Consider the following 139,976-nt stretch of genomic DNA (forward strand, 5'->3'; position numbering starts at 1 on the left):
TTATCCATTCCTGTCCATGGCTCGGCCTAGTTTGGTCATTTCATATAAAAGGAACCAGGCGTGGGGGGCCTTTCACAAACCACCCCCCCAGATAGAGTTTAGGAAGACTGTCGCCCCATATCTTTGCACAAAGACTAACAGGTTATAAAGCCCTCCTCCCTCTGTGTTTTCATTTACTTTTTGCAAATCGGAGTGAAGAATCCAGGTCAAAAAATGTCTATGGCTCTAAAGCGGGTAAACTCAATCTCATACGTGTCGCTTGACATAATCAGGGTGGCTGAGCTTGGGGTGCACCTAGAATCCCCACGTGCAGGAGACTGAGGAGGAAGTCTTCCATTCCTGAGCTAAAAAGACGGTCCTCTGATCTCCACGCATGCGCCATGGCACGCGCACACACACACCTACATTCACACACCTGCACACGTTTCAAAACATCTGAACCCACACGGTGATGTGCACATGTAATCCCAGTAAGAGAGATGACAGTTCAAGGCCAGCCTGAGACCCTCTTTGGCTTCCATTTTTTACAATATTTTATTTTTATTTACTTGTGTGTGTGTATGAGAGAGAGAGAGAGAGAGAGAGACACCAGGGCCTCCAGCCACTACAAATGAATTCCAGTCACATAAGCTACCATGTGCATCTGGCTTATGTGGATTCTGGGGAAACCAAACCTGGGTCCTTAGGCAAGTGCCTTAACCACTAAGCCCTCTCTCCGGCCCACTTTTTTGTGGGCGCTAGTGTCTGAACCTGTGCCCCCCCACCAGCTTTGCATTTACAGATGGCCTGTCACCTCTGCCGTTGTCTTGGAGAACAGACTCTGCCTGAGTGGTGAAGAAAGAAACTAGAGCTCTCATGTTCCTCTAACTTTTCTTTTTATATATTTTTGTTTATTTGAGAGAGAGAGAGAAAGAAACAGAGAGAGAGAGAGAGAGAGAGAGAGAGAGAATGGGTATGCCAGGGCCTCCAGCCACTGCAAACTGAACTCCAGATTCCAGACGCATGCGCCCCCTTGTGCATCTGGCTAATGTGGGTCCAGGGGAATCAAGCCTCGAACCAGGGTCCTCAGGCTTCACAGGCAAGAGCTTAACTGCTAAGCCATCTCTCCAGCCCTCCTCTGACTTTTCTATGGCTGGTTCTCCATCTCCACCTGCATTGCCTGGGCTCCCCCCCACCCACCGCAGCTAGCCAAGGAAGCGGGGCTTCCAATCAGCCTGGACTGGTCAGCTCCTCCCAAGGACACCCAGGCCTGAGACCCCCACAGAGACGCCCCTTCCCTCCCCCACATCACCTCGGGGAAACTGCCGTACTGTGAGCCAGAGGCTGCCTCACCCAGAAGACCTATCCGAGGTCTGTTGTGTTGCTGAGAACCATGGAAACCAGCGACTGAGTCAGCCGGCGGTAAACAGGATTCTTTACTAACAGGAGTCACCCAGGGCAACCCCAGGAGCGCAGGGCCCTGGATCCCTTGGACAACCCCTCAAGGCACTGCGGGGCTCCCAGGCCCGGACACTGGGTAAGAGCACTGAGCACGCGTGAGCCACTTGCAGAGGACCCCCCTCCCCAGCTCCTTCCTGGAGAACCCCAGGCACGCTGCGCTCCCCGTCCAGAGCTGCTGCCCACACCCCAGCTCGCCAAGCTGCCATTTGGGTCTCGGTCGTCCTCCCCGAGCCTTGTGCTCCCCGAAATTCCCTGCCCTCTGCTAAGTCAGAAGCCTAGTCATCCTTTCCTTCTGAGCTCACACAGAAAGACCTTCTCCGAACCTCGGCAGTGACAGAAATCTCATAGGATGTGGAATCTTGTTTTGTTTTGTGTGTGTGTGTATTGTTCTATTTCTAGCCCGGGGTGACCAGGAAGTCACTCTGTAGCACCTCAAACTCGGCAATCCTTTTACCTCAGCCGAGTGCTTCTGTTAAAGGGGTGTGCCAACACACTTGGCTAAAACATGAGATGGCTTAGTGGTTAAGGCACTTGCCTGCGGAACCTAAGGACCCAGGTTCAATTCCCCAGGACCCACGTAAGCCAGATGCACAAGGGGGAACATGTGTCTGGAGTTTGTTTGCAGTGGCTGGAGGCCCTGGCGCGCCCATTCTTTTTCTCTATTTACCTCCCTCTCTTTCTCATTTTCTCTCTCAAAATGGATAAATGAAATAAAAATAAAATGTCTTTTAAAAAAAAATATGGAAGCCGGGTGTGGTGGCGCACGCCTTTAATCCCAGCACTAGGGAGGCAGAGGTAGGAGGATCATCACCATGAGTTCAAGGCAACCCTGAGACTACATAGTGAATTCCAGGTCAGCCTGAGTTAGAGTGAGACCCAACCTTGAAAAAACAAAAAAATACATATATGGGATCTTGGCCAGGCAAGTCTCCTGTTGAAGTGCCTTTAATCCCAGCACTTGGGAGACAGAAGTAGGACCATAAATTTGAGACCACCCTGAGACTACAGAGTGAATTCTAGGCCCTGAGCTAGAGTGAAACAAACAACCAACCAAACAAGATATATACACATACATACACACAAACACAGGGTTTTATGTCCACACACATACACACACTGGAGCCACAGGCTACTCTCCATGGAGCCTCCTGCTTCCCAGGCACATCGAGCCAGCTCTGGACTGAGTCCCTCAGCATCATGGTCCAAGATGTCTGCCCTTGTGCAAACAGCAGGATGGGAACAGGGGGAATGAAGTAGATGAGATGCCAAAGGCTTCTGTTGGTTGCCATGTAAACATTGACCAAGGAGTGGCCAGACATTTCAAAGGCCATCAAAACCAACGCACCTCCTTCCTGAAGCACTCTTGCCCACACTAAAGCCCTTGGCAAAGTTCTCATCCTGTCTTCCATTGAACATGAGTCACCTCTCTGTTGCATTGTAACAGAAAGGCATTGGCTTGGGTGTAGCCTGGTGATGGGACACTTGCCTAGCGTGCGCAAGACCCTGAGGTCCTTCCCCACCAGTATAAAAGCAAAAGTAGGGCTGGAGAGATGGCTCAGAGGTTAAGACGTTTGCCTGCAAAGCCAAAGGATCCCAGTTCGACTCTCCAGGACCCACATAAGCCAGATGCACAGGGGACGCATGTGTCTGGAGTTCATTTGCAGTGGCTGGAGGCCCTGGCATGCCCATTCTCTCCTCTCCCTCTCCCCCCGCCCTCGTCAAATAAATTAAGTTTAAAAAAAAAGCATTCATGAATTCCAGGTCAGCCTGAGCAAGAGTGAGACCCTACCTCAAGAAAAAAAGAAAAATCATAAAAGCATCCAATGAAGAATTTCATTCTGCAGACGTCAGCTACCCAGTTCAATCCTGAGCCCACGGGCACAGCTCAGTGTCCCTTCCCTCGAAGTCACTCCTACCTCGCTGGGCCAGGCCAGCACCTGCAGCCAGTGCAACTGGATATCTGAGTCTCAACAGTGGATTCCGAGAACTCCATGACTGTACTTGACTGCCAAGGCAAGGGAAGGCACGCTCTCCCTGCTGAAGATGCCCTATGCCACCCCAGGCCTCTTGCCAGCAAGAACACCTCTCACTCTCCCTCTCTCTCTCTCTCTTTCTCTCTCTCTCTCCATATATACATACACGCTCATGCCATCGTTTTCCCCTGCCATCGTGGAGCTTCCCCTCGAGCCTGTAAGCCAAAATAAACCTCTTTTTCCCTCAAGCTGCTCTTGGTTGGGTGATTTCTACCAGCAATGCGGACCTGACTGCAACACCCTATTGCAAACAAAGAGGAAGGAGTGGCTCAAATACCTTGAGGCTTTCCTCCGACTTCCACGTACACATTGTGGCACATGGACACACACATATAAAGTTAAAATAAATATAATAAACCAAAATAAAATGATGAAAATAAAAATACAGAGCCAGGGTTGGTGGCAAACAAAAACACCTACAATACCAGACCGTGGAGACTGAAGCCAAACTGAGTTACATAGTAATGCCCTATGTCTCTGTCTCTGTCTCTCTCTCTCTCCATATATATATACATATATATATATATATGTTTAGATACAAAAAAAAATGCAAGGATTTTTTTTTTTCCTTTTTCCTCTTTTTGTTTCTGGTTTGGTTTGGAGTCTTGCTACATGGCTCCTACTGACCTGAAACTGGCTATGTAGCAGGATGACATCAAACTTACAAACCTTGCCTCAGCCTCCTGAGGGCTGGGTTTACCGATGCGCGCCACCACACGCAGCTAGGGACAGTAATCTTAGGAGACATTCCTAAAATCTGCCATGTCACCCTTGCTTTTACCTCCTCTGCCAGAAGTTGTCACAAGGTTATTTGTGTATGCTGTAGTTTGGATCTGGAATGTTCTTCAAAGGCCCATGAATTAAATAAAAGGCTTACTTCCCAGCTTGGTGCTTCTGGAAGGCCATAGAAACTTTTGGAGGTGGGGCCTACAGGAGGCCCTTGAAGGGAAGGGTGAGATCCTCTCCTCCGCTTCCTCTCTCGCTTCCCTGCCACCGGGTGGGTGGTGTGGGCCCCCACATACTTCTGTTGCCTCACCACAAGCTCTAGAGCAGTATGCCCAATTATCATGTGCCAAAACCTACAAAACTGAGCACAAAAGAAGTGTTTTGGGCTGGAGAGATGGCCTGGCTGTTAAGGTGTTTGCCTATAAAGCCAAAGTGTCCCAGTTTGATTCCCCAGGACCCATGTAAGCCAGATGCACAAAGGCACAAGGGGGCACACACATCTGGAGTTCACTTGCAGCGGCTGGAGGCCCTGGCAAACCCATTCTCTCCCCCCCCCCCCCGCTCTTTCTCCTTCTCAAATAAATTAATTAATTAAATTTTAAAAAAAAAGAAAGAGAGAGTGCTGGAGGGGTGGCTTAGCGATTAAGGCATTTGCCTGCAAAGCCAAAGGACCCAGGTTCAATCCCCCAGGACCCACATTAGCCAGATGCACAAGGGGGCGCACATGTCTAGAGTTTGTTTGCAGTGGCTGGAGGCCCTGGTGTGCCTATTCTCTCTCTCTCTCTCTGTCTCTCTCTCAATCTATCTTTCCCTACTAAATAAATAAATAGGGCTGGAGAGATGGCTTAGCAGTTAAGCGCTTGCCTGTGAAGCCTAAGGACCTCAGTTCAAGGCTCGATTCCCCAGGACCCCCATTAGCCAAATGCACAAGGGGGTGCACACGTCTGGAGTTCGTTTGCAGTGGCTGAAGGCCCTGGCACACCCATTCTCTCTCTCTCTCTCTCTCTCTCTCTCTCTCTGCCTGTCACTCTCAAATAAATAAATTTCAAAATAATAAATAAATAAATAATTTTAAACAACAAAGCAGAGTGTGCATGAACAGCAAGGACCATAGAGGAAGGAGATGAAAATGATTAATGTTAGCCAGGCGTGGTGGAGCACACCTTTCATCCCAGCATCGGGAGGCAGAGGTAGGAGGATCGCTGTGAGTTCAAGGCCAGCGTGAGATTACATAGTGAATTCCAGGTCAGCCTGAGCTAGAGTGAGACCGTACCTCAAAAGAAAAAGAAAATGATTAATGTAACGTTGAAATGGAGACCAGGTCAAGAGAGCAAGTCTCCTGTTGAAGGCTGGCATAGAACCCAGTTCCCACACTAAAGCTGGGACTGAATCACAGAGTTTCCCATCTTGGCTTTGTGATCTCAGTCAGATCAAGTCTATTCATGTCTGAGACTCAATCTGTCATCGACGAGCCAGGATGATGCATACAGTAGCATCTGCCTTGGTACGGCGTTAGGAGGAGGAAATGGAATACCATCTTCCGAGATCCTGGCACACAGGGTGCAACTTCAGACCATGCTGCCTGCCCATATTATCTCAGCTGACGTCTTGGTCCGTGAAGGACCCAGGGCATCTGGGTAACTTGCTAAAATGGCCTGCATTATGGGTTCATTGTACTAAAAGAGGTCCTGATTAGAAAGGACTCCCCAGAGCATAAAAGACACGGAGCCTGAGCTGGAGGTTATATGGGTCAGAGCTGAGAATTTCCTGAAAGTCAAGGCTGTCAAATTAAATTGGCAAGGGTGACTTTGCTAGCCAGCGTACCTGGGCTGAGCAAGGTGTGGCATAATGAGATGGGCTAAAAAGGCCTTGAAATGCACCTGCTGTGAGCAAGGCTGTGACCTGGATCAAGTGACCAAAGCTAAAACTTTTACAAGGACTGACCAGGGCCTTACACTGTCCCCTTGCACCTTTGGGAGCATCTGAAAGTATGGAAACCTAGGAGATGGGGAGTGGGCACAGAACAGAGCATATGGAGGGAGGGGCCTGAAGGAGATGGGCCTCACGCACAGAACGGAGCCACAGGAGAGAGGCAGAGAGGCAGAGGCCTCACCTAGAGAAGCAGGGAGCCACAGAACGTGAGTCAGCACTGGTGACTAGGACTGAAGTTCCCAAGGGCTTTATTTATCCACACCTGGTTGGCAAAACCAAAGCAAAAATGGAGCAGCATTTCCAGAGGAAGCCACTAGGGGCGATCGTGGCTCCCAGATGTAACGGAGCAAAGAGAAAACTGCCAAGGAGTTCCTGTTCCACAAAGACCAGGGGCTGGAAGGAGAGAGGGTGGGAAGTGTTCTGGAAGTGAGGGGAGGGGGTCCTTAGCATGTGGGGCTCAGGAGGTGACATCGACCCCTCCCCTCACGTTCTGTGGGCTATAAGTCAAAAACAAAGGAAAGGCTACTATTAAAGGTTAAAAACAAAAAAGGGCATTGAAAGAAAGTGAAGGGTTAATTGACTTCCCTGAAAACTAAAGGGAACTAAAAAGTTAACAGCTTTCCCTAAAGCTTGGGGGCAATAAAGAAGTTTGGGCCAGGGTCATGGTGGCCCACATGCCTTTAATCCCAGCACTGGGGAGGCAGAGGTGGAGAATCGCCACGAGTTCGAGGCCACCCTGAGACTCCATAGTGAACTCCAGGTCAGCCTGGGTTAGAGTGAGACCCTACCTTAAAAAATAAAAAAAAATAAATAAATAAAATAAATAAATAAAGAAGAAGAAGTTGACACCTTCCCGACTGATGTACTCCCCTTAGCCTAGATGGCCTTGAAGGACCAGAGGCCATCTGAGTGTCCCCCCTTAGACGTTCCTGGCTGCAGAAGCCTATTCTGAACAAGGACACAAACAGCTACAATTTTCTTATCAACTGCACCTGGTCCACTCTGTTTTTCTTAGGATTCTCCTTATAAACTTACACCCCAGCCTGGCCCAGTGCTTCAGCCTTCACCCCGCGGGAAAGCTGAGGTCCTCCGCTGTTTTCTTGTCTGGAGAGATCAAGTCTGGCATTCCTCTTGCTTTCTTTTCTCTTACACTTTCCTTACAGGAAGGGCGCTCAGTCTGGGCACAAGGGCCACCAAAGTGTGGCCAGGGAAATCCCACAGGGGTCAGTCTGCCTCGGACCTCCCCATTGGCATTTCCCCCAGCACCTTGCCCAGCAGCAGGGGCTGACGTCCTCAGTACCCCGCCTCGCCTCGACCAGCGCTTGGAAATCGCGGGATAGAAAGCCGTGCCAACCCGTCAGAACTGGCAGGAGGGGAGAACGACCGACCAAGGGAGGAAAGCGCTTATTTCAGCTTCAAGGGCAGGTTTCATCATGGAAATGGAAACATGGCAAGAATAAACACACAGAGAGACAGACAGACAGGCATCACATCTCCAGAGGAGCCGGGGAAGTAGTCTTGAGTACAGGACCTGGAGGTGGGCTGTTTTACCCCAAGTCCCATCCCTAATGATACATCTCCTCCAACAAGGCTCCACCTTCCAAAGGCCTAACAACTTTCCCAAACTGCCTCCAGCCAGGGACACACGAACCTACAGGGAACATTTTATTCAAACCGCCACATTCCACTCCTGTCCCAGACAGACTCATGACTGACCATCTCATGATGCATCCAGGCCAACTGCAGAAACCCCCATGGCTTCCATCAGTCCCAGCAATATTTAAAAGTCCAAAGTCTCAGGCTAGAGAGATGGCTTAGCAGTTAAATGCTTGCTTGTGAAGCCCAAGGACCCCAGTTCCAGGCTCGATTCCCCAGGACCCACGTAAGCCAGATGCACAAGGTAGCGCATACATCTGGAGTTCTTTTGCGGTGGCTGGAGGCCCTGGAGCACCCATTCTCTCTCTCTCTCTCTCCCTCTATCTGCCTCTTTATCACTTTCTTTTTTTTTTTTTTTAGACATGTGTGGTAGTTTGAATGGATGTCCCCCAGTAGATTCAGGAGTTTTGTTTTTTTTTTAATTATTTATTTATTTATTTGAGAGCGACAGACACAGAGAGAAAGACAGATAGAGGGGGAGAGAGAGAGGATGGGCGCACCAGGGCCTCCAGCCTCTGCAAACAAACTCCAGACGCGTGCACCCCCTTGTGCACCTGGCTAACGGGGGACCTGGGGAACCGAGCCTCGAACCGGGGTCCTTAGGCTTCACAGGCAAGCGCTTAACCGCTAAGCCATCTCTCCAGCCCTCTCTTTATCACTTTCAAGTAAATTTTTTAAATAAAATAATTTTTTTTTAAAAAAGTCCAAAGTTGGGCTGGAGAGATGGCTTAGCGAGCCCTCTCTTTATCACTTTCAAATAAATTTTTAAAATAAAATAATTTTTTTTAAAAAAGTCCAAAGTTGGGCTGGAGAGATGGCTTAGCGAGCCCTCTCTTTATCACTTTCAAATAAATTTTTTAAATAAAATAATTTTTTAAAAAAAAGTCCAAAGTTGGGCTGGAGAGATGGCTTAGCAGTTAAGCACTTGCCTGTGAAGCCTAAGGACCCCGGTTCAAGGCTCGGTTCCCCAGGACCCTCGTTAGCCAGATGCACAAGGGGGCGCACGCGTCTGGAGTTCGTTTGCAGTGGCTGGAGGCCCTGGTGCGCCCATCCTCTCCCTCTCTCTCTCCCTCCCTCTCTCTCTCTCTCTCTCTCTCTCTCTCTCTCTCTCTCTCTCTGCCTTTCTCTCTGTGTCTGTCGTTCTCAAATAGATAAATTAAAAAAATGAACAAAAAAAAATTTTTTTTTCAGTCCAAAGACTCATCTGAGACTCAAGACAGCCTCCCAACTGTGAGCCCGAAAACATCAATTACATTTCTAACATGTAATGACACAAACGAAACATTCCCATTCCCAAAGGGTGGAAGAGGGGTTACCTATTCTATCCAAGTTTGGATGCAAAATGCTCCCCATAGTCTCATGTGTTTGTGATTAAGCCTCACACTTGATACCCAGCTGGTGGCAATTACGGAGGTGAACTCATGCTGGAAGAGGCGTGTCACTGGGGTGGACCTCATTTATTAGCCCAGCCCTGCTGGGTGTTAAGTAGCTAGCTCACTCAGCCTGCTTCCTGCCTCTGCTTTGCTTTCTCTGCCCTGATAAAGCTTTCCCTTGAGACAGTAAACCAAAACAAACCCTTTCCTCCCATAAGCTGCTTTTGGTCGGGGTATTTTGTCCCAGCAACACCAAGGTAATTGCTATAGGGCCGCAGCAAAGAAGACTCTAAACCACGGGCTGGAGAGATGGCTTAGCAGTTAAGCGCTTGCCTGTGGAGCCTAAGGACCCCGGTTCCAGGCTCGATTCCCCAGGACCCACGTTAGCCAGATGCACAAGGGAGCACACATGTCTGGAGTTCGTTTGCAGTGGCTGGTGGCCCTGGCACGCCTATTCTCTCTATATATCTGCCTCATTCTTTTTTTTTTCTTTCTCTTTTCTTTCTTTCTTTCTTTTTTTTTTTTTTTGAGGCCAAGGTTTCACTCTAGCCCAAGATGACTCACTCTGTAGCCTAGGCTGGCCTTGACTGTGGGTAATCCTGCTACCTCAGCCTTCCCACCTAAGTACTGGGATGAAAGGCATATGCCACCGCATCCAATTAGTCCATTACTTTTTTTTTTTTTTTTGGCAGGGGGTGGGTTCGAGGTAGGGTCTCACTGTGGTCCAGGTTGACCTGGAATTCACTATGTAGTCTCAGGGTGGCCTTGAACTCACAGTGATCCTCCTACCTCTGTCTCCCGAGTGCTGGGATTAAAGGTGTGCGCCACCACGCCCGGCTCAGTCCATTACTTTTAAAGAATAGATTTTAATTTATCCATTTGAGAAACAAAGAGAGAGAGAGAGTATGGGAACAGCAGGACTTCCTGCCTCTGCAAAGGAACTCCAAGCACACGTGCCACTTTGTGATCTGGCTTTATGTGGGTGCCGGAGCATTGAACCCAGGCAAGTAGGCTTTGCAAGCAAGTGCTTTTAGCCCCTGTACAATTGCTCCATCCCCTCCATTACTTCTATTTGTTTATTTTGGTTTTTCAAAGCAGGATTTCACTGTAATCCAGGCTGACCTGGAATTCACTATGGAGTCTCAGGGTGGCCTTGAACTCACGGCAATCCTCCTACCTCTGCCTCCCAAGTGCTGGGATTAAAGGCATGCACCATCATGCCTGACCTCCATTACTTTTAGAGGTTTTTTTAAACTTTATTTATTTATTTATTTGACAGAGAAAGAGGGAGGAAGAGAATGGGTGCACCAGGGCCTGCAGCCACTGTAAATGAACTCCAGATGCATGCGCCCCCTTGTGCATCTGGCTAACGTGAGTCCTGGGGAATCGAACCTGGGTCCTTTGGCTTTGCAGGCAAATGCCTTAACCTCTAGGCCATCCCTCCAGCCCCTCCATTACTTTTAAATTCAACTCCCAGGACACAGGCAGAACACAGCCAGCCTCACCATCCAAGTGTCACACACACGCCGCTCCAGCCCAGTTTCCACAAGGTCATCTTCCCCGCCGACTCTTCCTAAGCTGAGATGTCACAGTCCACAGTTCTCTCTATATAGCGGTCTTTCAAATTCTCGCCAGAATGTCCCATTAAGCTCTGATTCTCTAGTCTGGAAGTTCAAAATCCTTCAGTGTTCCTCTCACAGACCAGTTCAGAAGACTAAAAGCCAGAGTCAGGGTTATCACAGCAATGGCCCCACTTCTCAGTGCTAATTTTCTGTAGCAACTCCTGTCTCGTTGCTGGGACAAAACACCAGGCCAGAAGCAGCCCGTGGGAAGAAAAGGATTTATTTTGGCTTACAGTTTGGGGATGTTTCATCATGATGGGCAAGCATAGCAAGAAGAGACAGGGATGGAGGGATGGCTAAGTGGTTGAGGCATCTGCCTGCAAATCCAAAGGACGCCAGATGCATGTGCCACTTTGTGCATCTGCCTTTATGTGGGTACTGGGGAACCGAACCCGGGTTGTTAAGCTTTGCAGGCAAGTGCCTTAACCACTGAGCTGTCTCTCTGGCCCAAGGTTTCTTTCCAAGCACTTCTGTGTGTCTGTCACGGTGCTCCATGCTCCCCAACGCCCTCCGTGCAACTCCACTTCCAGCACTCTTGAACTCACCCGTGTAGTCCCATCACAAAGCTCTCCTCCTCCAAGAAGCCTTCCCTGCTTCCCTCATGTAGTCACTGCTCCCTCCAATGTGCTCACGTGACTCCTGGTCCACGACTTATTCTTCTGCTTGTTTGTTTGTTGGTTGGTAGGTTGGTTCTTTCAAGGCAGTGTCTCACTGGAAGCTGAGCTGACCAGGAACCCAGGCTGGCCTTGAACTCGTTATCCCCACCTCCTAAGCACTGGGACTAAAGGTGTGTGCCACCATACCCAGTGTAGAGTCATTACTTTTATGTCCACTTCATATATCAACGCTCTAACCATCCATCTCCCCGTGAGTCTGCAATCCCCTACATGTGTGGGATGCTCGTGTTTATATCTAAGCTGCCTGTGTGTTGCTGGGACAAAACACTTCTGGTCAAAAGCAGCTGGTGGGGTCTGGGGAGATGACTCAGTGGTTCAAGCCACTTTCTTGCAAAGCCTGACAGGCCAAGCTCAATTCCCACGTGAAGCCAGATACACAAACTGGCACACGTATCTGGAGTTCATTTGCAGTGGCAAGAGGCTCTGGTGTGCCCATTCTCTCTCTAATTGAAAACAAATGAAGGAATTTGGGCTGGAGAGTTGGGTCAGCAGTTAAGACACTTGCCTGCAAAGCCTAAGGACTCAGGCTCGATTTTCCAGACCCACGTGTTACAGTCAGGTTCGCATTGCAGGCAGAAATCACCCAACCAAGAGCAGCTTGTGGGAAAGGGGTTTATTTTGGCTTGCAGTCTCAAGGGGAAGCTCCATGATGGCAGGGGAAAATATGGCATGAGCAGAGGGTGGACATCACGCCCTGGCCAACATCAGGTGAACAATAGCAACAGGAGAGTGTGCCAAACACTGGCAAGGGGACACTGGTTATAACACCCATAAGCCCACCCCCAACAATAACTGCCTCCAAGTGGTGTTAATTCCCAAATCTCTATCAGCTGGGAACCTAGCATTCAGAACACCTAAGTTTATGGGGGACACCTGAATCCAACCATCACATTCTGCCCCTGGCCCCCATAAACTTATAACCATCCATGACATAAAATGCATTCTGTCCAACTTTAAAAGTCCCCATAGTTTTTATCAACTCTAATGATGTTCAAATATCCTATAATCCAAGGTCTTTTATTATTATTAACAATTTCCATGATTATAAAAAATGTCCCATGGTAATGCCCTCCCTCCCACCACTTTCCCCTTTGAAACTCCATTCTCCATCATACCCCCTCCCCTTCTCAATCAGTCTCTCTTTTATTTTGATGTCATGATCTTTTCCTCTTCTTATGATGGTCTTGTGTAGATAGTGTCAGGCACTGTGAGGTCTTGGATATCCAGACCTTCCTTTGGCTCTTACATCCTTTCCGCCACCTCTTCCACAACAGACCCTGAGCCAATCCAAGGTATTTTAACTGAGCCATAACACTTAAAAAATCTCCTCCCAAAAAACCATAATGGGGGCCATAAAGATGGCTTAGCAGTTAAGGCACTTGCCTACAAAGCCAAAGGACCCAGGTTTGATTCCCCAGGGCCCATGTAAGCCAGATGCACAAGGGGGCACATGCATCTGAAGTTTGTTTGCAGCAGCTGGAGGCCCTGATAAGTCCATTCACTTCCCCCTCCATACACACACCTATTTCTCTTTGTCTCTCTTTCTCAAGTAAATAAAGGGGAAAAAAGTATTGTTTAAAAAAAACCCATAATGTCATAGAATAAACATTCACACTGCAAAAGATGGCACTGGGCATAGCAAAGAAATATTCAACCAAGACAAGATTTTAAAAGGACAAACACCAAACTCTGTAGCTCCAAGTCCAGCATCTCTAGTCAGTGACAAATCTCCAAATCCGATAATTCTAACCAGCAACAAGTCTCTAGAATCCCAATTCTGCCCCTCCAGCTAGGCTACTCACAGTCCTGGAAAACTTCATCCGGCCAGCAACTCTCCTTAGCAGCCATCTCGTCCTGGCATCTCCACTGGGTCTCCACTGCAAGCCACACACGGTTCATCCTCACAGCTCCATCAGGTCTCCATGCAGGCATCCAGCAAACCTGCTTCACACTGCCCATGGCTGTTTCCACAAGACCATGTTGCAAACTCAATGACCCTCTCTTTCCTGCATTTCTTATACTCCATAATACCAGGTAGGGTGCCAATTTGTTAATCCAGGGGGGAGGGAATAAAGCAGGCTTTGAAGAATAGAACACTTCTTGAGCACTCAGGCCCCTTCAAAAGAGTCTACATTCTTCCTGTTGCCCCAGTGCAGGTCAGCTGGCCCAATCTCAATGGTTGTAATCTCTCATACAAATGCAGCTGAACAGGCAGCAATTTTGGCCCAAGATTTCATTTTTTCTGTGTCATATCCTCTGTTCACACCGTTCCATTTCTACACAAAGCAGCCCTGCACAAGTTATCAGGACATGGACATAACAGCAAGCCTCTCACACAAGCTGCTTCTAGCCCAGTCCAGGCAAAGCTTTCTCACCCTCATAAGCCAAACCTCACAGTCCATAGTTCTTACTGCATTCAGGTCTTTCAACTCAAACCAGAATAGTCCATCAAGCTGTACTTATAGCACTGCAAAGTGTCTCTTAGGCCAAGGATTCAAATTCATCCACATTCCTCTTGAAAATCAGCTCCAAAAGGCCAAAGCCACACAGTCAGGTGTCTAGCAGCAACCCCACTCCTCAGCACCACTTTTCTGTTGCAGTTAGGTTCACATTGCTGGTAGAAATCACCCAACCAAGAGCAGCTTGTGGGAAAGGGGGTTTATTTTAGCTTACAGACTCGAAGGGAAGTTCCATGATGGCAGAGGAAAACAATGGCATGAGCAGAGGGTGGACATCACCCACTGGCCAACATAAGGTGGATAATAACAACAGGAGAATGTGCCAAACACTGGCAAGGGGACACTGGCTATCACACCCATAAGCCCATCCACAACAATACTCTACCTCCAGGAGGCATTAATTCCCAAATCTCCATCATCTGGGAACCTAGCATTCAGAACACCCAAGTTTATGGGGGACACCTGAATCAAACCACCACACCATGTAACCCAGGCCCACAAGGTGATACATGCGTCTAGAGTCTGTTTGCAGTGGTTAGAGGCCCTGGTGTGCCCATTCTCATATTCTCTCTCTCTTTCTCCCTCTGTCTTTGATAAATAAATTAAAAAGTTGTGAAAAAAATTTTCAAGGGTGGCAAAGCCAAAGGACCTCAGTTCGATTCCCCAGGAGCCACGTTACCCAGATGCACAAGAGGGCACATGCATCTGGAGTTCGTTTGCAGTGGCTGGAGGCTCTGGTGCACCCATTCTCTCTCTCTTTCTTTCTCTCTCTCTCTCCCTCTTTCTCTCTCAAATAAATAAACAAAATATATTAAAAAAAAATTTTTTTTAAGTTTGAAGCAGCTGATGGAAGGAAAGGGTTTAATTTGGCTTACAGTCTCCAGGGGAGGCGTTATGGTGGCAGGGAAGGCTGGTAGAGCGGAGGCGAAACATGCCCTCCTTACCTCTGCAGGAGGAAAACAGCTGCAGGAGAGCGAACCAAATGGACTCTGACAAGGGAGGCTTCCTATAACACCCCAAACCTACTCCCAGGAACGCACCTCCTCTAGCAAGACCCCATATCTCACATGGCCACCAGATGGGCACAGAACATTCAAAGCACACAAGTCTATGGGAGACTCCTTATTCCTTGCCCAAAGGAAGAGGTGGAAGAAAGGTAGAATGTAAGGCACTGGCAACTGAGCCGGTGGCATGGCCTTCTGGTAGGCATCTGCCCCCACTCCCATAATCTGACATCTTCAGCTTAAATTCTCAGCTTCTCTCATTCTTTATTTTTATTTTTTTTTTTTTGTTTATTTTATTTATTTATTTATTTGAGAGTGACAGAGAGGGAGAGAGAGTGGGCACATCAGGGCCTCCAGGCACTGCAAACGAACTCCAGACACGTGCGCCCCCTTTTGCATCTGGCTAACGTGGGTCCTGGGGAACCAAGCCTCGAACTGGGGTCTTTAGGCTTCACAGGCAAGTGCTTAACCACTAAGCCATCTCTCCAGCCCAGGTTCCCAGCTTCTCTCTTTCTGAGAAAGGAAGACACAAGGTCCTACTGCCCGTCTCCTATTGCCAGCGCTTCCTAGAGCCACACTGACTCAGGCAGCCCCAGAGGTGTGAGCTGGGTAGGGTTCAAGGCTCAAGTGCATCTTCCTGATCTTCCTGCCTGGTGACACCTCAAACCAATCCCACAGAAGTCACACACACACACACACACACACACACACACACACACGCACGCGCACACACACACACACACAAAAAAAAAAAAAAAACAATAACAACAACAACCACAGAAAGTTACCCTCAGGCTGCCATTGTTTTAAGATACCTCCTCATGGAGTTCAGGGACCAGCTGAAGCCTGGCTTCTCTGGGGAGGGGCTTAGCCTCTGCCCTTCCATTAGTTTGATGGGGCTGTGTCCTCCTCTCGCTGCCTGTCCCAGGAGTCTGCCTTCTACAGCACAGAGGAGGCTGTGGAAAAGGGGAGGATGACAAAGGACAGCCAGGCAGGCCTAGAACAGAAGGAATGAAGCCAGAGAGCCCGCCGCCCATGTGCCTGTGATGGCCACACCTCTGCCCTTAGACTCAGCTGTGTCCAGGAACCTCTCCTCCTAGGGAGACCATTGGCATCCCCTCCATTTCAATCTCCCTCATGCTCCTTCTGGGAGGAGAAGCTAGGAGCCCTGGGCTATCTCTGGGTTGTCATTTAACGTTGGCAGTGATCACTACCAGCTGGTTCATTAACTCCTTCCCCTGTTGCTACCCTTGTCATCTCTAGATGCCTGGTTTTCTTGTTTTGTTTTGTTTGGTTTGGTTTGGTTTGGTTTTTCGAGGTAGGGTCTCACTCTAGCCCAGGCTGACCCAGAATTCACTATGGAGTCTCAGGATGGCCTCGAACTCATGGCGATCCTCCTACCTCTGCCTCCTGAGTGCTGGGATCAAAGGCGTGAGCCACCATGCCCGGCAACCATACACACACACACACACACACACACGAATACTGTGAATGCAAGAAAGTGCAAACATTGGTTTCTTGGCACCGTGCTTCCTGCCCCATCCAAGCCCTCCCCCTCAGGCCCCCTCCGCAAAAAAAATGACCCTTCAGATCAGTGAGGAGGCAGGACGGAGAGACCACGAGAGGTCTAAAGGACTCCTGTACCACAGACAATCACAAGACCACATCTGAGAGAGCGTGCTGGAAATTCTAAGGCTGAGGTCAGGAACAGCAACTGAAGACAGCTCTGTGGACCTAATGGAGCAGCTGGAGCCAGAGAGGACCAGACCGTTCTGAGCATTTATCTCCGCTCGCTAGCTAGAGCAGCCTTTCCGTGGGTGACTCAGAGAGGTGCTGTGAAAGGGTTTCATGAACTTCCCGAAGCTCTGTCGGGTGAAGGCGTGTGCCAGTCACCGTCCATCGTCCATCGGCAGGAGGTACAGCACAGGACTGGACCTCAGGCTGGCCAGGCTTCCATCTCAGGCCTCAGGCTCGTAGTCACATATCCACGGGACGCACTTCTGCCTTCAAATCACCCAGCGCTACCCTCAGACCAAATGGCAGCATCTGGTGGGGTTGGGAGGGTGTAAAAAGTCCTTTCAAGCCCGGCGTGGTGATTCACACCTTTAATCCTGGCAGAGGTAGGAGGATGGCCCTGAGTTCGAGGCCACCCTGACACTACATAGTGAATTCCGGGTCAGCCTGGGCTTGAGTGAGATCCTACCTCGAAAGACAAACAAACAAACAAGAAGTCCTTTCACAGAAAGCCTGGACAAAGTCTCCGCAGTGCTGCCCATGGGCCACGAGGTGGGAGAGTGACCCCCAGCTGACACCTCCCCTCTCCCCCAAAGTCTTAACAAGCTTGGGTTCGGGCTCAGCCTGGCACCACGCTCCTCCCCGTTTCAAAGACAAAGTCCGCCCGCACAGCCTTCCACCCGGTTGCCAGGGCAGGCCAGCTGGGCCTCGGAGAGATAAGGGTCACTCTTTGGACTCGCAGGCCGGAGGGCAGCGAGGCGCCTGGGATCCCGGGCCTACGCCCCTCCGGCTGCCAGGCGAGCTCTCCTAGCCTGGTTAACGGTCTAAACCTGGCAGGGCGTGCAGGGTAAGGGGGCGGGGGGCACAGCAAGGGGAAGACACCAGTCACACGTCCCTGGCGATGACCCCACACACACACACACCCGCCAGCTCCTCCCGGCGGCGCCCGGCCTCTCGGACCCCTTCATTACCCTGGCGCCTCGCGGGGTCTGGCCGGGAAGGAAGGGGACAGCTCCTCGGCCCCGCCCCGGCCCGGCCCGGCCCGGCCCGGGGGGCAGGCTAGCCGGCTAGCTCCGGGGCGCGCGATCGGGACCCGGGGCGCACGGGCCGAGGGGCGCGCGATCGCCGGGGGCCCCGGAGCTCCCGGGCTGCGCAGCGCTCAGCGGCGGTGAGGTACCCGGCGGCCGAGGGGGTGGTGCCAGCCTGTGCCCCGCCCCTCGGCCGAACCGTCCCCTCCCCGCCCGGCCCGAGCTGCCGGGTCCCCGGCTGCGCCGAGGGGCTGCGGTCGGGGAGGCCGCGCACGGCCTGGGCACCGGCGCCCGGACACCTGCGCGCACAGGTGAGCGCGGGGCGGGCCGGGGACCCCGGGAAGGGCGCGCGGGGAAGACCCGGTCAAGGGCCCCCGGGGCGGGGGGGATGGTGACAGGGAAACGGGAGACGGAGCCGGAGCTGGAGGGCCGGAGGACTGTCCATGGAGGGGGCAGGAGACGCAATGAGCGCTGTCCCCTGGTCCTAAATCAGAAAGTTCTTGGGGGGGTATTGGAGGAAGGGGCTCCGGGCGAAGCTGTCCTGGGAACTCCGGACTTGAGCCCACCTCCCCCTCCTGGGGCTTCTCCCCTCCCGGTACTGCCTGCTCGAAGGGGAGGGTCCTCCATCCAGGTTTAGGGAACAGGGATGGAACCTTCCTGGCTCCTTGGAGGTGTCCCAGAGGCTGGGGAGGACAAAACTTGGTCGGAGACAAAGCGCTGCTTCTGCTGGGTTAATTTTTTTTTAAAAAACCCTGCGTGACATCTGCTCCCCGCCCCCCCCCACACACACGCACCCTCTTCTCACCAACTTGTGCGTGTCCATGGGCATCCAGGTAAGGGCTGCAAAGCAAATGTCGCAGAAATCCGGAGTCCGGAGGCTAGCCTGAGCTGGACTACATAATGACTTCCAGGCTAGCCCTTCCAAGAGACCCCGTCTCAGAAAATCAAAATCACAGTGAAAAGTAAAAAGTCATTGTTAGCCTGAAGGCTGCACCAACGTGGGTGACCGGCCACACCCCGGCCGTGGTCTACCTGCAGGTTTTCCCAGGACTAGTAAGGGAAAGGTGGTATGTGAGAAGGAAGATTTCCACTCCGGGGTACTCAGATCACCAGAGATTTATTTGTCTGCGACTCTTGCTCCCAGCTCCTCTTAGGGGCGACTACAGCATCCTTCGAGGCCAGTGTGGACCCCAGATTTATGAGGAATAAGGTCTGTCTCCAGGGGCTTTCTACACAGCACGTGCCTGGGCCTGCCATCTCCCTCCAAGTTAGGGAGGAAGCGGCTGTGCCTCCCCTCCAGTGCCCACAACGTTGGCACTCTCCTCCATTTCATCGTACTGCCCCCCATGCCCTTGATCACCAGCCTGGTGCCAACCATTGATCTAGTCTGGCCTTTCTGTCTTGCAGGAAAAAAAAGGGGGACCCCTTTCCCCTGGACATTGGAGCTATGACCCTTTGGAGGTAACGCAGGAGAGAAGGGATGCAGAATTTTGGTCCTCGAAATGAGGGCCCCCTCCAAGGCCTGGTAGCTTCCCGCATTGAGACTTACGGGGGCCGCCATGGGGCCTCTGCCCAGAGCTCCACGAGCAGTGTGTATCCCGGAGGAGGCATTGCTCTGGTGAGTGTAGGCAGTGCCCCGGAGGTGACCTGGGTGGGGCAGGAGGGGGAACACTCAGGCTTTGAAGTCGGGCCCCTTACAGTTTCATGGGCTGCTCTATTCTTGTCCCTTAGCCTCCTCCTCTGCTTCCCCGGGCCAGGCCGTGGGGGAGAGAAGATCAGTGCCTGGGCCAGACTGCCAGGACTTCATGCCCAGTCCCCAGCAGTAGGGCAGGAGAGGCAGAGAGCCCCCGGGAAACCACAGCCAGCTACCCGGGAGGGACTGCTTGACAGGTTGTGGGAAAGGCACCTCCCTGTCTGTACCTGGGAGGAGACCCAGAGCTCCCCCGGGGACATGTTTCCCTTTGAGTCAGTGCTAAAGAAGAGCAAAGGTTCAGGGTGTCCCCGCTTTCCTAGGGAGGGACTACCTGGGCCCCACCCCCCGGCTCCACCTGCCTGGCCCACCTCCAAGCTTGGCACCGGTGGGGAAGCCAGGGCCCTGGCTGCCCTCCCCTCCTTTAGCGTTTCCCTCCGGCTTCTGTTCTGTCCCTGGCATCCCTGGAGGATTCCATCCCAAGCTGAGGCTCTGGGAGGCAGAGGGTGGGAAGGGACACTAGGAAGTATGCGGGGGTAATTCAGGCCAAGGTAGACAAGGAATGTGACCAGGCCTGCCCTGGGCGGAGACCTGTGGCTATGGCCTCCGCGTGTGGAAGGGCAGTCACTCCCCGGTGGCAAAGGACACTGGCTGCCCTCGCGACCCCAGGGAGGAAGCTGTATGTATCTGTGCGGTTTCTCGTGCCCGCGTTCGAGGAAGGCTAGCTGACGGCAGGGGAGAAGCTCCGATGGCACTGTGCCCCGCGTGGCGCACTGACCCCGTGAGCCCAGCACGGATCTGCACGTCTACAGCTGGGCAGATGTCCGGGCACCCACCGCAGAACCCAGGCATGTGTGCGCCTGTTCCCCTGCACGGCAGGAGGTGCCCCACTTCTGCCCCCAGCTAGGCATGTCCCTGCCCAGCGCAGCCTGGCCTCCCTGGCAGCAGCTGCTGTGATTCAGGGCAGCAGAACCCACACCAAACTGGTTTGATGAGAGCGGGCGAGCCAGCCCAAGTTGCTGGGGGAGGAAAGGATCATTTGGAGAGCCGAGTCTGGCCCCCTACTACCTCACCTTGTACTCCTGACGTCTCTCCTCTCCTCCCTGTCCCCAGGATCCCAGTCATGGACACATCCAGCACTGCGTCCCCTTTGCCAAGGGTCCTGGCCAGCTCCGAGGCCTGTCCCCTTTGGTGCTGCGAGAACCAGAGTCTGAGAAGAGGTACAAAGTCCACTGGGGGGCTGGCCCCCCTCACTCTCCCAAACTCAAGGTAAGGGTTCCCTCAAATAGGATGGCCTTACAAGTTTGACATTCTCCAGGAGCATATGATATGGCGACACAACCAAACTGTTCACCTTAGTTTCTTTGCCTATGAAACAGGCTTTCAAACAGTAGTTCTGGAGCTGGAGAGATGGCTTGGTGGGTAAGGCACTTGTCTGGAAAGCCTAAGGACCCATTTCGACTCCCCAGAACCCACGTAAGCCAGATGTACAAGGTGACGCAAAGCGCACAAGGTGGCACATGCGTCTGGAGTTCGATTGCAGTGGCCGGAGGCCTTGATGCACCAAGTTCTCTCTCTCTGTCTCACTCATGCTCTATCCCCCTCATCAAAAATAAATAAAATAAGGGCTGGAGAGATGGCTTAGCGGTTAAGCGCTTGCCTGTGAAGCCTGAGGACCCTGGTTTGAGGCTCGATTCCCCAGGACCCACGTTAGCCAGATGCACAACAAGGGGGAGCATGCGTCTGGAGTTCCTTTGCAGTGGATGGAAGCCCTGGTGTGCCCATTCTCTCTCTCCCTCCCTCTCTCCCCCCACCCCGCCCTCTCTCTCTCTGCCTCTTTTTCTGTCACTTTCAAATAAAACATAAAACAAAAAAAATTTTTTTTAATAAATAAATAAAATAAGCCAGGCATGGTGGCACATGCCTTTAATCCAGCACTTGGGAGGCAGAGGTGAGAGGATCGCTATGAGGCCATCCTGAGACAACATAGTGAGTTCTAGGTCAGCCTGGACTACAGAGAGACCCTACCTAGAAAAAAAAAATTCCAGCCATAAACTGGGCGTGGTGGTGCATGCCTTTAATCCCAGCACTCCGGACGCAGGAGTAGGAGGATCGCCATGAGTTCGAGGCCACCCTGAGACTCCATAGTGAATTCCGGGTCAGTATGGGCCTGAGTGAGACCCTGCCTCAGAAAACAAAAATAAATAAATAAAATAGCAGTTCTACTTGTCTTCAAAGGTTATTGTGAGAATTAGGCAGAAGAATGTGTTACTCAGACAACATATGTTAAAAATAACCACCACAGCCTCCCTGTTTTGTGAATTTGTTTTAAAAAAGAATCAGTGTAGATACAAATTAAAAAATAAAAGTGCCTCTTTTTTTTTTTTTTTTTTGAGATAGGGTCTCACTCTAGCCCAGGCTAACCTGAAATTCAATATGTAGTCTCAAGGTGTCCACACCTGGGCCAAAACTCCATTAAGAGAAAAATTTTAAGGCTGGGTGAAGTGGCGCACACCTTTAATCCCAGCACTCAGGTGGCAGAGGTAGGAGGATCGCCATGAGTTCAAGGCCACCCTGAGATTCCATAGCGAGTTCCAGGTGAGCCTGGGCTAGAGTGAGACCCTGTCTCGAAAAAAACAAATAAATAAATAAATACATTCAGAGACTATGCTCGGTTTACACAGCACTGGGAATTGAACTCAGGGCTTTGCGCATGCTAGGCAGACACTCTACTGGGTGAGACACATCCCCTTCCTAGGGATCAACTATTAATACTAAATGTCCGGCTCCTAGAATTTATCAAGTAATGTGTGAGCCAAGGATGATCCCTCCATCCCCAAGTCTTCCACACCATCCTTTATCCCAGCTGGGAGCCTTACCCCTTTCTTCTTTTGCCACACAGTTGGCAGAGTGAAAGTAAGAAATATCTGTTGTCTGCATTACTTGGTACCAAAAAAAAAAAAAATTATAAATTTTAAGGCGTGCTGCTTTATAGAAATCTCCACTTTCAGCTGAGTGTGGGGCAAGTGCATGCGTTCACTGTGTGCAGGAGAAATTAGTCTGGACTATGTAGCAAGATCCTGTCTCAAAAACAAACAGAAAAGAAATCTGGGGCTGGAAAGATGGCTTAGCAGTTCAGGCACTTGCCTGTGAAGCCTAAGGACCCAGGTTCAATTCTCCAGGTCCCGCATAAGCCAGATGCACATGGTGGCACATGTGTCTGGAGTTTGTTTGCAGTGACTAGAGGCCCTGGCGTGCCCATTCTCTCTGTCTTTCTCTCCATCTGTCTGTCTCTAATAAATAAACAATAAAAATGATGAACTGGAGAGATGGCTTAGTGGTTAAGCGCTTGCCTGTGAAGCCTAGGGACCCCAGTTTGAGGCTCAATTCCCCAGGACCCACATTAGCCAGATGCACAAGGGTCGCATGCATCTGGGGTTCGTTTGCAGTGGGTAGAGGCCCTGCTGGGCCCATTCTCTCTCTCTCTCTCTCTCTCTCTCTCTCTCTCTCTTTCTCTCTCTTTCTCTCTGTCTGTCTCTCTCTGCCTCTTTCTCTCTCTAGCTGTTGCTCTCAAATAAATAAATAAAAATAAACAAAAAAACTTTTTAAAGTAAATAATAAAAATAATTAAAAAAAAAGAAACCTGTCCATTTTGTGGACAAATGTCAGAATGTTGCCTGACACAATGTGCTTGTGCTTCCTTAAGTCTGGCCTCCACCTGAAGACCTCCCTGGCTGAGGTGTAGCTTAGTGATACCATGCACAAGACCCCGTCAGGGTTCAAACCCCAGCCATCCTGAGACTCCATAATGAATGCCAGGTCAGCCTGAACCAGAGTGAGACCCTACCTCAAACAACAAAACAAAACAAAAAAGTGAGGGGAGGAAGCTGGAGAGATGGCTCAGCAGTGTAAGGTGTTTACTTACAAAGCCTGACTGCTTGGGTTTGATGCTTCAGCGCCCACGTGAAACCAGGGGCACAAAGTGACACATGCATCTGGAGATCATTTGTAGTAGCAAGAGACCCTGTCACTCCAATTTTCTCTCTTTCTCTCTGTGTGTATGTGTGCTTTCATAGTAATAAATAATAAAATATTTTATTTATAAAGTATCAATAATCAATTTTTTTTTTTTTTTTTGGTTTTTCAAGGTAGGATCTCACTCTGGTCCAGGCTGACCTGGAATTAACTCTGTCATCTCAGGGTGGCCTCGAACTCACGGCGATCCTCCTACCTCTGCCTCCCAAGGGCTGGGATTAAAGGCGTGCGCCACCACGCCCAGCTAAATATTTTTTTAAAAAAGAAATCTGTCGGGGGCTGGAGAGGTGGCTGAGCAGTGAAAGCCCTTGCTTGCAAAGCCTGACAGCCTGTGTTCAGTCCCCCAGTACCCATGTAAAGCCAGATGCTTAGAGTAGCACATGTATCTGGGGTTTGTTTGCATTGGCAAGAGACCCTGGTGTGTCCATACTCAGTCTCAAGTAATAAATAAAGAAATAAATACATTTTGTAAAGATGTGTGTCCTGTCACAGAGACACTATGGCCTTGGTTGCTAAGCAGTTAGTGGGACGCAGCTCTGAGCTAGGTGCAGTGGCCCATGCCTATGATCCCGACACTTTGGAGACGGAGACAGGAGGATCAGGAAATGGAGAGCGGAAGGCCGGCCTCAGCTGCAGCGTCAAGGGGCCATCGTGTACCCATTAGCTCTTTCTCTCTCTGTCTCGCTCCTTCTCTCAAGTAAATACTTTTTAACGTTTTTATTGACAGCCTCCATAATTATAGACAACAAACTATGATAATTCCCTCCTGCCCCTACTTTCCCCTCACAAATGCACTCTCCATCATATCCCCTCCCCCTCTCAGTTTGTCTCTCTTTGACCTTGATGTCATCTTGTTTTCCTATTATGAAGATCTTATGTAGGTAGCAGCAGGCTTGGATATCCAGGACATTCTGTGTCTGGAAGATTACATTTTAAGCAGTTCTACCCTTCTTTTGGCTCTTATGTTCTTTCTGCCACCTCTTCCGCAATGGACTCTGAGCCCTGGAGGATGTGATAGAGATGTCTCAGTGCTGAGCATCCTCTGTCACTTCCTCTCAGCACTGTGGTGACTTTTGAGTCATTCCCAAGGTCACCACCATGTGAAAAAAGAAGCTTCTCTAACCAAAAGTGAGAGTAGCATTAATATATGGGTATAAACATTCAGAAAAGTGCTTACAGGACAGTTTGGTGGGCATAATCTATGCATTTGGCCAGATAACAGCAGGCGTTACTCCCATAGGCTCCTGACCAACCCCAACATAAGCTTTTGACTAGGTTTTCAGTACCAGGGATGTATTCCCTCCTATGGAGCAGGCCTCCAGTCCAATTAGAGAGCAGTTGGTTTCCCCCATAACAGACGTGCCACTATTGTACCAGTTGGCACATTTGGCCTGAGGCCGTTGCACCCCCAGTAACCTGTCCATCTCCTTACATATATATAACACCTTCCCCTTAAGTGTGCCCCTCTCCTCCCTCCCGTATGGCCCCTGTGTAGCTTACTGGCCTCTGCTACTGACCTTTACCCCAACTCACATACAAGTCTAAACATTTGTAGAACATGCAGCACTTGGCTTTGTGGGCCTGGGTTACCTCACTTAGTATAATCCTTTCCACGTCCATCCATTTCCCTGCTAATTTTATGATTTTCATTTTTCTTTAACACTGAATAGAACTCCATTGTACCAACGTACCACATCTTCATTACCATCCATTGAGGGACATCTAGGCCAGTTCCATTTCCTAGCTATTGTGAATAGAACGGCAATAAACGTGGATGTGCAGGTGTCTCTAAGATATTTAGTAGAGTCCCTAGGATATATGCCTAGGAGGGGTATAGCTGGATCCCATGGTAAATATATTTTTAGATGTCTCAGGAACATCCACACTGATTTCCACAATTTATATTCCCACCAACAGTGTAGAAGGGTTCTTTTTCCACATGCTTGCCAGCATTTATTGTCATTTGTTTTCTTTTTCTTTTTCTTTATTCATTTGAGAGCAACAGGCAGAGAGAGAATGAGGCAAATAGAGAAAGAATGAGAGGGCCAGGGCCTCCAGCTACTGCAAACAAACTCCAGACACGTGCATCCCCTTGTGCATCTGGCTAACATGGGTCCTGGGGAATCGAGTCTCAAAGTGGAGTCATTAGGCTTCACAGGCAAGCGCTTAACCACCAAGCCATCTCTCCAGCCCTTGTTTGTTTTCTTGATGATAGCCATTCTGACAGGAGTGAGATGGAATCTCAAAAGTAATTTTAATTTGTATTTCCCTGATGGCTAAGGATGTAGAACATGTTTTGCAGTTTTTTTTGTTTTTTTTGTTTTTGAGGCAAGCCCAACAGACTGGCCTTTTTTTTTTTATGAGAGAGAATTGGCCTACCAGGGCCTCCAGCTACTGCAATCAAACTCCAGATGTGTGCGCCCCCTTGTGTGCATACGCAGCATTGCACACTTGTGTCACTGTGCGTCTGGCTTACGTGGGACCTGAAGAGTCGAACATGAGTCCTTAGGCTTCGGAGGCAAGCGCCTTAACTGCTAAGCCATCTCTCCAGGCTTGTTTTTAGATGTTTATAGGCCATCTGTATTTCTTCCTTCGAGAACTCTCTGTTCAGTTTGCACAGTCTGATTATACTCCCCACCTCTATTCTGAATCAAGAGATTCCCTAGAAGGTGTCTGTCTGGTCAGGGAGGCTTTCTGTCCAGGGACCTTCTCCAGGGTTCATTCTGCAGACCAGAGCTCCTTTCGCTGTGCTCCGGCAACGCCCACTCCCCTGTCATTCCAACAGCGCGGTCGTGTCCACACATACGCCACCCCAGACACATCCCTTCTACGGCCAGCGGTCTAGGTGCTGAGGATGTGACCAACCGATGTCCTTCTTGGCTCTTCCAGGAAGTCACCAAGGCCCATGAGCTGGAGGTGAGGCTGCACACATTCAGCATGTTTGGGATGCCCCGCCTTCCCCCTGAGGACCGGAGGCACTGGGAGATAGGAGAAGGTGGTGACATCAGCGTGACCATGGAGAAGTCCTGGAAGGAGCTGGTGCCTGGACACAAGGTGGGCCTGAAACATGATGTTACAGGTAACCCCGCCCCCCCCCCCGCCCCCAAGAAAGAGAGAGAGAGAGAGATCACTTCTGACAAAAAAAAAAAAAAAAAAGGAATGGGGGCTGGAGAGATGGCTTAGCGGTTAAGCGCTTGCCTGTGAAGCCTAAGGACCCCGGTTCGAGGCTCGGTTCCCCAGGTCCCACATTAGCCAGATGCACAAGGGGGCGCACGCGTCTGGAGTCGTTTGCAGAGGCTGGAAGCCCTGGCGCACCCATTCTCTCTCTCTCCCTCTATCTGTCTTTCTCTCTGTGTCTGTCACTCTCAAATAAATAAATAAATAAAAATTAAAAAAAAATATTTTAAAAAAAAGGAATGGCTTTGGAATATAGGGACAGGTGGGAAAACATCTGGAGACACCTTGGTCTTATTCAAATCCCAGTTCTGCCACCTGCTGGTGACACCTTGGTAAAGACAGAGGACCTTCCCTGAGCCTCAGCCACCTCACATGAAAAAGGGGGACACCATGACCTCACCGGGCCTGACCCTACCTACACAAGACCATCCTAAGAGGAGGAAAAGATCATGACACCAAAATAAAAGAGAGACTGACTGAGATGGGGAGGGGATATGATGGAGAGCGGAGTTTCAAAGGGGAACGTGGGGGGAGGGAGGGCATTACCATGGGCTATTGTTTATAATCATGGAAGATGTTAATAAAACTTGAGGAGGAAATGGGGATAATGCCACCTGCATACTGGAGGCCATGTGTAGAGGAGCCAGAGCCTGTGGTGCAGGCTCAGGAGCAATTCCCCAAGTGACCCAACACTGTCCTTCCCCCACCCCACCCCCACCCCCACCCCCGCAGGAGATGAGCAGGCAGCTTTGCCACCAGCAGGAAGCCCTGTGGGAGCTCCTGACCACGGAGCTGATCTACGTGAGAAAGCTGAAGGTCATGACCGATGTGAGACACCCTCAGCTCCTCCCCTCCCAGCCCCTCCCCCCCCCCCCCCCGCACGATCCCCATTCTCCTTGAGCATAAGGGGCTAGTGGACGGGCGAGGGAGAGGCAGGACTCCAAGCCGCCCTCTTGATTTCAGAGCGCTCAGGGTCAAGGGAGAGGGCCTAAAGCTGATGGGATTGGGGCACCCTGAGGACGGGGGCTCTAGCAGGAGGTCAGGTGCTGAGCCCGTCTCCCCCATCCCCCCCCCCCAGCTCCTGGCTGCCGGTCTGTTGAACTTGCAGCGGGTGGGACTGCTGACCGAGGTGAGCGGGACCCTGGCTCAAGGGGCGGGGTACAGGGAGCCCTCCAAGCTGCCCTGTCTGAATTCTCACAGCCCTAATATTCGGGGACACCTCTGCCTTCCCTCTTTCATGTTTGCTCTGGACTCCCCGCATGCCACACGTCCCCGGTTTCTCTGGACTCAGGGCTGGAGAGCCACAGGGGCGGAGTGCCCATGCTCCCAGGACATTCCGGGTCACGCCGGCCCGGCCCGGCTCATCCCTTCCCGCTCAGCCCCGCTGTCCAGACACACAGTCTTCACGGGTCTCTTCCAATACCTCCGCTGGTGACTGGCAGGACCTGTCGCTAAGACCCGCCTGCTCCTCCAGGTATCAGCTGAGACCTTGTTTGGAAATGTCCCCAGCCTGATTCGAGCCCACCGGAGCTTTTGGGAGGAGACGCTGGAGCCCACCCTGGAGGAGGCTCGGTCCTCTGGCGAGCCTCTGGACCCCATCAGCCTGCAAAGTGGCTTCCTGTCGGTGAGCCTGGGGAGGCTCAGAAAGGGCAGGTGGGGGCAGTTCGAAGGGATCCACTGTGCACAGCCCCAACCCCAAAAGATCACCTCATCTCCTGAACTCCCTTCTGCAGGTGTGACTGTCCCGGGGACTCTTTGTTCTTCTGGAGGCTCTGAGCGCATGAAACTATGGCTACTTCAGGGGAGGGAAGAAAAGGAAGTTCTCACCAACTATGCATCTTTCACTGTCATCTTCTCCTGCCCTCTCTCCTTCCTTCCTTCCTTCTTTCCTCCCTCCCTCCTCCTGCCCTCTTTCCTTCCTTCCTTCCTCCCTCCCTCCTTTCCCTCTCTCCTTCCCTCGCTCTTTCTTTCTCCTCCCTTTCTTTCTTCCCTTCCTTCCTTCCTTCCTTCCTTCCTTCCTTCCTTCCTTCCTTCCTTCCTTTCTTTCTTTCTTTCTTTCTTTCTTTCTTTCTTTCCAAGGCAAGGTCTCACTCTAGCCTAGCCTGGCCTAGATCTCACTCTATAGTCCCAGGCTGGCCTTGAACTCACAGCAATCCTCCTGTTCAGCCTCCCAAGAGCTGGGATTAAAGACATGTGCCATAATGCCTAGCTCCCCTCCCCTCTCCCCCTCTCTTCTCTTTGTCTTCTCCCTCCCTCCCTCTCTCTCTCTCTCTCTCTCTCTCTTTCTTTCTTTCTTTCTTTCTTCCTGGCAAGATCTAGCTCTATTGCCTAGGCTAGCCACAAACTCACAATCCTCCTGCCTCAACCTCCTTTACTGCTGGGATTACAGGCATGAGCTGCCGTACCTGGCAACTATCAAATCTTAATTAGTTCTTAGACAAGAGATTCATTAACAAATTGCTGGGTAAGGAGACCCCTGGGAAGACTTAGGGGGTCTAGAAAAGGCCACAGAGGCTCCTCGAATGTGCAGTGCAAGCAAAAGCAAGCGGGCCTGGGCCTAGAGTTTCTTCCACAAGTGCACCAAGCCAGAAAATGAACGCCTAGCAGGAAGTGGACTGGGGTAGAAACGCGGTGGGACAGTTCTTGGAGCGTCCTTGGCATCCCCTTCTATTACAGCAGGGTTTCTGGGCGACCTGCAAGTCACAGAAATAAGAGCTACTAGGTCGTGAAAACAGATGGGCTGAATTATTGATGGCCGGGGAGGAGAGCTAGGTGCTCCGAGGGCGGCCAGGCGGTGACCGCGACAGCCCTGCTGGAAGATGGAGGCCCGCAGGGGCCATTTGGGGCGCCCACCCCCTCCCCAACCTTGATCCCACGGTCCTGCAGCCGGGGCCTGTATGCATGACCTTCTTCAACTCCCTGCCCCTGCCCCCCATCTGTCCCTCCAGTTTGGCCAGCAGTTCCAGCCGTACGTCCAGTACTGCCTGCGAGTGAAGCAGACCATGGCTTATGCCCGGGAGCAGCAGGACACGAACCCCCTGTTCCACACCTTCGTGCAGGTGCGGTGCCCAGGAACACGAGAGGGGCGCAGCGGCGCGGCCCGGCCGGCCGTGGCCAGGCTTTAGCTAGGTGCAAGGCCGGGATGCTCAGCGGGTTGGGCAAGAGCGTTTGCGGACGGACTCCCGCCTTCCTCCCCCCCAACCCCGCAGTGGTGTGAGAGGCACAAGCGCTCGGGAAGGCAGACGCTGGGCGACCTGCTCATCAAGCCTCACCAGCGCATCACCAAGTACCCGCTGCTGCTGCAGGCCGTGCTAAGGAGGAGCCCCGAGCCGCAGGCCCAAGAGGCCCTGAATGCCATGGTGCGTGCCCAGGCCGGCCCAGGGCCCTCGGGAGCTGGGGACTGGAGGGGGAGGAGACAATCTTCAGGGATTCTTTTATTTATTTATTTATTTGAGAAAAAGAGAGAGAAAATGGGTGCACCAGGGCCTCGAACTCCAGACGCGTGCGCCCCCTTGTGCACCTGGCTGACGTGTGTCCTGGGGAATCGAACCTGGGTCCTTCGGCCTTGCAGGCAAATGCCATAACGGCTAAGGCATCCCTCCAGCCCCCTTCAGGGATTCCTGAGGGCTCAACCGGCTATCAGAGTGCTATGGCGGCCCGTGGGGGAGTGAGTGGGCTGTCCAGAGCCAGGGGCCGAGCTGCGCCTCCCTTCCCCGCCTCCCCAGATTGAGGCTGTGGAGTCCTTCCTGCAACACATCAACGGACAGGTCCGCCAGGGCGAGGAGCAGGAGAGCCTGATGGCTGCGGCCCAACGCATTGGGCCCTACGAGGTGCTGGAGCCGTCCAGTGAGGAAGTAGAGAAGGTGAGAGAGAAGAAAGAAGGGGAGGGGGCACTCAGAAAATGCGAGAGAAATGAATTTATAAGACAAGCCTGGCAGGAAAGGAGAGAGGTCTGAATGCCCTGAGGGCCACAGTGGGGGTGCCATCAGCCTTTCCTATGTAGAGGGTCCAAAGGCTGGAGCGGGAGGAGTGAAAAAAGCGAGGTGCAGGGGCATTTGCTATGGCTCCAAGTGCAGGGAGGAGATGCTGGCGGCAGGGTGAAGGGCCACCCCGGGCTAAGATGGACGCACGTGCCATGCTGCGCGGGGCTCTGATCCCCTCTCCGCCACCACCTCTCTGTGTCCCTCAGAACCTTCGTCCATTCTCCACCCTGGACCTGATGTCCCCTATACTTGGAGTTGCCCCCAAACACACAAGGCAGCTGCTGCTGGAGGGACCTGTGCGAGTGAAGGAGGGGCGAGAAGGGAAGGTGAGGGAGCCCAGGACAGCGGTGAGAAGATGGGGGTTGAGCCCAGGAGGAGGAGGCGCGGCGGACACGGAGAAAGAGCGGTGGGCGGAGTGGGGGAACAGGACATGCTCCTTGCTGGGGTCTGGGTGTCGGAATGACCTTGAGCCAGCCGGCCCCTGCCGGTGATTCCAGAAGCAGGACCACATGGATCCTCTGCTGGCTCCAGCACGCCCCAGCGCCCGGGCTTGCCCTGGTGATCACGCACATCCACCAGTGAGCCCAGATCCCTTCCCTCCCTTCCCCTTGGCTCCAGGTGACCCCCGTCTCTTTCTTGTGCACCCCCGCCTCCAGCTGGACGTGTACCTCTTCCTCTTTTCCGACGTGCTCCTGGTGACCAAGCCCCAGCGCAAGACGGACAGAGCCAAGGTCATCCGCCCCCCGATCATGCTGGAGAAGCTCGTGTGCCGACCACTGCGGGACCCCAGTATGTCCCACGTGCCTCGGACCGTGTCCTCTCCCCTTACTCTGGGCAGGGGGGCGGTGGTGAGGGTCGGGGTTAGGTGGGGCGTGTCCCTTACTAAAGCGGAGCTTCTCCTCCGCGCAGACAGCTTCCTGGTGATCCACCTCACTGAGTTCCAGTGCGTCTCGAGCGCCCTCCTGGTGCACTGCCCCAGCTCCAAGGATCGTGCTCGGTGGCTGGAGAAGACCCAGCAGGCACAGGTGGGTGGAAGCCGGGCATGGGGAGGGCTGGGCACACATCACTAGAGCTCAGGAATGGCATCGCAAGATGGAGGAGGAAGGCAGAGGGGCTGTTATGGAGGTGCAGACTGGACCATCAGCTGCCAGCACCCTCCGGAGGGGTATGGAACCTAAGCCTGCGGCCAACGACTGAGCCAGCTGCGGAGAGAGCCCCACGTGGCACAGCCTCATGGCTTGCCCACCCTGAAACTTCTAAAACTCCATCTTCCACTAGACATTTACAGGGATTTGCTGGGTACTAAAGGCCAGGTGCCAGGAAATCAGACAAGAGGAAAACACCATTCCTGCCCTCCACAACTCTGTGCTGTAGCTTAGTTAGGGAAGCCAGGGTACACCTGATAGAAACAGGTAGACAAGAGAGAGAGAGAGAGAGAGAGAGAGAGAGAGAGGAGGAGGGAGGACAGAGAAGGAGTGGTGACCTCTGTCTGGAGCAGGAGAGAGGGGAAATCAATGACGGAGCATTGCGGAGAATGTGGGAATACAGCAGGTGAAGGAGAAAGGAAAGGAGGAGACTCCTCCACATAGAAACTACAAACAAGAAACAGCCACACGTGCTGAGAAAAACCACTGACTTTATAGCTCAGTACTGCAAGGGCAGACGCAGCCAGAGGGCATCCGGGGGGTGGGGGCAGGCACCATTGGATCATGCCCATTTCTGGATGCCATGCTAAACAAACTTGAACTTTGTCCCGTAGACATCACTGAGCCAGTGAAAGGTTTAAAGAAGGTAGAGGTAGAATTCTGGGGGCCAGAAATTTAAAACCGAAGTATTGGCAGGGCTGAGTTTCTGGCCTGGGCTCCAGGGGGAATCCATGGACCTTCTAGCTTCTGGTGGCTCCAGGGGCCTTTGGCAGGCCTCTAATCTCTGGCCTTCCCTTCCGTATGTCTGTGTCCGGTCTCTCCTTCCTCTTATAAAGACAGCAGACATTGGATTTAGAATCCACCCCAAGCCCAGGAACATCTCCTCCTGTGACCATTAATTTGGGATCTTTCCATAGCCACAAAGACCCTTTGCCTAAATCAGGTCCCATTTCTAGTTTCCAAGGGTCAGGTTTTAGCCTAACCTTTACCAGAGCCATTAGGCAACCCACTAGAGGAGCAGAGTGGCAACGAAAGATGCAGTCTTGAGTTGGATTTTTGTTACTGGAGGGGGGGGGGCTCACTACAGAAGCACCTCTCCTCTCCTTCCTACAGCCCCCTTCCCTTTATTTATTTATTTATTTATTGGTCTTTTTGTTGTTTATTTTGTTTTTGGTTTTGCAAGCAAACACCTTTAACCACTGAGCCATCTTCCCAGCCCCCTTGTTTTGTTTTTGAGACTTTTTATATAGCCCAGGCTGAACTGGAAATCTGCTGCGGCATCCCTGAGTGCTGGGATTGCAGGAATGCACTACCACACCCAGCCTTATTTCTTTACTGCTCTGTCCTCAGGACTAGCCCCTCATCCTTTTGTTCCCAGTCTTTTTTTTTTTTTTTTTTTTTTTTGAGAGCAACAGACAGAGAGAGAGAGAGAGAATGGGCGCACCAGCGCACCAGGGTCTCCAACCACTGCAAACGAACTCCAGATGCATGCGCCCCCTTGTGCATCTGGCTAACGTGGGTCCTGGGGAATCAAGCCTTGAACCGGCGTCCTTAGGCTTCCCAGGCAAGGACTTAACCACTAAGCCATCTCTCTAGCCCTTGTTCCCAGTCTTAAGACAACTCCTCTCCCATATTCTCCCTTTGGAATCCCTTGAAGCCAAGCTCAGACTGATTTGGAATTCACTATGTAGTCTCAGGGTGGCCTTGAACTCATAGCGATTCTCCTACCTCTTTCTCCCGAGTGCTGGGATTAAAGGCGTGCATCACCATGCCTGGCAGTCTTTATATTTTTTAAAAAGGTCAAGAGGGCTATAGAGATGACTTAACAGCTAAGGTGCTTGCCTGCAAAGCCAGAGGACCCAAGTTCAATGCCCCAGAACCCACGTAAATCAGATGCACAAGATGGCGCATGCATCTGGAGTTCGTTTGCAGTAGCTGGATGCTCTGGCACACCCATTCTCTCCCTCTGTTCCTCTCCCTCCCTCTCTCTGCCTCTTCCTCTGTCTCAAAAAATAAATTAATTTAAAAAAAAAAAAGCCAGGCGAGGTGGCACACGCCTTTAATCCCAGCACACAGGAGGTAGAGGTAGGAGGATTGCCGTGAGTTCAAGGCCACCCTGAGACTACGTAGTGAATTCCATGTCAGCCTGGGCTAGAGCAAGACCCTACCTTGAACAACCAAAATTATAATAGTAATAATTAATTAATTTTAAAAAAGAAAGTAAAAGAGAAGATAGCCCCTGACAGCCTCTGCAGACTGTTCGAGAAAAGTGACCAAACTGCAGTGAAGCTTCTGGCTGTGTGAGGAAGCATGAAATTCCCATCCCTGCCGCCATCTTAGACCACACTCTTCCAGAACCCTCCACGGGGTCACTGTCCATCTCAACGTGTGGTAGGGGGAGGGTAGAGTATTTCTCCGTCCCTTCCTGAAGCCCTGTCCAGAGGTTGGAATTCTCACCTCCCCCTTACAGAGTATTTCTCTGTCCCTTCCTGAAGCCCTGTCCAGGGGTTGGAATTCTCACCTCCCCCTTACAGAGTATTTCTCTGTCCCTTCCTGAAGCCCTGTCCAGGGGTTGGAATTCTCACCTCCCCCTTACAGAGTATTTCTCTGTCCCTTCCTGAAGCCCTGTCCAGGGGTTGGAATTCTCACCTCCCCCTTACAGAGTATTTCTCTGTCCCTTCCTGAAGCCCTGTCCAGAGGTTGGAATTCTCACCTCCCCCTTACAGGGTATTTCTCTGTCCCTTCCTAAAGCCCTATCCAGGGGTTGGAGTTCTCACCTCCCCCTTACAGGGTATTTCTCCGTCCCTTCCTGAAGCCCTGTCCAGGGGTTGGAATTCTCACCTCCCCCTTACAGAGTATTTCTCTGTCCCTTCCTAAAGCCCTATCCAGGGGTTGGAGTTCTCACCTCCCCCTTACAGGGTATTTCTCCGTCCCTTCCTGAAGCCCTGTTCAGGGGTTGGAATTCTCACCTCCCCCTTACAGAAATGTTGGTGAGACTACTTCTTCTAAGGTCTTGCCCTTAACAGAAAGTGAACTTCTCAGGCAGGGTGGAGAGACCGAAGACTGGCACGTGCTCATATATAGCAGCTGGAAAGAGAAAAAGGAGGCCACGAGAGGAACAGAAACAGTCATCAGACATGGAGGCCAAGCAGCGAAAGCGGGGCACACTGGGGGATGCAGCAGAGGGTCACAGCCAGGGTCTAGAGAAGAGTCCAGAGCCCTCTGCTCTGGCTTGCACCCCATGTTCTTGGTGACTTACTCATTTTTTAAATATTTTATTTATTTATTTATTTACTTATTTATGTGAGAGAAAGAGACAGAGGAAGAGGCAGAGAGAAAGAGAATGGATGCACCAGGGCCTCCAGCCACTGTAAACGAAGTCCAAACACATACGCCACCTTGTGCCTCTGGCTTACATGGGTCCTAGAGAATCGAACCAGGGTCCACCAAGCCATTTCCCCAGCCCCACTCATGTTTGTTTGTTTTTTTTTTAATCCTGGTCTTCATCTGAGAAGCCAGTGATAATGGTAACTAACATATTGAAATACCCAGAAAATTTATGTCAACTTCTTGGCAACAAGACCCTGAATTTCATGGACACTCCACAGACGTGTGTCGTTGTGTTGCTTAAAATGAAGCAGTGAGGGGCTGGAGAGATGGCTTAGCAGTTAAGGTGCTTGCCTGGAAAGCCTTAAGGACCCATGTTCCCCTCTCCAGATCCCCCGTTAGCCAGATGCACAAACGTGAGGCAAGTGCAAGGTCATGCATGCCCACTAGGTGGCGCAAGCGTCTGGGGTTTGACTTCAGTGTCTGAGGCCCTGGCTCACCAATTCTCACCCCAAACCTTGCTCCCTCTAATATATATGTATACACACACACATATACATACATATATACATATATGCATATATATATATATATATAGGAGTGATCCAGGTGTGGTAGCACATGTTTACAATTCCAGCAATCAAGAAGCTGAGGTAGGAAGATTATGAATTCAAGGCCAGCCTGGGTTACAAAGTGAACTCCAGGCCTGAGCTGCATATTAAGTCTCATAAGATACAAACAAACAAACAAAACAAAACACAACGGGGGGGGCAGTGGAGAGATGGCTTAGTGGTTAAGTCACTTGCCTGGGAAATCTCAGGACATAGGTTCGATTCCCCAGGACCCACATAAGCCACATGCACAAGGGGACTCATGTGTCTGGAGTTTGTTTGCAGTGGCTGGAGGCCCTTGTGCACCCATTCTCATTCTCTCTCTCAAATAAATATTTTTTTTGTTTTGTTTTGTTTTTCGAGGTAGGGTCTCACTGTGGCCCTGGCTGACCTGGAATTCACTACGGAGTCTCAGGGTGGCCTCGAACTCATGGCGATCCCCCTACCTCTGCCTCCCGAGTGCTGGGAGGAAAGGCGTGTGCCACGAGACCCGGCTTATAAATACTTTTTTAAGGGGAGAAAGAGAAGGGGGTAAGAAAATAAGAGGGAGGAGGAGGTGGGGGAAGAAGGTGTAGAGAAGAAAAGGGGAAAGGACGGAGGTGAAGTGACAGGGAAGGAGAAAGGCTGAGCACATGGGACAGAGCTGGGAAGCCAGTGGGGTCAGTATCTTAGGGAGTCAGGGGACACCTAGAAATCCCTCCCCGTCCAGTTTGGGGGAGAGAGTGGATGCATGTGATAAGGCTCAGGACTGCAAGGAGAGAAGGCAGCCCGTCTAGAGGCTTCTCCAGAGGCGATGGTAGAAGAATCCTGCCTGGGGAGTCCTCCCTCCCTTCCCCCAGCATCACATCCAAACTTGAACGCCGGGCACGGGAGGGCCAAGGGCACAGTCCCTCTCGGGGACAAGCAGCTCTCCTGGCCCTCCTTCCTGGGCCCCACACTGACCTGGGAGATGAAGTCTTGCGCAGAGTGGAGAAGACATAGGACGCGTCGTGGGAGGGTAGTTTCCTGTCCCACCCAGGGTTCCGCCTCAGTAACCGGAGGGAGAGCCGGGGAAAGGAGAACTGTCATTTCCCTGTGCAGGTCCGTCTTCCCTGTCACAAGTCTTGTCCTGACCCACCCACCCCTGTGCTCATAGGAGCCCCAGAGCTGCTGGCTCACACTCCTCGAGCTAAGGAGCAAAGTATGAATATGGTACGGCCAGGATGGCCTGGACCAGAGAGTCACAACACAGCATTGTGTGGGGGTGCGGGGCACCAAGCTCCCCTGCTGTGAAATCACAGTGGAGGCATGCCCAGAGCAAGGAGGTGGGACACTCAGGCCCCAACCATTTCTTCCCCAGCTTGGAAACGCCTTAGTGTCCTCACAATATTTATGTCTACACTGCCCGCAGCAGCCACTTCCCTCCTTACCAAGCCTCCTCTTCCATGTCTCCTCGGGCCCTGCCTCATGAACCCCACCCTCCGACGCCCCTCGGTAACTCTTGGTCCTTTAAGGCTGCCCCTGAAAAGCTGGGCGGTCACTGACATAAAGAGCACCCCTGCCCAGCTCACCTGCTCTTCTCCTATGCCTTTAGAGTCACACATCTCATTTTATTCCTATGTGCGCTGGCGTGTTTGTTTTGGAGGCAGAGACTCCCTCGGTGGCCTAGGCTCGTCTCCAATTTATGGTAATCCTCCTACCTGAGACCCCCAAGTGCTAGGATTAAGGCCTGAGGCACCATACCAGGCTACCCCTTTCTTTTATTTTCTTTTGTAATTCCGCCCCCTTGGCCGCACATGTGATCACCTTGTGCATCTGGCTTACGTGGGACCTGGAGAGTCGAACATGGATCCTTGGGCTTTGCAGGCAAGAGCCTTAACCACTAATCCATCTCCCCAGCCCTCTTTTTTTTTTTTTTTTTTTAAGAATTGGGGGCATACCAATTGTGTGTGTGTGGAGATTATCTGTGCTCTAGTTGCTTTGAAAGACAGGCTCTCTTGCCACTGCCAACAAATCCGGCCCGACAGTGGCTTTATGTGGGCGGCTGGGGGAATTGAACCTGGGCCAACAAGTGTCTTTAACCACTGAGCATCTCCCCAGCTGTAAGTCACTGCGTCTCTGCAGTCTAGTCTTCTCATCTGTGAGATGGGCTCACAGCCGTGCTGTGTGCCAAAGAAGCCGGCACGCGCACACGGAGGTGTTTTCCAAGCCTCCTCTCAGCTGTTGTGTGCGGTACGAAATACCAAAGAAGGAAGAAAGACGCGTTGTCTTTGCGTCCACCTAGGCAGCCTTGCCTTCATCCCTCGGAAGGGCAGCGGAGTCCTCGGCCGAGGGCAGAGGCTGTCCCTGTCCTCTTACTCCTTTCACGTTCAGGGTGAAGGCTCAGGTGATGGGAGAGGAATGTGCTGGAAGGGGCGGCGGGGGGGGGGGGCAGTACTACACACCACTATCAATCACCCCGATCAGAAAGGACTTCCTAAAAGATGGTGCACACACGACAGCTTTCGGGAGCCATGCAAAGCAGGGCGAGCCATCATATCTAAGGGAAGGGGGCTTTCTGTTCACCCCGCTCACCCCCCATCATCACCTCCGCATCTTGCTCCTATTCTCTGAGAACTGCCCCTCCGGTGGTCACTTGACCTCCCAGGTCCCATTTCTCAGGAAGAAAGCAGGGCGCGTACACCTGTCCTCCGAAGGGTGTTGTAAAGATTAAGGGTAACGAAGAGAAAGTGCTTGGCACCGCGTCCAGCATACAACCCCGTGCCCAGATGAATGAAAGAAAGCTTGCAATAATGAGAGCCCCTCCCGCAGGCCGCCCTGCAGAAGCTGAAGGCAGAGGAGTATGTCCAGCAGAAGAGGGAGCTCCTGGCCCTGTATCGGGACCAGGGCAGGCAGTCCCCAAGCACCAGGCCCTCCACGCCTTCCGCAGAGGGCTCTCAGAGCAGCGCAGACGGGAGGTAAGACCCTCTTAAAGGACGGGGGGTGGGCACAGGTAGGGATGTCAGAAGAGGAACCCAAAAGTCTGAGCAGTGACCCTGCGACCCTGGGGGACTTGGCGCAGGTACAGATGACAGGCTAGGTGTGGCAAGTTGGCAGCAGCCGTGTGAAAGGGTAGCCTCTATAGTGCTTGCCAGCCTGTGTGGGCACAGAATGGAAGACACGGACATGGCACGCGGACTCCCTGAGAGGAGCGCCAGGGGGATGGGAGACGACACGGTTGAGTCTGTCGATGTACAGGTTCACGGGAAGGGGGGGACGACGACACAGCCGCTGACCAGCATACTGAGGGAGGAGAGGACCCGACAGGGCTCTGCTCAGCAAATACACCGCCACCTGCTCGATGCACCGTCCAGATGCCATGGCAGGCGTTGAGTGTTTGGTTTCTGAGACAGGATCTCACGATGGAGGCCAGGCTGACTGACCTCAGACTCATGACAGTCCTCTTGCCTCATCGTCCCTTGTGCTGGGATCACAGGTGTCCCGGTCACCATGCCCAGCCCAGCCAAAGGTGGTTTGTTTTTGTTGTTGGGTTTTTTGTTTTGTTTTTCGTGGTAGGGTCTCAGTCTAGCTCAGGCTGACCTAGAATTCACTCTGTAGTCTCAGGGTGGCCTTGAACCCATGGCGATCCTCCTACCTCTGCCTCCCGAGGGCTGGGGTTAAAGGCCAGCGCCACCACGCCCGGCTCCCAAAGGTGTTTCTGAGTACATTCTGGCCTGCGGGATAAGGAAAGGAGGGTGGCACAAGACATTCTTGGAGGAGGCATTTCTGGACCGAGTACTTAGGGAGACTTCCGAGGGACGACCCCTGGGCATCTGTTTGCTGTTAACCACAGGACCCCCGAGCCCACCACCACCATCCCGCTCCTGGTGGTGACTGAGGGTACAGACGAAGAGGTGCCCTCGGTACCGGACGACACCTCGGACTCTGGCTACGGCACTCTGATCCCGGGTTCCCCCAAGGACTCTGGCTCCCCGCTGCTGAGCAGGCTCCGCCCTAGGGCCCTCCGTCGGGACCCTCGCCTCACCTTCTCCACGCTGGAACTCCGGGATGTCCCCTTGCGCCCCCAGCCCCCCGACCCCCAAGCCCCCCAACGCCGAAGCGCCCCAGAACTGCCGGAAGGGCTACGGAGAGGGGGCAGTCTTCCCAGGGGAGAGCCCCCATCCTGGTCTGAAGAGGAAGATGGCACCTCGGTGCCAGGGAATGTCGTGATGGAGACCCTGCACAGGGCCCAGCGGCGGGGACAGCGCCCGGACTCTCCCACTCACACCGACTCTGCCGGGGAGAGCCCTTGGGAGTCCTCGGAGGAAGATGACGGACCTCGCTCCCCAGCATCGCACCGCCACCGCCGTCCTCTGCGGGCCGAGGACATGCTCAGAGAGATCCGCGAGGAGCTGGCCAGCCAGAGGATTGAGGGCGCCCAGGTGCCTGGGGATGGCAGGCCCCGGAGGCTGACCCGGGCCCAGCTGCAGAGGATGAGGGGACCCCACGTCATACAGCTGGACACTCCCCTGTCCACATCGTGAGTGCCCAGGGGAAGATGCGGTGGGATGGGGTGTATGCAGTGATGGGCCAGCCTAGGAGGGCGGTGCAAAGCAGGAACCAAGACGGGAGGGGGCCCATCGGCTCCCCATTATCCCTGTCGCCCACGGCCACTGACCTTGGCATCACACACTTACCGCCTTTCTTCCTCTACAGGGAGGTGTGAGGACTGCTGCGGACCTTTGGCACTTCTCCCAGAGGAAATGGTCATCACTCCCACCCCCTGGACTCTACCTCAAGGACCACACTGCCCACTAATAATAGGCCGGTGCCGGGGTGCCTGCTGGCGAACTCTGGAGGTCACGAACTGTACATTTCTGTATCATAGACATCCCTGGGCCTCAAATATAAAGCTCTGCGGAAACATGACTTGGTTGCTCAACCCGAGATGAAGGTGGGAAGACCGAGCCCGGTTACCCGGGGCGGTGCGAGGGCGCCATTGCGCGGGCAGACCTGGCGTTTCCAGCCTCCCATAGACCACTCTCTTTTTTTTTTTTTTTTCCAGGACCGGAGGTTTCCTTTTAGAGCTTTTAGTGTATTTACAAGAGTTCATGGCTCCAGCTGGAGACCCCACCCACACACACACACATACAACCCATTGTTCGGTGCTTGCGCCTGCCTTGGACAATTCGGTTCCGCCGTGTGAGCTCGGTCCAAGGCAGGGAGCGGAAGGGGTTGCCGAGTTTCCCTTAGTGTAATAGAAGTGATACAAAGATGGCTTATTTACTGTTGTGTGTGGGAAGAGGGGAGGGTTAGGGGGTGTGGGGGGGGAAGGGACCCCCCAGTAGTGAGCAGCCTCGCTGGGCTGCGCGCACCCACGGCAGGGCGCTGGATAGTTTAAAGAAGTCCGTCCCCGTTCCCCGGCATGGGCGCGCACGCCCCGAGGAGGAGAGGGAGCGCGCTAGCTCCAGGGCAGCCGCGGGTTCGAGCCTGGCGCACGCTCCAAGGAGGCGAGGGAGCGCGCTAGCTCCAGGGCGGCCGTGGGTTCGAGCCCGGCGCACGCTCCGAGAAGGAGAGCGAGCGCGCTAGCTCCAGGGCGTCCGCGGATTCGAGCTCAGCGCACGCCCCGAGGAGGAGAGGGAGCGCGCTAGCTGCGGGGCGGCCGCGGGTTCGAGCCCGGCGCACGCCCCGAGGAGGAGAGCGAGCGCGCTAGCTCCAGGGCGGCCGCGGGTTCGAGCCCGGCGCCGGCGGGCGCAGCGCGGCGCGGATGTCGTCCAGGCAGCCGAGCAGCTCCATGTCCCGCAGCGCGCGGCCCAGCAGCTCCAGCGTGGCGGCGCGGCGCGGGGTGCGGCGGCGCCAGGCCTGCAGCATGCAGTAGTGCGTCTCGCGCACGCAGCGCCCGTGCTGCAGCTCCAGGCGCTCGATCTCGTGCTCGCTCAGCCCCAGGCGCCGCACCAGCTCCTTGCAGCGCAGCGGCGGCACGCAGTCCACCACGGCGTAGAGCGTGGCCACGTCGCCCGCGTCGGCCACGTCGGCGTCCGCCCCGCCCTGCCCGAGCGCCGGCACCCGCTCCCCCCACGGGCCGCCCGCTGACCACGGCCCCGGCTCCCGCTGCGGCGGCGGCGGCTGCGGCTGCGGCTGCTGCTGGTGCAGCGGCGCGGGGGTCAGCGGCGTGTAGACGCTGGGGTCCGCCGCGTGCGCCGTGACCGCTGCCCCGGGAGGGGACCCCGCCCGCGGGAAGCTCGGCCAGTGACTGGGCGGGGACGTGGGGCCGCAGGGGACCTGGGCACTGAAGGTGGCATCGAAGCCGGGCGTGCAGCTCGGGGTCGGGGCTGCGTTTGGGGCTAGGGACTTGGTAACAATGGCTTCGGTGGGCCCCTGAAAAAGAAGACCCGCCATGAGTGGGAGGAAGGAAACTGAGTCCCAGCCCTCTCTTTTTTATTTCCCCCCCCACACACACACACCCCTGGATGGGACACTAAGGGAGGCCCACCCCCCCATCCCAGGTAATTTTGAGCATTTAGGAGATCGGTTAAGGAACAATGAAAGAAGTTTGGGGGTAGGCCCCTGGCTTTGCTCTCACCTCTTTTCCAGGTACTGAAGTCCCACAAACTGAAAAGGCAAAGAGAAAAGAAAGCAAGCAAATCAATTTCACTTCCCTCTCTGCAGCCCCTGGCTTCCGGTACTGGGGCTGGCCTTGGGGACTTGTGGTAAAGGGCTTGAGGGCCTATGTGGCCCCAGAGGCCAAAAAAAAAAAAAAAAAAAAAAAAAAAAAACTACTGCTGGGCTGGAGAGATGGCTTAGCGGTTAAGGCATTTGCCTGCGAAGCCAAAGGATTCAGGTTCGATTCTCCAGGACCCACGTTAGCCAGATGCACAAGAGGGCGCACGCATCTGGAGTTCCTTTGCGGTCGGTGGCTGGAGGACCTGGCGCGCCCATTCTGTTTCTTTCTCTCCCTCTCTCCCTCTCTCTTTCTGCCTCTCTCTGCTCGCTCTCTGCTTGCAAATAAATACTTTCTAATCATATACATATATATTAAAAAACTCTACTGATGCCGTATGATTTCCCAACCGCCACGATCTAGGGCTGCAGTAATCCAAGGAGCCGGTCCTCATCTTGCATTTTGCCCGTCCAGCCCCCTTCTGCATTCCCACCTCAGGCCCGGTTCCCCACTCACTGCTGGAGTACAGCCCGGGCTTCCACCGTGGGTAATAGCACATGAGACCCGCGAACAGGAAAGACGCAAGGCAGAGACCCAGGAAGATCACCAAGGGCAACAGAACTGAGGTGCCTGCGGACGGACAAAGCCCAAAGGGGGGAGCTGGGGGGGGGGGGACTAGGGAAGTGGACAGTTGGGTATGGCCACAGGTCATTTCATTTCTTCTCACCTGAGTCCGGAGGGCTTACAAAGTTTTCAGTTGAAGGCAGGCACAATTTTGTACACTCGTCGTTTTTATTACAGCTGAAAGGAGAGACAGCACTGGTGAACAGCCCTGCCTCTCGCTAAGGCACCCACACACGATACGCAGAAGTTGCTGGACATTCCCCTACAACTGTTATTTGCTATATATATATAGTTTGTTAGGCTGACCTGGAATTCACTCTGTAGTCTCAGGGTGGCCTTGAACTCTCAGTGATCCTCCTACCTCTGCCTCCCCAGTGCTGGGATTAAAGGCATGCGCCACCACGCCCAGCGCGTGCCATATATTTTTTTAAATGATTTATTTATGTATGTATGTATTTATTTGAGAGAGAGGAAGAGGCAGAGAGAGAATGGGCGCGCCAGGGCCTCCAGCCACTGCAAACCAGCTCCAGATGTGTGCGCCCCCTTGTGCATCTGGCTTATGTGGGTCCTGGGGAATCAAACGTGGGTCCTTGGGCTTTACTGTAGGCAAACGCCGTAACCGCTAAGCCATCTCTCCAGCCCTGATCTTACTTACTTCCTGCCTAAGGTACGCAAAGTGCTTGAGCTCTGCCTGGGTGCCTGGAGTATGTTTGCTTATGGCGCTGGTGGTGGTGTTCCTCTGTGTGGACCTGTGAAATGGGGTCACTGTCTCCCCCTGGATCTGTAAACTTCAATAAATCCTGTTCCTCCCATAAACTGTGCCGGGCTTGGAAGTTCACCCCCGCAACCTGAAGCTGACTATGACAAGGAGAATAGGCGTAAAAGCTTCTACAAGAAATATCACTGGAAGCCGGGCGTGGTGGCGCACACCTTTAATCCCAGCACTCAGGAGGCAGGGGTAGGAGGATCGCTGTGAGTTCGAGGCCACCCTGAGACTACAGAGTGAATTCCAGGTCAGGTCAGCCTGGGCTAGAGTGAGACCCTACCTTGAGCCCCCCCCCCCCTCAAAAAAAGAAAAAATATCACTGAAAGCAGCTGAAAGCCCCCCCCCCCACACACACACACTCGGCCTATACACCTTTCCATGCTGGGAGCTGTCACAGGGTAGTGTGAGGTGAGAGCTACTCTTGGGGTGGGGGGACGCAGAGGAACTCGAGTAGGAGCTCTCAGCGTAAATCTGAAAACAAGCTGGCTGTGGTGGTGCACGCCTTTAATCCCAGCACTCAGGCTGAGATAGAAGGATTGCCATGAGTTTGAGGCCAGCCTGGAGCTACAAAATGAGTTCCAGGTCAGCCTGGGTTGGAATGAGACCCTGCCTTGGGGAAAAAAAAAAAAAAAAAAAAAGGCGGCGAGGGGTGGGGGAAGCTGGAGCGATGGCTTAGCAGTTAAGTGCTTGCCTGTGAAGCCCAAGGACCCAGGTTCAAGATTTGATTCCCCAGGACCAATGTTAGCCAGATGCACAAGGGGACACACACGTCTGGAGTTTGTTTGCAGTGGCTGGAAGCCCTGGCGTGCCCATTCTCAATCAATCTCTCTCTCTCTCTCTCTCTCTCTCTCTCTCTCTCTATCTCTCTGTGTGTCATTCTCAAATAAATAAAAATAAAAAAGGCACCACTCTACATATTACACATGTGTTCAAAGCCTCCAATTGCACCATGATACATAATTAATTGTAAGGCACAACCTGGTTTCAGAGACATGAAGATATGCAACCTAGAATCAATGAACAATAAATAGGTGGTCCCCACTGCCCAAAATCCGGAAAATGCCAGCCAGCCGTCCTTGGGAGAAGATGAACTCAAAAGACTTCTTAAGCCAGGCTTGGTGGCGCACACCTTTTTTAATCTCAGTACTCAGGAGGCAGAAGTAGGAGAATCGCCATGAGTTCGAGGCCACACCGAGACCACATAGTGAATTCCAGATCAGCCTGAGCTAGAGTGAGACCCTACCTCAAAACAAAGAAACAAAAAAAGACTTCTTAAAATGTCCTCACGTGTTGGAATAGGGGAAAGATATGTCTGATGTCTTGAAGTGTCTCCCACACAGCCAGCTGTAGAGTCCTGAGCACCCTGGGTGTTCTCCCTGCCCTGCTGAAGACTCTCGGGCCCAGCCACTTAGCCACCCTGAGGCACCAAGCAGTGCCAGTCGCTAGCTAGCGGATACTCACTCGCTGCAGGGGACACACTTGTCCTCTCTTGGAAAGAACCCTGCGTGGCACGCGCACACGGTGTTCTGTCTCTCCTGACCTGCAGGAAGAAGGTCTGCAGATTAATGGAGCTGCAGCTGCACCCTGGGGTCAGGGGAGGGGCAGGGGAGGGGGCAGGATGAAGGCAGCAGGGGAGGTGCTGCCGCCTGGGGTAAGGGTGCAGACAGGAGACCTTCCTCCCGAGAAAGGAGCTCCCGTCCAGGTAGGGAGAGCGGTGCTCACAGGGAAGCGTCACGGTGCCATTGAGGCAGAGGCTGCAGTCGATGCACCAGAACAGCTTTTCACCCATGTACTTCCGGAACTGGTTCTTCTTGCAGCCACACTCGGTGTCCCGGTCCACGGCGCACGGAGAGATCTCCACCTGGGACATTTCTGCCGAGGGGTGGGAGATGGGTGAGTCCTGCATCCTGCTTCCGCGTCCAGTCCGTGCGCAGCCGGGACCACAGGTGCACAGGCACTCCCGCCCATATCCCTGTCTCCCCCCTCAAACACACACACACACACACACACACACGCACACGTGTGCACACGCACACGCCCGTGCTCGCTCCCCGGGCTTGCCTTTCCGACACGTGGTGCAGCTGAAACACTGCTTGAGGTGGTTCTCGTAAGCAGTGAAGGTGCCTCTTTCACACACCTTGCAGTCCGTGGCCAGCCCTGGGCCTTTACAGTCATTGTACAGGTAGGTTCCTGTGAGTGAGGTCAGGGTTGGGCGGCAGCTGAGAGCTGAAGGAAGGGAGCTCGGGAGGCGAGCCAAAGGAGAGGGAAGGAAAGAAGAACCCCAGCCCAAGAGAGGCAGCAGGCTCAGACACCCCAACCCCGGCTCCTGAACCAGCCTCGAGGGGACCTGCTCCTACCTTTGTGGCACTTCGTACAGCAGAAAGAAGAGTTCTGAGGGGGTCTGTATTTTCCCTGGGGACACAGATTATCCCTCTCCTCCTGGTCCCCAAGGGGAGGGACCAGTCCAATGACCCCTAAGGGGTGTATCCCCACCAATAGAGCCAGGAGCACCTGGGAAAGAATCAAGAGAGAGAGGGCCGGGCTGGAGAGATGGCTTAGCGATTAAAGAGTTTGCCTGCAAAGCCAAAGGATCCCGGTTCAATTCTCCAGGACCCACGTAAGCCAGATGCACCAGGAGGAGGCGCGCGTGCATCTGGAGTCCCTTTGCAGTGGCTGGAGGCCCTGGTGCGCCCATTCTCTCCCCATCTTTCTCTCTCTCTCAAATAAATTAATTAATTAATTATAGTTTTTAAAAGAGAGGGAGAGAGAGAGGGCACCATGAGAGGTGGGACCTTGTAGGCAGTGAATTGACAGCGTCGGCTCACATTCTCCCTCAGACAGCCGCCCCTGCCTTGCAGTCCGGTTCGCCTGGGTGCAGAAATCTGTCCCCTCAGCCCAAAGGTCCGGCCCCAGCTTATTTATCCTGAAGACGATCAGGGGCTGTTTTGTTGTTTTCATGGCTGGGGATGGAACGCGGGACCTCACAGAGTCACACTGGGCTACGTGCACTCCCAGTCCAGGGCGTGTTCTGGGCCTGGGAACTAGATTTCCTTAGTTCCGATCCCCTTCCTCCACCAGGCAGCCTGAAAGATGAAAGTGGCGCCTCTGCGTCGGCATGCAGGGCTCGCTTTGTGGGCATTCAGAGGTGAGCTGTTGTGATCTGTGAACTCTCCTGGCTTCTATTACCCTGACAACAAGTATTTGGGAAAAACCAGGTGCAGGAGGGGGTGCTGGAGAGATGGCTTAGCGGTTAAGGCGCTTGCCTGCGAAGCCTAAGAACTCATGTTGGAATCTCCAGGTCCCACGTAGGCCAGACGCACAGTGACGCAAACGCTCTATGTCGCACGTGCGCCACAGGGGGGCGCACGCGTCTGCAGTTCACTGGCAGTGGCTGAAGTCTCTGGTGCGCCCATTCTCTCTCTCTCTCTCTCTCTGTCTCTCCTCCTTCTCTCAAAATAAAAAATAAAATAGGGGCTGGAGAGATGGCTTAGAGGTTAAGCACTTGCCTGTGAAGCCTAAGAACCCTGGTTCGAGGCTCGATTCCCAGCACCACATAAACCAGATGCACAAGGTGGCGCACGCATCTGGAGTTCGTTTGCAGTGGCTGGAGGCCCTGGAGCACCCATTCTCTCCCCCCGCCCCTCTCTCTCTCTCTTTGTCTGTCGCTCTCAAATAAATAAATAAGAATAAACACCAAAAAAGAAAAAAAAAATTAAGCCAGGTGTGGTGGCGCACGCATTTAATCCCAGCACTTGGGAGGCAGAGGTAGGAGGAACACCATAAGTTTGAGGCCATCCTGAGACTACATAGTGAATTCCAGGTCAGCCTGGACCACAGTGAGACCCTACCTCGAAAAACCAAAAAAGTAAAATGGGGGCTGGAGAGATGGCTTAGCAGTTAAGACCTTTGCCTGCAAAGCCCAAAGATCCCGGTTCGAATCTCCAGGACCCACGTAAAGCCAGATGCACAAGGGTGGGTCTGGAGTTCCTTTGCAGCAGCTTTCTCTCTCTCAAATAAATAAACAAAATTAAAATAAAATGAATGCATCGGATGGGGATGGAGGCAAGGGATGATCCTGCAGGCACCACTCCGGGGAGTGGGCAGAAGCAAAAGGAAGAAGTGAGCATGTGGGTTGCTGGGCGGAGAGCACAGGGCCTCATACCTGCCCCAAGCCACACACTCAGCTATGAACGTCCCCATCCATTTACTTCAAGCCTTACTCAGAAGCCTGCCCTCGCGGTCCGTCCCCATTGCCTTCCACAGCTAAAGCTACACAGGCTTCCCAGACTGGCACAGACAAAGAGGAAGGGGTGCCAACACCAAAGTTCAGGGGTCAGGGTGGGACGGGCAGGTAACAGGGCTCGGGCGAGGGCAGGTGTGAATCACGCTCAACTACAGCTGGCCACAGGTTGGTGACTGGGCTCAGATGACCAGCGGGCCAAGAGCTGAGGATGTGTCAGGGGATCCCAAAGCCCTTTGAACCCCAGGGCCCTCTCAAAGGTAGGTTTTACAGCCTCAGGCAAAACCCGCAGCAACCAACGGATTTCCCAGTGGGTAAGTGACTGCGTTATGGAGCACGCAAAACTGGAAGTCACCACTGAGCTTAAACGTAGACTGAGCCCTTTGATCTCACCCTTTGATCTGGTCCAACTTATGGTTTTCTTTTTTAAAAAATATCTTATTTTTTTAAGCCTGGCGTGGTGGTGCACGCCTTTAATCCCAGCACTTGGGAGGCAGTGGTTCGAGGATCGCTGTGAGTTCAAGGCCACCCTGAGACGACATAGTTAATTCCAGGACAGCCTGGACCAGAGACCCTACCTCGAAACACCAAAAAAAAAAAAAAAAATCTTTTTTTTATTCGTTTATTTGAGAGAGGGAAAGACGCAGAGTAAGAGAATGGGCACATCAAGGCTTCCAGACCCATGTGTCACCTTGTGCATCTGGCGCTAATGTGAGTCCTGGGGAATAGAGCCTGGGTCCTTTGGCTTTGCAGGCAAGCGCCTTAACCACTAAGCCATCTCTTCAGCCCCAGCTTCTGAGCCTTCATTTTTTTTTTTTTTTTTTGAGGCATGATCACTCTAGCCCAGGCTGACCTGGAATTCACAATGTAACCTCAGGCTGGCCTCAAATTCATAGTGATCTTCCTACCTAGGCCACTGGGACTGAAGGAATGCACCAACATACCGGTCTTGCAATTTTTTTTAAAGTACCCTTTACTATGAACCACTTTATGTAAAAACAGAGACTGTCCTCAAGGTATGTTGAACACTGAGGAACAACTAATCATATCACAGGCAGGCTAGGACAGGAAGGCCTGACCATCCCACAGCTCTCCAGACTCACAGCTGCCCATAGGCCCTACAATGCCAAGGGTTTTGTTTTTGGTTTTTTGGGGTTTTTTTCTGAGGTAGGGTCTGACTATAGCCTAGGTTGACCTGGAATTCACTATGGAGTCTCAGAGTGACCTCGAACTCATGGTGATCCTCCTACCTCTGCCTCCCCAGTGCTGGGATTAAAGGTGTGCGCCACCACACGCAGCATGGTTTTTGTTTTTCAAGATAGGGTCTTGCTCTAGCCCAGGCTCATTTGGAATTCACTATGTAGTCTCAGGGTGGTCTCGAACTCAGGGCAATCCACACACCTCTACTTCAGTTGGGATTAAAGACAAGGGCTGGGATTAAAGATTTGTGTCACCACACCCAGGTCAGTTCCAGGTTTTTTGTTTTGTTTGTTTTGTTTTTTATGGAGGCAAAGCCGCACTCCAGCCAGGCGAGCCTGGAATTCACTATGTAGTCTCAGGTGGCCTTGATCCTCCTACCTCTGCCTCCCAGTGCTAGGATGAAAGACCTGCCCAGCTCAGTTCCAAGTTTGTTTGTTTGTTTATTAATATTTTATTTGTTTATTTGAGGGAGGGAAAGCGGCAGAGTGTGTGTGTGAGAAAGAGAGAGAATGGGTGTGCCAGGGCCTCCAGCTACTGCAAACGAACTCCAGATGCATGCACCACCTTGTGCATCTGGCTTACGTGGGTCCTGGGGAATTGAACCAACCGCTAAGCCATCTCTCCAGCCCTCAGTTCCAGTTTTGAAGGAAGCAAGCACCCCGCCTGCAGCTACAAGCCAGAGGTCAAGAAGCCGGCCTCGGCCACAGAGGTGAGAAGCCACTTGCAGCAGCCTCTTGGGCAGGGCTGCAACACACACACACACACACACACACACACACACAGCGGGCAGGGGCTTCCAGAGTGACCGGAAGAGTTGGCTGTGCGAACTGCCCAATCCGGAAAGTGAGGCAGGCTCCTGTCTCAGAGGAAGAGGAGCTTGCAGCCACTGAGGGCCAGGACACTTCCAATCCTGTCCACAGGAGTTGCAAGGCCAGGTCAGGCGGTGTCACTGAGGGCTTCTGGGATAAACTTCTGGGAGACCTGAGGCTGGTGAGGAATGAGGGAGGTGAGGCCCCACAGCCCTTCCAGAGCTCCAGGGGTTAAGGCAGATCCGGGAAAGGAGTCTATCAGTTCCCAGCAGCTCCGCCCCGGTGACTCAGGCCAGGCAGGGGGAGGGAGGGGAGCTAGGGCCGTGCAGAGGGAACTTGGTCCCTGTCCCCAGCTCCAGGGTCCATGAGTCAGCCAAAACAAGAGCCCGCCCGCCAGTGGCACCCCCTCTGCTCCCCTGTCCTGGAGGGCAGTATGTCCCACTCACCTCCACTCAGAGCCCCCTTCTCCCCCTCCCCCCTTTAAAAGAGCCAGACCATGGACCCACTGCTTTCGGGAAAATGCCTCCCTCTCCCTCTCCATCCCAAAGGGAAGCCTTGCTGACCTCTGGCTTCCTCCCATCAGGCCAGGAGCCTCCTCGCCTCCTCCCAGAGGACCCCTCCCCTCCCACCCACTCTCCCTCCCTCCACATCCTTCCCTTAGCCTGGCCCTCGCCCTGGCTCCGCCCCCAGCAGAAACCAGTCCCAGTCCCTGGACTCCGGCTCTCTCTCTGCCCTAGGCTCTCAACGCTGGCCCCCCTGACGCTCCCCAGTTCCAGCACGAAGCAAACCCCGGCTGACCCCCCACCCTTCAACACCCCACTGTGGTTCACCACATTCCCACAGCCCGCCCAGCTCTGGCCAGTTGCATTGGGCTTGGGGGCTCCCGAGGGTCCCTAGTCCTCATCCTTAGGAAGCAGGGTTACTTAAGAGCTCACAGCTCCTCCCCAGGCTTGGCAGCTGCACACACACACACAAAAATAATAACTGCATGGACCGGCTGGAAGGGGCAGGAAGCACCCTATTCCACGCGTTCCAGGGGCACCAGAGTCCTTGCGCTCTCCCAGCGGGCACCATTTGTGGGCACCTGCCCGCCCCGCGGAGCAGCTGCATTAGGAGGCAAACCACAGAGGCTCCGGAGGGCGTCAACTCCAGAGGCTCACTGAGCCCGGGGCCTGGGCTTGGAGCAGAGGAGAGGCAGGAAGCTGGGGGTGCCTGTGGAGAGACAGTTGAGGGGTGGCCCAGCACCGCTCCAAATCCCCCTCAACTTCCGCCTGGGGAGGTCTTCAGTGTGACTTCCTGTGCTGCTGGGGTTGATTCGGAGCAGGGGCAGAGAAGCCGGAGATGGACCCTGTGGTCTAACCTTGACCAGGCCACCGCTCCGAGACTCACTTCACTGTGCCCGTCAGTGTGCTCTCTGCATTAAAATGCGCTCCACTTAGGGCCGGTGCAAAGGCAAAGGACCCAGGTTCGATTCCCCAGGACCCATGTTAGCCAGATGCACAAGGGGGCGCATGTGTCTGGAGTTCGTTTGCAGTAGCTGGAGGCCCTGGCGCGCCCCATTCTTTCTCTCTCTCTCCCTCCCTCTCTGTCAAATTAATAAAAAATAAAATATAAAAAATATGTTATGAGCTGTGGGGAGCTCATAAGTGTCTCCTCTGAAGGTCGCCATGCAATCCCACCTCCCACCATGAAGCCCTCCACTGATGACTCACGTCACCCCGCCCCCCCCCCCCCAGCAAGCTCATTGGACGCTCAGTCCCAGCTCAAGTTAAATAACATGAAATAGCATTCTTCCAGAACCAGGCCCGAAGAACCAGCGGTGGGGTCCACAGCCATTGTCTTCCACTCCAGTGATGATGAGGGAGGCAGGCAGACAGCACCCCCATCCCAAAGGGATACGTGTGCCCCCCCCCCCCCAGAACAGTTTCAAACTGCGCAGCTCCGTGGTCATGCACACGCTCGGGCCCACGCCCCTCATGACAACTCTCAGCCAGTTCCATTGACAAGCAAATGCAACCACAAGGAAAGCTGATTAATCCTAGCACTCGGGAGGCAGAGGTAGTATGATCGCTGTGAGTTCAAGTCCACCCTGAGACTCCATAGTGAATTCCAGGTCAGCCTGGGCTAGAGTGAGACCCTACCTCAAAAAAACAACAACAAAAAAAAAAACCTGAGAACTTCTGTCCCAACCGATCTGACCCCCCACTTCTACTTGGCCAATCTTACTCTGCCCCAAACTGAACCCTCACCTAAGACATATGTCACATCACCGATGCTGAGACCTCAGAGCCCCTGACCCTAGCCTGCTACTGTCCCCTGCCCTGCCAACTCCCCTTGCTGTCCTTTCTCTGTCATTTCTGCTCCCTCCCTGTTCCTGGGTTACCACACACTGGGTTATGGATTATTACGACGGCCTGCCTCTTTCCTCCTCCAGTATAAGGTCTTGGGGGCTTGCTGGGTTGCCCAAGTTGGCCTCCGTTTCCTGGATCACACGATGGCCCTTGCCTCAGCCTCTGCTGGGACTGTAGCCATCTACATATTTTCCTATCTGAATTCAGGCTTCAACTTGCATCACCGGAGTGTCAATCTTCGTCACCACCTCCAGGGCCTGGCTGCAAACATGCCCAGGGATCCTTGCCAGAGAGCCAGAGCGCGCACGGCAGAGCCATCTCACTGTTACTCAGAATACAATCTGGGCAGTACAGCTGAGAAACTCCTCCATTCCTCTTGGGTCCATCTACAAGATTTTATTTTTTTTTTTTTTTTTTTTTTTTTTTTGGTTTTTCAAGGTAGAGTCTCACTCTAGCCCAGGCTAACCTGGAATTCATTCTGTAGTCTCAGGGTGGCCTCGAGCTCATTGCGATCCTCCTACCTCTGCCTTCTCAGTGCTGGGATTAAAGGCATGTGCCACCACGCCTGGCTAGTTTTCTTTAAGAAAAAAAAAAAAATTAGTCAAGGGCTAGAGGGATGGCTTAGCAGTTCAGGCATTTGTTTGTGAAGCCAAAGGACCTAGGTTCAATTCCCCAGGACCCAAGTAAGCCAGATGCACCTGGTGGCACAAGTGCCTGAAGTTTGTTTGCAATGGCTGAAGGCGCTGGTGTACCTATTCTCTCCCTCTCCATCTCTCTCTCAAATAAATAATTAAAAAATAAAACCAAAAAAAAAAAAAAAAGCCATGGTGGCGCATGCCTTTAATCCCAGCACTTGGGAGGCAGAGGTAGGAGGATCGCCATGAGTTCAAGACCACCCTGAGATACATAGTTAATTCCAGGTCAGCCTGGGCCAGAGTGAGACCCTACCTCAAACAACCAAAATAATAATAACAGTAATTTCAAAAAACTAGTCAAAATCCCATGGACACAGGAGGCCAGGAACGCAAGAGGAGTAACGCCTGCTGTCGTCAGCTAAACGCGTATATTACGTGAGCGCTCAGGGTTCATGCCCATATGCTAATGCTCCTCTCACTTTTGGTTAGAGAAGCTTCTCCTATCAAGTGGCAGTGACCACTGGGATGACTCAAAAGTCACCACAGTGCTGTAAAGAAAGGAGAGTGAGTGGAGTGTCCAACACTGAGACACCTGTCTCTACCACACATTCCAAGGCTCAGGGTCCATGGCAGAAGTGGCATAAAGAACGTAAGAGCTGGGCGTGGTGGCGCACGTCTTTAATGCCAGCACTCGGGAGGCAGAGGAAGGATGATCATTTTGAGTTCAAGGCCACCCTGAGACTCCATAGTGAATTCCAGGTCAGTCTGGACTAGAGTGAGACCCTACCTCAAAAAACCAAAACCAGGGCTGGAGAGATGGCTTAGCGGTTAAGTGCTTGCCTGTGAAGCCTAACGACCCTGGTTCGAGGTTCCATTCCCCAGGACCCACGTTAGCCAGATGCACAAGGGGGCGCACGCGTCTAGAGTTCGTTTGCAGTGGCTGGAGGCCCTGGTGCGCCCATTCTCTCTCTTTCTCTGCCTCTCTCTCTCTCTCTCTCTCTCTCTCTTTCTCTCTGTCAGTCTCAAATAAATAAATAAAACCAAAACCAAACAAAGAATGTAAGAGCCAAAGGAAGGGTAGGACTACTTACAATGCACTTTACCAGGCACAAAATGGCCTGGATATCGTGACCTCCTAGTGCCTGACACTACCTACACATGACCTTCATAATAGGAGGAAAAGATGATGACATCAAAATAAAAGAGGAACTGATTGAGATGATGAGGGGGTGTGATCGAGGCTGGATTTGTGAGGGGAAAGTAGGGATAGCGAGGGAATGATCATGGTTTCTTTTCTATAATTATAGAAGCTATCAATAAATAGATTTAAAAAAGGGGAAAAATAAGAAAGTTAAAAAAAGGGGCTGGAGAGATGGCTTAGCGGTTAAGGCACTTGCCTACAAAGCCAAAGGACCGAGGTTTGAATCCCCAGGACCAGCATAAGCCAGACGCACAAGGTAGCACATTCATCTGGAGATCATTTGCAGTGGATAGAGGCCCTTGTGCACCCATTCTCATTCTCTCTCTCTCTCATTCAAAATAAAAAAAAATTAAAAAAACAGTTTTTTTTTGTTTTGTTTTTTTCAAGGTAAGGTGTCACTCTAGCCCAGGCTGACCTGGAATTCACTATGGAGTCTCAGGGTGGCCTCAAACTCATGGCAATCCTCCTGCCTCTGCCTCCCAAGGGCTGGGATTAGAGGCGTGCGCCACCACACCTGGCAAAAATAAAATACTTTTTTAAGCTAAAAAACATATATATCTCTATCTGAGGTGATGGCACATGCCTTTGATCCCAGCCCTTGGGAGGCAGAGGTAAGAAGACGGCTGTGTGGAATTAGAGAGTGAGTGAGTTCCAGGTCGGACTGGGCTACAGTGAAACCCTACCTCTAAACAACAACAAATGCATGTATGCGTGTGTAGAAAGCACACCAGGCCCTCCTGCCACCGCAAAGAACGGCACAAGCATGCGCCACTTTGTACACCTGGCTTTATGTGGGTACCGGGAAATCAAACCCAGGCTGTGAGGGCTTTGCAAGCAAGTGCCTTTAACCGCAGAGCCGTATTCCCAGCCCTCTTCTCAGTTTTTTGAGACAGGTTCTCAAGTGGCTCAGGCTGGCCTTGAACTCCTCAAGCTCCTTCTCCCACCTCCCAGCTCGGGCTTACACTCGGGTGTGCACCACCGTTGCCCGAGGGCTCAAGATCACTTTTTCACCAGGAGGCTCAGGTAGGAGGACTGCTGTGAGTGTGAGGCCAGCTTGGCCTAGACGGAGGCTCCGCCTCAAAAATAAATAAATAAATAAACTATACACATATACATATTTGTTTTTCACATGCCCCAGCGTTCCTCAATATTATCATCCCACCCAAGCTAAGGTGTTCAGCTCCCGTCTCCACCGCCCGTCCACACGGTCGGTACCTGTCTGTCCACTCCTCTGCTCTCCCCTAGCCTGGTCTCCCGCTTCCTCTCTCCACCCCACTCCTTGCTAGCCATCCTGCCACGCAGTAACGTCGTTTCTTATGTTTTATTGTTATTATTGTTAACTAGATGTTTCGTATGGATCCATGGTGTGTTGGCACCCTCTTCTCCCTCGTCTCTGCCGCCATTCCGTTGGTGATGTTCCCCGGTAGGGTGGCAGGTATCCCCCATGGGGTAGTTTATGTGCTGTGAGAGCAGCAGTCAGTTATTTGGGGCGGGGGAGAGGGGACCCCTCTGGACGTGATGTCCCAACCTCACGAAGTGACTTCTAACGTCCACTCCAAACCTACATTCCTGCGAGGCATTCCCCCCACCCATCTAACCAATCCCTTGTTCCTAAATTCAGCAATTCAAAGGACAAGGTCTCCATTTCAGTTCCTGCACGGGTGCTGGGGATGCCAGCCTGGGTGAGACACAGCTCATGGTCTCAGGAAATCCCAGCGTGCCCAACTGTGAGCCTCAGGATGGACACCAGCCTGCTTGGCCACTAAGCAAGAAGAGGGCTAGCCGCCATGGTGGCGCGCATCTTTACCCCCAGCACCCACTCCGGAGGCTGAGGTAGGAGGATCCCTGTGAGTTTGAGGCCAGTGTGAGGCTACACAGTGAATTCCAGCTCAGCCTGGGCTAGAAGGAGACCCTACCTCAAACCCCCCTACCAAAAAAAAAAGAAAGAAAGAGAAAAAAGGTGCACCACACCCTCCTTCCTAGTAAGGACTGCAGGACACCACACCACACCAAGGCCTTGGGGGAGATCGCTTCCCTCCAGAGCATCCAAAATCATTTTCACCATAAGCCGTCTTAGCTCCTAGATTGTAAAGTCTTGGAGAGTGGGAAAATCACGCTGTCTGTCTTGCCACATCCCCTGCCCCTGCTGCTCCTCCCAGGCACACATATATGCACATATATACCTCATACATGTCTGCTCTGTACTGCGACTTGAGAAAGCCAGTGGAAACCTGGGCAGGCCTCACCTGCCTTCCCTTGCTCCTCAGCTCCGGTCCACGGGGGTCCCATCCCCACGTGGACCACCACAGCTGGAGAAAGTGCTTTCCCCGGCCTGTTCAGGACACCTCATTCTACCAAACACCAGTGGCTAGGGAAGGAGGGTTGCTAATCGAATTAGTGGTGAGTACTACAAGAGCTGAATGATCGCCTATTCGTTGCATCAGAGATTTCACTCACCTCTAATCCTAGTCCCTGAAACAGAGTCTTAGCACAGAAACAGACAGTAAATACATTGAATGGAAATGAATCCATGCACGTATTTAATCTTAAAACAACACTGTGAGAGCCAGGCGCGGTGGCGTGCGACTTTAATCCCAGCCCTCGGGAGGCAGAGGTAGGAGGATGACTGTGAGTTCGAGGCCACCCTGAGACTACATAGTGAATTCCAGATCAGCCTGGGCCAGAGTGAAACCCTACCTCGAAAAACCAAAATAATAATAATAACAACAACAACAACAACAACACTATAAGCATGGTGCTACCTGCCTTTTTAATCCCAGCCCAGGGAAGCTGAGGTAGGAGAAGGACCATGGATTCAAGGCCAGCCTGGAACTACAGAGTTCCAGGTTGGCCTGGGCTAGAGTAAGACCCTGCCTCAAATAAAAAACAGCCTCTTAAATAAATGACACTAAGAGATAACAATCACTATACCCATTTTAGAGATAAAGTAAGTAAGGGATGATTAGTTCGTGTGGCTGTGGCAAGAGGATGAAAGGTACTGAATGCAGGTGATCTACTCAGGAAGAGAGCAGAATTAAGCGAGTGGGGCAGCCGCTGTGAGAAGGAGGCAAGGCGACTCTAGGAGACAGCAGAGGAAGGATTAGAAGCGGGGAGACCAGGTGCTGCTTGGGGTCAGGGATCTTGGGACTTGAGCAGAGGAGAGAGAGGTCAGAACGGGGCTCCATAAGGAGAGGGGGAAAGAAAGGATGTGGAGCCGGGCGTGGTGGCGCACGCCTTTAATCCCAGCACTCGGGAGGCAGAGGTAGGAGGATTGCCATGAGTTCAAGGCCACCCTGAGATGGTCAGCCTGGACCAGAGTGAGACTCTACCTCGAAAAAAGAAAAAAAAAAAAAAAAGAAAGGATGTGGAGGGAGAAAGGGGGTGCAGGGAAGGGACCTGACTAAGGTACCACTGCCCTCACCAGCAAGAAAGTCCACTCAAGTGTCCAGAGAGCTGGGGCTCTGGGGAACCTGCGTGAGATGATGTCAGAGAGGGGGACATTTTCCAGTGACGAGAACAACTTCCCCAATCTGAGCCGTGGGATGAGATGTGGAGGGACTGTTGTTTAGGCGGTGGAAAGGGAGCGCCCAGAGGAACGTGCCCAGGTAGAGAAGGTGCCAGGCACCTTGAGGGGGTGTGGGGGGGGTGGTGGCCCGACAAGGGGCCACAGCCTGGAAGCAGAGCCCAGAGGAAGAAGTGGACACGGGAGCCCTGGGGGTGGGGGAGAAGCCTGGGCCTGGCGGACCACTTCCAAACAGTTTCCCTTCCCACCCCCGTCACACAACATCCCAAACCTGTTCCCCTAAAGTCATCCCCTTCCTGTTCACTCAGTCTCCCCACATTCCACCCCAGGCTGTCCAGCTGCTCGCCCTGCCTGGCCGGATCCACCATCACCAGCGGCAGCAGCAGCACCTCCAAACTCTGACTCCCCGAGTCTCCCAGCTCTCTTCTCACACTCGCCCTTTCTTTGCAATTCTTCCCCCCCCCCCCCCGCAATCTTGCTCCCTTCCCTGGCTCCTTTACCCCCTCCCCAAGACACTGCATGGACGAATAGGGAAACCGGAGAGGTGAAGGCCCAGCAGGCCCCCCCCCCCCACGAGAAGTGCCAGTTCTCCACACCCCCCCTCCCCGTGCCAGGGCGCCCACCGTCCCGTCCAGGGGTGCCCACGTCTCTCACCAGCGGCAGCAGCAGGCCTGGCACGGGCACGGTGCGGAGGCCCATGTCCCGCCGGCGGTGGCTTCTCACTCCCCCATCGGGGCTGCGGAGCGGGCGGCTGGCAGCGCAGGGGAAATCTGGGCTGGGGGGGGGGGGGGGAGAGGCGGGCAGGGTCGTGCCCAGTGGGGGGGGGGTGGTCGTGAGCTGCCCTGGCCTCGGAAGGGGTGGTGGTGCAGGGGTTCGAACTCGGAGGTTGGCGGGGCGTTCGCTCGTCCCAACCGGGAGTCCCCGAGCGCGCACCGGAGCGGCGCGGAGGAGGTGGCGGCCGGGGAGGCGGCGCGGCGGGGCTGGCTGGTGTTGCAAGAACAGGCACCGGAAGAGCCCGGGCCGGGGCGGAGGAGGGAGCAGGGCCCCGCTTCTCTTAACGCTTTGTAGCCCAGGCACCCAGTCGTCCCCGATCGGACCGCACGGCCTGGGGGAACCCCCGCCCCCCACCCCCGCCCAGCGCGCCAGCCCCGAGGCTCCCGAGCTCACCTGACGTTTACTGGGGAGGAGATCAGAGTAACTGAGTTCCAATACGGAATTCTGGGCTGCTTCCCAATTTGCAAAGAGAAGGAAGATAGGAGCGGCTGGAAGGATTTCTAGAGACCCGGGAGATGCCCGACGGGTAACTCCCCGTTCCCCCAGTGCCCCACCCCACCCCCCCCACTCCATCCAGTGTGTCCTGCTTGGCACACTTTTCGTGAGAATGTATCCATCCAGCTCAAATCTGGGAGAAAGACCTAGTTTTCTGCCTGGCCTGCGGGGCGTGGGGGCGTGGGAGGGGGGGGCTCCTGACCTTCAAGCCCCCTGTTTCTCATCCAGTCTCTCTGCCTGCAAGGCTGTGCCACCAATCACGGAACATCAGGCTTACTTAAATGGGAGTGGCGGGACTGCAGAGACCGCTCCAGTGGTTAAGGCGCGTGCCTGTGAAGCCTAAGGACGCAGGTTCAATTCTCCAGGCCCCACGTTGTCAGACGCACAAGGTGGAGTGCACGCATCTGGAGTTTGTTTGCAAAGGCCCCGCCGGAGGGCCTGACGTGCCCGTTCTCTCTCTGTCTCAAATAAATAAATAAATAAATAAATAAATAAATAAATAAATAAAATCTTGCCGGGCGTGGTGGCTCATGCCTTTAATCCCAACACTCGGGAGGCAGAGGTAGGAGAATCGCGGGGAGTTCCAGGCCACCCTGAGAATACAGAGTGAATTCCAGGAATACAGAGTGAATTCCAGGTCAGCCTGGGCTAGAGTGAGAACCTACCTCGAAAAAAAAGAAAAAAATCTTTAAGTGGGTGTGGCGGTGCCCTCCCCAACAGGGAAAGTGATGCCATGAAACAGACCGTGTCTATGAGAGGCTTCCAGATGAACGGTGTCATTCGTTTGTTCCCAGAGCCCTTTTCCCAAATATTCTTGGTTGGTTTTGCTCTGTTTTGTTTTTTTTTTTTTTTTTCCCAGACAAGGTCTCAGGTAGCTCTGGCTGTATTTAAATTCCTGTGTATCTAAAGATGACCTTTAATGCCTGATCCCTTTGCCTTCCCCTCCGGAGTGGTGAAACGATGGGCATGCACCACCATACCTGAACCCATTTTTTTTGTTGTTGTTTTGTTTTGGGGGGATTTAAAAAAATATTTTATTTTATTTATTTATTTGACAGCGAAAGAGGGAGAGAGAAAGAGAAAGAATGGGCACTCCAGGGCCTCCAGTCACTGAAGACCAACTCCAGACGTGTACGCCGCCTTGTGCAGCTGGCTAATGTGGCTCCTGGGGAATCAAACCTGGGTCCTTTGGCTTTGCAGGCAAATGCCTTCACCGCTAAGCCATCCCTCCAGTCCCCTCCCTTTTATTTTGGCTTTTTTTTTTTTTTAGGATAGGGTCTCACTCTAGCCCAGGCTGACCTGGAATTAATTAGGTAGTCTCAGGGTGGCCTCGAACTCACAGCAATCCTCCCACCTCTGCCTCCAGAGTGCTGGGATTAAAGGCGTGTGCCACCACGCCCAGCTAAATATTTTGATGCACCCATCAGGACTGACCTGAGAGCTGAGGTACCAAACTCTCTGGCTCCAAAGGTGAGGCACCTGAGCTCTCTGGCAGGCAGTGCCCACATAACCTGGACTCCAGGCGTCTGTTCCAAGGGTCTCTGGGCTATGAGAGAGGAATTGCCGCTCTCCCCTCTGTCCCTCTGAGTGAGACCCTACCTCCTGACTGCTGTCTCCTACTAGGGGTAAATATCTCAGGCCATCGCCACTTGTGCAGGTTCCCAAATGAACCCTCCAACACAGGGTCACTATTCATCTTATCCCCAAGGTCCTTCAGCCGTGAAGGCTGCCAGACACGCTGGGAAAACAGAGGAGGGTGCTCCTAGGGCTTGGTGACCTAGAACCAAAGCTCCATCCGCTCCCCCGTGATCCACCACTGACCTTCCGGCCCCCAGTCTGGTTCTTCTGACTTTTCCTGGCCTCTCCTCTGAACTTCTAAGGACAGGGCAACTAAGACCGCATGAACCTCTGGCGTCCTCACTTCTGGGGGACCAACTGCCCTCCATCACACTGGCCAGTTCCCAATGTGAGGAAGCCAGCAGAGCCTGGACTGCTCCCTCACCTAAGATAAACGGGGGGAGGGGGGGGTCGAATGTGACCTGGAGGCAGAGAGCTTGGTGTGCACGTGCAAGGCCCTGGGTTCTACCTGCAGCACCATAAAACAACAGCAAGGTAAAATAGCCCAGGCTTGGTGGCGCACACCTCTAATGCCAGCCCTTGGGAGGCTGAGGTAGGGAAATCGCCACGTGTTGGAGACCAAGCCTGGGCTGCAGAGTGAGTTCCTGAGTTCCGGGTCAGCCTGGGTTAGAGTGAAACTCCGCCTAAAAGAAAAGTAACAGGTCAAAATAAAAGAGAAACACTAACACTTCTCCCAGAGCTGGTGTGATGGATGCACATGACGTGCTAATGGTGAGTACTTGCCAAGCAGTAAGCTTCCTATAGGGGAAGCAGGGTCACAGATTTGTGTTTGTAATGAGTAGCACCCTCGAGGCCTCACGATCACCGTTACAAGGACTTTCTAATTATGACAACTTCCAAAGCCATTATGTAGAGCCTGGCACAAAAGGAGGAATTTCAGCCGGGCAGGTGGTGCACGCCTTTCATCCCAGCACTCAGAGACAGAGGTAGGAGGATCACCGTGAGTTCAAGGCCACCCTGAGACTACAGAGTGAATTCCAAGTCAGCCTGGGCTAGAGTGAGACCCTATGTGGAAATAAAAAAAAGAGGCATTTAGGGTTGGGGAAATGGCTTTGTGGTTAAGGCACTTGCCTACAAAGCCAATGGACCCAGGTTTGATTCCCCAGGACCCACCTAAGCCAGATGCACAAGGAGGTGCACGCATCTGGGCATCTGGAATTTGCTGGTAGCGGCTGGAGGCCTTGGCACACTCATTCTCTCTCTCCCTCCCCCTACCTCCTCGCCTATTTCTCTCTCTCTCTCAAATAATAAAGAATTTTTTTTTTAAAAAAAAAAAAAAAAGGAGAAATTTCAACTGGGTGTGGTGGTGCAAGCCTTCAACCCCAGCACTCAGGAGGTTGAGGTAGGAAGATCAGGCCAGGAGTTGGAGGATCAGATCAGGAGTTCAAGGCTACCCTGAGACTACAAAGTGAATTCCAGGTCAACCTGAGCAAGAGCAAGACCCTACCTCAAAAAACAAACAGGCCAGGTGTGGTCAACCTGGGACTGCAGAGTGAGTTCCAGGTCAGGTCAGCCTGGACTACAGTGAGAACCTACCTCACAAAAACACAAAAAAGGTGGAGGGGCTCTTTCATGGTTTACAATAAAAGCAGATTTGCTCAGTAAATTTAAAATTATGAGACATGTAGTGCTAAATTGCTCCATGAATTTGTTAAAAAAAAAAAATTGCTGGGTGTGGTGGCGCACACCTTTAATCCCAGCACTCAGAGAGAGAGGTAGAAGGATCACTGTGAGTTCGAGGTCACACTGAGTGACTGCCATGTCAGCCTGGGCTAGAGTGAAACCTTAATTTAAAAAAAAAAAAAGAAAGAAAAAGAAAAAGAAAAAGAAAAAGCTGGGCATGGTGGTGCACGCCTTTAATCCCAGCACTCGGGAGGCAGAGGTAGGAGGATCGCCATGAGTTCAAGGCCACCCTGAGACTACACAGTGAATTCCAGGACAGCCTGGGCTACAGTGAAAACCCTACCTCGAAAAACCAAAACCAAACAATAACAAAACAAGTAATGGTGGGTGGAGGGAGAAGATGGGGAAACACAGCGTGGGTGGTCAGGGCGGGTGGAGCAAAGGATAAAGAGAACGCTTCAGATTGTAGCCCCTTCCCCACCATGTCCTAGCCTCACACACACACACCTGCAGACCCCCACAGACTCCCCAAAGGGCGCCATGTTCCAACCCCTGGAGACATGGACTCTAGCCCCGGCCGGCCCTGCCATTCAGGACCCTCCAAGAATGCAGGCTGAGTCGTTCCAGTTTCAGATCTGGCTTTTTACAAACACGAGCAAGTCCGTTCACCGGCTCAGCCTGAGAAGGAAAATGAAGTGACCCGTACCCTTTTTTCTCTAGCACGGGATGCCACCTTCTAGAAGCCCCGCCCCGAAGGTGGCCTTGAAGGTGAGCCGAGCCTGGAGCGCAGGATGCGGGCTCCATACCAGATCCAACTTTGCTCCTTGGTCCAGCAGCTCCTCCCTCTGGGGACAGGGCCAGGGCAGGGCAAGGGTGGACCCAAGGCAGTGACGAAGACAAGGGCGGCCACACCTGCGGCTCTGACGGGGAGACTGTGGAAACGGCACCATTTCCCCCAACCAGCTTCAGTCTAGGAAAGGGAAGTCAAGACTTCCTGTCCCCAGTCCAGGTCACGACCTCACCTCCCTCACCTGCTCCTTCCCTCTTTCTACAAGATCCCTTTCTTCTCTGGCTCCAGGGAGGAGAGCCTGTGATTAACAGGAGGAAATCCAAGCCTTTTTCCCAAGAGACAAAGAGAAAGGCTTTCTTCTGTTTTCCAAGTCTGACACTGGAGTGGGCAGACTACAAGTCAGGAAAGTGGGGTTCCACTCAGACATCCCATGGGCTCCTCCTGGAACACTGGGAGGAGGGCCAGATACCTTTAATCCCAGCACTCAAGAGGCAGAGATAGGATATTTGGAGGCCACCCTGAAACTACATAGTGAATTCCAGGTCAACCTGGGCTAGTGCAAGACCTTATCTGGGAGGTGGGGTGGGGGTGGGGAAACTGGGAGGCTCCTGCAAAGCCTAAGGACCCAGTTCAATTTTCCAGGATCCACACGGTGTAAAGGCAGATGCACAAGGTGGCGCATGCATCTGGAGTTCCTTTGCAGTGGCTAGAGGCTCTGGCATGCCCAGTCTCTCTCCCTTTCCCTATCTGCCTATTCCTTGCTCTCAAATAAATAAATAAATTTTGAAAATTGGGAGGGGAGCTGGACAGATAGCTTGGCAGTTAAGGCACTTGCCTGCAAAGCCTAAGGACCCATGTTCAACTCTCCAGATCCCATGTAAGCCAGAGAGATACACAAAGGTGAGGCAAGCACAAGGTTGCACATGCCCAGTAGGTGGTACAAGCATCTGGCATTCAATTTCAGTGGCTGAGGGCCTGGCAGGCCAATTCTCTCTCTCTCTCTTACTCTGGCTCTCTCTAAAATAAAAGTTAAGCCAGGCGTGGTGGCGCACACCTTTAATCCCAGCGCTCAGGAGGCAGAGGTAGGAGGATGACCGTGAGTTTGAGGCCATCCTGAGACTCCATAGTGAATTCCAGGTCAGCCTGAGCTACAGTGAGACCCTACCTCAGAAAACCAAAAAAAATAAAAAAGCTGGGAGGGTTCTTTCTGTTCTTCTGCGAATAAGGCTATCCATAGTTTTGAGATTCTGGAGGAACTGATCAGAGTCTCCTCTACCCCCACTAGGGAAATGATGGGGAAGAAAGTAGAAGAGGGTTACATCACAGCTGCGAGGTGCCTGGTACTCGGCAAACGGAGCAGAAGATTCCTGGAGACAGTGACTAAAGTTCAACATGGGTGCCTGACCCCTCCCTCCACTCCCAGTGCTTCCCAACAGCATGGGTGGCGACTCCGGGACTCATCGCTTTTATGCAACAAGCATTTATTGAACACCTGCCTACGTGCCCCAAGCGGAACAAGGCCGGGCGTGGGATATCCATCAGACCCTCACCACTGGGGGCTCACAGTCTAGTCAGCGAGGCAGACATGAGCATGAAATAGCACAGCGACCACCAGCAGATGTCCCAGGGTGCTGCCGGACCCTGGGGAAGGCAGGAGGGGACAGAAGCCTTGGCAGAAATGGCGGTGTGTCACTGAGCACTAGACACCCAGGAGATCTGCGGGAGAGGGCGGAGGCGGCTCCCAAGGGGAGGAAGTCAGTGAACAGACATAGAGAGGTGAAGCGGAGGTCTGGGCCACGACTCTGAAGGCATGGTGTGACACAAGAAGTCCTCGGGATGGCCAGACCTCCTTCACCCTGGTCTGCTCCAGCCACCCTGAGGAGTCAGGGAAGGGGAATTGCCCAAGAAACTAACAAAGGGGGCTTTTGGGGTGGGGTTTCCCACCCAAGTTCAAGAAGAGGAGCAGACGTCTGCGTCACAGAAGGCAAGGGTGGACAGGTCAGTCTCTGGTCATGGCACTGGCAACCTGCGTCTGCCTCTTTGCCTGGTTTATTCCCAGGAAAGTTCCTTGTCGGCTCCAAGTTTGGCTTGGCTGCTCCAAGGGGGAAGAAGGCCTGTCTGCACTTGTGTGGAAAGCAGCGTTGAGAAGCAAGGCAGCTCATTAGCTACTGTTCTCCGGGGCAACTTCCTGGGCCCCTGCCCAGCGTGCCTCCCTCCCCTCCACCAACAGCAGCTGGGTGGCTCTGAGAAGCCCAAGATGAGACATCCTTCGGTCCAGCAGGGGAGTACCTGTCCTGGCTGGGGACTGTCCTCTCTTCCCTCTCAGGGCTCTGTCAAGCTCTGGGCAGAAGAGCTGGGCCCCACGGAGCCCAAAGGAGACGCCCAGGGGCGCAGGGAGGCGTAGGCCGGTGGAGGGGCCGATGGGACCAGGGAGAGAGTTGGATCTGGCTGGGGGGGCAAGCAAGGGGGTGGCGACGTAGGGTGGGGACGGAAGCGGGAGGGGAGGGAGGAGGCTGGAGAGGAGGCCACCTCCCGCGCGCCCCTGGCCCCTCGCCCTGGAGACCAGTATCGGCTTTGGAACCTCCGCAGAAGCAGGAGGAGCGTGATGACCAGGAGGTCGAAAATGAGCTCGGCCATCTCCACCACAGACAGCACGGATGAGCCAAACCACAGGCTCCACTGGCTGCCCAGGTTGGACAGGAGGGTGACCATCTGTGAGGACAGAGAAGCATCCTGACCACAGCCCCCCATTCTCCTCTCCAAACCAGCTCCCTCTGTGCCTGGGAACCCACCTGTCACCCTGGCACTCTTAGTGCCCCTCCTCCACACCCCTGCACACCCCCCCAGCCTCCCAGTGAGCTGCCCCGCCGAGCCTCCCAGGAGAAGCACCCCAAGGCAGACCCTACCGTGACGGAGGGAGACTCGGAATTAGTTTTGTAGTTCAGCTCCTTGAAAAAGATGTTGAGTTTGGCAACTCCATTTCTGGGGGCAGGGGAGAAGGTGGGAAGAAATGGAGGAAGGTGAACTCCTCTGGTCCTCCAATGATTTCTCTTCCCACACCTGCTTTCTCCCCAAGCGTTCCTGTCCTGCCCCCCAACCCTCCCTAACAAGACTGACCTTTTGTTCTTGATGGTATAATTGTTTTGCAAGGACAGCATGGAGAAGATCCAATCCTGGGAAATATTGGTGCGTCAACAAGGTCATCTTGGTATCACTCAGGCTTTACGGGATGGTGTCAGGTCAAACACACCAGCATATACAACATGCAGAGGGCCCCACACTGTATGTGCATACGCACATGTATGTGTACACACACACACAGGCACACACCCATCACGCCTCCCTTTCTCACTTTACCTGGGACTTGACCGAAGGCCATCGGGAGTAACCAGCCGAGAGCTTGTAGCTGGTCACGCTGGGAACAAAGAAGGGTGCTCAGTGATGGAGCAGGCTCTCCCTACCAGCTTAATCCACTTAATGCCACTCAAACAGCCTCTGCCCAGCCTGCACCTTGGGGAAGGCACGCACCTGCATGGTTTGCGGCACTTGGAAAAGCAGCCCAGGCTATCCACGGAGAAAGCGACCTGCAGTTTATAGTAGCAGTAGCCTATGGAAGCGGAGAGAAACCTGCTGTTATTTTGTTGTTTGTTTGTTTCTCAAGGTAGGGTCTCACTCTAGCCCAGGCTGACCTGGAATTCACTATGGAGTCTCACGATGGCCTCGAACTCAAGGCGATCCTCCTACCTCTGCTTCCCGAGTGCTGGAATTAAAGGTGGGCGCCACCATGCCCAGCTGGGAAACCTGTTTTCTAAAGACATCTCCACCTTCTCCATACACAAGGCCCTCCCACATTGCCTGGGCACCCGTGTTATAAGAGTATCTGAATGCCTCATGAGTGGGAACATCAAAAAAAAAAAAAATGTTAAAACCGGGCATGGTGGCGCACGCCTTTAATCCCAGCACTCAGGAGGCAGAGGTAGGAGGATCACCGTGAGCTCAAGGCCACACTGAGACTCCATAGTGAATTCCAGGTCAGCCTGGGCTAGATTGAGACCCTACCTCGGAAAAACGAAAAAAAAGAAAGTTTAAGAAATTAAGTTAAACGGTGTGTGGGGGGGGGCTTATATACAGATCTGTTCAGGAAGACTGGAGAGATGGGTCAGTAGTTTAAGGCACTTGCCTGCAAAGCCTAAAGACCCAAGTTGGATTTCCTAGTGTCCATTTAAAGCCAGATGTACTAGGCGGCACATGTGTCTGGAGTTCGTTTGCAGTGGCTGGAGGCCCGAGCGTGCCCATTCTCTCTCTCTCTCTCTCTCTTTCTCTCTCTCAAATAAATAAACATCTGTTCAAGAGACCTAAAACTGGGGACAGGACTATAACTCAGTGGCTAAAACATTTGCCTTATGAGTATGAGCACCTACATTTGATACCAGATGCCTAGAACCCATTAAAAATAAATAAGTAAATAAAACCCGCCGGGCATGGTGGTGCACGCCTTTAATCCCAGTGCTCAGGAGGCAGAGGTAGGAGGATCGCCGTAAGTTCGAGGCCACCCTGAGACTCCATAGTGAATTCCAGGTCAGCCTGTGCTAGAGTGAAACCCTACCTTGAAAAAAAACAAAACAAAAAGCCAGGTATGGATGGTGGTGTGCACTTTAATTCTAGTGCCAGGGAGGTGGCAACCAGTCCAGCCTGACTGATGAGCTCCAGCCAATGGTCTCTACAAAAGGTGGATGGTATCTGAGGAGCAACACCAGAGATTGTACTCTGGTGTCTATATGCACATGTAACCACACACACACACACACACACACACATAAACACACACAAATTCAAAGAAAAAAAATGGGAACAATGATTGCATAATAATGGTTAAACCACAATGATCTTATATTCACTAGGAAGGCTATTGTTTAAGAAACAATGAACAAATACTTCAGGGATGTGGAGAAACCAGGATCACTACCTATTGCTCTGGGAGCAGAGATGGCGCAGTCACCTTGGACACAACATGCCCCTCACAAAGCTTAATTAGCACGTGACCCCAGCAATTCTGGGCACATACCCGTGGGAATGAAAACATACGTTCACAACAAAAACACAGGCACAAATGTTTTACAACAGCATTAATCACAAAACCAAAAGGCAATTATGGAAGTTGTCAATAAATTTAAAAAAAAAAAATATTAGAAGCTAGGCATGGTGGCGCACGCCTTTAATCCCAGCACTCGGGAGGCAGAGGTAGGAGGTTCGCCGTGAGTTTGAGGCCACCCTGAGACTACGTAATGAATTCCAAGTCAGTCTGGACTAGAGCGAGACCCTACCTCGAAAAACCGAAAAGAATAAAAAAGATATGTCTATAACAGAATATTATTCAGCCGCAACAAGGAGTAGCGTATTTACTCATGCTCCAGCTGGGAGGAACCTTGAAATCCTAGGCCGAGAAGAAGACGCCAGTGCAAAGGCCGAGGGTTATATACCTCCTATGTGAAAGGTTCAACACAGGAACTAGCAATTGTCCAGGAGCAGGCAAGAGACAGTGGGGAGCTCAGAGACTGCTACAGGGTGAAAAGTTCCTTTTTAAAAATCCTAAGGTTAGCCAGGCATGGTGGTGCGCGTCTTTAATCCCAGCACTCGGGAGGCAAAAGTAGGAGGATTGCCATGAGTTCGAGGCCACCCTGAGACTCCATAGTGAATTCCAGGTCAGCCTGGGCCAGAGCGAGACCCGACCTCGGAAAGCAAACAAAATTCTAAGGTTGATGGTAGTGAAGGTGGCATTGTCCCAGGGCTATGCCAAAAACCCTAGCACTAAAAACTACACTTGAGGCCAGGCGTGGCGGCACACGCCTTTAATCCCAGCACTCTGGGATGCAGAGGTGGGAGGATCACCATGAGTTCAAGGCTACCCTGAAACTGCATAGTGAATTCCAGGTCAGCCTGAGCTAGAGAGAAAAATCTACCTCAAAAAAGAACAAAAACAGGGGCTGGAGAGATGGCTTAGTGGTTCAGCGCTTGCCTGTGAAGCCTAAGGATCCTGGTTCGAGGCTCAATTCCCCAGGACCCACGTTAGCCAGATGCACAAGGGGGCGCACGCGTCTGGAGATCATTTGCAGTGGCTGGAGGCCCTGGTGCGCCCATTCTCTCTCTCTCTCTCTCTCTCTCTCTCGCTTGCTCTCTCTCTCTCTGCCACTTTCTCTCTGTGTCTGCTGCTCTCAAATCAATAAATAAAAATTAAAAAAAGAACAAAAACAAAATGAAACCATATACTTCTGGGCACTGGCATTGGGCAAGCTCTGGTTATCAGGGTGGGATCACTGCTGTTATTGGGTCCAAAGTCCTCCAGCCGCCAGGGCTGGGAGAATGGGGAGCATCTGGGTCCTTTGCTCTGGGGAGTGGGAATTGGGAAGTGCCCTGGCCCCTCGCTCCTCAGCAGGCAATGCTTTTCTCCTCTCACAGACCTTCAAGAACTCAGAAATTATTGCTTGAAGGCAGGAAGGACTAGAGGGGGGCTGCCACCCCCCAACCCAGCACCCCCACTGCTCTGCCTGCCCAACCATGTCCACCCCGCCCGGGGCCTCAGTCTGCTCATCTGAAAGAGGAGGTGACTTCAGATGGTCTCTGGGGTCCTCTCAGTTCTCATGTGCTCTGGTCCGTCAAGGCTAGAGACGGGAAGCAGGAGCCAGCCCTGGAAAAGGCGGGAAAGAACTGGAAGGCGCAGGCGAGAAGGAGGAGGCAGAAGGGCACCTGGGGCAAGGACAGCGGTGAGACAACCCCACTGAGGGTGCCTTGTCCCTTCCAGCAAGGGTCCTGGCCCACCTTCTCCTTCGCCCTTGGAGCTCTGAGGAGAGTGTCTGGGGGTTGGACCCCCCGCCCCCCGTGGAGCATGCACACACCGCAGATGCTCAGAGCCGCCAAGGCTCCCTACTGGAATGGTCTTTCTCCCAGGGGATAGCTCGGCAGCAGTGAAAAGGAAAAGGATGTGCCCATGCCTATGCCAGGTTAAGCAGAAGATGCCAAGACAAACATGCAAGAGATGTCAGGGCTCTGCAACTTGTTTTCGGTTGTGCTATCCTCCAAGTTAAAAAAAAAAATAAATAAATTCCAAACTAAGCAAGCCCGACATGTGCATTTGATTTAGCAAATACATCCCAAACACACTGAAGGACTGGAGAGATGGCTTAGCAGTGAAGGCGTTTGCCTGCAAAGCCAAAGGACCCAGGTTCGATTCCCCAGGACCCACGTGAGCCAGATACACAAGGTGGCGCATGCGTCTGGAGTTCGTTTGTAGTGGCTGGAGGCCCTGGCGAGCCCATTCTCTTTCCCTCTTCTCCTCTCTCCCTCCCTCTCTGCCTCTTTCAAATAAATAAATAAAAATAAAAATACTTTAAAATATACTGAAGACGGGAAACACAGAAGAATGCAGCAGACAACTTGACTTCTAATAGTTTCTTCCTAGGTCCCAGCGAGACGGTGAGTGCCCCCCCCCCCCAGCCTCCCGGAGCCAGCCCTGCTCAGCACCCACCCTGAAGGACCAGGAGGAGGCAGTACCCTCACTCTACACAGAGGGCAATGCCCTCTCCCTTCTGCTACAAGCATGTTTTGTTTGTTTTTGATTTTTCCAGGTAGGTTCTCACTCTAGCCCAGGCTGACCTGGAATTCACTCTGTAGTCTCAGGGTGGCCTCGAACTCACAGCGATCCTCCTACCTCTGCCTCCCAAGTGCTGGGATGAAAGGCGTGCGCCACCACGCCCGGCACAAGCTATTTTTCCACAATTCCTTCACAAATACAAAGAGAGAGAAGGAAAGAAGGAGGAAGAGAAGAAGGGAGAGACCGGAGCAGGAATAAAGGGATGAAAAGCAAGAGAGAGAGAGAGAGAGCCAGGCGTGGTGGCGCACGCCTTTAATCCCAGCATTCGGGAGGCAGAGGTAGGAGGATCGCTGTGAGTTCGAGGCCACCCTGAGACTACAGAGTGAATTCCAGGTCAGCCTGGGCTAGAGTGAGACCCTACCTTGAAAAACAAACAAAAAAAGAAAGAAAGAGAGAGAGAGAGAGAATCAAGAGAGAGATGGAAAGCATGACGGGTGGGAGAGAGGCGTCCCATGGACAGGGGAATGAGGGTGCGGGGAGGGCGGCACAAGGTGCCCCAGGCTCACCCCAGGAGCTGTGTTTCCTATAGTCACAGAACTCCACTCCCTTGGGCCGCGGGTAGAAGATGTAAGCGCAGCCGCACTTCTTGATCATGCTCTCCTGAAAGCAGGAGTGGATGCACACCTGGAGGTGGGGTGAGAAAGGGCGAAGGCGCTTCAGGCCTGGCCAGCCCTACCCCTCTGGCCACCGCACCCACTGCTGCCCTTCCTGGGCGGAAGGCGACGCAGAGAGAGGCCGTGCCAACCTGCTGCGTGTACTTGGAGGGGTAAAGGTTCTTGACCGGGACGTCGCTGCCGTTCTCAGTGCAGTCACCGTAATTGCCACCCAGGCTGTTCAGGGCTTCCTGCAAATCCATGCACACCGCGGGGGGCGGGTGGGGAGAAAGGGGGAGGTGAGAGGGAGTGACCAGAATTTCTGCCTGGTGTTTTGGGCTTCCCTCAGTCCCAGGGTGTCCCTCACATACTGGCAGCCCTCCTGTTTTTGCCTCACTATCTCAAAACACGTCCCAGCAGTCCTCGAGGCTACCTGTACGTTTGTTATTATTGTTTATTTTCATTTATTTGAGACCGACAGACACAGAAAGATGCAGAGAGAGAGAGAGAGAGAATGGGCGCGCCAGGGCCTCCAGCCACTGCAAATGAACTCCAGATGCCTGCGCCACCTTGTGCATCTGACTAACGAGGGTCCTGGGGAATCGAGCCTCGAACCAGGGTCCTGAGGCTTCACAGGCAAGTGCTTGACCACTAAGCCATCTCTCCAGCCCCATGATGATGATGATGATTATTTTGCGGTAGGATCTCATGTAGCCTGGGATGGTCTCAAAGTTACTATGTGAGTATATAATTACAGGCATGCATCACTATGCACACTCAGCCGGGGGTCGAACCCACAGCTTTGGTGCATGTTAATCAAGCACTCTAGCTGAGCTATATGTCTCCAGCTCCACCCGCACTACTTTTAAGGTCACCGGTTTAAAGCATCTCCGGGAATCGTAAGCCTGTCCTAAAGCCCTTCTGTCCCCAAGGACCCCCTCGCCCCACATGACTCCCTGCCCGGTCTCTTGGTTGTCAACACCACCACCACCCCCCATGTCCCCTGACTGCTTCCCTCCGGTGGGCCTGTCCTGCAGGCTGGCACACAGCAGTATCCTTGCCTTCCTCATGCTGATTGAGGTCTCCACGCCAGGCCGCACGTTGAAGCCACCGTCGTCCATGAAGGCAGGCTCGTCCTGTCCGTGCACCATGACCCTGGCCCCAGTCACTGTGGACAGCAGGGGGATGAAGTCGTTCTGCTCCGTGCGCAGGGTCAGGGACAGACCTGGCAATACAGCAGGGACAGGGATGAGGAGAAGGGTCCTGGAGGAAACTCGGGGGACAGAAGCCCCCGCTCCCGCCCGTGCACGGTTACTCATCTCCACGGGGAGCGAGGCCCCGGAGACGTGCAGAGACCCAGAGCCGGGCTGTGGGCCAGGCGGGACGGACGGGGGAGGGTTCCGCTCATGCCTAGGATGAGCTGCTGCTGGCCCTTAGGGAAGAAATCCTACAGCAGAGATAGTGAGAGGCATGTTGTGGTAGGACCCAGCATCTCTAGGCTGTGAACCCGTGCAGAGACCCAGAGCCGGGCTGTGGGCCAGGCGGGATGGATGGGGGAGGGTTCCGCTCATGCCTAGGACGGGCTGCTGCTGGCCCTTAGGGAAGAAATCCTACAGCAGAGATAGTGAGAGGCATGTTGTGGTAGGACCCAGCATCTCTAGGCTGTGAACCCAAGACAAGTAAATGGGGTGCGCAGAGTGGCCGGGGCAGGGAGGCGCACCAAGGAAATGGGAGCTGCTCACCATTGTTGATCCCGGGCATGGAAGACATCCAGAGGTGGGAGTCGTTCTTGTTGTTGAAGGTGTAGCAATTCCCATACATGGGGTGGTGGAAATGCGAGTAGTTTCTGAGCAAGGCAAGAGAAAAAGAGTAACGGGCTGAGAGAGGAAAGACAAGGGGGTCAGGGGAGCTTGACGTGACACGCAGGAAGTCGCTCTGCGTGGAGGAGACCGCTTCAGTGGGTCTGGGCTCGACTCCCAGAACCCACATAAAATCTCAGACATGGGGCTGGAGAGGTGGCTTAGCTGTTAAGGTTGCTTGCCTGCAAAGCCAAAGGCCCTCAGTTCCATGTCCCCAGGATCCACGTAAGCCAGATGCACAAAGAGGCACACGCATCTGGAATTTGTTTGCAAGTGGCTAAAGGCTCTGGCACGCCCATTGTCTCTCTCTCTCCCTCTTTCCCTCTCTCAAATAAAATATTTAAAGAACACTTGTGTCTTTAAAAAAAAAAAAAATTCTCAGACATGGTAACACGCACCTGTAATTCAAGTGCTGGGGAAGTGGAAACAGGAAGATTCCTGGAGCTGGCCAGTATAGCCTGTTTGGCAAATTCCAGGCCAATGAGAAATCCTGTCTCAAAGGAGGGGCGGTCATTCCTGAGAACGACACCCAAGGTTGTCCTAAGGCCTCCACATGCGCGCGCGCGCGCACACACACACACACACACACACACACACACACACACACACAGACCAAGACCAGCCAAGCTTCCGGCGCTGCAAGGGCAGAGAAAGCGTCAAGGAAGTCGATGGCTCCAGAAGGCCTCACTCCTGCAGAAGTCTGAGGAAGTGATTTCCTTGTTTATGTTTTAAGTGTGCATCTGTGTGTGTGTGTGTACTTGCAGGAAGCATGAGGAAGGGAAGAGAGGAGGGCGGAGAGGAGGGGACAGGACAAAGACACAGGAACTCAGCCCCTTGTATTTGAACACGAGCTCTAACAAGTATTGGTGGGTCAAAGAAGTTATTTAATCTCTCTGTACTTTAGTTTCCTTAGTATTAAAATGATAATTCATTAACAGCTTTGTTTTGTTTTGTTTTTTTGAGGTAGGGTTTCACTCTGGTCCAGGTTGACCTGGAATTCACTATGTAGTCTCAGGGTGGCCTCAAACTCATGATGATCTTCCTACCTCTGTGTCCCGAGTCTGGGATTAAAGGCATGCGCCACCACGCCCGGCTCATTAACAGGTTTATATTACTTATTTTTCATGTTGCTGTGCCCAAATACCTGACAAGAAGCAACTTAAGGGAGTGTGGTAGTTTGATCCCCCATAAACTTAAGTGTTCTGTATGCTAGGTTCCCCCACTGATGGCAATTGGAAATTAATGTTTCCTGGAGGCAGTGTATTGTTGGGGGCGGGCTTATGGGTATTATAGCCAGTTTCCCCTTGCCAGTGTTGGGCACACCCTCCTGTTGCTATTGTCCACCTTATGTTGGCCAGGGGGTGATGCCCACCCTCTGCTCATGCCATCGTTTTCCCTGCCATCGTGGGGCTTCCCCTCGAACCTGTAAGCCAAAATAAACCTTTTTCCCACAAGCTTCTCTTGGTTGGGTGATTTCTGCCAGCACGGAGAACCTGACTGCGACAGTAAAGTGGTACCGAGGAGTGGGGTTGCTGCTAGACACCTGACTGAGTGGCTTTGGCCTTTTGGAGCTGATTTTCAAGAGGAATGTGGAAGGATTTGAAACCTTGGCTAAGAGATGCCTTGCAGTGCTGTAAGTATGGCTTGATGGACTGTTCTGGTCAGAGTTGTGAGGTTTGGTTTTGAGGGTGAAAAAGAGCTGTGCTTGGACTGGGCTAGCAGTTTGTGTGAAAAGCTGCTCTTGTGCCCATGTCCTGAGAAGTTGTGCAGGGTTGCTCTGCAAAGAAATGAACTGGAGTAGGCAGAGGGATATGGCACAGAAAGAAAAATCTTTGGGTGAACTGCTGCCCGTTCAGCTGCAATTGAGAGATTACAGCCTTTGAGACTGGGCCAGCTGACCTGTACTGGGGCAACAGGAAGAATGCAAACTCTTTTGAAGGGGCCTGAATGCTCAAGGAGTGCCCTGTTCTTCAAAGTCTGCTTTATTCCCTCCTGGATCAACAAATTGGCACCCTATCTGGTATTGTGGAGCATAAGAAATGCTGGAAAGAGGGTCATTGAGTTTGCAACACAGTCTTGTGTTTTGGAAATGGCCTTGGGCAGTGAGAAGCAGGTTTGCTGGATGCCTGCATGGAGACCCCATGGGGCCATGAGGAGTAATTGGATTGCAGTGGACACCCAGTGGAGATGCAGGGACCATTAGATGGCTGCTTAGGAGAGCTGCCAGCCCCAAGAAGTTTTCCAGGACCGTGAGTAGCCTAGCTGGAGGGGCGGAATTGGAATGCCAGAGACTTGTTGCTGGTTAGAATTATCGGACTTGGAGATTTGGCACTGGCTAGAGTTGCTGGACTTGAAGCTACAGAGTTTGATGTTTGCCCCAGTTATTTTAAATCTTGTATTGACTGAATGTTTCTTTGCTATGCCCAATGCCATCTTCTGCAGTGTGAATGTTTATTCTGTGCCATTATGGGTTTTCTGAGGTTACTTTTTGATATTATGGCTCAGTTAGAAGATCTTGGACTATGGGGATGTATGAACATCACTGGAAATGATTTAAAAAAAAACTATGGTGACTTTGAAAGTTGGACTAAATGCATTGCATTTTACATCATGGATGGTTAACAGTTTATGGGGGGAATGGGCGGAATGTGGTGGTTTGATTGAGGTATTCACCATAAACGTAGGTGGTCTGAATGCTAGGTTCCCAGCTGATGGAGATTTGGGAATTAATGCCTCTGGAGGCAGTGAATTGTTGGGGGCGGCTTATGGGTGTTACAGCCAGTTTCCCCATGCCAGTGTTTGGCACACTCTCCTGTTGCTATGGTCCACCTTATGTTGGCCTTATGTCCACCCTCTGCTCATGCCATCATTTTCCTCTGCCAAAATAAGCTTCTTTTTCCCACACGCTGCTCTTGGTCGGGTGATTTCCACCAGCGACGTGGACCTGACTGCAGCAGTTTGCAACGGTTTGAAGGACACAGTCCATCATCACGGAGGAAGGCCCGGCGGTGGGAGCCAAAGGCCGCTGGTCACACGGCATCCTCAACCAGGAAACTGAGTGATTAATTCTGCTCAGTTCACTTCATCCTTTGTATTCAGTCTGGGGCCTCAACCCATGGAATTGTTTCACCCAGTCATGTGGCAGCATTGCACCTACCTCAGTTAACGTAATCTAGAAACTCCTTCACAGACATGCCCAGAGATTTGCCTCCTAGGTGATTCTAAATCAAGTCGGCCATAGAGATGAACCATTACAGATGACTGAATTCAACAGATAAAACAAGTGGAAAGCTGGGCGTGGTGGCGCACGTCTTTAATCCCAGCACTCACTCGGGAGGCAGAGGTAGGAGGATCACCATGAGTTCAGCACAGTGAATTCCAGGTCAGCCTGGGCTAGAGTGAGACCCTACCTCAAAAATAAATAAATAAGTGGTGTGTGGAGAGAGAATGTGGCACTCTCACCTCAAACACTGCTGCTGGGAACTTACAGTAATGCAGTCTTCAGGTAAATTCCAGTTGTGCCTCAGAATGTTAACTACAGGGCTGGAATGATGGCTTAGCAGTTAAGGTGTTTGCCTGTGCAGCCAAAGGGCTTAAGTTTGATTCTCCAGGTCCCACGTTAGCCAGATGCACAAGGGGACGTACACGCGTCTAGAGTTTGTTTGCAGTGGCTAGAGGCCCTGGTGCACCCATTCTCTCTCTCTCTGCCTCTTTCTCTCTCAAACAAATAAATGAAGAAAATAATTTTTTTTTTTAAATTTCACAAAATCATTCACATCAGTGATATTCATAAGAGCCAAAAAGTAGGAACAACTCAAATATCTATCTAGCTGCACTGAAATGTGGTATGCCTATACAATGTCTATTAACTAGCCATAAAAAGTAATGAAGTTCTGGGCTGGAGAGATGGCTTAGCGGTTAAGCGCTTGCCTGGGAAGCCTAAGGACCCCAGTTCGAGGCTCGATTCCCCAGGACCCACGTTAGCCAGATGCACAAGAGGGCACACGCATCTGGAGTTCATTCACAGTGGCTGGGGGCCCTGGTGTGCCCATTCTCTCTCTCTCTCTATCAGCCACTTTCTCTCTCTGTCGCTTTCAAATAAATAAAAATAAACAAATATATATATATATATATATATATATATATATATATATATATATAAAGTAATGAAGTTCTGACACATGCTACAGCACAGATGAACCTAGAAAACAGTTTGCTACATAGAGAAGCCACTGGCCACAGAAGGCCTCATAGTCACTGGGCATGCAAGTGTGTGCATGTGGAAGCCAGAAGACCACCTCAGACACAGCTCCTTGCCAGCCATCTACGTTGAGCCAGGGCCTCTCATTGGCCGGGAACCTCCTAGCTAGACTAGCCTGGCTGGCCAAGGAGCCTCAGAGGTCGCCGGTCTCTACCTTCCCAGTGTTCCCAGCACTGGGATGACAAGCAAATGCCATCACATCCCGCACCGTTACACGGGTTCTGAGAACAAACTCAAGCAAACACCTTGCTGACTAAGCTCTCTCTCCAGTCCCTATTCTTGTTTTCTGATTTTTTGTTTTGTTTTTTTGAGGTCGGGCCTCACTCTAGCCCAGAATGACCCAGAACTCGTTATGTAGTCTCAGGGTGGCCTTGAACTCACGGTGATCCTCCTACCTCTGCTTCCCGAGAGCTGGGATTAAAGGCGCGCGCTACCACGCCCAGCTTGATTCTTTTTTTTAAACACAACTCTTTTCTTCTGCCTTCTTTTAAAATATTTATTTATTTGAGAGGCAGATAAATAGAAAGGCAGATGAGAGAGGGAGAATGGGCACGCCAGGTCCTCTAGCCACTGCAAATGAACTCCAGACACATGTGCCACCATGTGCATCCAGCTTTATGTGGATACTGGGGAATCGAACCTGGGTCCTTTGGTTTTACCCACAAATGCCTTAACTGCTAAGCCATCTCTTGATTCATTTTTTTGTGCTAGGGCCTCCAGCCACTGCAAATGAACTCCAGATGCGTGTGCTACCATGGGCAGCTGGCTTATATGGGTCCTGAAGAATCGAACCTGGATCCTTAGGCTTCACAGGCATGCGCCTTAACCGCTGAGCCATCTCTCCAGCCCAGTCCCCTGTTCTTTTTAACACTACTGGAGACAGAACCCATGACCTCATACAGACTAGGCCAGCTAGCATTTGGCCACTAAGCTTCATCCCCAGCGCCTGTCTGATTCTTATAAATGTCCACAGGGGCAATCCATGGAGACGGAAAGCAGATGAGCAGTTTTCAGAGCTTAGAGGATGGGAGAGAAAGAGGAAGAAGTCGTAATTGGCACTGGGCTTTTCAGGGGGAGGTGAGAAAAAAATTATAAAAATTAGATAGTGGTGATGGTTGCACAACTCTGAATTGACTAAAAACCACTAAATTGTACAAGTTAAGAGGAAGAACTTTAAGGCGTGTGAGCTAAATTTCAATGAAGATGTTATTAAAGACCGGGCGTGGTGGCACACGCCTTTAATCCCAGCCCTCGGGAGGCAGAGGTAGGAGGATCGCAGTGAGTTCGAGGCCACCCTGAGACTACAGGTCAGCTTGGGTTAAAGTGAGACCCTTCCTTGAAAAACCAAAAAAAGAAGAAGAAAAAGGATACCTTAGCCAGTTGTGGTGACACAGGACTTTAATCGCAGCACTTGGGAGGGAGAGGTAGGAGGATCATCATGAGTTCGAGGTCACCCTGAGACTACACAGTGAATTTCAGGTCAGCCTGAGCTAGAGCAAGACACTACCTCGAAACACATTCCCCCACCCCGGAAAAAAAAATAAAGACAGAAAAGAAAAAGATTATGTGCAGGGATTTAGTTTAGTGGTAGAATGTTTGCCCCCAAGAATGAGGTCCTGGGTTCAATCTTCACAGCAAAAAAGAAAAAAAAAAGATGAGCGGGGGGGGAGGTTTTATATGTGGAGATGGAATGGGTTGAGAAGATCATGCTAAGGACATTCTGCTCTATTCTGAAGGCCACGAGACGGATTTTCAGCAGGACGGACTAACAGTCAAGTATGGCGAAGTAGAAAGCTTCAAACGTGCTCCCCAGTTCTGGTGCAGGGAAACTTCGTGCCCAGGGTGGGAGGTGGGGCCCAGAGAGAGGAGATGGGCAGGTGGGTGCAGGGACCTCACTGTGGGGTCAGGGAGGGACGGTTACCCCGAGAGGGGGTTGTCGCCCCGTGGGTCCGACCTTCGTGCTTTCTCTTTCGCACCCGCGCTTTCCCTTCCTCTTTCTGCCACGCTCTGCTTGGGCGCCCTTGCCAGATGTCAGCACCAGGGTCTCCTGGACTTCCCACTATCAAGGACTATGAGAAACGGCTTCCTTCTCTATTTTTCTTCTTTCTTTCTTCCTTTCTTTCTCCCTCCTTCCTCTCTTTCTTTTGTTCTTTTTTCTTTTCTTTTCTCTTTCTTTCTTTCTTTTTTCTTTTTTGGTTTTTCGAGGTAGGGGCTCACTCTAGCTCAGGCTGACCTGGAATTCACTATGTAGTCTCAGGCTGGTCTCGAACTCACGGCGATCCTCCTACCTCTGCCTCCCGAGAGTGCTGGGATTAAAGGTGTGCGCCACCATGCCTGGTTACATTTCTCTTTGTTGTCCTTTCTTCCTTCCTTCCCTCCCTCACTCCTTCCTTCCTTCCTTTCTGATGCATGGTCTCACTCTAGCTCAGGCTGACCTGGAACTCATTATGTAGCCCTGGCTGGCCTTGAGCTCACGGTGATTCCCCCTACCACAACCTCCAAAGTGTTGTGATCATGGACATGAACCAACACACCTGCCTTCCTCCAGTCCATGCTATCTCACCACAGTGCCTCTTCCTATGCCTGTGTGCTGTTGGTGACAGTGAGGAAAAGGCCTGTGAAAGACGAGACCCATGCCTGTGGCCCTTGATTTCTGAAAGCCAGATCTCAACACCAAATCTTCATCTTCTCAGCAAGCCCCAATGAAGTCAGGCTCACGGACCCAATTGTGCAGGGAAGAGCCACCCCTGGGTAACATGTGGGATGCAGGCCCGGACCTGATGGTAATGCTTCTGCCTTGCCCACTGTGGTGGGTTGATTCCTGTGTCCCCCATAAACTTAACTGCCCCAAGGTCCCCTGGTGATAGAGATTTGAGAACTAACGCCTCCTGGAGGCAGTGTATCGTGGGGGGCGGGCTTATGGGTGTTATAGCCAGCTTCCCCTTGTCAGTGTTTGGAACAGCTCTCCTGCTGCTATTGTCCAGGTGATGTTGGCCAGGAGGTGAGGTCCACTCTCTGCTCATGCCATCGTTTTCCCCTGCCACCATGGAGCTTCCCTTTGGGGTCTGTAAGCCAAAATAAGCCTTTTTTTTTTTTTCCTTCCCCCCAGAAGCTGCTCTTGATCAGGTGTTTTCTGCCAGCAGTGCGAACCTGACGGCGCCACCTACACTCTAAGCAAGAGAGCTGGGCCCTCTGCAGGACCTGGGCACGGATACGCCCTACAGCAGGACCCGGGCACGGGAGCTACTCACGCGTGGGTGCAGGGTGCCTGGTTGAAGCGGCAGGTGAAGATGAACTTGCCGGGCGCTTCCTCCTGCAGGGCCGGCACGGCGTCGGGCAGCCTGGACAGGATGTTGATGTAGTGGAAGCGGTACCACTCCCGCACGGCGTCCACCCCGGACGAGTACGTCTGGTAGAAGCAGTCCGATTTGTTCTGGTCGCACTGCGCGCACAGAACAGACGTTAGCGGGCACAGCGGCCAGGGCGCACGGTCAGAAAAGGAGGGGCGTGGAATTGCGAGGACTGACCGGCAGGCCCAGGAAGTGGGGGCGCCCCTAGAATGAGAGTGGGTGACACAGCCCCCAGGTGAGTGGGCCAGAAAAGTAGGGGGGGCACTGAGGAGTGGCAGGCAGTGCACCCTTGCAGTTTATTTACACACTCTTGGAGGGAAAGAAGCAAGAATCATGCACCCACTCCCCTTCTGGTGAGAACTCAGGGATCCAGAGGGTTGTCCCCAAAACAGAGCCGGGCCCAGAACTCCACTCTGCTGGTGGTATGGCCCCCTCTCCCCTTTCCCCTTAAGTTTAGATTTTCAGGCGTTGGGGATATAGCTCAGTGTTAGAACCCTTGCCTAACAAGAAGCTGGTTCCATCACCAGTGACTTACCAATGACTTAACTTATGAATACATATTTATTTGGAGTGATTACAAATACTTGGAAAACAGGGCTGGAGAGATGGCTTAGCAGTGCCCAGGCACGCTTGCCTGTGAAGCCTAAGGACCCCGGTTCAAGGCTCGATTCCCCAGGACCCACGTTAGCCAGATGCACAAGGGGGCGCACGCGTCTGGAGTTCCTTTGCAGGGGCTGGAGGACCTGGCGCGCCCATTCTCTCTCCTCTCTGCCTCTTTCTCTCTGTTGCTCTCCAATAAATAAATAAATAATAAACAAATATTTTATAATAATATAATATAATAAACAAAGATATTAACAAATATTTGGAAATCATAATTACTAGGCTGGACCTGGTGGCGCACACCTTTAATCTCAGCACTCAGAGGTGGGAGATTGGCTCTAAGTCTGAGGCCACCCTGAGACTACAGAGTGAATTCCAGGTCAGCCCGGGTCAGAGTGAGACCCTACCTCAAACAACCAAAATTAATAATAATAACAATAACAATAATAATAATTACTTGCAGAAAGGTTGGTTGGGGGAATTTTCTTTCTTTCCTTTTTTTTTTTAATTTAATTTATTTTTTCAAGGTAGGGTTTTGCTCTAGCTCAGGCTAACCTGGAATTGACTATGTAATCTGAGGGTGGCCTTGAACTCATGTGGATCCTCCTATCTTTGCCTCCCAAGTGCTGGGATTAAGATGTTCACCACCTAAATTTTTTTTTTTATAGAGAGAGGAAGAGAATGGGTATGCCAGAACCCCTAGCCACAGAAAACGAACTCCAGATGAAAGTGTTACCGTGTGCATCTGGCTTATGTGGATTCTGGGGAATTGGAACCTGGGTCCTTCAGCTTCACAGGCAAATGCTTTAACTGCCATGCCATCTCTCCAGCCCCCCCCCCTTTTTTTGGCATTTTTTAGGCAGGGCCTCACTCTCTCTAGCAGAAGCTGACCTAGGACTCAGACATAGTCTCAGGCTAGCATTGAACTCATAGTGATTCTTCTTGCAAGGAGAGAAAAAAAGAGAATGGGCATACCAGGGGCTCCTGCCACTGCAAAGGAACTCCAGATGCATGTGCCACTTTGTGCATCTAAGTAGGCTGGGCATGGTGAGGCAGGCCTTTAATCCCAGCACTTGGGAGACAGAGATAGGAGGATCACCATGGTGCAAGACCACCCTGAGAATTCAAGGTGAATTCTAGGTCACCCTGGACTACAGCGAAACGCCTGAGAGCCGGGCGTGGTGGCTCATGCCTTTAGTGCACGCCTTTAATCCCAGCACTCAGGAGGCAGAGGTAGGAGAGTCACCGTGAGTTCGAGGCCACCCTGAGAATTCAGAGCGAATTCCAGGTCAGCCTGGATTAGAGTGAAACGCTACCTTCGAAAAACAAAAACAAAAAGCAAAAAACACCCTGAGAGAGTCTACATAGTGGAGGTGGGGGAGAGAAGGAAGGGACTAAATAGGAGGGGAGAGGTGGTTCAAGGTTAAAGGCACTTGCTTACAAAGCTTGACAGCCCTGGTTCAATTCCCCAGTACCCACGTGAAGCCAGATGCACAAAGTGGCTCATGCATCTCCTTGCGAATGAAATAATAATACTCAAATACAAACTGTCAGCACTCAGTGGCCTTGAACCACGGTGATCCTGCTACCTGGGTCTCCCTAGGGTGAGCATGGATGAAAGGCATGTGTCACCAGGCCCAGCCCTAGAGACCTGCCTGGGGGAAGGGGGTGGACCGGGTTCCGGGAGTGGGCGTGGTCAGGACGGTGTGGGCGTGGCCTGGGACGATGGGGCGTGGCCTGGCGGTCGGGGGCGGGGCTTACCAGCTGGAAGCCGATCTTCCAGTCTTTCCTGTCCATTTGCGGGTTGTTGTCGCGCACGCTGGACGCCGAGCTGCGGGCCCTGCGCGCCGGGGACGGGGGCGGGGGCAGGCGCTGCAGCGGGTGCGGCCAGGGGTCCCCGAGGTCGCGGGGGCGGCGTCCGCGGCCCGGGCCGGCGCCGGAGGCGTTGTACTTGTACAGGTCGAAGAGCGTCTGCTCGGTGATGCGGTCCAGCTCCTCCAGGTCCTCTTTGATCTCCCGGTACCTGCACGGGGCAGGGGGCCCGGCTCACTCTGCTGTGGGCTTGCTGACCACCGACCGCTCGTTCTCCACCCGGGCCAGGACAGCCTTCCCCCAGCCCGGCCCCATCGTGCTGCCCCGTCCCCGTCCCCCTGCCCCTGCCCCGTCCCCGTCCCCGTCCCCCTGCCCCGTCCCCGTCCCCTTGCCCCGTCCCCGTCCCCCTGCCCCGTCCCCCTGGCCCCGTCTCCGTCCCCCTGCCCCGTCCCCGTGTCCCTGCCCCGTTCCCGTCCCCCTGCCCCGTCCCCGTCCCCTTGCCCCGTCCCCCTGGCCCGTCCCCGTCCCCCTGCCCCGTCCCCCTGGCCCGTCCCCGTCCCCCTGCCCCGTCCCCGTCCCCCTGCCCCGTCCCCGTCCCCCTGCCCCGTCCCCGTCCCCCTGCCCCGTCCCCGTCTCCCTGCCCCGTCCCCCTGGCCCCGTCTCCGTCCCCCTGCCCCGTCCCCGTGTCCCTGCCCCGTCCCCGTCCCCCTGCCCCGTCGTCCTGCCCCGTCCCCTTCTCCCAGCCTCGTCCCCGTCTCCCAGCCCCGACCCCATCCCCCTGCCCTGTCCCCGTCCCCGTCGTCCTGCCCCGTCCCCGTCGTCCTGCCCCGTCCCCGCCCCCCTGCCCTTGCCCCTGCCCCGTCGTCCTGCCCCGTCCCCTTCCCCCTGCCCCGACCCCATCCCCCTGCCCCGTCCCCGTCCCCATCGTCCTGCCCTGTCCCCACCCCCTGCCCCCTCCCCGTCGTCCTGCCCCGACCCCGTCCCCCTGCCCCGTCCCCATCGTCCTGCCCCGTCCCCGTCCCCCGTCCCCCTGCCCCGTCCCCATCGTCCTGCCCCGTCCCCGTCCCCTGCCCCCTCCCCGTCGTCCTGCCCCGACCCCGTCCCCCTGCCCCGTCCCCATCGTCCTGCCCCGTCCCCGTCCCCCGTCCCCCTGCCCCGTCCCCATCGTCCTGCCCCGTCCCCGTCCCCCTGCCCCGTCCCCATCGTCCTGCCCCGTCCCCACCCCCTGCCCCCTCCCCGTCGTCCTGCCCCGTCCCCGACCCCGTCCCCCTGCCCCGTCCCCGACCCCGTCCCCCTGCCCCGTCCCCGTCCCCGTCGTCCTGCCCCGACCCTGTCGTCCTGCCCCGTCCCCATCCCCCTGCCCCGTCCCCATCGTCCTGTCTTGTCCCCGCAATCAAGACTTTTCAACTGTCCTTTTTATTTTATTTTATTATTATTGTTGTTGTTGTTTTGTTTTGTTTTTTGAGGTAGGGTCTCCCTCTGGCCCAGGCTGACCTGGAATTCACTATGTAGTCTCAGGATGGCCTCGAACTCACAGCGATCCTCCTACCTCTGCTTCCCCAAAGCGTTGTGCCACCACACTTAGCTAAGTTTTGTTTTCAAGGTAGGGTCTCACTCTAGCTCAGACTGACCTGGAATTCACCATAATATAAAGGTGGCCTTGAACTCATGGCGAGTCTCCTACCTCTGCCTCCTGAGTGCTGGCCTGAAGCGCCACCGTGCCTGGCTTCTACTGTACTGTTTAAAAATACCAGATGTTACAATGATTGAGATGGGGAGGTAATATGATGGAGAATGGAATGTCAAAGGGGAAAGTGGGGTGGGGGGAGGAAGGGTATTACCATGGGATTTTTTTTATAATCATGGAAAATGTTAATAAAAATTAAATTAAAAAAAAAAAAAACAGATGTAAGCTGAGCGTGGTGGCCCAGCCTTTCAACCCAGCACTCAGGAGGCCCAGGTAGGAGGGATTGTTGTGAGTTCGAGGCCAGCCGGGGCTAAAGTGAGACCCTACATCAAAAAAAGACAAAACAACAAAACCAAAAATACCAGATGTGGTGCCCACTCGTTCCTCTTACCCTCCCCCATACTCAATTTTAATGTGTTTTGGGTGGAGACAACACTATAAACATTTCTGGTATAAATCTTCACATTCCTTGTCTGTATGGCCCCATTACCACCTGCATGACAAAAGTCCACATAGCTAGCTTTAGGATTGTAATCCAAGAAGCAAAACAAACATCTCGAGGTAATAAACCGGGCTGGAGAGATGGTTTAGCGGCTAAGCCCTTGCCTGTGAAGCCTAAGAACCCTGGTTTGAGGCTCGATTCCCCAGGACCCACATTAGCCAGATGCACAAGGGGGTGCACGCATCTGGAGTTTGTTTGCAGTGGCTGGGGGCCCTGGTGCACCCATTCTCTCTCTCTATCTGCCTCTTTCTCTCTCTCTGTCACTCTCAAATAAATAAATAAAAATTTGAAATTAGAGGTAATAAACCAGGCTGGAGGATACGAAGCCAGTATACAAAAATTAATTGTATTTCCACATACTAGCAAATGAAAAATGAAATCATAAAAATATCACCATGTTAAGTAACATCCAACACCTAGAAATCAGATTATTAATTATTATTTTGTTTTTTCAAGGGAGGGTTTCACTCTAGTCCAGGCTGACCTGGAATTCACAATGTAGTCTCAGGTTGGCCTCGAACTCATGGTGATCCTTCTCATTCTGCCTCCTGAGTGATGGGATTAAAGGCATGCACCACCATGCGGGGCCCAAATTGGATTTTTTTTTTTTTTTTTAATGTACAGGACACACACCTTGCACACAACCCTAGTGGCCAAAACAATTTTGGAAAAGAACAAAGCCAGAGGATTTATACCACCTGGCTTTCATATTTACTATAAAGCCTCAGCCATCAAAGCAATGTGGTTCTTGGGCTGGAGAGATGGCTTAGCAGTTAAGCGCTTGCCTGTGAAGCCTGAGGACCCCGGTTTGAGGCTCGATTCCCCAGGACCCACGTTAGCCAGATGCAGAAGGGGACACACGCATCTGGAGTTCATTTGCAGTGGCTGGTGGCCCTGGCATGCCCATTCTTTCTCTCTCTGCTTCTTTCTCTCTGTCGCTGTTAAATAAATAAGTAAATAAAAACGATATGGTTCTTAGTATTAATAGATAAGATCTTTTGACTGATCTTTGACTAAAGCACTAATTCATTTCAGCGAGAAAGTGGAAGATTTTAGTTGGTTGTGGAGATTAGACTGTGCTCTGCATATTGTGTAGAACTGGCCTTGCCCTGAATGCCTCCATTTTTAATGCATTTTGAATGCAGAAATGGAATAACCTGCATCTCCTCTGTGCACGGCCACAGGAGACATGGCCACTCATCCAGCACCAGCTGTGAGGCACAACTAATGAGTAACTTATTCCTGTAAGTAAACAGGCACCGCCTATAACTTACCAACGTACACTGGGAATGTACCAGCACATGGGCAGATTAAAATTAGTAGAAGCCAGGTGTACTGGCGCACGCCTTTAACCCCAGCACTTGGGAGGCAGAGGTAGGAGGATTGCGGTGAGTTTGAGGCCAGCCTAAGACTACAGTTGAACTACAGATCAGCCTGGGCTACAGCAAGACCCTACCTTGAAAAAGAAAAAAAAAATAAATATATCAGAAGAACCAGGCCTGAAAATGTACTGAACAGACCAAGAAAAGGAGCAGCACTGACTTGAACCCCATAAAAAGGACACAATTTGCTGGGCGTGATGGTGTACGCCTTTAATCCCAGCACTTGGGAGGCAGAAGTACAAGGAGTGAGTTTGAGGCTACCCTGAGACTACAGAGTGAGTTCCAGGTCAACCTGGGCTAGAACAAGGCCCTACCCTGGAAAAAAAGGGGGGAGGGGTTGGGCTGGAGAGATGGGTCAGCAGTTAAGGCACTTGCCTGCAAAGCCAAAGAACCCAGGTTCGATTCGCCAGGACCCACGTAAGCCAGATGCTGAAGGTGGCGCACACATCTGGAGCTCATTTGCAGCAGCTAGAGGCCCTGGTGCACCCATTCTCTCCCTCTTGATCTCTCTCTCTCTCTTTCTCTCTCTATCTGCCTCTCTGTCTTTCGAGCAAATAAATAAGTAAAATACTTTTTTTAAAAAAGTATACAACTTGGGCTGGAGAGATGGCTTAGCAGTTAAGCACTTGCCTGTGAAGCCTAAGGACCCTGGTTCAAGGCTCGGTTCCCCAGTACTCCTGTACGCCAGATGCACAAGGTGGCGCATGCATCTGGAGTTCATTTGCAGTGGCTGGAGGCCCTGGTGTGCCCATTCTCTTTCTCTCTCTGCTTCTTTCTCTCTCTGTCTGTCGCTCTCAAATAAATACATTTTTTTTTTAAAAAAAGAATACAACTCTGTGACAGCAAAGGCCTCACCAACTGGCCAGCTGATGACTAGGTATGTGCATCAAGGGACCAAGAGGCAAAGAATTCTCAAATGTCCTTAGGGCTTTATTTAGCTCAGCATGGTCCCCACTGTTTGACAGATCCCACTCCAACTGCCATCCATCCATCCATCGTCTGTCAGGCCTCAGTTCATCTGTCTGTCTGTCTGTCTGTCTGCTCAGACCCACCCAGTCTTGCTCTAGGTTGCATTCTTACCATTCCATTAATTTCTCAGTAGCCTAATGGGTACTTTCTAGAATCTTCCATTTTGTGCAGAAATAGATCCTTCCCTGTGAATGCTATCATTAACATGTAATTAACATCATTTAAAATAAAACTTAGGAGGGTACTTAATAGGTTGATATTGTATATATGTAAGTACAATGATTGAGATGGGCAGGTAATATGATGGAGAATGGAATTTCAAAGGGGAAAGTGGGGGAAGGGAGGAAATTACCATGGGATTTTTTTTATAAACATGGAAAATGCTAATAAAAATTTAAAAAATAAAATAAAATAAAATAAAACTTAGATACAATATTGAAAGTTCAAAAGAATGTAGTGCATGAACTTAGATGAGGACAAAGCCTGTTTCATTAACTTCAAATTGAAATATGTCATTTTTTAAAAGCATGAATGTAGGTGATGAGCTTACTACTAATAATATCTCATCATAGAAATCATACATATATTCATGCTGTATTCCATGTGCATATCACTTATACTCATTGTTACTTTGAAAATACAGAACATATATCATATGATATACATGTGCTGGATTTTATTGTTTGAGAGTAAACTAATACATGTATTAAACTCAGTTCTTTAAATTTTATTTCAAAGCAGTCGGTTTCCTTTGTACTGTATATTTAAAAATATTTTTATTTATTTATTTGAGAGAGAGAGAAGTAAAAAGAGGCAGAAAGAGAAAGAGAATGGGCATGCCAGGGCCTCTAGCCACTGCAAATGAACTTCAGATGCATATGTCGCCTTGTGCACCTGGCAAAAGAGAATATGGAAAAGAGAGACAGAATGAGAGAGTGAGTGGGCATGCCAGGGCCTCTAGCTGTTGCAAATGAACTCCAGCTGCACACCATTTTGTGCACCTGGCTTTATGCAGGTACTGGGGAATCGAACCAGGTTGTTAGGAGTTGCAGGCAAGTACCTTACCACTGAGCCATTTCCCCAGCCCTCTTTTTTTGGGTGTTCTTTACATGAGTACTGGGGAATCAAACCCAGGTCCACAGGCTTTGCAAGCAAGTGCCTTTCACTGCTGAGCCATCTCCCCAGCCCTTGTAATGTATTGTGTGTGTGTGTATGCGTGTGTGCATATGGAAGCCAGAGGCAAACCTTGGTTGTCAACCTCATTAATGCCATCCACCTTTTTTGAGACAGGGTTTCTCACGGGCTTCACCAGTTAGGTTAGACTTGCTGGCCAGTGAGCCCTTCCTTCCATTTCTTCCTCCTCAGTGCTGGGATTTCAAGGGTGAACCACCATACTCAGTTTTTTTTGTTTTTTGGTTTTTTTTTTAGCTTATTTTAAACACATGGGTTTTGAGGATCAAACTCAGTTCCTTATGTTTACAAGACAAGCACTTCTGCCAACTGAACTTCCCAGAAGCTTCCTTTAGAAAGTATTTTCGCAGGTTATTTTGAAGACAACTGCAGCCATTTCTGAAGGGACTCACGGAGCAAACTTGGTAAAGATATTCTGCCAGAGCCTCTTTGATAAAACAAAGCCTGAGAACACACTCATGTGAATTCAAGCTGATTATTTCTTCTGTATTCTCTTCTAGAAAATACTGGATTCCACAGGCTCAGAAGGCTTAAGGCTGGACGCTGTAGCAGGAACGTCTGTAATACTGGCCTGTGGTGAGATTGGAGGGAGCAACGGGAAACCACTTGGTAACTTGTCGGCCAGTTAGCCCATCTGAAGACATTGCTGCCAGTTCCAGAGAGAGGAAAAATGGCCCAGGCAGAGTTTTGAGTGCTGTCTGCATACCTTAGACCTTAGGCTGGAATACAGATCCATCCCCAGTAACACCTTAGGGCGGGGCCCCAGGATCCGCCCACAGCGACACCTCCTCCAGCCAGGAGGCTGAAAACTTAAGTTAGAAGCTTGAATAAAACTCTTGAATCTACAGGGGGACATCCATTCAAACTACTGCATTCTGCCCCTGGCCCCCCAGTAGATTTATGGCCATTTTATATTATAAGTTGTTAATTTAACTTCAAAGGTACCCAATAGTCTTTATCAACTTAAAATTGTTCCCAAGTCCCATCTGAGACTTAAGACTGTCTCTTAACTGTGAGTCCTGTAAAATCAAAACAAATTATATACTTTCAACATATAATGGCACAGACTAAACTTTTGTTTTGTTTTGTTTTCCAAGCCCAGGCTGACCTGAAATTCACTATGCAGTCTCAGGGTGGCTGCGAACTCACGGTGATACTCCTACCTCTGCCTTCCGAGTGCTGGGATTATAAGGCATGTGCCACCACGCCCGGCTCAGACTAAACATTTTTATTGTTATAAGGTATAACAAGGAACTACTGCAACCTTAACAACCATTAGGCAAAAATCTGCAGTTTAAGCCCAATATCCATAACAAGTGACGAGTCTCTAGATTTTTGTTTGTTTGTTTGTTTTTTCGAGGTAGGGTCTCACTCTAGCCCAGGCTGACCTGGAATTCACTATGCAGTCTCAGGGTGGCCTTGAACTCACGGCTACCCTCCCTCTGCCTCCCAAGTGCTGGGATTAAAGGAGTGCACCACCATGCCCAGCCTGAGTCTCTGGATTTTTTAATTCCACCCCTCCAGCTGGGTGAGTAACCAGGGAAAACTTCCATCTCGAACCACTAATGCCCTTGGCAGCCATTGTACAGTTCTGAAATATCCAAAACATCTTTGGGTCTCTATGTAAACCACGATCTAGCTTTCAATGGCTATACTGGCCTCTTTTATGAGGGCCATCACACCCTGCCTCACGCCAGGTCTCAGCAGTGGCTCCTGGAACCCTGCGTGCATGACCCACGCCATGTACTTTTTTTTAATGTTTCCGAAACCAATAGGGACATAGCCATATTCTTAGTTTAGGAATGAAGACTTTGAAGAGCAGGTTCCTTCCTTTCTAAGGAGTTTGTATTTTTATTATTCAGTCTTTCCTCAGGCATCCTTTCCATTGTTTTAATGTAAAGTAGTTGGGTCATCTTCCTCCAGATTGTTAATGTACTTGACAATAGTAGCTTCAATGACCTAAAACCAGTCGTTTTGCCTGTAAATTTTAAACTTGCTTGAATTTCTCCAACTTTAAATCTCTCATTTTATATCTTTAGCCAAGCACATCAGCCTATTATAAAATCAACCTCAATCAAACTCTCTGGGCATGGGCAGCAGAATGCAACCAGCCCCTTATGTCAGTAGCACAGTTTTAACCAAGTTCTCTGCAGTCTCTCCTTCCCCTCTGAAAGCTCATAAGCAAAGCCTCCAAACATAATTTTCTCTGTACTTTAGCATTTCCAAACTCACACCAGAATAGTCCATAAAACTTGGCTTACCCCACTCCTGGTACCAATTCCTGTTGTAGTCAGCTTCCTGTTGTTGGGATGAACTTTCCAACTAGACACAGTTTATGGGAAGAATGGGATTTCTTTGAAGCTTACAGGCCTAGGGAAAGTTCCATAGTGGTAGAAGCAGCTGGAGCCCTTTACCAAATCTGCACAGAGCACCAAATACTGCCACCAGTATCAAAGGCAAGCACACTGAAGGAACCCCAGGCAGAGCTTGAGCACTCTGTATACTTGGCTGGAATGCCATATCTGTCCCCAAACACACCTTAAGGTTGGTCCCTTGGATCCACTCATAGTGATAACTTCCTTCAGCCAGGCAGCTGGAGATCTAAGTTATAAGCTTTAAGAAATGCCTGACTCGGCATGAGCCACCACACCCAGCTCTGAAAATTCTTCATACTTGCAAAAAAAAAAAAAAAAAAAGCCTGACTCTGGAGGAGAACATCTCTTCAAACTATCCCCGTTAGTACCAAGTCCATGCCCTTTCCTCCAAACCAAAAATTTCCAAAAGACCAAAATCCACATGGTCAGATTCACTGACAGTTTCTGTCGTCATTGGCTTCATGTCACTGAGATGAACTTCCAAACCAGGCAGTTTATTGGGAGGAAGGAATTTATTGAAGCTTACAGATCCAGGGGAAGTTCCATAATGGATAAAATAAGAAAATCCACCACCAAAAGCAAGAGCAAAAACCAATAGCCAAACAACAGGAACTCAATGTAGAATTTAAACTGCTTTCGTAGGCTGAAATACAGTGACACCTCCTCCAACCAGGAGGCTGGGGATTAAGTTACAAGCTTAAATAAGACTCCTAAATCTACTGGGGATTCATTCAAATTGTCACAGTCATTCTAGCTAGTGTTTGGGTACTTTCCAACAGCCAGGGACTGTGTGGCTAGAGTGTACATTTGGAGGGGGGGCCTGGAGAGATGGCTTAGCTGTTAAGGCGTTTGCCTGCAAAGCCTAAGGACCCATGTTCAACTCTCCATGTCCCACATAAACCAGGCACACAATGTAACACAAGCATACAAGGTCACATATGCGCACAAGGTGGCGTATGCATCTGGAGTTTGATCACAATGGCTGGAGGCCCTGGTACACCAATTCTCTCTCTCTCTCAATTAAAATAAAGAGGGGCTAGAGAGATGGCTTAGCAGTTAAGTGCTTGCCTGTGAAGCCTAAGGACTCTGGTTCAAGGCTCAATTCCCCAGGACCCACGTGAGCCAGATGCACAAGGGGGTACATGCATCTGGAGTTCGTTTGCAGTGGCTGGAGGCCCTGGCACACCTATTCTTTCTCTCTCTCTCTCTCTCTCTCAAACAAATAAATAAATAAATAATTTTAAAGGCCAGTCTGTTGGGCTTGCATCAAAAAAAAAAAAAAAGAAAGAAAAGAAAAGAAAAAGAAAGAATGGACGCCATTCTGTGATTTCATTTTCAGTGCAGCTCACTGCTGTTGGATAAAATCATCGCCATGCCCGTTTCCAGGTGACAACCTGAGGAAGGACAGCATAGCGAGGAGGTGGGCAGGGCCTTTCACTTCTGATCCTACGGCCTTCGCGTCCCAAGTGCTTGGATTACAGGCGTGGCTCAGCATGGCCACCCTCAGCCACATAGCGAATTCAAGGCCTATCTAGGCTGCGGGAGAGCTCACGGATCAGCCCAGACCATCTCCTTTCCCTGTGGCTGCCCATTTCCCCTCGGACCCCTCTTCCTTATAAAGCACAGGCTGACAGGCTGTGGGCACGCTGAGAAGTTTAAGGACTGACCCCCCCCCCCCCCCTTCCCATCTGTGTCTCCTCTTTCTTCCCTCTGATATTTGGTGAGCTCCTTTCACAAAAGATCTTACGCTTTGGTGCTGGAAAGAAGTGACAGGAGTGCTCAGTACTGAAATATCTCGATCACACCTTCCCAGGCTCAGGGTCTAATGCGGAAGAGGTGGAGGAAAGAATGTAATAGCCAAAGGAAGGGTGGGACTCCTTACGACGTGCTTCCCCCAGACACGAAATGGCCTGGATATCCATGACCTCACAGTGCCTGACACTACCTACACAAGACCCTCATAATAGGAGGAAAAGATCATGACATCAAAATAAAAGAGAGACTGATTGAGATGGGGAGGGGATATGATGGAGAGTGGAGTTTCAAAGGGGAAAGTGGGGGGAGGGAGGGCATTACCATTGGATTTTATTTTTTATAATCATGGAAATTGCTAATAAAAATTTGAAGAAAAAAAAAAAGATCTCATGTTTGCTCTAACGCCTCAGGACATCCTGAGCCCCCATCTTACCCACCAGGACCCCTGGAATATTCTCAGCCAGCATCAGAATACTAGGGAGAGCTGGGCACTGGAAACAGCCCCGTGTACTGCCAGTGTGCATCTGAGCACCTTGCGCTCTCGGCTTCCCCCAGGGACCGACAAGTCTTGCCTTGCTCTCTAGTTGCTTCGTCTCCTGGTGTCTCTGAACACAACACCTCAGCCTGCGTCACGAAGCTCTCACGGATGGGTGCTCACTAGCAGCCCTTGCCTGTGAGCTCCTATGAGAACAGAAATCCCGCTTTAAAAAAAAAAAATTAATACAGGCTCAAGGGGAAGCTCCATGATGGCCGAGGGAAACGATGGCATGAGCAGAGGATGGACATTAACCCCTGGCCAACATAAGGTGGACAATAGCAACAGGAAAGTGTGCCAAACACTGATAAGGGGACACACTGGCTGAAACACCCATAAGCCCGCCCCCAACAACACACTCCCTCCAGAAGGCGTTAATTCCCAAATCTCCATCAACTGGGAACCTAGCATCCAGAACACCTAAGTTTATGGGGGACACCTGAATCAAACCACCACATAGGGTTTCTCCTTTATTCCCTCTAGCTCCCCACATAGCAGGGCTCCCTCAACTTTCTTTTCTCACTCCTCTTTTGCATCTGGAGTTCGTTTGCAGGGGCTGGAGGCCCTGGCGCCCATTCTCTCTCTCTCTCTCTCTCTCTGCCTGTTTCTCTCTCTGTCTGTCACTCTCAAATAAATAAATAAAAATAAACAAAGATGCATGTGCTCCCTTGTGCATCTGGCTTACATGGGGTCCGGGGAATCGAGCCTCAAACTGAGGTCCTTAGACTTCACAGGCAAGCAAGCACTTAACCACTAAGTCATCTCTCCAGCCCCACAGCCATATTTTTAATTCAGGGATGAAATAAATCATAGCCTTGAAAAGCAGGTTCTTTTTCCAGTCAACTCTTTCCAAAAGAGTTTGCCTTTTTTTGGGGGGGGGGTCAAGATAGGGTTTCACTCTAGCTCTCAGGCTGACCTGGAATTCACTACATAGTCTCAGGGTGGCCTTGAATTCATGGCGATCCACCTACCTCTGCCTCCTGAGTGCTGGGATTAAAGGTGTGTACCACCACCCTCAGCTGAGTTTGTGTTTTTATGATAGTTCTTTCTTAGGCATCCTTTCCATTGTTTTAATGTAAAGCTGTTGGGCCATCTTTTTTTAAGATTGTTAATGTGTTTGACAATAGCAGATTCAGTAACCTAAAACCAGTCTCAGTGCCTGTAATTTAAACTTGTTTGAAGTTTTCCAACTTTAGAATCTTAAATCTCTAAGTCCAATATCTTTAGCCAAGCATAGCAGCCCATAACAAATTTAACCTTGATCAAACTCTCTGGGCTTCAACAGCAGAACGGAGCCAGCCCTTATGTTAGTATCTCAGTTCCAACAAAGTCCTCTGTAGTCTTTCCTTCCCCTTAGAAAGCTCATAAGTCAAGTCTTGAAGTTCAATACTGTCTACACTTAGAATTCTCAAACTTTCATCAGAATAGTCCATAAAACTTGGTTTAGCACTCCAGAAGGCATCTTCAGTTGCAAGCATCAAGTCCATGCCCATTTCTCCAAAGTAAAGTTTTCAAAAGATCAACATCCACATGGTCAGGTTCATCTCACTCCTCTCCTGGTACCAACTTCTGTAGCAGACAGCTTCAGGTTCACTGAGATGAACTTCCAGACCAGGCACAATTATGTAGAAAGATATTTATTGAAGCTTACAGACCCAGGGGATGTTCCATAATGGCAGAAGAAGCTGGCCTGCCTTCACAGGTCCAAGTGGAGAGAGAGAAGCACAAGCCTAAAAGCCAAAAACCACACAGCACAGCACAGCACACTTCAGGAACTCCAGCTAGGCACACTTTGCTTATCTTTAGATTGAAATCTCAAACCCACCACCACACCTTAAGACCCGCCCAGTGACACCGCCTCCAGGTAGGTGGCTGCAGATACAAACTATAAACTAATAAAACACTGAATATATTGGGGGCCGTCTATTCAAATTACCACACCGACCATGACTCCTCCACTCAACAGCTTGAGTATCTTTCAGGTTCTTGGGGTCATCTGCCCTTCTTATCTAAGAAGCTTACCAGGAAGATCAAATTGTTAGAAAGGGTTTTGCACTTGACAGAACAGCCACTCCTGTCACACAGCATCTGAACAGACAGCAGTTAGGCCATGAAGAGGGTGACATTTTTAAGGTTACTCCAAAGATATAGAACCAGACTGGAAGAAGAAGTTGCCAGGAGGGAAACTGCAATTTTTATTTTATTTTATTTTTATTTATTTATTTGAGGGAAAGAGGCACAGAGAGAGAGAATGGGTGTGCCAGGGCTTCCAGCCACTGCAAACAAACTCCAGATGCATGTGCCACCTTGAGCATTTGGCTTATGTGGGTCCTGGAGAATAGAACCAAGGTCCTTTAGCTTTGCAGGTAAATGCCTTAACTGCTAAGCCATGTCTCCAGCCTGAAACTATAAATTTCCCCCCTGTGGTCCTGGAGATGGAAGCTGAGGCACACACCAGGCAAGCGCTCTCCTATTACAGCCCAGTGCCTGGAAAACCACAGAGTGGTAATGAGATCCCTGACAGAAAAGGACCTTACTGCTGTAACGAGCCTAGGGGCTCAGCCATCAGTCTGGGCTGTCTTCTTGCCCAGGGTGTACTGACCAAGAGGGATTCCATGGCTGTCTGAGAAAATGCTTCTCTCCAGCTGGCAAAATGGCTAAGTGGTTAAGATGTTTGCCTGCTAAGCTTAAGGACCCCGGTTTTATTCCACAGGGCCCACATAAGCAAGATGCACAAGGGGGCACATGCGTCTCGAGTTCATTTGCAGTGGCTAGAGGCCCTGGTGCGCCCATTCTCTCTTTCTCTCCATGTGCCTCTTCCTGTCTCTCTCAAATAAATTTAAAAAAAAATTTTTTTTTAAGGGCTGGAGAGATGGCTTAGTGGTTAAGGCATTTGCCTACAAGGCCAAAGGACCCCTGTTTGATTCTCCAGGCCCCACATAAGGCACATGCACAAGGGGGTGCATGCATCTGGTATTCATTTGCAGTGGCTAGAGTCCCTGGTACACCCATTCTCTTTCTCTCTCTCTCTCTCTCTCTCTTTCTCTCTCTCTCTCTGCCTCTTTCTCTCACTGTCAAATAAATAAATAAAGCCAGGTGTGGTGGCGCACGCCTTTAATCCCAGCACTCAGGAGGCAGAGGTAGGATTGCCATGAGTTCAAGGCCATCCTGAGACTACATAGTGAATTCCAGGTCAGCCTGAGCCAGAGTGAAACCATACCTCAAGAAAAACAAAATAAATAAGAAAATAAATAAATAAATACTAAAAAAGAAAATGCTTCTCTCTTTGCCAGGTAATCACCTGGCAGGAACCAGAAAAGAAAAGCCTATAACCTTTGTTATTCAATTACTTCAAGTCTTCCTTAGTTTTGTTTTGTGTTTTGATGTTGTTTCTTTCCTTCTTTCTTTCTTTCTTTCCTTCCTTCCTTCCTTCTTTCTTTCTTTCTTTCTTTCTTTCTTTCTTTCTTTCTTTCTTTCTGGCTTTTCGAGGTAGGGTCTCACACTAGCTCAGGCTGACCTGGAATTCACTATGCAGTCTCAGGGTGGCCTTGAACTTATGCCAATCCTCCTACCTCTGTCCCCCAGTGCCGCAATTAAAGGTGTGCGCCACCACGCCGTCTGTTGTTTTTTTCGTTGTTGTTTGTTTTTTGTTTGTTTGTTTTTGAGGCAGAGTATCACTCTAGCCCAAGGTAACCTGGAACTCGGGCAATCTTCTTTCCTCAGCCTCTAAGGGCTGGGAATAAAGCCACTGTCATTGTTTCCTCCCTCCCCCTGTCACTTGTTGACCTTAAGGTCTCATAAGAGCCTTGAACTTGCTAAATAACCAAGGCTGACCTTGAACTCCTGATCCTCCTGCCTCTCCCCTCCGGAGACGTGGGATTACAGGCATGTGCCACCAAGCCTGGTTCAAATTCTTCCTTAAATCTTGCGTCATCAGATATCACTGCCCGGGTGAAAGTATTTATGGGCTCTGTGTTTTCCAAAGATGTGGACCTGAGAGGCGTTCTGCAGGTTCCTGGAAATTGTAAAGCAGCGCAACCCTGCAGGCATCTCTCCCTCAGCTGCTGGACTCCGTGCAGGGACTTGCTCTGCTCCAGGTCCTAAATAGCAACGGAACTGGACATCTTCCACCCCGAACGCCATTCCCACCCCGCCCCCTCTGACACGGCTGTGATTCAAGTTTGTACCCACAGCCTCCAGGCTACGCCATCGTGCCCACTGCCCTTGCTTCTCTCACCAGCCCTGGCTCGATGCCCCAGCATTCCTGACCAGGAGTCTCCTTCTGCTACTCTTCCTGCTGTGGGCTCCAAGCAGCGGCCCCACCATGGGAAACCTTGTCGATCCCCACCTCAAGCGTCACGGGGGGGGGGGTTTTGAAGTCACACTTTGTTTATAACTTGGCTGTTAACCTGAGATGCAGCAGCTCTAGGCTGAGGTGATTTTTTTTTCTTTTTAAAACTTTTTTTTTTTTTTTTTTATTTAGTTGAGAGCGACACAGAGAGAAAGACAGATAGAGGGAGAGAGAGAGAATGGGCGCGCCAGGGCTTCCAGCCTCTGCAAACGAACTCCAGACGCGTGCGCCCCCTTGTGCATCTGGCTAATGTGGGACCTGGGGAACCGAGCCTCGAACCGGGGTCCTTAGGCTTCACAGGCAAGCGCTTAACTGCCAAGCCATCTCTCCAGCCCTTTTTTTTCTTTTTAATATTTTAATATTAAAAGAGAAGTAGGCAGATAAGAGAGAGAATGAGCATGCTAGGGCCTCTAATCACTGCAAACAAACTTCAGTTAAATGTGCCACCTTGTACATCTGGCTTACGTGGGTCCTGGGGAATCGAACCTGGGTCTTTAGGCTTAACAGGCAAGTGCCTTAACCACTAAGCCATCTCTCTGACCCCTGGGGTGATTTCTGAATCCCAGCTTCACCACCTGCTACCTGCCTCAGTTTCCTTATCCATTTCATGGGTAATAACGGCACATAACTCCCAAGTCTGGTGTAAGGACTAAATGATTTAATACTTTTAAATTCAGATTTAGGTTCACTTGGGAAAATGTCTGGGACATAAATATATAGGTGTTAACTATCATTGCTGTTATTATTTTCATTATCAGCTAAATGGCTTTTGCTCAAACTATTTCACATCAAACATCCTCATCTGAAAAATGGAAATAACCAAGCTGAGAGTAGTGGACGCATGCCGTTAGTCCCAGCCCTCGGGAGGCAGAGGGAGGAGAACCGCTGGGAGCTGCAGGCCATCCCGGGACTCCAGAGTGAATTCCAAGTCAGCCTGGGCTAGACTGAGACCCTCCCTCGAAAAACCAAACAAGGGCACGAGGCTAGTAGTGCACGCCCTAATCCCAACTTGGGAGGCAGAGGGAGGAGGATCGCCATGAGTTCAAGGCCAGCCTGAGACTACAGAGTGAATTCCAGGTCAGCCTGGACTACAGCGAGACCTTCCTCAGGGTGGGGGGAAAAGGTGGGGGAGGGCTGGAGGGATGACTTAGCAGCTAAAGCGTTTGCCTGCCAAGCCAAAGGACCCAGGTTCGATTCCCCAGGAACCACGTTAGCCAGATGCACAAGGTGGTGCACGCGTCTGGAGCTTGTTTGCAGTGGCTGGAGGCCCTGGCAGGTCCTCCCCCGCACCTCTCTCTCTTTCTCTCTCTCTCTCTCTCTCTCTCTCTCTCTCTCTCTATATATATATATATAGGCCATCTCTCTCGACTTGTCAGTATCAACGAGGGTGTTTATAAAGCACCCAACACTGGGCCAGTCACATGGCTGTTGTTAAATCTCCTTTCTCTTGTGCTTGGAACCCCTCCTTCTTACCCCTCCGAGTTCCTTCCTTCCTCACTCTGCAGCTCTCCTTCCAGCAAGAGGGGCCCTTTCCATGTGTACACATACTTCCCAGTCTGGGGCCCTAGGGCGCGTGTTTCTAGCCCAGCAGTAGAATCTTAGAAAATACACATGCCCTGGGCTAGAGAGATGATTTAGCAGTTAAAGCTCTTGCCTGTGAAGCCTGAGGACCGCGGTTCAAGACTCAATTCCCCACATTAGCCAGATGCTCAAGGGGGCGCACGCATCTGGAGTTCGTCTGCAGTGGCTCTCTCTCTCTCTGCCTCTTTCTCTCTGTGTCTGTAGCTCTCAAATAAATAAAAATAAACAAAAATAAAAAATTTTAAAAATGCATAGTCAACAGTCTCACCCTTGCCCTTTCCATGTCTCCTTAACGTCTCTGTGACCACAAAGTTTACTACTTTTCCCCCTGGCCCACCCCGTCCTTCCCAGCTACAGTCCCCTCTCTGCCTCCACCTGGCTCAAGGCGATGACACTATCCGCAGGGAAAGTGGGACTGAGGTAAGGAGCCAGGACAGTAAACAACAGCTGCTTGGAACTGTCACTTAGCCTAGGTTCTGAATCGTGACTATTAAGAAGAGACGGAGTTTTGGGATCAGCGAGCAGGATGAACCATGATTCAGTTACAATCTCTGTGACCCGGTGCCTTGTCTCGCTCAGCCTTGATTCCCTATGTGTAAATGTAAAGTGGGGACAATAAACAGTCCCTGTCACAGGATTTTTTTTTTTTTTCGAGGTAGGGTCTCACTCTAGCCCAGGCTGCCCTGGAATTCACTACGTAGTCTCAGGGTGGCCTCAAACTCACGGCGATCCTCCTACCTCTGCCTCCCGAGTGCTGGGATTAAAGGTATGCGCCAACACGCCGGGCTTGTTTTTATTTTTGTTGTTCAAGGTAGGGGCTCACTCTAGTCCAGGCTGACCTGGAATTCACTATGTAGTCTCTGGCTGGCCTTGAACTCATGGCGATCCTCCTACCTCTGCCTCCCAAGTGCTATGATTAAAGGCATGTGTCACTACACCCAACAATATATCACTCATTTATTTATTTACTTATTTTGATTTTTTTTTTTTTCAAGGTAGGGGCTCACTCTAGCCCAGACCTGGAATTCACATTCACTGTGTAGGCTCAGGGTGGCCTTGAACTCATGGTGATCCTCCTACCTCTGCCTCAAGTGCTGGAATTAAAGGTGTGAGTCACCACACCCAGCAAGTCACAGGACTTTGAAAATGACATCAGAAGGCTGTCAAGGGCTTCACATGGGGCACAGACAGCAGGCAGCTGCTTTAGTCAGTGGCTCCTACCCAGAATACTATACAGAGGAAGGTTTTTGTCTTCCGGACAGGACTTCCCAACCCTTGTTAATCCAAGACACACCTTCGGACAGGCGATCTGAGGGGCGTCCACCTCCGGTGTGTGACCAGTCCCAGCCCTCCACAGTCGCCCACATTCCTGGTGTGTATGCTCACACAAACACTCATAAGAGACCTCACACTCCTTGAAGGCAGGCCGAGTCACACAGGCTTTATTTTTCTAACCGTAGTGTGCATCAGATGGCCACCTCGTCCCTCGTATTTCGCCTTTAGTCTCCATCACTCAGAAAGGCGTCGGACCTTCAATAAACATCGCCGAACTCTCAATGAGTCTTTTCCGTTTGTGTCTAGCACCGTGTTTGGCTTGACCACAGGTTCACCTGACATGACTGAATGAATTTAAATAAAAGACACACACGTGTAATCCCTCAGCCCTGCCCTCCTTTCTCCACGGTCAGTCTGGTTTCCAGACCCAAGCTGGCGAAGAGCTCTGATGAAACCCAAAACTTCAGGCACGCCCAAGCCCGTCAAGGTCAAGCACCTGGGCAGTTGATCAGCAGAGGCTGGCCGTGCTCGGCAGCCTTGGTCTTTGGGGACAGGTGACAGCAAGCTTTTTTTTTTTTTTTCCTATCCCCTCTCCTGCCTTGCTTTGCAGCCCTAAACCTCCACAATCACTCCACGCTGCCTCCTCCACACCGACTCCCCTTCTACACGAAGACCCACTCTCTCCACCTCCGCGGCACCTGCCAGGCCTTGGCCTCCCAGGGTGTGACCTCGCAGCTCCGACACGACCATTTTCTCTGTCTGTCTGCTTGCTTTAGTGCCGAGGATGGACCACTGGGTCTTAGGCATTCTGAGCCCATCTCTACTGTTGAGCCACGCCCCCCAGACTCCCACTAGACCCTTTGGCGGAGGATGGGGAAGACCGTGTTCTTTGCTGTCCCCTTGCTTCAGAAAGGAGATGGGGCTCAACTCAGTTCTGCCCTGAGTGTGTGGCTTGCCCACCTCATTAGCACGTCCTCCCAACCTGCCAGAGAGAGAGGATTGGGTGGGAAGGACATGGCGGCTCAATACTGGGCAGGGGCGCCAAGGCACTCACTCTCTACTTAAAAAAAATAAAATAAAAAATTTATTTATTCCTTTGACAGAGAGAAAGAGGTTGAGGGTTGGGAGGGACAGAAACAGAGAGAGAACAGGCACGCCAGGCCTCCAGCCACTGCAAATGAACTCCAGACGCATGCGCCCCCTTGTGCATCTGACTTACATGGGTCCTGGGGAATCGAACCTGGGTCCTGTGGCTTTGCAGACTAACGCTTTAACTGCCAAGCCATCCCTCCAGCCCTCACCGTCTACTTTTGCTCAGAGGGCAGGAACATCACACCTTCCCTTGGCACTGGAGGCCTCCCTGGGGCAGCAAGCAAGTGGCACCAGCAAGGACTGACCTGTAAGGGTTGAGTGTGCAGACGGTGACGGCGGGGAAGACCAGCTTGTCGGAGTTGAGGTTGATGTTGAGGCTGACCGGGTAGCTCAGGTACTCTTCAAAGAGCAGGGCGAACTGCCAGTACATCATGCCGAAGGCACAGAGCCACAGCGCGGCCCAGAAGGCGGTCTTCATGCGGTTATGCTTGGAGCACACCAGGCGGATGGCGCCATGGATGGTGGTGGTGTTGCAGAAGACCCGGAACAGCTCGCGGTAGGAGCGGTGGAACTCGATCAGGGCCTCGTCCTCCTCCACGGGCTGCGCGGGCGCCGCGGGTTCAGGGCCGGGCCGTGGCCCTTCATGCTTGCCCCCCTTCCCAAGCCCTGGGATGGGCTGGGGAAGATGGGGGTCTCGCTCCTTGAGCTCGTCCCCCTTCATGGCAAGCCCTGAGGGAAGGTGGACAGGCCAGGGTCTGGGTCAAGGCTCGGGTCTGGGCACTGATGCCCTCCCACGTCACCAGTCTGGATGCAGAGTGGGGGCTGCCCCTGGCCAAGCCCGCATCCCAGTGTCAGTCCCCTCCCTCGCCTGCCCCGGTTCTTCCACCCTCCTCTACCTTTCCAGGAGCCAGGCGGCCTGCTGGAGTGCCAGACAGTGAGCTGGCACTGGGCTTCCCTGGAGTGGCCTGGCGACTTCTCAGATGAGGCCACTCTGGCTTCCCAGCTAACGCCTCCTCCCTCGGCCTAGCTCAGCAGCCTCTCCCTCCAGCCTCCTCCTCTGGAACTGGGGGGCCGGCTGGGGCTCTAACACCCTCCCGACCTGTCAGACTCTGGCTCTCTCTCTCCTTCCTAGTCTACCTTCCCTCCCAGTCCTAGGCTCTCGGATCCCGCCTGTCTTCCTCTTCCCTCCTCCCCTACCTACCCCTCTACCTGCCCGGGCTCCTTTCTCTAGGTTCTGGCCTGTAGCTGGGTGGCGACTCCCCCTCTCTGCCCTGGGGTAACACGGGGCTGCAGGAGGTCGGAGCTGCCTCCCGCCCCTGGCTCCCAGGTGTGGCTGGGCTGGAACTGGTTCCTGTCCAGTTCAATCTGGCAGCCCGGGTCTCTCCACCCTCTCACCTGACAGGTGCAGTACCAGGCCCGCCCGTCCTCAGCCCCGGTGTGGAAGGACAGAAATCTCATTAGCATCTCAATTAAAGGTAAGCCAGGCCGGGGGGGAGGGGCCGAGGAGGAGCCAGAGCCCGGAGCTCTCCCCAGAGGAGGGTTGTTGGGTACAGGTAAACCTGGCATCTTCCCGGTGGCAGGGATTTTAAAGGGTCATCAAGGAGGCAAACCCAGAGAACTGGGAAGGCCGATGGAAGCCTGGAAAGCTGGAGGGAGATGGATGATGGTGTAGTCGAGGGAGTCAACCTCAAAAGCACTCTCCCCTTAGGCAGGAAAGCCAAGGGAATCTTAAGTGGGCTTGCAGGATCGAGGGGCCCCTCTAGTCTGGGGGGGTCCTTCCAATGGCACCCCAGATCAGCCTTACAGTCAGGGTCCCAGATCAAGAAAAAAAAGGGACCCTACAAAAGTGGGCGCTGGTTCCCGGTCCTTTTCTTCCCGGCCCCCCTATTCTCTTTCCTCTGGACTCCGCCCCCAGCCGTGTCCAGGCCAGGGAGGGACCCAGGAGAAGCAGGGGGCTGGGCCAGGCCTGGGACACTCTGTCCTTTTTGACTCCATCAGCTGCCAAGCCAGGAATGTGTAATGCCCCCTGTTGTGGTCACTGGGTTGCAGGAATGTGGGCACCAAGAGGTAACATGGGCGTGGGGGCCAAGAGGGCCTTGCGGTCACAGATTAGGATCCAGGAAACGTCAGGGACAGCAAGCGCTGAGACACAAGAGGGCAGGGAGGCATGGCCCAAGTAGAGTCTGCCCTAGAGAGCTACTTTGATCGGAACTGTTTTCCTCCGCAACCTGGGTCCTGATCTAACCCAAGCAAGAGTGAAGGCTGGAAGCAGTGAGCCTTGTACGCTCACTAGTAAGTGTCAGGCATGGGGTTCCCATGGGCCTGGACCTGAGCACTAACGAGAAGAGAAGCTCGTGGACTGAGACAGGCCTGCAACAATGGCATGAGGATCGCGGAGGCTGAGGTGAGAACCAAGGGCTGAGGTAGCCTGGGAGAGGGGCAAGGGGAGTTGCACAGGGGGTGGGGTCTCGCTCAGAGGGATCTTGAAGAACAAGGAGTTTACCAAAGAGGAGGGAGGAGGGTCCACAGGGAGCAGCCTTATCTTATTCTTTTTTTTTTTTTTTACTTTTTATTTACTTATTATTTTCGTTTGTTTGTTTGGTTTTGGTTTTTCGAGGTAGGGTCTCACTCTAGCCCAGGCTGACCTGGAATTCACTATGGAGTCTCAGGGTGGTCTCGAACTCATGGTGACCCTCCTACCTCTGCCTCCCGAGTGCTGGGATTAAAGGCGTGTGCCACCACGCCCGGCTTTATTTATTTATTTGACAGAGAAAGAGGGGGAGGGGGAGAGAGAGAGAGACAGAGAATGGCGTGCCAGGGCCTCCAGCCAATGCAAACGAACTACAGACGCATGTGCCCCCTGTGCAACTGGCTAATGTGTGTCCTGGGGAATCTGACCAGGTTCCTTTGGTTTTGCAGGCAAATGCCTTAACCAGCCCTTATCTTGCTCTCTCCCCCTACCCCCCAGGCTGACTACCCCAGGCTGGCCTCAAGCTCACAGCAATCCTTCTACCTCTGCCTCCTGAGTGCTGGGATTAGAGGCATGCACCATACCTGGCCTTTACCTTATTCTCCTCCTCCTCCTCCTTCTTCTTTTTCCTTGGTTTTCTGAGGTAGGGTCTCACTCTAGCTCAGGCTGACCTGGAATTCACTATGTAGTCTCAGGTTGGCCTTGAGCTCACGGTGATCCTCCTACCTCTGCCTCCCGAGTGCTGGGGTTAAAGACGTCACCACACCCAGCTTTCTTCATTTTTTAGATGAGGACACTGACCCTTAGAATATAGGACTCAGCCAGGTGCGGTGGCCCAGCACTCAGGAAGCAGAGGTAGGAGGATTGCCATGAGTCTGAGGCCACCCTGGGACTACAGAGTGCCAGGTTAGCCTGGGCAAGAGTGAGACCCTTACCTTGGAAAAAACAAAAGAAAAACAAAAGAGGTTCAGTGGAAGGGGGACAGAGGAGGTGGGAAAAGGAAAGGTAAGAAGAGGGAATTATGATCAAGATATATTATATACATATATAAAAATTACCAATAAAAAGTTTTGTCAGACATGGTAGCAGATGCCTTTAATCCCGGCACCCAGCAGGCAGAGGTAGCAGGATTACCATGAGTTGGAAGCCACCCTGAGACTACACAGTGAATTCTAGGTCAGCCTGGGCTACAGCAAGACCTTACCTCAAAAAAAAAAAAGTTTTAAAAATATAAAGAAATGCATAAAAAAACCTGTCCCTCCAAAACTATAAACCAATTTTTCTAACATCACAAAACAATAGCAGTTTTTAAAAATATTTATTCATTTATTTCCAAGGAGAGAGAAAGAAAGAGAATGGGCACCCTAGGGCTTCTTGCCATTGCAAATAAATATGGCTTTATGTGGGTATTGGGAAATTGAACCTGGGTCATTAGGTTTTGCAGGCAAGTACCTTAACCATTGAGCCATCTCTCCAGCCCCAACAATAGCAGTTTTAAAACAGAATTCAGAGTTTTCCTTTGAGGTTGTCTCTTTTAAAAATATATATATATTTTTTATTTATTGGAGGCAGAGAGAGGGAGAGAAAGAGAGAGAGAATGGGCACGCCAGTGCCTCCAGCCAGTGCAAACAAACTCCAGACACGTGCACCACCTTGTGCATCTGGCTAACATGGGTCCTGGGGAATTGAATCCCGGTCCTTAGGCTTCACAGGCAAGGGCCTTAACCACTAAGCCATCTCTGCAGCCCTGAGGTTGTCACTTTGCCATTTATACACTTCCTGAGGTAATGCAGCCGCAGACTCACAGGGAGCCAGGCTGCCAGGAGGGGCTCACGCACTAGCACAGAGCCCAAGGATTCATTAGTACAGTCCCAGCTTCCTGGCTGTACCTGAGAACTGTTTGGAACTGCCCCCACCTCTCCATGGGCCCCTAAACCCGTGTCCTGCGAGCAGGGTGCTGACTGTTTGATCTCTGAGGTTCCGAGAAGCTCCTCCCTGCCTCTTCTGTTTGCTAACTGATGACTGAAAGCCAAGTCCTGGCTTAAGGCAGCATGACAGAGTTTTCATCTCAGGAACTCTGTGTGAGGAGGCCTGCTCCAGAGAACTTGGCGACTCCAGTAGAAGAGTGGCTTGTCTCGGAGACCACAGGACTGGAGATCTGGAATGGGCCAGTGCAAGCCTGTTATCAGGGAAATAGAAGCCTCAGAACTGTGCAGTTGTCAGAGCTCCTTTTGAAATACCATGCACACTCCAACCCAGACACGGTCTCCCTCTGTTATCCAGGCTGACCTTGAACTCACTAGTTGGTCTGGGCTCACAGTCTTAAATTCTGGGATTACCCAAACACACCACCATTACACACACACACACACACACACACACACACACACACACACACACGTTTTCTTTCTTTCTTCTTTTGTTTGTTTGTTTTTCAAGGTGGGGTCTCACTCTGGCTCAGGCTGACCTGGAACTCACTATGTAGTCTCAGGGTAGCCTCGAACTCACAGCAATCCTCCTACCTCTGCCTCCCGAGTGCTGGGATTAAAGGCGTGCACCACCACGCCCGGCTCTTGTTTTCTTTCTTTTAAGTTTTAAATATATTTTATTTATTTGAGAGAGAGAGAGAAAGAGGCAGTCAGAGAGACAGAGAGAGAATAGGTGGCCCAGGGCCTCTAGTCACTGCAAATGAATACCAGATGCATGTACCACCCTTTGCATCTGGCTTTATGTGGGTCCTGGGGAATCAAACCTGGGTCCTTTGGCTTTGCAGGCAAGCACCTTAACCGCTAAACCATCTCTCCAGCCCTCTTTTTAAAATTTAATTTATTTGAGAGAGAGAGAGAGAGAGAATTGGGTGTGCCAGGGCCTCTAGCCACTGCAAACAGACTCCAGATGCTTCTTAACACCTTGTGCATCTGGCTTATGTGGGTACTAGGACATTGAACCTGAGTCCTTAAACTTCACAGGCAAGTGCTTTAACCGCTAAGCCATTTCTCCAGCCCCTTTTCTTGTTTCCTTTTTTTTTCTTTTTAATTATTTCTTTCTTTCTTTTAGAGAGAGAGAGAAAGAGAGAGAATGGGCACACCAGGGCCTTTAGCTGCTATGACGAACTGCAGATACATGCGCCACCTTGTGCATCTGACTTACGTGAGTCTTGGGGAATTGAACCTGTGTCCTTTGGCTTTGCAGGCAACCATCTTAACTGCTAAGCCATCTCTCCAGCCCATTTTTCTTGTTTTTTTTTTTTTAATATTGTATTTATTTATTTGGTTGGTTGTTTACAAGCAGAGTCAGAGAGGGGGAGAGAGAGAGAGAAATGGTGTGCCAGAGCATCTAGCCACTACAAGGAAGGAACCCCAGACACATGCACACCACCTTGTACATTTGGCTTTACATGGGTATAGGGAATCAAACCCAGGTCCTTAGGCTTTGCAGGCAAGCACCTTTAACTGCTGAGCCATTTCCCAAGCCCCTCTGTATGTCTATAGATTTACATGTTTGGTTTGATTTTGGAGGGGCAGGGTTTCACTGTAGCCGGCCTCACACTGGCCTCAAGTTCAAGTTTTCTTTTCTTTTCCTTTATATAGTATGAGTCTAAAATGAAGGCCCAGAAAAATCCCTCCTGGCATTCTCAGTCTAGTGAGCTGGAAAGATGCTTAGAAGTTCACCATTAGAGATTCATTCCTTTGGCTAAGATAGGACTTAGCAGGGCTGGAGAGATGGCTGATCAGTTAAAGGCACTTGCTCCATTCCCCAGTACCCCTCTAAAGCCAGATGCCAAAAGGCGGCACATGTGTCTGGAATTTCTTTGCAGTGGCAAGAGGTCCTGGTGTACCCATTCTCCCTCCCTTCCTTCTCCTCTCTCTCATAAATAAATAAAAGTATTTTTTTTAAAGAAAAATATACTGGCTGGGTGTGGTGGTGCACGCCTTGAATCCCAGCACTCGGGAGGCAGAGGTAGGAGGACTGCAGTGAGTTGGAGGCCAGCCTGAGACTATATAGTGAATTTCCAGGTCAGCCTGCCTGGACTAGAGCAAGACCCTACATCGAAACACAAAACACAAAATCAGGGCTGGAGAGATGGCTTAGCGGTTAAGGCACTTGCCTGCAAAGTTTAAGGACTCAGGTTCAATTACCCAGTACCCACATAAGCCAGGTGCACAAGAGGGCACATGCATCTGGAGTTCATTTGCAGTGGTTAGGAGCCCCGGCATGCCCACTCTTTCTATCTACGCCCCCATAATTTTTTTTTTAAGAAAAACAGAAACAAACAACAAAAAAGACTTGCCTATCATTTTCTAAGGAGGGAAGTTCATACTTAAGTCTGCCACACAGAAGAAAAAATATATTAAAAATATTTTATTATTTATTTACTTGACTGAGAAAGAGAGAGAGAATGGGCGCTCCAGGGCCTCCAGCCACTGCAAACGAACTCCATACGCGTGCGCCCCCTTGTGCATCTGGCTAACACGGGCCCTGGGGAATCGAACCTGGGTCCTCTGGCTTTGCAGGCAAATGCCCTAACAGCTAAGCCATCCCTCCAGCCTCCGCCCCCCAAAATTAAAATAAAATATTTTGAGACAAGGTCTCATGGAGACCAGGCTAACTTCAAACTCACTGTACAGCCAAGGGTTGACCTTGAACTCCTGATCCCCCCTGCTTCCCCCTTTGTAGGCGGGCGCCACTATTCCCTGCTCACAAGGAAGAAATCTAGCAGAGGGAATTCAGGCGTCACGGAAGAGCATTCGGCGAGGCGGGCCCCCAAGTCAGCAAAGCAGGGCGCGGCTCTCTAACAGCAGGACCCGACCCAGAAGCCTGTGCAACCGGAGCTAAGTGGCAGCTACCTGGCACGGGCTGGGGCCTGGCTCCGTCCATCCTCCACCTGCTCCGGCTCACCTGCCAGCGCCTCCTACTGGCGGCAGCGCGAAGAGAATCTGGGAAAGGTAGTTCCCAGGACCCACCCGCAGCACCGCAGGGCAGGGTGAGGGGCAGATCTACCAGCCAACCCAGCAGCCAACTGGCACCAGCAAAGACGTCCAGAGGGCGAGTGATGGCAAAGCTTACATCTGCGGGCTCCTTGAGAGCTGGAGCGATATCAGGGGCTGAGCAGCAAACTCAATAAACTGCAGCTATCAAGGGCTTAAAAGGATTTGAAAGCCAGGCATGGAAGTACGTGCTTGTAATCCCAGCACTCACTGGTTGAGGAAGGAGGACTGCAAGTTCAAGGCCTGCCATAGCTAGATAGCAAAACCCTGTATTAAAAATAAATAAATAAATAATAGGGCTGGAGAGATGGCTTAGCTGTTAAGGCGCCTGCCTGCAAAGCCTAAGGACCCAGGTTTGATTCTCCGGGTCCCACGTAAGCCAGATGCACATGGTGGTGCATGTGTCTGGAGTTTGTTTGCAGTGGCTGGAGACCCTGGCAAGCCCATTCTTACTTTCTCTCTCTCTCTCTCTCTCCCTCCTCTATCTCTTTCTCTCCCTCTCTCTGTCTCAAATAAATAAATAAAAATAAACCTAAAAAAAAAAAAAACAGCCTGGTTATGGTGATGCACATCTTTAATCTCAGCACTTGGGAGGCCAAGGAGGTAAGAGGGGGCTGGAGGGATGGCTTAGCTGTTAAGACATTTGCCTGCAAAGCCAAAGGACTCGGGTTCAATTCCCCAGGACCCACATTAGCCAGATGCACAAGGGGGCGCACGCGTCTGGAGTTCGTTTGCAGTGGCTGGAGGCCCTGGCGTTCCCATCCTCTTCCTCTTTCTCTCTCTCTCTCCCTTTCTCTGTCAAATAAATAAATAAATATTTAAAAAAAAAAAAAAGAAGGTAGGAGGATCTCTGTGAATTCAAGGCCAGCCTGAGACTACATAGTGAGTTCCAGGTCAGCCTGACTTAGAGTGAGACCCTACCTTAACAAAACAAAACAAAAAAACCTGACGTAAGGCCACTCATACTGCTTTATGCTCCTACGAGCTTGAAGTGACTCCAGTGGCAGCCCCAGCCCCCTAGACTTGGAAAAAGCCGAAGCCCAGAGCACCAACTGCTGTTCAAATAGTCGCTGCATCTACAGGTGGACGTGGCCCTTCTGTGTCCGTCGGTGACTGCAGAGTACAGCCACCGGGCCTGTGAAAGGTGAGGAGAGAGGGCCCCACGAAGCACCACACCTAATGCCTAGGCAGGACTGGCCCTTCAGCCTTTTGTGACCTCTCCTCGAACTCACTCCTGCACCAACACCTCACATCTCCACCAAGACTGGCCAGGAAGAGGCACTGGTGCCTAGGTAACCTATCTCAAGCCCCTTCATCCCCAAGGAGACTCCCCGAAGTCAGAAGGGGGCAGCAGGGATGTTAGAGTGAGCTGGGACCTAGAAATTAAGAGTCCTGGACTCTAGGCTAGTTCTGCCAATGGACGAGCTAAGTAATGTGAATATCCTTATTTATTTATTTATTTATTTATGAGGTGTTCTAGACACGTGGCATGTGACACACTGCGTTAAGCTCTGAGAACCTAGCCTCCAGATCCACTGCAGGCCACTGGGGGAGAAACGAAACAGTGAGTCTTCCCAGGGACTGTGCAGCCTGGAGGAACAGATGTTTCCCAGAGCCATGGCAATCCTCTGGGGCACACGGAGGGCGCCAGGACCGAAACTTGGGCAGGGGGGTGGGGGCTATACACAACCACAAGAAACTCAGTGGGTTGTTAATAGGTTCAAAGGCCATGGTGGGAAGAAAGGGGGCACCAGGCAGAGCAGCCTTGGAATCTTACTCTCTTTTGCTGGGCACCTTGAGCCCCGGTCTTCCCAGAAGATGATGGGACTACACTGGGTGGGCTCTCTGCTCCCCTCATTCAAAGGGATCCACGGGCTCATGGGCACACAAGCTGAACCTGGGGTGCCCAGCTGTCCACACTCACCGAGACCTGGAGTCAGTGCGTCCTCCACTCTTGCAGGGAGGGAGGGCCCAGGAGGAAAGGAGGACGGGCCTGGGCACCGGGGCACCATCTCCAGGGTCCAGGGGTGTGTCCACGGGCATGTGGGTTTGATGGACCAGCAGGGTGGAAGCCTGGTGGCTTGTTGTGTTAACTTAGCATTTGCCAAGTGGGGTGTTTGGGGCGGGGACACTGGCTGCCTTCTGGGTCTCGCTGCTATTGCGCTGTGAGTCCCCGAAGCCTCCGTCTTTGTCAGAAGTGTCGCTCAGGTTGTCCACTGCGCTGCCTCAAAGTTCTTATGTCCCGGGCTCCTGCTGGGCTCTCGCTCACTCGCTCTCTCTCATTTTTCTTTTTTTAATTTTTTGTTTTTGTTTTTGTTTTTTTTTTTTTGTTTTTCCAGGTAGGGTCTCACTCTGGTCCAAGCTGACCTGGAATTAACTCTGTAGTCTCAGGGTGGCCTTGAACTCACGGCGATCCTCCTACCTCTGCCTCCCGAGTGTTGGGAGTAAAGGCGTGCGCCACCATGCCCGGCTTGTTTTTGTTTTTTTAAGGTAGGGTCTCGCTCTAGCCCAGGGTGACTTGGAACTCACTATGTAGTCTCAGGGTGGCCTCGAACTCATGGCAGTCCTCTTACCTTTGCCTCCCTCGTGCTGTGATTAAAGGCGTGCGCCATCACACCTGGCTCATTATTATTATTGTAAAATATACATGCATACATTATGTAACATACATATATATATATGTATGTATGTATGTATGTATGTATGAGAAAGAGAGCAAATGCGTGCGCCAGGGCCTCTAGCCACTGCAAAGGAACTCCAGATGCATGTGCCACCTTGTGCATTTGGCTCATGTGGGTCCTGGGGAATGCAACCTGGGTACTCACTCAGACTTCTCAGGCAAACGTCTTGACGGCTAAGCCATCTCTCCAGCCGTACTTATTTATTTTTTGTCTTTTGGAGGGTAGGGTCTCACTCTGGCCCAGGCTGACCCGGAATTCACTACGTACGTAGTCTCAGGGTGGCCTCGAACTCACGGCGATCCTCCCATCTCTTGCCTCCCGGGTGGCTGGGATTAAAGGGCGCGGGGCTGGGCTTCGGGGGAGCAGGGAGGCGGCCGGTTCCGGGCCTCGGCTGGCTCTCACGTGCTTTCCCGGCCACCCCGCCCCCGCCTCTCCCGGCCTACGTCGAGGCTGCCGAGCCAGTTCCTCTCCCGGGCGGCGATTGCGACAGGCCGGCTGGCCCGGCCCCGGCCCCCGTCCCGGCCGGCCCGCCCCGCGCCCGCGCTCCACTCCCACTTCCTGAGCCCGGCCGCCGCCGCCGCAGCCCCTGGAGGCCAGGCCCGGGCCCCCGGGGGGCGGGGGGCGCACATCGGCCCGGCCGCTGGGGCCTGGCGAGGACCGGGGGTCGCCTGCGCCGCTGCCCACCTTCCTGCCGGGCCCGGGGCCGGGGGCAGCGCCATGCGCCCGCGCCCGCGCGCCGGTGCCCGCGGCCTGGCCTGGGGGCCGCTGCTGCTGGGCCTGTGCGGGCTGCTGTCCGCGTCTCCAGCCCGGCCGGTGAGGGGCAGAGGCCTGGGGGTGTCGGGGTGGTGTCGCGGGTGGGCAGCGGGGACGAGGTGGGGAAGCGGAGCACCCCCCACCCCCGCCGCCCGCCGCCCGCCTTTCCCAAGCTGAACCTTGCCCATCCCCACCCACCCGTGCCCTGGAAGGTGCCTCCGTACCGCACGGAAAACCAGAGCTGCTGGAACGCAGAACGGGAGTATTACGAGCCCAGGTATCAGACTTGCTGCTCCCGCTGCCCGCCAGGTGAGAAGCGGTGCCCCCCCCCCCCGCCCGTGCGCCCCACGAGATGCCCGGGACTGGGCATGGGTCACAGGCACACCGACACTGTCCCGCGGGAAAACCGGCTGGCAAACGGCCCGCTGGGAAGCACGGGTCATTGTCATGCTTTACCTGTCGGAGGAGAGGTAGCCGCCGTGCCAGGGGACCAAGAGGGGGCACTGGGGTCACACATGAAGCAGAAGTGAGGGTGGACCCCTCTTCCTGACGCCCTTCTGTCCCCCCGTGGCCCCGGGGCTCACCTCACAGGCAAGTATGTCTCTGCCGAATGCAGCCGAACCCAGGACACAGTCTGCGCCACGTGTGCCCAAAATTACTACAACGAGCACTGGAACCACCTCTCCTTCTGCCAGCTGTGCCGCCCCTGTGACTCTGGTGAGTGGAGCGGCTGTAGCTGGGAGGTGGGCACCTCCCGGGGCACAGCCTTCCTCTGACTCCTCCACGTCCGCACCAGTGCTAGGCTTCGAGGAGGTTGCCCCCTGTACCAGTGATCGCCAGCCTGAGTGCCGCTGCCAGCCAGGGATGTTCTGCGTCCACTGGAACAACGTGTGTGAACACTGCGAACGGCTTCCCACGTGCCCACCTGGCATGGAGGCAGAGATGACAGGTCAGAGGACGCTGGGGGCGTCCATGGGAACAGGGTGTCGGGCTGGAGACATGGCTGAGCGGTTAAGCGCTTGCCTGTGAAGCCGAAGGACCCCGGTTCGAGGCTCGATTCCCCAGGACCCACGTTAGCCAGATGCACAAAGGGACGCAGGCTTCTGGAGTTCCTTTACAGAGGCTAGAGGCCCTGGCACACCCATTCTCTCTCTCTGTCGGTCTCTCTTCTCTATCTCTTTCTCTCTGTGTGCTTGCAAATAAATAAAATAAATTAAAAAAAAAAAACAGGGCGTCAAGGTCAAGGACCATGGCGTCGTGTCCATTGTGACCTGCGTCGCCCCTGTAGTTTTCTTCGGTGCTCCTTCCGTGCGGAAGGTTCACAGGAGGGGTCTGCGGCGTAGAGGGAATTGGGGGGCAGGCGCTGGGAACCTGGAGGGGGGCTCCTGTCAGTAGCGCGGAAACTTGGGCCAAGTGGCAGGCAGCTTGGAGAAGGTGACAACTACAGAATAAGGTGGTTGGCAAGCAGGAGACCGCCTTGTGGGCACAAAGGGAGTCCACAGCTGGGCTTCCACCTGCCCACTCATCCTGGCTGACCTGCCTTTCTCTTGCCAGATGACGCTACAGAGACTGATATCAACTGTGTCCCCTGCAAGGAAGGGTACTTCCAGAACACTTCCTCTCCCAGGGCCCTCTGCCAACCCCACACCAGGTGAGAGCATCCTTGCCCACACTATTCCCCTCTTTCCACACACACACACACACACACACACACACACACAAAAGCCTAATTAATGCTCACTCTCTGGTCATCCTTGACTGCACAGGCTCACCTGGCCACTGTCTCCCATGTCCTCCCCGGAGCTGGGCGCTGGCGGATGACACCCAGGTGAGCTCACAGTCCTTGTCCTTCCACAGGTGTGAAGACCAGGGCCTGGTGGAGGCTGCTCCGGGGACTGCCCAGTCTGACACGCGTTGCAAAAATCCACCAGGTGAGAAGCTGGGGCTGAGGGACATAAGGCAGAATCTAGGAAGATCACCCTTATTCGTAAAATGGGGGAAAAGATGAACCCTTCCTTCCCAGGATTGAATGAAGAAGAAAAATCAATTGAAAAGAAATTGGTGGGGGGGCGGGGAGGGGGAGGCGGGTGTGGAGAGATGGCTTAGCAGTTAAAGTCTTTGCCTGCCTGCAACGCCGAAAGACCCAGGTTCAATTTTCCAGGACGTAAGCCAGATGCACAACGTAGTGCATGCATCTGGAGTTCGTTTGCAGAGGCTGGAGGCCCTAGCACGCCCATTCTCTCCCTCTCTCTATCTGCCTTTCTTTTTTTTTTCTCTCTCTCTCTCAAATGAAAGGAAGGAAGGAAAGGCCAGTCGTGGTGGCACACGCCTTTCATCCTAGCACTTGGGAGGCAGAGGTAGGAGGATCGCTATGAGTTTGAGTCTACCCTGAGACTACATAGTGAATTCCAGGTCAGCCTGGGCTAGAGTGAGACATTACCTTGAAAAACTTAAAACAAAAAGAAAAGAAAAGGAGAAAAGAACAAAAGAAAGAAGAAATAAATAAATAAAGGGCTGGAAAGATGGCTCAGTGGTTCAGAAGTTTGCCTGCAAGACCTAATAAATAATCCAAGCTTGATTCCCTGGTACCCATATAAAACCAGATACACAAGGTGGTGCATAGTCTGGAGTTTGTTTACACTGGCCATGGGCCCTGGCATGCCCATACTTTCTCTCTCTCTCTCTGTCTGTCTCTTCTTGCAAACAAACAAACAAATAAATAAATAAATATAAATTGGAAGGACTAGGATGTAGCTAAGTGGTAGAGTGCTTGCCTGGAATGCACAAGGTCTTTACTTCAATCTCCAAAACCAATAATAATAATAGTTACAACAGAAAGAAAAAGAAAGGTCTGGAGAGATGGCTCAGCAGTTAAGGCATTTGCCTGCAAAGCCTAAGGACTGCGGTTCAATCCCCCAGAACCCACATAAGCCAGATGCACAAGATGACACATGCATCTAGAGTTTGTTTGCAGCTGCTGAAGGCCCTGGCGCGCCCATTCTTTCTTTTTTATCCCTTTATTTATTTGTTGTTTGTTTTTTGAGGTAGGGTCTCACTCTAGCTCATGCTGACCTGAAATTCACTCTGTAATCTAAGGGTGGCCTCGAAATCACGGCATTCCTCCTACCTCTGCCTCCCGAGTGCTGGGATTAAAGGCGTGCGCCACCACACCCAGCTTATTTATTTTTATTGACAACTTCCATGACTGTAAACAATATCCCATGATAATTCCCTCTCTCCCCCCAGTTTCCCCTTTGAAACTCCACTCTCCATCCTATCCCCTCCCCCTCTCAATCTCTCTCTCTTTTATTTTGATGTCATCATCTTTTCCTCCTATTGTGATGGTCTTGTGTAGGTAGTGTCAGGCACTGTGAGGTCATGGATATCCAGGACATTCTGTGTCTGGAGGAGCACGTTGCAAGGAGTCCTGCCCTTCCTTTGGCTCTTACATTCTTTCTGCCTCTTCTGCAATGGACCCTGAGTCTTGGAAGGTGTGATAGAGGAATTGCAGTGCTGAGCACTCCTGTCACTTCTTCTCAGCACCATGGTGCCTTCTGAGTCATCCCAAGGTCACTGCCCTCTGAAAAGAGAAGGTTCTCTAACCAAAAGTGAGAGTAGCCATTTCTCTCTGTCTACCTGCCTCTTTTTTTAAGAAAAAAAAAAGGAAGAAAGAAATTGGGGCTGGAGCAATAAGATGGTTTAGCGGTTAAGCGCTTGCCTGTGAAGCCTAAGGACCCCGGTTCGAAGCTTGATTCCCCAGGACCCACATTAGCCAGATGCACAAGGGGGTGCATGCATCTGGAGTTAGTTTGCAGTGGCTGGAAGCCCTGGCGTGCCCATTCTCTGTCTGTCTCTATCTGCCTCTTTCTCTCTCTGTCTGTGGTTCTTAAATAAATAAATAAACAAAACATTAAAAAAATAACAAGTTGGAGCTCAGCATCGTAGTGCATGCCTTTAATCCCAGCACTCCGGAGGCAGAGGTAGAAGGATCGCCGTGAGTTCGAGGCCACCCTGAGACTACATAGTGAATTCCAAGTCAGCCTGGGCTAGAGCGAGACCCTATATCGAAAAAACAAAAAGAAAGAAAAATTTTAAAAATTGTGTGTGTGTGTGTGTGTGCGTGTGCAGGGACAGCCTGGCGTAGAGGCTGTGGGGACTCCACACTGTCAGTGGCAACACTGAGGCACACACACAGGTTGTCCTCTGCTCTCCGTGCACACACACACACACACACACACACCCATGCTCAAAACCACCTTGGTCCTTGCCTTCCGCCTTCTTTGAGGCAGGGTCTCACGCTCACTCCTGTGCCCGTTTGCCAGGCTCGTTGGCCCTCAAGCCGTCTGGGAGTCTCCTGGCACTGCTTCCCATCTCCCCGTGGGAACACCAGCTTCCATGTCTGGCATTACGTGGGGTCTGGGGAGCCGACTTGGGTCCTCACGTTTGATGAGCTGACCTGTCTCGCTAACCCAAGACTGACCTAAAGAACAGTGCATCCTAAGTATTTTTCTGTGTTCTCTTGAAGTTTTTCAACTAAGAAGCAACTATCGGAGCTCCAACTTTTAAAATTATTTTTAATATATATGTTTTTAATTTTTTTTGTTCATTTATTTATTTATTTATTTGAGAATGAGAGAGAGAGAGAGAGAAACAGATAGAGAGAGAATGGGCGCGCCAGGGCTTCCAGCCACTGCAAACTAACTCCAGATGCGTGCGCCCCCTTGTGCATCTGGCTAACGTGGGTCCTGGGGAATCAAGCCTCGAACCGGGGTCCTTAGGCTTCACAGGCAAGCGCTTAACTGCTAAGCCATCTCTCCAGCCTGGGGAAAAGCTCTCTGTCGGGGTTCCCCAAGAATCGAACTGCCCCTCCTCAGCTCTCTTCTCCACCCGTCCCTCCGCTGTCCTGGCAGGACACATGCTGCTGCTGACCATCCTGCTGCCCCTGGGCTGCTTCCTGCTCTTCAGTGCCGCGCTGGCCTGCACCTGGACGCGGCACCCCTCCGTGTGCAGGAAGCTGGGTAGGAAGGAGCTGCTGCGGGCCCAGGTGGAGGTGGAGGGGAGGGCGAGTCCCGGGCCCAAGACCTGGTGCCCATCCCATGTCCGCAAGACTCAGCGTCTTCCTGCAGCCCCTACGCAGAGGCCGCAGAGGATGATAAAGGCACCCTGTCCTGGGACCCCAGGGCGCAGCCATGCATGGTGGTCTGGGGAGAGGTTGGGAGTTCCAGGCTTTCAGACCATTCTGTTTTCTGTTTCAGGAACTCTGCTCAAGAGGCATCCAGAGGTAATGGAGGCCAGAAGGCCAGTGGAGGGGTGGAGAGGGCTGAGGCAGACTCCAGCACACTTGCAGTCTGCTGGAGATGTAGCTCAGTGGTTAGAACACTTGGCTAGGCATTGCCAAGCTGCACAAAACTAAAGGTGGTGGTTCAACCAGGCCTGTAATCCTAGAGCTCTGGAGAGTGAGTTTGAGGCCACCGTGGGGCTTTACAATGAATTCCAGGCTGGCCTAGTCTACGGAAAAAACCTTACCTCAAAAATAAATGAGGGCCGGAGGGCTGGCTTAGCAGTTAAGGTGCTTGCCTACAAAGCCAAAGGACCCGGGTTCATTTTCCCAAGACCCACGTAAGCCAGATGCACAAGGTGACAAGGTGGCACATGCATCTGGAGTTTGGTTAAGTAAGTAAATAAATAAATAAATAAATAAGTCGGGCATGGTGGTGCATGCCTTTAATCCCAGCAATCAGGGAGGCAGAGGTAGGAGGATCACCATGAGTTCAAGGCCAACCGCAGACTCCATTAGTGAATTCCAGGTCAGCCTGAGCTAAAGTGAGACCCTGCCTCAAAAAAGGGGGGAGAAGCGGCTGGAGGGATGGCTTAGCTGTTAACGCGTTTGCCTGCAAAGCTAAAGGACCCAGGTTCGATTCCCCAAGACCCACGTAAACCAGATGCTCAAGGGGGCACACGCATCTGGAGTTCGTTTGAAGTGGCTGGAGGCCTTGGCGTGCCCATTCTCTCTCGCTCTCCCTCTTTCTCTGTCAAATAAATAAATAAAAGAATAAATGAAATAATATGCCTGTAATCTCAGCACTTGGGAGGCAGAGATAGGATCAATTCAAGGCCAGACTGGAATTACAGAGTGAGTTCCTGGCCAGCCTGGGACCAGCCTGGGATAGAGTGAGGGGGAAAAAATCCTCACTAAATAAAAACAAAGTGAAATATGCATCAGGTACACAGTAAAGGAGGGAAGGGGGACAGTGAGTGACAGCGAAGGGTGGGGTATGTTCTTTAAGGTGCCCAGATCTCTGAGCAGGGGGCTGAAGAAGCGAGGGGGTCAGCCAGGAAGCCGGCGGAGAGAAGGCTGCAGGAATTGGGGTGCACTCGGCACCCCAAAGGCTGGGCGAGCAGAAGCAGTTGGCAGAGGGCTGGAGCCCAAGCAGTGGGGTTGGCGCTAAGGAGAGGCGAGTCTGGGTCCTCACTCGTCGGTCCTCGGTTTCTTTTCTGCAGGGAGAAGCCGTCTCACCGGCTCCCAGAGTCAACCCCTGTTTCCCCGACCAGGCACAGCCACTCCTACCCGGCCCCCGAGACTTGTCTCCGCCTCCCGACAGAGCTCCCGAGGTGCGGGAGGAAGTGAGGCTCCAACAGCAGAGTCCACTGGGCCAGGTGGAGCCAGAGGCTGAGGCTGCGGAGCAGGGCCAGGTGGCTCACGGTGAGCTGGGCAGACATGCCGGCTGCTGGAGGGAGGAGGGATGGGTGGGTGAGTTAGCAGGGGAAAGAATATGGTTCCGATGAAACAAAAAGGCCTGAGCAGAGGCAAGACAGCTTCCGACAGCTGGCCACTGTCACGAGCAAGACGATGGGAAGGGTATGACAACCAGAAGCAGAGGAACGTATCCAGAGCTTCAGAAAGCAGTAGCCGGCGTCGGGGGACATGGCTCACCGGAAAGAGCTGACTGGTCCTGGTTCAGTTCCCCAGTCACTCACATAGAGCCAGACAGACATTTGATCACTCATACACACGCACTTACACACACAAGTAAATATTTTAAATATTTATTTGTTCATTGATTTATTGGAGAGAGAGAGAGAGAGAGAGAGAGAGAGAGAGAGGGAGAGAGAGAGGGAGAGAATAGGCACACCAGGGTCTCCAGCCACTGCAAATGAATTCCAGACGCATGTGCCACCTTGGGCATCTGGATTTACATGGGTCCTGGGAATGGAACCTGGGTCCTTAGGCTTCGCAGGCAAATGCCTTAACTGCTAAGCCACCTCTCCGGCCCAATATGTTTTCAAAAAAAAAAAAAAGGAAGGAAGGAGGAAAGCAAGCAGTAGCAGGGCTGGTAAGCAGCTCTCTGGATAAAGTGCTTGCAGGGGGTGTATGTGTATCTGAGCTCAGATCCCCAGAACCCACACAAAGCCACTACAGCCACTGCATTGACAACTTCCCGAAAGCCAGCAGCAAACAAGAGACCCTTCCTCAAAAAGACAGAAGGCAAGGATGGGCTCTCAAGGTTGTCCTCAGACCTGCGCCACACATGCACATACCGCCCCACACATGCACATGCAGGTCACACACACATATGCACACACACAAAATTCTTTTAAGCAGCCAGGTGTGGTGGCCCACGCCTTTAATACCAGCACTTGAGAGGCTGAGGTAGGAGGATTGCCATGAGTCCAAGGCCACCCTGAGATTACAGAGTGAAGCCTTGCTTCAGGCAACAAACCCAGCAGCAGAGGAGGAAAGGGGAAGGGGGCTGGGAGGATTCTGGAAGTAGACCCTCCCATTCTACTTCTCTTCTCATAGGTGCGAATGGGATTCACGTCACCGGAGGCTCCGTCACAGTCACTGGCAACATCTACATCTACAACGGGCCAGTGCTGGGGGGCGCAAGGGGCCCTGGAGATCCCCCAGCTCCCCCTGAGCCTCCGTATCCCACTCCTGAAGAGGGGACCCCTAGCCCTTCTGAGCTTTCTACACCCTACCAGGAGGATGGCAAAGCTTGGCATCTGGCTGAGACAGAGACACTGGGATGCCAAGACCTTTAACAGGACTCCAGGGAGCCAGCTTATCCCCTACGCCTGATGTTGTGTGTGAACAGCAAGGAGAAGGCTCAAGCGCTTCTCCTTGAGGCTGCCCCACCCACACAGGACTCACAGGGGCCTGGGTGGGCGATGCGAGGCTGACCCTAAAAGGCCTGGGCCTCACAGGCACCTGGGGGCTGGGCCGGGTGCCGGTCCTGCCCCAAGACTCTCACCGCTGGCCTTAGCAAGCCTGCGAGCTCAGTGCGGACGCGCCTGACCCTCCGGGCTGCACTGGCTCAGCCTCGGGCGCAGACAAGGGCATGTGATGCCAGCTGCTGCCAGCCGTGGCACTCTGCACCCTAAGCATGGCACAGGAGGAAGCCAGTCCCAAGGTCACACGTAAGGACTTCGTGGGCACCTCCCAAGTCTCTGCGGTACTCATCCCAACCTTCAGAGGCAGAGGCCCTGAGGGCCCGTGCCACGTGGACTGGGCAGACTGGTGAGGATGAAATCTCCTGAGACTCTCCTGAGGGAGGAGAGCGAGTTAGTGAGAATGGGGGTTTGGGGGGCATTAGCGAATGGGAGGAGAACGGCAAGTGCATTTTATAAATTGTAATCACAGGCAAATAAATCTGAGATTGAGACTGGGTCTTCCTGGGCTTTGCATAGGAACACTAGATCATTAAGACAATACCAAAGACCAGCGAATCGGTGCTCCTGGCTAGGGCGGCGGCTCAGCGCACAGTTGTGAGGAAGTTGGGTCCCGGCACTCGGCATAAAAGTGCCACGTGGCCAGCGGAGGACAGTAGAGGAGAGAAGGAGGTGGGCGGAAGGTAATCAAAATCAAAGATGTTAGGAATAAGCCATATGGAAACCTTCACTAGCTAAAAAAAAAAAAAAAAAAAAAACAAAAAAAAAAACAAAAAAAACTGTTAAAAAAAAAAAGGCAGGGCATGGTGGCGCAAGCCTTTAATCCCAGCACTCGGGAGGCAGAGGTAGGAGGATCGCCGTGAGTTCGAGGCCACCCTGAGACTCCATAGTGAATTCCAGATCAGCCTGGGCTAGAGCGAGACCCTACCTCGAAAAACCAAATAAATAAATAGATAAATTTGGGCCCAAGTACCCTGTGAGTTGAATAATGTTGCTTCCAGAAACCACAGATTATTACAGAAACCTTTTAGTGCCCAGGTTGGGATATCTTCCAGTGAGTGGTTCATCAGTGAGGTTCCTAATGTCCCCAAGACAGTACAGAATATTGCCAAGGCTCTTGGTTGCCCACCGAAACTAGCTGACAGGACCATGTGGCTGTAGATATCACATGCTAGGACTGCAGATCACTGAGAAGTCAAGCTGGAGCTGAGCCAGAAGCCGCCACCTCGTCCACTACCATAGTTCTGGAAAGAGCCATGCAGCCTGCTGGGGCAGAAAAGTCATCCCCAGGCTTGCTACGGACTCTGCAAGCTCCGCCATCAGCCAGCCAGGCCAGATGTACCAACTGGTGCGATGGTGGCATGTCCGTTATGAGAGCAACCAGTTGCTCTGCGATTTGGATTTGAGGCCTGCTCCACAGGAGGGAATTTGGTCCTGCAAACCGAGTCAAAACCATCTGGCTGAAGGGAAGCTGCTCCAGTCGTTTGGCTAAGGGGAGACATTATCCCCACCAAATTGTCCACTAAATATTTATGTTCATACCCGTATACTGACGCTACTCTCACTTTGGGTTAGAGAAGCTTCTCGTTTCAGATGGTGGTGACCTCTGGGGAGACGCAGAGCTCATCAAAGTGCTGAGAAGAAGTGACAGCGGGGTGGTCGGCACCGAGCAATGTCTCTGTCACACCCCTCCGTGGCTCGTGAGGAGGCTGGGCTAGAAACAGTGTGAGAGCCAAAGGAAGGGGAGGAGGTCTTTGGAATGTGTCTTCCAGACGCAAAGCTACCATTGCGTTCAGGACCGCCCAGCATGTGGCTGACGCCCTCTACTTATGACCTCAACACCGTGAGGACAAAAGACAGAGAAAAATAATGACATCAAAACCAGAAGAGGACTAGTTGGAAAGAAGAAGGGCTTCATGGGAGGGGGACATGGAGGGTGGTGGGAGATGCCCACAATCAGGATCCATCATGTATATGTATGGAGGTTGTCAATAAAAAGTTTTTTAAAATTATTATTTTTTGAATTTATTTTTGTTTGTTTGTTTTTGTTTTTCGAGGTAGGGTCTCACTCAAGCCCAGGCTGACCTGGAATTCACTCTGCGGTCTCCGGGTGGCCTCGAACTCACCGGCGTTCCTCCCACCTCTGCCTCCCGAGTGCTGGGATTAAAGGCATGCGCCACCACGCCCGGCTAAAAATTAGCTTTTAAACAATTTAGCAAAGTCACTACCGTGTTTGATATATATATACATATTTTTTTTTTCCTCTAAAAATAAATCAAGCACCTTTTTTAAAAAATAATGCCAGATGTGGTTGCATGTGCCTGTCAACTGGCTAGCCCAATTGTAGAGCTCTGAGAACAGTGAAAGAACCTCTCTTAAAAAGTAAGCTGGGCCAGGCATGGTGGCGCACGCCTGTGATCCCAGTACTAGGGAGGCAGAGGTAGGAGGATCGCCATGAATTCAAGGCCACCCTGAAAATACAGAGTCAGCCTGGGCTAGAGTGAGACCCTACCTCGAAAAAAACAAAACAAAACAGTAAGGTAGATGGGATGGAGAGATGGCTTAGTGGTTAAGGCACTTGCCTGTGAAGGCTAAGGACCCAGGTTTGACTCCCCAAGACCCACATAAGCCAGATGTATTAGGTGGTGCATGAGTCTGGAGCGCATTTGCAGTGGCTGGAGGCCCTTGTGTGCCTTGTCTTCCTCTCAAATAAATAAAATAAAAAAATTTAAAAAGTAAGGGACTGGAGAGATGGCTTAGGAGTTAAGCACTTGCCTGTGAAGCCTAAGGACCCTAGTTTGAGGCTCCATTCCCCAGGACCCATGTAAGCCAGACGCACAAGATGGCGGACGCATCTGGAGTTTGTTTGCAGTGGCTGGAGGCCCTGGCGCACCCATTCCCTCCCTCTCTCTCTCTCTCTCTCTCTCTCTCTCTCTCTGGTCACTTGGGAACTTCCAGCTGTGGATGAGTTTTTCCTTCCGCTGGGCCTGGAGGGCCCCAGCCCTTACTCTCCGCATGGGTTCTTTATCCCTCCAGCTCCCCACATGGCAGGAACTCCTTGAACTTTCTTTTCTCTTTCCACACTTTTTTTCCCAGGCCCTCCTCGTGGATCTCTAGCCACATGGGTGCCTTTTTTGGGGGGCTCTACTTCCCTCAATAAATATAATAAGTTAATAATTAAAAAAAAAAACTTTAGGAGGGCTGGAGAGATGACTCAGTGGTTAAGGCACTGGCCTGTGAAGCTTGATGGTCTGGGTTTGATTCCCAAGTACTTACATAAAGCCAGACACATAAAGTGGCGCATGCATCTGGAATTCATTTGCAGTGGCTGGAGACTCTTGGCTTGCCTATCCTCTCTCGCTTTCTCTCTTCTCTCCCCATGCAAATAAATAAAAATTAAAAAAAAAAAAAAAACTTCAGGGCTGGAGAGATTGCTTAGTGGTTAAGGCCTTTGCCTGCGAAGCCTAAGGACCAGGTTCGATTCCCCAGGACCCACATTAGCCAGATGCACAAGGGGTTGCACGTGTCTGGAGTTCATTTGCAGTGGTTGGAGGCCCTGTCATGCCATTTCCCTCTCTCTCTATCTCTGTCTCCCTCTTTCTCTGTCAAATAAATAATATTTTTTAAAAACCCTTAGGACTTGGGATATGACTCAGTGGTTAAAGGTGCTTGCTTGCAAAACCTGCCAACCCCAGGGTTCAATTCCCTAGTACCACTTAAAGCCATGCATCTGGAGTTTGTTTGCAGTGGCTGGAGGCATTGGAGTGCCCACATTCATTCGATTCCCCCCACACACACTTCCTCTCTCTCTGCTTCAAATAGATAAATGAACAAAGAATTTTTTTTCCTAGGTAGGGTCTCACTGTCACCCAGGCTGACCTGGAATTCACTATGGAGTCTCAGGGTGGCCTCAAACTCATTATGATCCTCCTACCTTTGCCTCCCAAGTGCTGGGATTAAAGGCGTGCGCCACCACGTTCAGCAAAATTGTTAAAACTTAAAATATTTCCAGCACTTTGATTAGCAAATGTTTATGGCTTAGCAGTTATCTATGGTGCCGCCGAGGGGAGGCTGCAGAGTTTGAAGGATTGCCTGGGCACCGTAGCCAACTGACTGCTCCTTCCATAAAAGGCCACAGTCACCCATCCAGCATCTGGAGCTCAGCTACTGGCCTTCGTCAAGACAGCGGGGCAGCAAAACCTATGGCAGGAGTCTGGACCTACTGAGCAGATGGGCCATTTAAGGCTGACTATGAAACTTGGATCCAACTTCCTTTTGCATGAAGTGAGTAATGGTGGGCTGGATCTCCACAGAGCTCAACCCTCCTGCTCCTTGGGTGAGCCAGAGCCAAGGGATGCGAATCCTCACCAACGTTTTCAATGTGTTTAACTTTGTAAAACTCCGCTGCATTCTTTTCAACAAAATAAAAGAAGGAAAAAATATCCAAAGAAATGGCGTTTGGGGCTGGTGGGATGGCTTAGCGGTTAAGGCATTGTTTGCCTGCAAAGCCAAAGGACCCAGGTTCGACTCCCCAGGACCCATGTTAGCCAGATGCGCAAGGGGGCGCACGGCTTCTGGAGTTCATTTGCAGTGGCTGGAGGCCCTGGTGCTCCTGTTCTCTCTCTCTCTCTCTCCCTCTTTCTCTGTTAAATAAATAAATAAATAAAAAGAAAATGAGTATTATCTTTAAAAAAGAAAAGAAAAGCCGGGCGTGGTGGCGCACACCTTTAATCCCAGCACTTGGGAGGCAGAGGTAGGAGGATCGCTGTGAGTTCAAGGCCACCCTGAGACTCCATAGTGAAATCCAGGTCAGCCTGGGCTACAGTGAGACCTTACCTCGAAAAACCAAGAAAAACCAAAAAAAAAAAAAAAAAGAAAAGAAATGGTGTTTGGGACTGGGGAGATGGCTCCCCACAAGAGCACGTGCCCTGAGGGCATGATTTTTCCCTGAGCTACATTCCCCAGTACCCACTGGAGTGTGGCCACGCACACCTACAACCCCGGGCCCCTGGGGGTGGGAGGCCGAGACAGAGACTGAGTTAGCCTCTGTAGTCAGCCAGACAACTGAAAACTGGGTTCACTGATGGACTCGACCTCAAGAGAACACGGGATCCAGTAAGCACTTCTCTTAATGTGCATACCTATATACTAATGCTACTCTCACTTTTGGTAGAGAACCTTCTCTTTTCAGAGGGCAATGACCTTGGGATGACTCAGAAGGCATCGTGGTGCTGGGAAGAAGTGACAGGAGTGCTCAGCACTGCAATATCTCTATCGCACCTTCCAAGGCTCAGGGTCCATTGCAGAAGAGGTGGCGGAAAGAATGTAAGAGCCAAAGGAAGGGTAGGACTCCTTACAACGTGCTTCCCCCAGACACAAAATGGCCTGGCTATCCATGACCTCACAGTGCCTGACAGTACCTACACAAGACCCTCATAATAGGAGGAAAAGATGACATCAAAATAAAAGAGAGACTGATTGAGAGGGGGAGGGGATATGATGGAGAGGAGTTTCAAAGGGGGCAGTGGAGGGAGGGAGGGCATTATCATGGGGTATTGTTTACAATCACGGAAGTTGTTAATAAAAGAAAAAAAACTCCTAGAAAATAAATAAAATAAAATGACGTGGAAAAGAAGACGTGGGATTGAGAACCCAGGAAGACATCTGACACCCTCCTTTGGGATGCATTTGTGTGCACACACATGTGCACAGACCACACTCCAGTTGGTACAAAAGTACCAAAAAGGAAAAAGGAAAAAGAAACGATATGTGGGCATGGCCCTGTGAGACATTGTTCAAACTGAGGATTATGTGTGCCTGTATTAACGCCAAGCACTGCTGTTTGCGTTGAGGTCACCTTAAGTGTGTAGACTAGGAAGAACTCACATCACTGGTGCTGGGTCTTCCCACCAACAGGACACCTGCTTGCCGCATCCGTGCCTGGCAGTGGCACCTCCATGCTTTCTTAACACGGATAGGGTCTCACCCTAGCCTAGGCTGACCTGGAACTCACACTGTAGTGGAGGTCGGCCTTGAACTTGAACTTGGCAATTCTCCTACCTCAGCCTCCTGAGTGTTGGGATTAAAGGCGAGCAGCACTATGCTTGGTTTCGTTTCGTTTCTTTTCTTTTCTTCTCTTCCCTTCCCTTTCCTCTTTCTTTCTTTCTCTTTCGTGGCAGGATCTCATGAACTAGAAGCTGACCTCCAACTCACTATATACCCAAGGACGGCCTTGAACTCCTTGAGCCTCCTGCCTCTACTTCCTGAGTGCTGGGATTACTAGTAGGTGTTACCACACCTGGTTTCTGTCATTTAATTTTTACACCTCCGATAGTTTTACTCCCATCTGAATGCATCACATGGGGCTTCCAGAATAATGTTAAATAGCATTACACATCTCTGTCTTATTCCTCATTTTTTAAAAAATATTTTATTTTTATTTATTTATTTGACAGAGAAAGGGAGAAAGAACAAGTGAGTGAGAGAGAGAAAATGGGCACTCCAGGGCCTCCAGCCACTGCAAATGAACTCCAAATGCTGCGTCCCCTTGTGCATCTGGCTAACGTGGGACCTGAGGAATCGAACCTGGGTCCTTTGGCTTTGCAGGCAAACAATGCCTTAACTGCTAAGCCATCCCTCCAGCCTAGTACTCATTTTAATGACAATACCCTTGACATTTTACCTTTTTAATTTTTAAATTAATATTTAGTTTAGTGTATGATTATTTTCATACATACATTACTGAGCATGGTAACACAGACCTGTAATTCTAGCATTCAGAAGGCAGAGGCAGGAGGATCACTACAAATTGAGACTAGCCTGGTCCACATAGTCAGTTCTAGAGATATACAATGCATGCATGCATACGTACATACATACATACATGCATGCATGCATGCATTCATACATGTATAAAATCATTATACCTTGCTCATATTTATTCCACCACTAACTTCCTCTACTTCAGTATTTTCTCATTCAGTGGCAATTTATTTATTTATTATTATTATTATTATTATTATTTTGGTTTTTGTTTGCTTTTTTTTTTGTTGTTTTTTTGAGGTAGGGTCTCACTCTAGCCCAGGCTGACCTGGAATTCACTATGTAATCTCAGGGTGGCCTCAAACTCACGGTGATCCTCCTACCTCTGCCTCCCAAGCGCTGGGATTAAAGGCTTGTGCCACCACTCCCGGCTTCAGTGGTAATTGAAAGAGATATACTGATGTTATAAAGAACTATCCAGATCTTACTACTTCATTTGAATCCAATGGGTAGTGATTAAAGGAACAGAATGCATAGAAAGCTGCTGAAACAAGCCCATGCAGAAAGAACATGGTCGGGGCGTGTGCCCTGGACAGTGAGTCAGCAGGATGTGCTGATGGGTTGGCATTCCGGCTCACATCTTGAGAGCTTGTTTGGAGGTTCAGCTTCTTGTACACCCTTGACTGAAGATGGTTCTGCCCTATTCAGGGAAAGTCATCCTCTTTGACCGAGCACGCAGCTTCAGGAGGGACGCACGTGGAGCGCTAAGGGAGGAAGGGGACGCCTGCCTAGCCAGCCAGATCAGCTGAATCAACCCTGGTGATCAGTGGGGTGACAGATGTCGCCGCCAGATCGCCCTCACGTCCCCAGCTCACATTTTGCAAATTCGGTCTACCTCTTCGCATAAATTATTCTGAGTCTAATTTTTAAAATTCACATTTGAGAACTAGGCATGGTAGTGCACACCTTGAGTCCCAGCACTCAGGAAATCAAATAACCCAATCAAAAAAATAATGGGGGCTGGAAGGATGGCTTAGCAGTTAAGGCGTTTGCCTGCAAAGCCAAAGGACCCAGGTTCAATGCCCCAGGACCCATGTAAGCCAGATGCACAATATATATATATATATATATATATATATATATATATATATATATATATTTATATATAAATATATTTATTTATTTATTAGCATCTTCCATGATAATAAAAAAATCCCGTGTTAATTCCCTCCCCCCCACACACACACACTTTCTCCTTTGAAATTCCATTCTCCATCATGTTGCCTCCCCTTAACAATCATTGTATTTACATATATACAATATCAACCTATTAAGTACCCTCCTCCCTTCCTTTCTCTTCCCTTTATGTCTCCTTTTTAACTTACTGGCCTCCAGATGCACAATTTTTTTGTTTACTTTTTTATTTATTTGAGAGCAACAGAGAGAGAGAGGCAGATAGCTAGAGAGAGAGTGGGCATGCCAGGGCCTCCAGCCACTGCAAATGAACTCCAGATGCATGCATCCCCTTGTGCATCTGGTTTACGTGGGTCCTGGGGAATCGAGCCTTGAACCGGGGTCCTTAGGCTTCGTGGGCAAGGGCTTAGCCGCTAAGCCATCTCTCCAGCCCCAATAGCCAAATGTTTGCTTCGTGTTCTCACAACCTTACGCTCTGCTGGCCTAGAGGTCTTGGTGCCAGAGGGGGGAGTGTTTTTGCCAGTAGGCACAAAGAACATTCCATTGAACTGGAAGCCAAGACCTGGCCACTTTGGGCTCCTGATACCCTCCAGTCAACAGGCTAAGAAAGGAGTTACAGTGGTAGCAGGGGTGACCGATCCAGACTACCAAGGGGACTGGGACTGCTCCTCCACAGTGGAGGTAAGGAAGAGCGTGTCTGGAGTGCAGGAGATCCTTTAGGGCGTCTCCTAGTGTTACCATGTCCTGTTGTCAAAGTCAAGGGACCATGGCAACAACCCAATCGAGGTACTGTGTGATAAATGGCCCAGCTCCTTCAGGAATGAAGGATGGGTCTCCCCTCCAGGTAAAGAACCAAGACCTGCTGTGGTGCTTGCTGAAGGTGGAGGACGTACAGAATGGGCAGCAGCAGAAGGCAGGTACAAATAGCAGCCAAGGCCACATGACCAGTGACAGAACCGAGGACTGTGATGCCATGTTTCTGTCCTGCCTTGATACGGGGTGTTGGTACATGCCTATGCCAATAGTAAGATTCTATCAAGGACTTCTGGTTAAGATGGCAGCGTAGGTACTGCGCCAAAGCAGCCTAGGGGGGGAAAGATCAAAAAAACTCAGCAAAATATACACTTTTACTAAAAAGTGAGGTGTATAGGAAATTGAAACGGCAGCAGAGAAGTAGAAGAGATCCAGAGCATCCAGAGCCCGCACAGGCCGGCAAAAGCATCCCTGGCAGGTCCGCCGACCATGGCGGCGGCGCACCAGAAAGCCGCCAGGCTCGGCTCCAGCTGCAGGAAAAGCCAGGTGCAGGATTTTCCCCTCACACCGCGCTCTCCGCAACTCAGGAAACGTGAAGGGAGAGCGGCAGTGAGCAGCGGAGGAGCAGACCGCGAGGGAGAAGAACAGGTGGAGCAGCGAGAGAACCGGAGCAGCTGCGGCTCCCTCCCCTCCCCCACCACCTGAGCCCAGCTCCAGCGAACAGAGCAGCGGTCCCAGGACCTGGCCATGCCAACTTGAACTGACAGCAGGACCCAAGCAGGAGCAGAGCCCGGCAGCAACATCAGCGGCTCTGGCACCGGTAACAGTGGCCCCAGCAGCAGCGGATCCAGTAGCGGCAGCTTCAGAGGCAGCAGCCACAGCTCCAGCAGTGGCAGCTCCAGCAGTGGCAGCTCCAGCAGCAGCAGCAGCGGCGGCAGCAGCAGCAGTGGTGGATCCAGCAGCAGCAGCTTCAGTAGAAGCAGCAACAGATCCAGCAGCAGCAGTTTCAGCAGCAGCAGTAGTGGTTCCAGCAGCGGGGGTGCTGATCTGCAGGGCCACAGTTGCCAGGCTCGGTTTGCCTCACAGGAAAAGCCAGTGCCCAGCTCCAGAAATCAGAACAGCAGCCCAACGACCCAGCCAGCAACTTGATGGAGACCAAAATCATCCAAAAAGGTAACTGGAATTGCACCAGGGAAGGGTCTCACTTGGTCACGAGCTGACTTGGATCCCTCAACAGACCAGAAATCTTAACCTCTATGTTGATAGAGGATCTGGTTGTTATAATAACTACTCTTGCATAAATACTCGGTATTGTTTTTGATTGAATGTGTACAGTGTTTAGTTCAATTTTTGAATCTGGTCCAGCCATTGTGGAAATCAGTGTGGAGGTTCCTAAAACAGCTAAAGATTGATCTACCATATGACTCAGCTATAGCACTCCTAGGCATATATCCTAAGGACTCATCTCATTTCCTTAGAAGTACGTGCTCAACCATGTTTATTGCTGCTCAATTTATAATAGCTGGGAAATGGAACCAGCCTACATGTCCCTCAACTGATGAGTGGATAATGAAGATGTGGCACATTTATACAATGGAGTTCTACTCAGCAGTAAAGAAAAATGAAGTTATGAAATTTGCAGAAAAATGGATGGGTCTGGAAAGGATTATACTAAGTGAGGTAACCCAGGCCCAGAAAGTCAAGCACCACATGTTCTCCCTCATATGTGTATGTGGATCCTAGCTACAGGTGATTGGGCTTCTGCATGAGAATGAAAATACTTAGTAGCAGAGGCCAGTAAGTTAAAAAGGAGATATAAAGGGAAGAGAAAGGAAGGGAGGAGGGCACTTAATAGGTTGGTATTGTATATATGTAAGTAGAATTATTGAGATGGGGAGGTAATATGATGGAGAATGGAATTTCAAAGGGGAAAGTGTGGGGGAGGGGAGAGGGAGGGTGTTACCATGGGATATTTTTTATAATCATGGAAAATGTTAATAAAAATTGTGAAAAGAAAAAAAGCAACAACAACAAAAAGAAAAAGAAAAGAAAGTCTATCTGGCAAAAAAATAAATAAAAAGATTATATCAAGCTGGGTGTGGTGGCACATGCCTTTAATCCCAGCACTCAGGAGGCAAAGGTAAGAGGATTGCCATGAGTTCCAGGCCACCCTGAGTCTCCATAGTGAATTTCAGGCCAACCTGGGCGAGGGAGGGACCCTACCTTGAAAAAAAAAAAAAAGATTATATCACTAGCTAAGTGTTGTTGAATTTATATTAGACTTATTATATTAGAGACTAAGCTTTGTGTTGGGGGAAGATTTTGCGGTTCCGGTTGTATGTCGGATAGTTATACCATGTTAGACGGAATTATGAGCTTGTTACTGTTTTCATTTGGAACTTAAGAATGATGTAAGGAGATACGGTTTGGTGTCAAGTTGACAAGGGGTGGACTTGTGATGGTTAAGGTGATGTCAACTTCATCTGTTTAGTAATCCCTTTTGGGTGGGTCTCTGAGGTTGCTTCCAGGAAGGATTCACTGAAGGAGGTTGAGCCCTGCCCCAGAGTGGGTAGCTCCCGCTCAGAGAGGACTTTATATAAGGAAGCTCTGGGTGAAAAGAGCCCTTCCTTCCTTCCTTCCTTCCTTCCTTCCTTCCTTCCTTCCTTCCTTCCTTCCTTCCTTCCTTCCTTCCTTCCTTCCTTCCACTTGGCTGCCAGAGCTGCTCGCTGCCTTCCAGAGCGGACTGAAGACCAATGCAACTGAAGACCCGCATGGACCGAAACCCAGCGGCTCCTCAGGAAGCCTCCAGGCCTTCAGTGCCAGGTCGGGACTGCTGAGGCATCTGGCCATGGGGACGGAGCAGCTACCGCATTCCTTGATTCTCAGGCCTGCAACTACTATTGGACTGCCTTAGGCTAACCCAATAAATTCCCTTTTTAATATAATTCATTCTGTCAGCTTTGTTTCTCTAAAGAACCCTCAAGTTCGACTCTCCAGGTCCCACGTAAGCCAGACAGACAAAGTGACGCAAGCACACAGGATGGCATATGTGCACAAGGGGGAGCTCATGTCTGGAGTTCGATTGCAGTGACTGGAGGCTCTGGCACACCAATTCTCTCTTTCTTCCTCCCTCTCAAAAAAAAAAAAAAAAAGAAAAAGGCCAGTCTTTTGGGGCTTGCATCAGAAAAATAAATCAACTGATGGTCTGGAGAGATGGCTTAGCAGTTAAGGCACTTGCTTGCAAAGCCAAAGGACCCAGGTTTGATTCCCCAGGATCCACGTAAGCCAAATGCACTAGGTGATGTGTGCCTCTGGAGTTCATTTCCATTGAATGGAGGCCCTGGTACACTCATTCTTTCTCTCATTCTCTCTCTCTCTCTCTCTCTCTCTCTCTCTCCCTCCTTTCCTCCCTTTTGCTTTCTCTCTCTCTCCCTCTCAAACAAATAAATAAAAACAAAATAGAAAAACCAGTTGAGTTGAGAGCCAGACTTGACAGCTCACATCTCTAATCCCAGCACTTAGGAGGCTGAGGTAGGCAGTTTGCCAAGAGTTCAAGGCCAATCTGAGCAAGAATGAGACCCAGTCTTAAAAAAAAAAAATCAGGCTAAGATGGGTGTGGTGACACAAGCTTTAATTCCAGCACTTGGGAGGCAGAGGTAGGAGGGTCACCATGATTTTAAGACCACATGATTCTGAGACTACATAGTGAATTCCAGGTCTAACCTGAGCTAGAGTGAGACCATACCTCAAAAAAAAAAAAAAAAAAAAGGCTAAAGAGATGGCTCAGTGGCTAAAGATGCTTTCTTGCATCCCTCTCTCTCTCTCTCTCTCTCTCTCAATAAATAAACGTAAGCCAGATGCACAAGGTGGTTCATGTGCCTGAAGTTTGTTTGCAGTGGCTAGAGGCCCTGATGTGCCCATTCTTTTTCTCTCTCAATCTTGCTCTTCTTCTCCTTCTCTCAAATACATTAAAAAAAAAAAATTAGTTGGGACAGTGGACATCCTTGTCTTGTTCCTGATTTTAGTGGAAAAACTTTCTTTTTTTACTCCATTTAGGATTATGCTGGCTATAGGTTTGTCATAAGCAGCCTTTATTATGTTGAGATATGTTTCTTCTGTGTCCAGTCTCGTTAGGATATTTACTATGAAGGGGTGTTGATTGTGTCAAATGCCTTTTCTGCATATATTGAGATGATCATGTGATTTTTTTAAAAGTTTATTTTTATTTATTTGAGAGAGAGAGGAAGAGGCAGAGAGAGAATGGGCACGCCGGGGCCTCCAGTCACTGCACACGAACTCCAGACGCATGCGCCCCCTTGTGCATGTGGCTCACATTGGGTCCTTTGGCTTTGCAGGCAAATGTCTTAACTGCTTAGCCACCTCTATAAGCCCAATCATGTAATTATCATGTAATCGTTTTTCCTTCAGTCCAATTATGTGGTGTATTACATTTATGGATTTGCGTATGTTGAACCATCCCTGCATCTGGGATAAAACCTCCCTGATGTGAGTAAATTATTTGTTGTGTGTGTGAGAGAGAGAAAGTGAAAGAGCGAGGGGGAGAGAGAGACAGAGAGAGAGAGAATGGGCACGCCAGGGCCTTAGCCATTGCAAACAAACTCCAGACACCAGTGTCACCTTGTGCGCATACACCACTTACGCATCTGGCTTACATGGGTTCTGGAGAGTTGAGCCTGGATCCTTGGGCTTCACAGGGAAACACCCTAACTGCTAAGCCATCTCTCCAGCCCATTGTTGTTGTTTGAGGTACGGTTTTACTCTAGCCCAGGCTTACCTAGGACTCACAGCAATCTCCCTATCTCTGCCTACTGAGTGCTGGGATTAAAGATTTTCACCACCATACCTTCCCAATTTATCTTTTGTTGTTGTTGTTGTTAATTGACAACTTTCATAGATAATAGACAATAAACCATGATATCTCCTCCCCCACCTTCCCCCGTCACAAATCCACTCTCCATCACATACCCTCCCCCTCTCGATCAGTCTCTCTTTTATTTTGATGTCATCATCTTTGTCTCCTATTATATTGGTCATGTGTAGGTAGTGCCAGGCACTGTGAGGTCACAGATATCCAGGCCATTTTGTGTCTGGAAGATTGCATTGTAAACACTTCTACTCTTCTTTTGGCTCTTACATGCTTTCCACCACTTCTGTAGTGGACCCTGAGCTTTGGAGGGTGTGATAGAGATGTTTCAATGCTGAGCACTCCTCTGTCACTTCTTCTCAGCACCATAGTGCCTTCTGAGTCATCCCAAGGCCACCGCCATCTGAAAAGAGAAGCTTCTCTACTGCCTACCAAGTGCCAAGATTAAAGGCGTGCGCCACCACACCCGGTTTAAGTAATTTTTAAAATTACTGATAACTAATTTGAGATGAAAAACTATGATTCTCATGGTATTTGCATATTTACAGCATGTGTGTAGTTAGAGCGTATGTCACTTAACAGAAGGCTTTAACAATAAATGTGTCAAACAGAAATTTAATAATTTACTATAACCCTCAGGAGGACAATCTGAGCGATACTGTGTGTATGTGGGAAGCATGTGTGTGTGTGTGTCTCATGCAGATGTGTGCACCCCATGTGGACAGGTGCAGAGTCCAGAGGAGGGTTATTTATTTATTTATTTATTCATTCATTTATTCATTAGAGAGAGGGAGAGAATGGGCGTGCCGGCCCCTCTAGCCACTGCACACGAACTCCAGATGTGTGTGCCACCTTATGCATCTGGCTAAGGTGGACTCTAAGGACTCAAACCTGGGTCCTTAGGCTTGGTAGGCAAGTGCCTTAACTGTTAAGTCATCCCTCCAGGCCAAGCAAAAAAAAAAAAAAAAAAAAAAAAAAAATTTGTTTCTTTTGCTTTTTCGAGGTAGCCCAGACTGACTTGGATTTGCTATGAGGACTCAGGGTGACCTCGAACTCATGGCAATCCTCGTACTTCTGCCTCGCAAGTGCTGGGATAAAAGGCGTGCCTAGCCGTGGCCCAAACCCTAACACGATGTGAAAGTCTAACCCGAACCCTAGCCTTAACTTTACCCCTAACATTAACACATGCTCTACACTTAGCACTACCCCTAGCCCTAACCTTAACCCTGCTTGAAACCCTAGGTACAACCCTAATCCTAACCTTATTCTAAAACAAATTCTAACCCTTAGCAAACTTGAAACCCAAACCCTAACCTTAACTCTAACCCTGACCCTAAAACCAATCCAGACCCTATTGAACCGTAAACATTGCCCTAACCCTAACCGTGCTTGAAACCCTAACCCTAAACCTATGCTAACCTTACTTGAACCTCTAACCCTAATCTTAACACCACATGAAACCCTAACCCTAACCCTTCTTGAAAACCTGCGGTAACCCTAACCTTAATTAAAACCCTGACTCTACTTGAAATACTTATCTTAACCATAACCCTAGCCCTACTTGAAACCCTAACCCTACATTAAGCCTTAATTATAAGCCTACTTAAACCTACTTGACACCTAGCCCTAACCCTAACTGTAAGCATACTTGAAACCCTAACCTTAACTAACTCTTGCCCTTACCCCAACCCTAACCATACTTGAAACCCTAGCCCTAAACCTAACCCTAACCCAAAACCTAAATCTAAATCTAGCCTTAACCCTAACACTGCTTGAAATCCTAACCCTAATTTTTTGTTTGTTTGTTTTGTTTTGTTTTCGAGGTAGGGTCTCACTCAAGCCCAGGCTGGGCTGACCTGGAATTCTCTATATAGTCTCAGGGTGGCCTTGAAATCATGGCGATCCTCCTACCTCTGCCTCCCCAGTGCTGGGATTAAAGGCATGCACCGCCATGCCTGGCTCTAACCCTAATTCTAACCCTAACCTTAATCCTAACCCTAACCTTTTTGAAACCATAACCCTAACCCTGACTGAAACGCTAACGCTAACCCCACTTGAAACCCTAACCCTTGCCAGTCTATAACAACTAGCCAGCAGGGAGACCTCCAGCTCAGTTCCATTTCTCCATGTCCTGCAGCTCAAGCATGTGGTGTCTTCAGTGCTTTAACCACTGAGCCATCACTTCAACCCCAGGATTTGGTTCTTGGTGTTTTTTTTTTTTTAAGTTTTTATTTATTTATTTGAGAGTGGCAGACAGAGAGAAAGAGGCAGACAGAGAGAGAGAGAATGGGCGCGCCAGGGCTTCCAGCCACTGCAAACGAACTCCAGACACATGCGCCCCCTTGTGCATCTGGCTAACGTGGGTCCTGGGGCATCGAGCCTCAAACTGGGGTCCTTAGGCTTCACAGGCAAGTGTTTAACCGCTAAGCCATCTCTCCAGCCCCCCTTTTTTTTGTTTGGTTTTGAGGTAGGGTCTCACTCTAGCCCAGGTTGACCTGAAATTTACTATGTAGTCTTGGGTTGGCCTCGAACTCACAGTGATCCTCAAAGTGCTGGGATTAAAGCTGTGTGCCACCACACTCAGGCTCTTTTGTTTTGTTTTCCACCATGAATAGGGCATTTAATTTGTCACTATTTCAATAGCATGGTGGCGCATGCCTTTAAGACAAAATCCAACATCCCTCTATAATAAAAGTCCTACAGAGACTGGGGATAGAAGGAACATATCTCAACATAATAAAGGCTATTTATGACAAGCCTACAGCCAACATAATACTAAATGGGGAAAAACTGGAAGCTTTTCCACTAAAATCAGACAAGGGTGTCCACTGTCCCCACTTTTATTTAATATAGTACTGGAAATCTTAGCCATAGCAATAAGGCAAGAGACACATAAAAGGGATACAGATTGGAAAGGAAGAGATCAAGTTATCATTATTTGCAGATGACATGATTCCATATATAAAGGACCCTAAAGTATCTACCAGCAAACTGTTAGAGCTGATAAATACCTACAGCCACGTAGCAGGATACAAAATAAATACACAGAAATCAGTAGCATTCCTATATGCTAACAACAAACATACAGAGGATGAAATCAGAGAAGCACTCCCATTCACAATTGCACACAAAAAAAATAATAATAAAGTACCTTGGAATAAACCTAACCAAGGAAGTGAAGGATCTCTACAATGAAAACTTTAAAACACTCAAGCGAAACATTGCAGAAGACACTAGGAAATGGAAAGATATCCTTGTTCTTGGATCGGAAGAATCAATATTATGAAAATGGAAATCTTACCAAAAGCAATCTACACATTTAATGCAATGCCCATCAAAATTCCAATGGCATTCTTCACATGGAAATAGAAAAAACAATCCAAAAATTCATTTGGAAGTACAAAAAATCCTCGAATATCTAAAACAATCTTGAGCAACAAAAATAAGGCTGGTGGGGCTGGGAGAAATGGTTTAGCAGTTATGGCATTTGCCTGCGAAGCCTAGAGACTCCGGTTTGATTCCCCAGAACCCATGTAAGCCACATGCACAAGGGGGCACATGCATCTGGAGTTTGTTTGCAGTGGGTAGAGGCCCTGGCACACCCATTCTCTCTTTCTCTCTATCTGCCTCTTTTTCTTTCTCTCTCTCTCTCTCTCTCTCTCTCAAATAAATAAATAAAATATTTATAAAAATGAGGCTAGTGGTATCACCATACCTGATTTTAACCTATACTACAGAGCCATGGTAACAAAAACAGCATGGTACTGGCACAAAAGCAGACATATAGCTCAATGGAACAGAATAGAGGACCCAGATGTAAGTCCAGGTAGCTTCAGCCACCTGATATTTGATTAAAATGCCAAAAATACTCATTGGAGAAAAGGCAGCCTCATCAGCATATGGTGCTGGGAAAACTGGATATATATCTGCAGAAGGACGAAAATAGATCTTTATCTCTCTCCATGCACAATAATTAAGTCCAAATGGATTAAAGACCTTAATATCAGACCTAAAACTCTGAAAGTGCCCAAGGAAAAAGTAGGGGAAACCCTTCAACATATTGGTCTTGGCAAGGACTTTCTGAATATAACCCCAAATGCTCAGGAAATAAAACCACAGATCGACCTCTGGGACCTCATGAAATTACAAAGCTTTTGTAGGGCAAAGGACACGGTAAATAGAGCAAAAAGGCATCCTATCAAATGGGGAAAAAAATCTTTTCCAGCTATACATCTGATAGAGGATGAATATCTAGCATATACAAAGAACTCAAAAAATTAAATAATAAGAAATCAAACAACTCAATTAAAAAATGGGTTATGGAAAGAAATAGAAAGTTCTCAAAAAAAGAAATACAAATGACATATAAACATCTAAAAAAAAGTTCCACATCCCTAGTCATCAAGGAAATGCAGATTAAAACTACATTGAGATTGCATCTCACTCCTGTCAGATTGGCTACCATCAGGAAAACAAATGACCATAAATGCTGGCAAGGATGTGGAAAAAGAGGAACCCTTATACCCTGTTGGTGGGAATGAAATCTGGTCCAGCCATTGTGGAAATTGTGGAACTTCCTGAGACAGCCAAAAATAGATCTACCATATGATCCAGCTACACCATTCCTAGGCATATATCCTAAGGACTCATCTCATTACCTTAGAAATTCTTGCTCAACCATGTTTATTGCTGCTCCATTCACAATAGCTGGGAAATGGAACCATCCTAGATGTCCCTCAACTGATGAGTGGATAATGAAGATGTGGCACATTCATACAATGGGGTTCTACTCAGCAGTAAAGAAAAATGAAGTTATGAAATTTGCAGAGAAATGGATGGATCTGGAAAGGATTATACTAAGTGAGGTAACCCAGGCCCAGAAAAATCAAATGCCGCATGTTCTCTCTCATATGTGGATCCTAGCTACAGATGATTGGACTTATGTGTGAATTGGAATAAAACTCAGTAGCAGAAGCCAGTAAGCTAGAAAAGAGATATAAAGGAAATAAAGGGAGGGAGGGGGGACTTAATAGGATGCTATTGTATATATGTAAGTAGAAGAACAGATTAATGGGATGAAAAGGCCCAATTGAGGTCAGGGGAAGAGATTGAGTAGAGGAAAGGTGGAGGTAGGGCTAATCAAAATCTAAGAGGATATAACTAAGTCATATGGAAACCTACTTTTTTGGACAATGGAACACTCAGGAGCCATAGGATGTTACTAGAAAATTTTCAGTGTCAGAAATGGGATACCTTCCTGTGAGTTATTGGCCAGGAATAGATGGTAAGACCCTCTTGCTGAAGACTCCACACACTTGGGATGCAAGGTCACTGAGAAATCCTGCTGGAGCTGAGCTGAAAATCTCCTCCATGTAGACCAGCTGACAAAGCTGGAAAAAGGCTACATTGCATACAGTTCAATGGGAGAGAGAGAAATCACCAGGGAAATACCCAACAGTGGCCACTGCAAGCCGTAAATTTGGCCAGCCAGGCCAAATGAGCCAACACCATGCTCCTCCAGGCACAAAATGGCCTGGATATCCATGACCTCACAGTGCCT

The 139,976-nt window shown here is 51.2% G+C and overlaps 4 protein-coding genes across 10 annotated transcripts; 2 read left to right on the top strand and 2 right to left on the bottom strand.

Moving 5' to 3' along the window:
- The first annotated feature begins 17,933 nt into the window (after positions 1-17,933).
- Plekhg6 (pleckstrin homology and RhoGEF domain containing G6) lies at positions 17,934-40,659 on the top strand. Of its 2 annotated transcripts, XM_045139609.1 has the most exons (16): positions 17,934-17,995; positions 19,092-19,302; positions 20,488-20,643; positions 26,299-26,463; positions 27,319-27,414; positions 27,665-27,715; positions 28,061-28,210; positions 29,535-29,645; positions 29,796-29,945; positions 30,312-30,449; positions 30,776-30,895; positions 31,226-31,358; positions 31,479-31,594; positions 38,443-38,588; positions 39,464-40,150; positions 40,327-40,659. In XM_045139609.1, the coding sequence occupies exons 2-16, from the start codon at positions 19,165-19,167 to the stop codon at positions 40,334-40,336; spliced, it is 2,367 nt and encodes a 788-aa protein (XP_044995544.1). In that variant the 5' UTR covers positions 17,934-17,995; positions 19,092-19,164; the 3' UTR covers positions 40,337-40,659. The 2 variants fall into 2 exon arrangements, with proteins under 2 accessions (XP_044995544.1, XP_044995545.1); XM_045139610.1 differs by lacking the exons at positions 17,934-17,995; positions 19,092-19,302 and having other exon boundaries at positions 20,499-20,594.
- Positions 40,660-41,319: 660 nt separating this feature from the next.
- On the bottom strand, positions 41,320-58,624 carry Tnfrsf1a (TNF receptor superfamily member 1A). Its single transcript, XM_045139802.1, has 9 exons — positions 58,275-58,624; positions 46,019-46,172; positions 45,723-45,851; positions 45,384-45,533; positions 45,123-45,201; positions 42,999-43,072; positions 42,788-42,901; positions 42,194-42,222; positions 41,320-41,988 (listed from the first exon to the last, which is right to left on the bottom strand). The coding sequence occupies exons 1-9, from the start codon at positions 58,317-58,319 to the stop codon at positions 41,320-41,322; spliced, it is 1,443 nt and encodes a 480-aa protein (XP_044995737.1). The 5' UTR covers positions 58,320-58,624.
- A 5,780-nt stretch (positions 58,625-64,404) lies between these two features.
- Positions 64,405-103,183, bottom strand: Scnn1a (sodium channel epithelial 1 subunit alpha). Of its 5 annotated transcripts, none has more exons than XM_045139691.1 (13): positions 103,157-103,183; positions 102,067-102,490; positions 83,016-83,277; positions 80,553-80,743; positions 72,924-73,027; positions 72,243-72,406; positions 71,334-71,432; positions 71,095-71,212; positions 66,469-66,547; positions 66,298-66,355; positions 66,058-66,113; positions 65,847-65,922; positions 64,405-65,652 (listed from the first exon to the last, which is right to left on the bottom strand). In XM_045139691.1, the coding sequence occupies exons 2-13, from the start codon at positions 102,480-102,482 to the stop codon at positions 65,263-65,265; spliced, it is 2,013 nt and encodes a 670-aa protein (XP_044995626.1). In that variant the 5' UTR covers positions 102,483-102,490; positions 103,157-103,183; the 3' UTR covers positions 64,405-65,262. The 5 variants fall into 5 exon arrangements, with proteins under 5 accessions (XP_044995626.1, XP_044995622.1, XP_044995624.1 ...); XM_045139687.1 differs by lacking the exon at positions 103,157-103,183 and adding an exon at positions 102,971-103,107; XM_045139689.1 differs by lacking the exon at positions 103,157-103,183 and adding an exon at positions 102,959-103,082.
- Positions 103,184-103,857: 674 nt separating this feature from the next.
- On the top strand, positions 103,858-121,316 carry Ltbr (lymphotoxin beta receptor). 2 transcript variants are annotated; one of them, XM_045139693.1, is made up of 10 exons: positions 103,858-104,165; positions 112,866-112,962; positions 113,245-113,370; positions 113,450-113,602; positions 114,208-114,304; positions 114,511-114,584; positions 117,564-117,671; positions 117,909-117,934; positions 119,155-119,356; positions 120,455-121,316. In XM_045139693.1, exons 1-10 carry the CDS (start codon positions 104,145-104,147, stop codon positions 120,694-120,696), a joined length of 1,146 nt encoding a protein of 381 aa, XP_044995628.1. In that variant the 5' UTR covers positions 103,858-104,144; the 3' UTR covers positions 120,697-121,316. The 2 variants fall into 2 exon arrangements, with proteins under 2 accessions (XP_044995628.1, XP_044995627.1); XM_045139692.1 differs by lacking the exon at positions 103,858-104,165 and adding an exon at positions 112,618-112,713.
- Positions 121,317-139,976: the final 18,660 nt, after the last annotated feature.

Source organism: Jaculus jaculus, chromosome 23 (genome assembly GCF_020740685.1).
Source record: "Jaculus jaculus isolate mJacJac1 chromosome 23, mJacJac1.mat.Y.cur, whole genome shotgun sequence".
NCBI classification, from domain to species: domain Eukaryota; kingdom Metazoa; phylum Chordata; class Mammalia; order Rodentia; family Dipodidae; genus Jaculus; species Jaculus jaculus.

Excerpts from the sequence above, each read along its gene's own strand:
- Plekhg6 (XM_045139609.1), top strand. The coding sequence starts at position 19,165 with ATGCAGAATTTTGGTCCTCGAAATGAGGGCCCCCTCCAAGGCCTGGTA. Across the intron at positions 27,415-27,664 it reads AGCTGAAGGTCATGACCGAT|CTCCTGGCTGCCGGTCTGTT; the intron begins GTGAGACACCCT and ends CCCCCCCCCCAG. Across the intron at positions 31,359-31,478 it reads CCGACCACTGCGGGACCCCA|ACAGCTTCCTGGTGATCCAC; the intron begins GTATGTCCCACG and ends TCCTCCGCGCAG.
- Tnfrsf1a (XM_045139802.1), bottom strand. The coding sequence starts at position 58,319 with ATGGGCCTCCGCACCGTGCCCGTGCCAGGCCTGCTGCTGCCGCTG. Across the intron at positions 43,073-45,122 it reads AAGTGTGTCCCCTGCAGCGA|CTGTAATAAAAACGACGAGT; the intron begins GTGAGTATCCGC and ends CTCTCCTTTCAG. Across the intron at positions 42,902-42,998 it reads TGTAAGCCCTCCGGACTCAG|GCACCTCAGTTCTGTTGCCC; the intron begins GTGAGAAGAAAT and ends GTCCGTCCGCAG.
- Scnn1a (XM_045139691.1), bottom strand. The coding sequence starts at position 102,482 with ATGAAGGGGGACGAGCTCAAGGAGCGAGACCCCCATCTTCCCCAGCCC. Across the intron at positions 71,433-72,242 it reads CCTCAATCAGCATGAGGAAG|GAAGCCCTGAACAGCCTGGG; the intron begins GCAAGGATACTG and ends ATGGATTTGCAG. Across the intron at positions 65,923-66,057 it reads TATACCATCAAGAACAAAAG|AAATGGAGTTGCCAAACTCA; the intron begins GTCAGTCTTGTT and ends CCCTGCCCCCAG.
- Ltbr (XM_045139692.1), top strand. The coding sequence starts at position 112,618 with ATGCGCCCGCGCCCGCGCGCCGGTGCCCGCGGCCTGGCCTGGGGGCCG. Across the intron at positions 114,305-114,510 it reads CTCTGCCAACCCCACACCAG|GTGTGAAGACCAGGGCCTGG; the intron begins GTGAGAGCATCC and ends GTCCTTCCACAG. Across the intron at positions 117,672-117,908 it reads CTCCGTGTGCAGGAAGCTGG|GAACTCTGCTCAAGAGGCAT; the intron begins GTAGGAAGGAGC and ends TTTCTGTTTCAG.